Genomic DNA, 144,179 nt, shown 5'->3' with positions numbered 1-144,179 from the left:
ATTATTAACTTTTAAGTGTTTCACTTCCAAAATGTTATTAAAATTCACTAATTTAGTAGTTTAGCTGTACAAAATTTTCTCATATTTCAAATGAAAACATCAGAATCGTCTTCCGTAGCGTACTTTTTAATGTAGAGTCAGTTTGAGGCAACAGAGTCCGAAACAAAAAAAGGTTCTATAACTCTGTCATTGTTGAAATTCGAACATATGCGTAGGAGGATTTTTTTCATCGAATATGATCGTCTATCACCTTCTGAGAGAATCTGGATAAATTAATTTTTTTCATGTGAGAAAGATGTTTTCTGACTTTGAGGGGATGAATCAAAAATCAAACTCCTCTTTTATTTTCAAAAAACCAAAAATACATGCAAAAAAACAAATAAAGAAAAAAAATGTTTTGACTCGATTATCCGGAGGATTCGATTATCCGGAGTGAAAAAGAAATCAATACTCCGGATAATCGAGTCCGACCTGTATATAGTTTTGGACTGGATACACATAAAAAAAATTGTATGTATTGCAAATATGACGAGGCAAACAGAGTTCGCAATGAGTAGAGCTCTATATCTCTGTCATTGTGAAAAATTCGACCCTACGCGTATAAGGAATTTTTTCATCAAATATGATCAACTATTACCTCCTGAGGGATTCTGGGAAAATATATTTTTTCCATGTGAGAAAGGTGTTTTCTGACTTTAAGGACACTTTAAGGGGATGATAAAAAATTAAAAAATTCGTCGAAATATAGTGTTGATTGGTGAAAGGCCTCACTACTCAAAATTAGGTCAAGAATGAATTACAGTAACAGGAAACGAAACACAAAAAAGTACATTAACATAATACCGCTACCGAGGGAAGGCGCAAACATTTAATGGCACGAGGAACCACAGATACAGCTCGGTAATTTACGTGAACCATTAACAGAATTTCATCAAATTTTCAACACATCCCACAATCATCTCGGACCTCTCCAAACTGCTCATTTGATGAGATGGTGGTAAATTGAATCGTTGTAGTTGTGTAGTGATGAAGAGCACTATGGTAGAAACATTGCACCCGGGGAAACAATATGACAAAAATAAAACCGATGAAAGGCGGAAAATCCGATACAAAATGGACAAATTGTAACCGATGCGGAAATGCTCACGCGTTAAATATCGCATGATTTTTTTTTCATCCAACAGATTATCGGCTATGTATAATTGTGCGGATCGGTTTTCAATGGAAAAATATGTTATTGAAATTTTATGAGCCTGGGGATTTCCGAGAAACAAAAGAATCGATGATTGGTCACGCTTATGAAGTTTCACAGCGAAGCTTTCCGAGACGCAAATCCCGACACGACCTGGAACCCACCTTCACCTGGGCAAAAGACGAAGAAGCAGCGACAGAAAAGTCGTTAGTCGTTATCGCTTGACTGAACCAATAACACACGTCTCACGTTTCACTTGATTTGCAGAAAGCTCAATTACATCAAATCATCGTCGTCGTCGTCGTCGTGGCTTTTTTTCCTGTTCTACCCTTCGGGCGGAGTAAACGCCTGCGACTAGTTTGATTCAACTGGTTCAACCAGGTTCTATTCCACATCCGCCCACGCTTCCTTTCATCCCTTTCGCCGCGTCTTCGTCACCACTTGCCGCCACTGCCACGCACTCCAAGCTCCAAGCAAGTCTATGCCATCGAAATGCATTTCTTTAGTGTTTTATTTCGCAGCAGTACTCCGAGACTCTTTAGCTTCGATTTTGCGCTAATGGCGTCTGCGTTTGTCAAACAAGAAAAATCCGTTCGTTTCGCCTTTTTTGTGTGTTCCTTTCATGAACCTTGTATGTTTTCGTTCCAGTGGAAAACTTTTCCCAGTACCAATTTTTTTTTTGCTCCGATCTGCTCTCTCAACAAACAAAAAGCTTTTTCGTTTTTCCATATTTCGCCGAATGTTTGGAAGCAAAGGAAGGAAACTAATTGGTGAAGCTTTCAGGTGTGTGGGTGGTTGGGTGGTTGGGTAAGACGATTTGGTTGGGGTGTGGGAAAAGAGCAAAGCGAAAAAAGTATAACTCGGGCAACTTGATGTGATTCTTTTGCCCTACTCTGTTTTTTGTGTGTCTTTATGGATTGTAAAGTGCGCTTTATGTCGCAATTCGATCGTGGGAGGAAGTGGGTAACGAAAGTTACAAAACTCGAGCAGAATATATAAAACCCCACTGTTGGGGCGGAAGTGGTGCTAGCTTGAAACTGATTGATTCATTCTCAGTGTCCTTTGGTGGTCTCCAAATTTATTACCCAAGCCGGGCTGATCCAATTTCATGTATTGCGAAGATTTGGCACTGCAGTTTTTCTACGTTGCATTGTTTGGAGTGGTGAAAACGATAGGATCCGGGGCCAACATAATTTACTCGCTGACTCGCACTTCGGCACTGGGGCTTTAGATGAATGTATCGTCTTTTATCTTCGGCGCTAAAATATATGGCCCCATTCTCATTGTCATTTATTTTCAAAGAAAGCTACACGTTTATTTAAAATAGTTTTGCAAAGTGATCTTAGAGAATTAGTATATTTTTAAACATTCACCCGCACTCTATTTACCCGAATGTAATCTCAATTGTGATGAGTGTAACTAGTAACCAGCAAGATTAAAAATATCGCGTTATTGATTGCATTAGATACACGATTTCGTAAGCTATATAACGCATTTATCAGATTTGGAAAATCACGCGTACAACAGGGACAACTTATCGAAACTGTTTTGAATGCTCAATCTACTGTAATCTCGTTTTTTCGTAAAAGTCGACAAAAACCCCGAACTCATATACTCCCGCTTGGGTCATTTTACGGTTTCCGAAAAACTTAAATTTGACGTCTTTGCGACGCTAGTAAATAAAGTCCGATTGAGCTGAAATTTTTCGTAGAGTATTTATCCGAAGGAATAAATGTTTGCAGGAAGTCCCGTTCAAAAATTCGAGATGAACCTTTTCATTTGAACTCTAATATAAATTCCCTGGACTAGAATAAGACGAGACACGGTAACTAGAATATGATTTATCCGGATAGAAAACTCACCCGAATGTCAAATAACCCTGAATGTGGAAGAAAGAAACACAAAAAAAACAATTTTTGTTTTTTTTAACTGTATTGTAGTGACTTTCAACCCATTTGGCTGATTCGTCACTCTAATTCCATTTTTGAAAGAATGCCGAGAGTGAGAATTCAGCTCGTGACCTTCAGCGTGAGAGGTATGGATGTTACCACTACGCCAGATCGCCTCCACAAACATTTTTGTAGAATCTGGCGATAATAAATTAAAATCAGTTCAAAAAAAATGAGAAAGAGCAATTCATTTGTCAAACAAGGAATAGTTTTCAGTAATTATTGAATTTTGATATTTACACTTGATAAATACTTAGAACTACAACGTTTGGAACGAAACAAATGAAAGCCAAAGAACAGCTCATGTTCAAAGAAGGAAGCATTCCTATAAAATATTATATTTTGTTTTCTTGTCAATCCGCTTCATATTTATAAGACATCTAGATTTTTGGATATCTTTCTGATACAATAACCTGCTACATTTCCGAGGAAATGTTGGAAAACCCATGTTAGCCTTAACCTTCAAGGAGAGGAGGAGGCAAATTAATTGTGTCTACACTACTTTCTATAAATGAAACAGCGTTTCGTTTGTGAATTTAGTCATTATTAATTTTCATTTTATTTCATTATGGCTGTTACTTTCTCTTGTTGTATTGAATTCATCTTTATTATTTACTAGCTGACCCGGCAAACTTCGTCCCGCCCAAAATTTGTTTTTTGTTATCAATACCTTCAAACATTCACGTTTTCTTACTAAGCGCAAGTTCATGAGTCCAATTGCAGAACTGTTCATTGATTGATCTTCTAATCGACCCCGTTGAATTTACCTTTCGCTAAAAAATTCCTAGTACTTCTACCAAAATTCATCATTATAATATCAGATTATTTTCAGACACAATTCTCGATCAAGATTTTTCAACCACTTGCAAATAACATGTTTCTCCGTTACATGGAATAAATGTTTAATACAGAAAATATGATAGAATAAAGACAGACCCCTCACCTCTTCTCCCTTTAAAGAGGGGGGAGGAGTGACTATTCATCATAGAAACGTTTCGTATCCCCTAAAATCTTCACATGCCAAATTTGGCTCCATTTTGATTGATTAGTTTTTGAGTAATGCAAAAATTTGTTTTTTATTTGTATGACAGCCCACCTTAACAGAGTGTCGAATTACCATAGAAACATTTATTGCATTCTAAAACCTCCATATGCCAAATTTGGTTTCGTTTGCTTGATTAGTTCTCGAGTTATGCAGAAATTTGTGTTTCATTTGTATGGGCGACCCCCTTAGAGAGGGGGTGGAGTGTCTAACCACCATAGAAACATTTATTGCATCCTAAAACTTCCAAATGCACAATTTGGTTTCATTTGCTTGATTAATTCTCGAGTAATGCAGAAATTTGTGTTTCATTTGTATGGCAGCCCCCCTAGAGAGGGGGTTAGAGTATCTAACCACCATAGAAACATTTATTGCACCCTAAAAACTCCACATGCCATATTTCGTTTCATTTGCTTGATTAATTCTCGAGTAATGTAGAAATTTGTGTTTCGTTGTATCTACTAAGTATGTAGGGAGGAGTATGTATCTAACCATCGTAAAATAATTTATTACACCCTAAAACCTTCACATGCCAAATTTGGTTTCGTTTGCTTGATCAATTCTCGAGTAATGCAGACATTTGTATTTCATTTGTATGGCAGCCCCCCCTTAGAGAGGGGAGTGGAGTCTAACCACCATAGAAACATTTTTTTCCTTCTCCATTCGGGTAAATGTTGCATTCGGGTGCATTTTACTTTCGGGTGAATGTTTTTAGGAATAATGGTATTCGGGTAAATGTTACTGAACCTTCAAAACATATAAAAAGTCAAGTGGCCTCGGTGTTGAAAACCAATTTTTCAAAATTTTCGTCTAAAAATAGGCATCTGGGGCGCCGTTTACAATTTCTATACATTCAAATATCTTTTATTTGTTTCAGAAAGATAAAAAATCGTTTCGGCGGGTTGAATGCTACACTTTATTCTTTATAAATTAGTACTCTCATCGAAATCAGCATGAAAATGGAAACAAAAAATAACAAATTACTTTTCTGAATTTGCGATGTTTTCTGAAATTGACATAAACATATCTTTGGTCTCGACACCTCAGAAACAGATAAAAAAAAACTACAAACTCCAAAGATTCCATAAAAAATAGACATTTGTTGTGCAATCCAGTGTTTTTCATAATTTTTCATATAAAATACATATATAAATACAATATGGTTTTTGAACATAATGGTTATGAAGATCAAAGTAAAATTATTCAATTCAACGTAAAACATTCATGGGTGGAACGAAGTGAACTAATCAAAAAACTAGTATTTATAATTCGTTTTCACTATTTCACTTTTTAATCCCCCAACAGATCCACGCTCAAAATAAATATTTGGCACATTTTTTGACATTCTCATACTTTACGTTAATCTGTGGCGTCTCCATTGAAAAGTGCGCACAGTTTTGAATCGCCAGAATCGAGCCATGGCGAGTATACTCATCAATCACAGAGTAAGTTGCGCTGCTATGATTGGATGAAATAAATGGATTTGTTTTATAGCTTTGAAAATTTTATTACTATTATTTACTTCTTCGTTTTCATAAGCATATATAACATATCAAACTAAAAATGCAATGAATTCATTCAAATATTATGCATATAAAAGTAAGAATTCAAATTCTTGCTGTGGAGTGATATTCAGCGAAACAGGATATTATACACAATGAAACTTTGCAAATCGAACACCAGTAACGCGATTCATTACTGATCTCAAGTTTTTAGTTAAGTGAATATAAAAAAACATTATCATCGCACATACATAAATTCATTATGAGAACTGGTAAACTTTATCAACCAGTGCATACGGAGACGCATGACTTCATCTCAAATTGTATTTTCTCTATTTTATTCCGGCATAGCCTCAAAATATTAAATCTTGAAACAAATCTTGAAATTTGAGAATATGTTTTATTTTCCTCAAAAATAAAACATAATGCTAATGGTTACTGATTTATACTGATATATACCCGCACTCTAAGTTAATTCATCTTAAAACACCAATTTTTGTTTTATAAACTAAAAAATAAACTCAAAAACTGGAAGTGGGTTATATATGTGATATAACCGCAAGGTGGACCTAGGACTACGGTTGGCTTAGCAAACAATAAGTAACAATCATATAGATCTTAGACATTTCATCTTTCGAATAAAGTGATTATCATACCGGAAAAGAAATATGAACGATTAAAGGGGGAATCGATTTCTCCTCGGAAAAACCCAGGGCAAATAGTACCTCCTCCCCGCCAATTAGAACAATCAATCGATAGTGGCGTTCGTCAATAAATGATACTAGAACTCCTGCTCTCATCAAACAATATGGTTTCTTTGATATGGTGAAATTTTCTCTACACCATATCAAACATTTAATTTTCTCCGCTATCAAATCCAAAGCCAATGTTACCATTTGTAAACATTCTGTATCGAATTGACATCCACACTTTGTTTTAGATAAAGGCTCCATTCGGTCCGGCTGCAGAAAAGAAACGGAATTGGAAGAGAAGAGCATTGTGTTTTAGCGAGCGAGTGAGACCATCTTTCCGTCACCTTCCAATCACAATTAGGTGACTTCATGATTCCAATAACCTGTTCTAGAATCAATTTTAAAGCTATTGAAACAAGTTTTCAGATCAATAGCTTACGAGCATATAATGCGTAGACATTTTATCTTTCGGATGAAGTGATTATGGTACCATTTCGTTCAGCTTGCAAAGATATATTAACGCTCTAAATCTTATTGTTCCGGCGTTACGCTCTCGTTGCCTAAACTTTGAATTCATACCCCAGTATTGAAATGAAAGACGTAGTCCTACGTCAAAATGATCAACAGATACTGCAGAATGGTTAATGTAGAGTCTGCCCCACACATACAAACATTTTCACACTCTTGAAAACAGGTGTTTTTATTTGTGCATTTGACGTTGTAACACAATAAAAAACATCTTTTCTATCAAGGATGATATTTGTTTTCTGCCAATGCTAGTTTTGGTGCATGAACGAAGGATAGACCGGAAAAAAAGGCCTCGATTATGCTCAAATCTTGCGTTTTTGTGGTTTTGATACCAAAGAGACCCTAGCTGTTTATATAATTTTCGGCAAATTGATATTTTTACATAACATACAAAAAAGGTACATTTCGTTCATTCGTTCTTGAGACGCTTTGTTTTAATTTTTTTTTGCTGATTCTGTCGAATATATCCATTTTAAATTTTTTTTTACTTTCGAACTGTTTCATCGAATATTGATTCTTCTGAAGAAAAGGTTCATCTAAAGTAATTTCTAGAGAAAAAATAAATCACAATTCATTCGCCTACCTCCAGGCGAAATCATTCAAAATTTCTGATTATTTTTTTAAAGTGAGACTTTTTACATAACAAATAAAAAACGTAGAGAGATGTGACTCTTGGTTATTGAGATATGTTTATATCATTGAAAAAATATCAATTATATTTAATAAAAATATCAATACTTATCAAATAAGAAAATATTTTGATAATGATATATTTTGATAAAATATATCTCTACAAGCAAAAGAGACATATCTTCAAGAATTCTCAACTTGTTCTGTACGAGAATTTCAGCTTTCCAAATCAATGAAAAAACTAAGAATTTGAAATGATTCGCCTAGAAGTAGACATATATGGACTTTTTAAAGGAAAATTCACCCAAATACTTTTTAATTGCCATACAAAAATGCGATTGAAAAGTTACGATTTTTTAAATATACCCATTTTCGGCTTAAAAAGCAAAACAAAAATATCTTGAAAACGAAAAAAGAAAAAAATATCCTTCCTATACATATTTTTTCGAATTCCATGTTAAAGCATATTTTTTAAAAATATTTAACTACAAAAAAAATGGAATACAAAAATAGAACACATCGAAAACCACGGAAAACTAAAAAAAAATTACCACAGTTCTTTTCCTCGAAGCGACACGATGCGATAATCCATTTCTTCTATTCTACATGATTGACGGATCAGTTAAAAAACCACTTTTAGATCAGAGGCGAGGCGTGTCCAAGTGAGCTACCTGTCCAATCAACAATGGTGTGTGTGTTTTCCATCGGTTTCGTTCAGCAGAAAACTTTGAATCCCAAATACTATTTTTACGCAAGGCAGCGCATTAGTAGTAGTGATCGCTTCATAGATAGCTGCTGCGTTTGCCCTGTCGCAAGATGCGGAAAAGTGTTTGAAAGACGGCGAATTCAGATCAAAGGTTTGAACCCGATAGTTATTGCAACTTTTTTTCTTAGTATTGTGTTGCGTGCGGATTGAGTCAGGTCAGGCTTCACGGTGAAGAAGTTTCACCCAAACAGAAAAGAAAATAAGAATATTCGGGATAATATGAGTATTACGAATAAATTACCTTCGATATTAACCCTTTCAGTACAACATCGAGTCTCTCTCGATATGAAATGATTGTGCCAAAACGTACAATATCGAGTCTCTCTCGCGGTGCGCTTGCATATCACAAGGCGCTAAGACGCTTAGAAGAGTAGTGAAATTACTCGATGCCTGACCCATCGAAGCGTTCGCATTTGGTCCGCTCTTTTTAAAATTAAATCGTACGGGAAGGGTTTACAGGCGAATGAACTGCAAAGTTCAGAGCCTCTTGAAAACAAAGAACTAAATGAAACGATTTCCTTCGATAATGCCTCATCCATGCTATAAATGTGAAATAATGAAAAAAAAAAATGCGATGAGCAGTGTATATTCTGAGAATCCATTTTGAATCAAACAATTTTGTACGTCCAATATTTATTATGTTGTTCCCTTTCTTTTTTTGAATATATTGAAATTTAGCCTTGCTGTTACATGAGTTACTCATTTTGGTCGGCACAATAGGAGGAGCATCTTGCGGAATGGAATGGAGATTGGTTCAATAAGATTGCGTGCGATTTTCGTTTAGATAATGCTTGACATTTTTCAAATATTGAATAATTTGTTTGCATATATTTTCGGGTTCGACTCCCGTTCTGGTCGAGAAATTTTCCCGGAAAGAAAATTCTCCCGACTACGCGTATTGTGGTCACGCGTATTCTAGAGCTTTCCATTCAGAATACATTACAGCAACATCTGAATACAGCAGCAAATCAACAACTGAGAGTTAATTCGGTAATTTTCAAACAGGATTTTTTTGTTGCTTCGCCGTTTTGTCAATCGATCGCGCCGCTTAGTGCAAGCATTGCAAAACGCACTTGTATTGCACTTGTATGTATTTTAGAAGAGATATTTACATTTCAGCGCCGATGTAGGCAACGATTAGTCAACAGCATGTGTTATGACTGAGAATTAATTTTAATGTTTTCAAAAACACTTTTCCGAGACAAACAGACTGTTACGACAAAGCCTCGCAATAATAAACTGCGTTTCATTCTAAGATATTATCGAGAGTGATCAACAGGTGAGTGGAATGAAAAAGTTATAGCCCTACGTTAACAATGTGGTCGTGTAATGTACAACACTTCTTTAATTTTTTTTGGATTTTTATAAAATTTAACATTTATCAAAAAATTATACACGGTAATGTCCAAGACCGCATTGGTGACGTAGGACTACGAAGTAATTCAATTCAAGGGGGTATTCTAGTGTAGTGGCATGAATTTCGGACATTTTTTTCGAACTCTGAACAAATAAAACGAAGATTTTTACTATCTATTCTTTGCATTTTTGGTTTCTTTATCTTTGAACCATACTACAAGATCTAAACGGAAAAAAAATTCGAAACTAGAATAGTTATGGGGGTCTTCGTAGCCACTTACGCGTTCGCTTACTAAACGATCGATCGTGAGTTCAAACTCAGGGCCCTCCATTGACCATCTTTGTGTTGTTATAGAATAACTACGTCCACTCAACCATCATCAGCTATGGAGACCGATCCACGGTGGAACAAAGATCGATTCATCCATACAACTGCTCTGCTCTGCAAGAAACATCGGGCTGCTATTCTATAAATAACCCAACAATGATCAATATCAACTGTCTCCGCTGTCCGGTCTGCTGAACAATGGAAGAACAGATAGAATACCATTACGCCTAAATGGCTACTACAGTGTAATTTACCATAATGTAATGGAACAGAAAATCTAACGCCTAAATGGCTACTACTTCTACTGTGTAATTTACAACTTATAGAAACATAAACATATGTACATGTACACGATAAAAACCCGGCTCTGTTACAGATAAAATGCTAATGAGCCTGATAAATGAAATAAATGGGATAAAAAAAAATAGTTACAAGCTAGAGAATTTTTCGACAAAATGACGGCACTTTGAAAACAAATATTTTCATCAGGTTTTTTATGAAGATTTGCTTTTTTTAAATAGTAAAGCTAAAAAAATATTATTTGTTATTGGTCCATGCGACAGAGAAGTATACAGATTTACTCATATCAAATTCAGAATGAATTGGTTCAGTAGAACTTGAGTTATCGTGTACGCCAGCTTGAAAAAGCTAGTTTCAAGAAAAGCGTGATATAAGTTTTATATCAATTTATATTAAATAAGATACCGCATCACTGAAATTATAACTCGGTAAATACTGAAATTTTCGAAAAGTTCTTTCTAGGATATATTCTTGAATGTCTTAAGTTCAGAAATATTAAGTTTTTCTTTTTCAAATTTCTTGACTATTGAGAGACATATAGAATTACCGTAAGAATAGCAACAAATTATCGAAGAAAACGGTGCATATTTGATCTTAATCGGATTATTTCAACGATGCAACGATTTTTTTTCAGGTATCTCTGGAATTGATAACTATAGCATTCGCGTCCGCATATTCCTTCCAGTCAATGTGTCTCGTGAGTTCATTTAGTCGTGTGTATTGATTTGAGAGAATTCAACCCCTTTCATGATCGTGGTATCATACTATTCTTGGAATTCTGAATTATATTCTACTTGCAATATACCAAAAATGAACACGATTAAGAGTGGGAGTTCAAGAGCACTTGGTTTAGCAGTTGGTATGAATTCACGCGTCGTTTGTTTTAAAAACGCTCATGTTAAAGCAGTTACTAAGGTCCTATTTTAATGTTGAATGATGTACGACACTGTTGATGTTGATGTACGATACTGTTCTTTTCAGCCAGTTCCATGTGAGTTCAAGTGTCCCTACATTAACCGTAATTCAAAAAGGACTGAGTAATTTTTACAAGTTGACAGATGGTTTTTTAGGTGACATATTTTTTCAGCTGAGAACGATCTTCTTCTGAAAAAAACAATAAGGGGAAACATGAAGCCAACGGCAATCTAGCGTCCCATAGAGTATGAATATCCGAGCCTCACAATACATACAATATAACGTCGTATTACTTATGCAGAATCAGTCCATATTATAAAAATAGATATCCGTTTCAACATGACAAGTATTGTGCAAAACATACGTTCAACTAACAATCAACGACAAAAAAGAATAACGTGTAAATGATGCACAGCTATAATATACAGCAATGCCTCGGTAATATCCCCACCGTCATCTAAAATATTCGCACCTTTCCAGCAGCATATCCTCGTGCGAAGCGTTCTCATTCACAATACTGATTCTTCTCACAGCCACTTTCTATCATCCCTTTCCACTTTGCACAATTTTCCTAGGGAAGAGACACCGTGTAGTAGGGAGATAACGCCCGATACCATACAGCAGACCGTATTAATAAACGCACAGCCACTATTATATCCACCGACACCACCGCCGCAAGCCTGTTTCACACAGAGTTTCCGTTATTGAGTTAACGTAACGTTAGCACTATGGCGCGAAACTCCGCTTCTCACCACGCTAAAATCCCAACCATAACCCACCACAAAGATACGGCAGACACATCAAGGCCATCATCATCATCACCATCACCACCCTCTATTCTCAGCAGCTATGCACGCCGCTATCGTGGCACATTACGGCGAAAAAGGCAACCATCACCGCCACTTACGGTTTCAAAACAACCGCGGTATCGACGCAAACGGCGCGACAAACAATCACACCAACTTCAGAGCACACGGACCACCGAGTTGTGGTTGACACACCGAATCGCTGTTGAGCACTGACTGACTCTAATCCTGCCACTTCTTCTTCACGGCCCGTCGAAAGGATATCCGGTACTTTCCTATTAGAAGCTGCTACTGCTGCTGCCACCACTGAGCGCACTTTCTGACTCGCACGACCGAACTGTAATCACGAAATGAGAGAAACCTTTCGGGATTGGGTTTCTACCGGCTGCCGACCATGTTTTTACCGTGTTTCGAGCGTGATGACTGTTGCTGCTGCTCTCGGGTGGCTTCGGGATGCTGATGCTGCTGCTCCAGCCCATATGGCAGAAAATAACTCCCCAGCCCCCCGGCGGGACACCGCGCTTGCTGCCTGCCAGCTGGCCGCTGCTGCCGGTGTGGTGTTTGCAAAGGCTCCTAAGCCGAGCGAAAGCCGATGGTAACGATAATGATGATAATGATTAGAATGATGGTTAGGTAGTGATGATGTTTACGATGATGGAAAGTGCCGGTTCGCGAGAGGTTGGTTCGGAGGAAATAGAATACCAGTTGCACACTGGGAACAAGATTGAAATCTGATAAAGGTAACTTGGGAAAGCTTTTCAAAGCTATGCGACCCTTGTGTATTGAATTATCATTAAATGTAAAATATACAGAAAAACATTGCTGAATGCGGCTTATCATCGCTACACACACTTGGCGCATGGATTTTTTGACATAGAACTACGTCTTTCATAAAGGGTGCCAAATCAGAAAACAGGTCACGTTTTTATGAAATAAAGTTAACGTTAATAACTATTTTTTTCCGTGAACGGATTTTAGTGATTTACATACCAAACGATTCGCAAGTTCCCTAAGATTTGTTTGATATGCTATACATTACAATCCCGTAGTCTGTACATGGTTTAAATTGATGGAAATTGGAAGCATTCTCATTTCCTCATACATTTGTTCTGTCCATTTGTGTGCTTTCCCGAACAGAGCTGTCAAAATCGAGCAACTAATCGACGAGCAACGAAGGGGAAATCGTAAGATGTAAAGTCTCCGTGAACAAAGGCAATGAAGAATAACGAAGGGGAATATTTACCTAGAGTATAAGGGGTGGATCTCGCTGAGGCAAACTTCATTCTTCGTGAGGACACCAACTGGACAACACCGTTGCTGGACGAGCTGGACGGTGAGGGATCGAATGGTTTTCCCAAGGCAAGGGGGGTGGAGGAGTAATATGAGGAAAGAGTAAAGTTTTCCAAGGGCCTTTTTGAAGGCTAGAGACGAATGAACTGAATAAGTTTAAAGTCTGTTCAACCCTTTCATTACGGCAGTGTGCTCCGCCAAAGTGCTACCCCTGTACGGAGCACTGCGCCGAACAGTATGCACATCGCGCTGGTGTGATCGAAGGCAGTATGAATTTCAGGTCGTCTAAAGACGACGCTCGTAATGAAAGGGTTAAAAGTAAATGTCGTTGTCGTAAAAATGTTCTTTTGTATGTGATTTGGTTTCGATTGCCGGTAGCAAAACTTTCTCCGCTAAGGATGAAAGCTGCGCTTATCTCGAGCATGTATTGTTCTGCGAGCACAAGAATGAATCATCAAACAATTATCGTCAAATGATTCTACAATGAAAAAAAAAATGAGTGGGTTATATCTATGATATAACCGCAAGGTTGACGTGGAACTACCTTAGCTTAGCAATCATTCGTTTGTATTGATTAAATTCTTGATTGAATGAAACAGTTTCCAAATTCAATTGAGTTCAATATATTTGCTCTGTGAGTGGAAAAAATGAACAAATGCCGTGTAAAGTCAATTCATTTATTGTGATTGATTGTTCTTCGTTACAAGTAAATTTAATGACGGACCTTTTACGTTTGGTATGATGACTAGAACAAAATATATGTACGGAAGAATTATCAAACGTTTGATGAACCAGCCTAAGGCTGAAAATCTTTCCAATAAAGACAAAAAAAATTATCAAACGATTATTCTATTTTACATTTCCCTCTGAAGTTTACATCCCAAAAGTGTACATACTTCTCGAATCTCAAATTTGCTTGAAACTGGGAAGTTCATTCGCTTCTAGTGTCTGCACGATTTTCCCAGGTTCCTAAGTTTAGAAGATCATGTTAGGACATACATATTCCACTCTTCACAAAGGCAAGCGAGGACAAAAGTACTCGCAGTTTGCATTTATTTGCAGAGCCGATTTCCCCAGAAACCTCGGTTTTGAAGTCTGTGTTAGGGAAACACATTTCAATCGGAACAAACATACCCCCGATTTGTATGAATTCGCAATGCCGATTTCCCCACACTTCATGGATTTGAAGTCTGTGTTAGGGAAACACATTCCAGTCGGAACAAAAATACCCCCGACTTGCATGAATTTGAAATACCGATTTCTCCAGGCACCTTGGTTTAGAAATCTCTATTAGGGAACACATTTCGGTGGGAACAAAAGCTCCCCCTACTTTCGTGTGTTCTTCTTCTTCTTTTTGGCTTTAAGAGGGTTTAAACTTTTCAGTTCACTCGCCTCTAGGCTCTTTCGTGTGTTTGCAATGCCGATTTCGCTGCTTGGTTTTAAAGTCTGTGTTAGGGAACATTTTTCGATGAAAACAAAAGTCCCCCTACTTTCATGTATTTGCAATGCCGATTTCCCCAAGGCTGCTTGGTTTTGATGGCTGTGTTAGGGAAACCGTAAATCGCCAATCAAAACGATGCAGTTAGGGCGTTTAGATAACGCCTAATATTTTACAGTTATTCAATTGTTTATCTAATGAAAAACAACATTAGTTACGATAGATGCGAAGAAATATTCCCTATCAAGTGATGCAAACATCTCTCCTATCCAGTACGAAATGTTCGAGCTATAAGCATTCGAAATCATTCATTTTTTCCTGCATGTTCTGTGTTTAGGTTTTCATTTTACCCTCCATATATTCCGGTTAGACGTAGTCCCACGTCAAAAATTCAGGGCGACCAAACTGGTAGAATGGTTATTTTAAAATTTTCGTAGCATTATAAAATAATATCCGCAGTTATGTACAAGCGACTTGAATTAAACTACAGCGTAGTTCTACGTCAACAATACGGTCGTGTCTTGAACACAACCTCCTATATTTTTTTTGGATAAAAAGTTTTATGTTTATAGGAATTCTGAGTTGAATTGAAACTTATGAACGTATCACTCAACCACAAAATGATATCGATGCTTAGCAGGTAGACATTAGAGTGCCAATGAAAATGGTCATCTCCAATTCTCGAACGGAACTTCCAGCAATATGTTGATTCCCGCGAAAAATACCCTATGCGAAATTTCAGCTCAATTGGACTTTATATTAGTCCAGTCAAATTAGCTCATTTAAGAGCTCAGCTTGTAACAAATTGGCGGAAAGAATTTTTTTTCGCCAAAGTGCTTGAGAAGGTGTCCTAATCAACATACAAAAAGTCTACCAAAATCGGATCGGTGCTTCTCCGTCAAAACTCCACATGCTTAGAGATGAACCAGCCTTTGGCTGAAAATCTCTTTAACACTCCTATACTCGCGCATTGGTCTGTCAGACCGAGAAATCAAAAATTCGTTAATTTCTCAGAAAATATCAACACTACGACTTTGCGATTCTCTCTAGCTTTGTTATTCGTCGTTCGTCATCTTTTAGCGTATCGCATGTGTTGGTATAAAGGGGACGTGTGCCACTTTTTTACGCTTTCGGTCTGACACACCGACGCGAGTATAGGAGTAACTTTTTTGGACAAGTGCCTTCTTTCATATTCTATAATATTGTTGATTGAAATGTATAAATTCATGTTAGTGGCGGGGAATATTTATTAAATATAATGCATAAGATCATTACCGGACTATTCTTATTTGATTGAAGTCCCTTTTGTAACTGCATTGAACGGATTTATATATGAACTATTCGTCGATATATTAGTCGTTAGATTCATACGTACAAAAGCAAAATATGAATGTTTGATTTTCGTATAGTTATTCGCTGAATATAATACACACTTGTGAAAGAATTTCACTTGTGGAAGAATTGTAAACAGTAAACTATAAACTAATCGGTGGCTTATAACAATTTTTAACATTTACAGTTTCGGGGATATTTTTTTTATAATGGACAATATCTACAAGAAAACAAGAAAAAGAAAAGGAAGTTCCTAGAAATTCTTTTATATAATCTTTTTATGCCCCATCTAAAAAAAGTCATTAATTCTTAGTTTACCAAGAATACAGAGACAAAGAATATTAGAAATATGCAAATTTTATATTCCAGAACTTTTATCATCTGGTAATTATCTAGAAGGTCGTTATACATTCTTCTCTTCGATAAAAGACCCGAAAAACACGCAACAACTGCATGAAATGTAAAAAATATGTTTGTTTCGAACATGCAGTTCTGCTATGTTCTGATTCTTACTCCAGTGCCACAATCGATTAATACGTTTTTATGATATTTTATAGCTCTTTATACTTCCATAAATTATATTCAGTTCCTTACTTCTAATTAATAACAGTAAAAAAATCGAATTTCGTTATTTGTGTTGAAGTATCAAACATTACTCTGTTTTGAGGAGGCTGAATTAGGTTTGACTATTAAAACTTAATAAATACGAAGAAAACATATTTTTTAGAGTTTTTTCATTCAATCATACGATCTTCTTCAAATAAATGCCAATAAAGCCTGAAAAATACACAATGGCAACATTACAGAGAAGTTCAATTTTCGGTCTGTGACACCGTGCGCGAGTATACGTGTTATGATTTTCCACGCGAGTACTGGAGGGTTAATAAAGAAAGAAAAAAAACTCCACATTTTTGCACCCTGAAACAGTGCTTTGCATTTATCTCGCTCCCTATCACTTTTTTCGATAAAAGTGCTCTATACAATTTTAAAGAGCGTGAGATTTTACATAAATTTGATCCTATGACATTTTTTGTACGACCACCCCCACGCGAGTTACACCCCTAATAATTCCCCCGAGTTTTATATTTTCGTTAGTTGCAGTACTCGCGTAGCCGTTATTTCAAAAGAATCTCTGAAAGAAATGTTTATTTAGGTGTGATGTGTTTAACTGAGGATTCAATATGTTTGTAATAGATTCCCAAGGTAATCATTTACCCCCTCCCTGCTAACAGACTTGAGAATTCAATGCAGTACACAAACACCAAGAAAATGTCCTTGGCGATTAAAATTAAGAAAAAAAGTGTGATCATAGATCCTCTACTGTTATTCCAGAGAATATCACTGCCGGAAAAAAAAATGATAATGAGCTCCGAAAGTATTTCAAATATGAGCTCTATATCCTCTATCATTATTCGATGAAAATGGTATGAGAAAAACTCAAAAATCCAGCCTGTATTCGAGAAAAGCTCAATTGAAATTGACGGAAATATTTTTTTATATTATCGATGGCGGATTCTTTTTACATAAAGTTTCTTGGAAAAGTAAATCAACTGTGAAAAAAAATTATTGATGCTTACACGTCTTATGTCCAAAATTCCTACGGTAATAATGTGTGCGTCGTCTTTGGTGGTTATGATCCGTCAGGCATCAAACATTTTGAGAGCAATCAACGATATGAAGGAGAAGGAATTGAGGTAAAAGATATGGCGCCAGATACAATCATCGAATTCAAGCCTCAAGTTTTTTTCGCGTAAAATTCGTATAATAGAGCTGTTAACGACTGCCTTTGCTTCGAGCGGAGTATCTACTAAACAAGCGCCAGGAGATGCGGACTGTCTCATTGTGAATACCGCGATCGAGATTTCAAAAATTAAAAAGATGCACTCGGTTGTAGTTGTTGGCCAAGTCGTTGATTTAATGGTACTACTGTGTGCATTAACACCACCAGATTGTTCATTCTTTTTATCGAAGCCGACAAACGTCCTACTTTATACTCAATAGCTGATAACCAACGAGAAAACCAGGAGAACATTCTATTTTTGCATTCAATAACTGGTTGCGACACTACCTCTGCCTTTTTTCAAAAAGGGAAACATACAGCCAAGAAAATTCTTCAAAAATACGATTTTTCCGAAGTTATTGAAACATTTTATACGGAAGGGTACAGCCAGGAAGAAATTTTCGAGCAAGGCCTAAAATTTGCCATGGCTTTATATGGTGGAGATTTTGAATCTGAATTGACGTTGAATGAATTTCGGTACATGTGCTTTTCGAAAAACGTGGCAAGAAACTAAGCTAGCAAATCTACCCCCTACCGAAGCTGCTGTCCGTCAACATCTTAACAGAACGTATTTGCAAATACAGCATTGGCGAGGAAATTTTGAAGATGCTGCTGATTGGGGATGGAAGCTTTGCGACGACACATACCAGCCAATAATTACGAATTAAGCACCAGCAAGGAACGATTTATTGAGAAGCCTTTTTTTCAACGGTTTTATTTAGCTTGCCCTGTAATCTGTTTGTATGTTTGTATGTTTGTATGTTTGTATGTTTATAACGTGTTTGTCTGTAGCGCTGACCCACATTAATAGAAATTTAAACCCCTTTCTGTTGACCGATTGATCTAAAATTTGGAACACACCTTTATCTCTGTAGTCATTATAAAACTGCGTATTTCATGGTCTTGAAAATTCAAGATGGCGGCCGCTACAAAATGGCGGATCACATATTTTCTCAAAATCTCATCAATATGGGTTTTCCAAAACCCCATCAATATGGGTATCAAATGAAAGTGCTTGACTAGTAGAACACAGTTATTTATGAAAAATGCAAATCCAAGATGGTTGTTATTTATGAAATATACAAATCCAAGATGGCTGCCACTTTAAAATGGCGGACTATATATTTTCTCAAAACACCATTAATATGGGTATCAAATGAAAGGGCTTGACTAGTAGAATACGGTTATTTATGAAAGATGTAAATCCAAGATGGCAGCAATCACAAAATAGCAAATTACTTTATTAAACGGTTTTATTTAGCCTGAACTGTTTGTATGTATGTTTGTATGTCTGTAGGGTTGTCCCAAATTAAAAGAAATTTGACCAATAGGAACTGACCGAATGTATAAAACACCTTTATCTCTGCTGTCATTTTAAAACTGCTTATCTTGAAAAATCCAATTTGGCCGCCGCTACAAAATAGCTGATTCCATATCATCTAAAAAAAAAGGATGATTGAGATATGTGTATCAAACGAGCGAATTTGATTTGGAGAACACACTATGTATTTTCTGCAATCCACTCAATATCGGTATTAAATGAAATTATTTGACTGATAGAATACAGTACAATGGTTTTATTGTAGATAAATATTCTAATGAAACAGATAATGTACTAAAAACTAGAAAATAAAAGAAGTAAAAAATTTTTTTTAAGTTAAACGGTTTAATTGTGATTAAACATAGTAGCAGTTAGCAGTTATCACACCTCTCCTTCATTAGTCTAGGGCATTGATAAGACTAAAATAAAATCGTGGGACATATGAAGTCGCTAATTGTGGATAATGGAAATCCAACGTGCCCCACGATTTTATTTTAGTCTTATCAATGCCCTAGACCAGCGGTACTCAACCTTTTTTTCAGATGGGCCACAAACACGTGGTAGTCATGGTGTCGCGGGCCGCTTGTGTCTAAAGCGCGACCGCATTGTTAACGTAAGAATTATGAATGTTTTTCGGCAAACATTATAGTAATTCAAGAATGAAAGCTTTTTAGCACAAATATTTGGTAGCACTGAGGGCCGTTGAATGAATGCACACAGTGAGGGAGAGGTTTCATTGTTTGCGAATGTTTCGCAAACTTCCAGTTTCCACAGAAGAACACAGCACTCACTGCTGAAAATAGCTTTTTCACACCCGGCTTCAAATGCGTTGCACTTTGATGACATTTTAAACCCTGAAACAATGCTCGAATTCACGAAAAATTAATTGATCGATCGGAATGTCACCATTAAATCATTCACGAATTATTAGTCATCTTGCTAGTGACCATTTGGCAGCGACAGCGGCAGCATTCCAAATGGTATTTGTCAAGGCCGAATGTTTTATTTAGTTTTCCAAATTGGCCTTTTTTAAAGCTAGAGGCGTATTAACTGAGGAAGTCTGAGAATCTGAGAGAGCCTCTATAATTCAAAACATCATCATCATTACTCCAATAAATCCGAACACGCTTCCAAATTTACAGAATCTCTCTTCCACCATAAATTCAACAATTTGTACGTGTGATTCAATTATACGCAACAATCTCCACTTATCTGTATGAAAACTCGCACCATGTTGGTTTTCATACCGTTATGTGAAGATTGGTTGTATTTTTAATATTTTTTATGCTTAACTTGTGCAAGCTCTGCACGTTCATTCAACATGGTAGCAATACAGAAACTGGAACCAGCCAGGGTAAGCACGATATTTATACTACTTTCACGGCCATCCGACGACATGCATCATCTACTGAGTTTTTATGATTTCACCAAAACTTATAGATTTTTGTGATTTCATTTGTTGGCTTTTAGCTGTGAAAAATTAGGTCAATAATTAACAAACATCACTTATACACTTTTTATCTTTTGAAAGTAATTGTAATACCACTTCTCTCAACCGGCAAAGAGATGTTAACGCTCGGATCCTTGCTCCCCAAATGTTACATATCGTTTTCGAAATTTTGAACTTGCACTCCAGTACAAGAATGATGTGGTGCAAAAATAAAGAAACACTCTCCACCAGACGGCGTGAAAATCAACACAGTGTCTCCACCGAACATACATCACTATGTGGATACCAGTCTTTCATTTGTCCTTTCTATCGAACAAAATGTCTGAAATCAGTATTGAGAAAGACTGCGGTCTTCAAGTTCGAATTAAAACTTCAATTTATTCGGCTTTAACTTTGAAAAAAAAGCCTATTTGGAAAACTAAACTAAACTCTGAATCATGAATGTTGTGAAATCCCGAATAGCTTGTTTATACTCGATAAATTAAAAAACGCTGCATTTTCTATTTCTATTTCATAAAACCGTGTTCTGTTTTCTGATTTTGCACCATTTCTGAAAGATATAGCCCTACGTAAAAAAATAGGTGATGATTTCATAGGTTTTCGTTATTGTTACACATTAAAAATAGTTTAAAATAAAGTAACACCAGATGGGCCAACCGGAAAAGCCTGCCGGCCGCAGGTTGAGTATAGCTGCCCTAGACTAATGAAGGAGAGGTGTGATAACTGATAACTGCTACTTGCCTAATTATTTGCTAGCTTTTAGTACATTGTTATGTTTAATCACAATTAAACCGTTTAACTTAAAAAGTTTTTTTACTTACTTTATTGTAATTGTAAAAAGGATTTACATCAAGTTGTACTTGCCGCAAGCATGGTTTGTATTTATGTTTGTACATAAGTGTTGAGTGATTCAAGTTCACAAACAACAATACCAAACTTTACAACCAAACTGTATTTCTGTTTCAGGTTTGAAGTGCTCTAAAGCTTGCGGTCATTGTGTGGGTAAATCTTGCTTGAATTGCTGTGTTCAAGACGAGTTGGAAGAAGATGACACCAATCTTTGAGGAATCAGATGATGATTAATGATTCAAAATAAACTTTTTTCGATCATGAGTTAAGTTCTACGTACTTTTTTTTGGGCATTGGAAATGATTACCTTGGGAATCTATTACAAACATTTTGAATCCTCAGTTAAACACACCACACCAAAATAAACATTTCTTTCAGAGATTGTTTTGAAATAACAGCTACGCGAGTACTGCAACTAACGAAAACATAAAACTCGGGGGAATTATTAGTGGTGTAACTCGCGTGGGGGTGGTCGTACAAAAAAAATTATAGAATCAAATTTATATAAAATTTCACGCTCTTTAAAATAGATATATAAAGCACCTTTATCGAAAAAAGTGGTAGGGAGCGAGAACAATGCAAAAAAACTGTTTCAGGGGGCAAAAATGTGGAGTTTTGGGGGAGAAGCATCGGTTCGATTTTGGTAGACTTTTTGTATGTTGATTAGGACACCTTCCCAAGCACTTTGGCGAAAAAAAAAATTCCGCCAATTTCTTACAAGTGAAACTCTAATTTTACTGGACTATATAGTAGTGTCGCAAAGTTTGAGTACCAGAGGGCGATTTTTGACAAAAAAAAATTCAAGATGAAATACAACTTGGATACATTTAACATAAAAAAAATAAAACCCCGATGAACGATGTGTAAGGGGGAATATTCTAGTCTAGAAATTTAAAAAAAACTGTTTTTTTCAAGTTCCTACAGTTTGGACATTCAAGAATATGCCTTTTGGAATGCTCATTATTTGCCGAGCGATTTCATTATTAGTGACACGACAGTGGTAACACCTTGACTCAAAACTTGAGAGGCGTTTTTCTCGAAACTACTTTTTTTAAACTGGCGTACATGATATCTCAAGTTCTACTAAACCGATGAATTTCAAATTTGATATGAACATTCTTTTATATCTGTCTATGACATGAACCACAAAACAAACCTGAAATTTTTATTTTATTATTTAAAAGATAACCGGCATAAAAATGTAGCATTTTTTCAAACGACAAAATGACACCTAAGTTATGTTTTGACTTGTCTGAGGCTCATACCATAGCGACATCTTTACTCAAAATGAATTCATGGGGATTTTTGGTTATTTTGGGTTTGGTTTTTTATTAGGTCGCTAAGCCGCTTAGCAGAGTAGTGAAACTACTCGAAGCTTTTGCATTCGGTTCGCTTTTATAGAAAAAAATCGTGAGCTGAGGGGTTAACGACCAGCTGTTCGAAAATTCGAACAGCAACTTTGACAATTTTTCACATCTTTGAAAAGCAACCATGCGATAATGTTTTTACTGTTCCAAATGATAGCCTAATTTTTACTATGAGTGGAAAGTGCATAACCTAACATAGCCCAACAAATAATAAAACCTAATAAAAAGTAAAAATATGTAAATTTTGCTACAGTATTACTCTGATAAAAGAACACACATTGTGATGTACGACGAATTTCATGCCAACTCGTCTTACGAGTTGGCAGCACCATCTCAGATAGTAGTGAAACATTGTGGGTGTAAAGACATGGATCATTTAAGCAACTTTGCATACTTGAAATATTCGAAAAACGATGAGTCTACTTTTTGGGAAAAAAACATTCTTTTTCTTATTTTTTTACAAAAATTTATAACTTAAAAACGATGATACCTGCAAAATTATTGTCAAAGGATGAAATGTAGGAAATTGTTTAAATTTTCACAAAAAATTAGCAAAAAAATTTCGCTGACAAAAAAGTTATTTTAAACATTAAAATTCAGTTTTCTCAAAAATGTATTTTTTTTTTAAATACCCATATATATATATATATATATATATATATATATATATATATATGTATATATATATATATATATATATATATATATATATATATATATATATATATATATATATATATATATATATATATATATATATATATATATATATATATATATATATATATATATATATATATATATATATATATATATGAATAGCCTTTACAATTTCCAACAAGTCGTCCATACATCGGAAGATGGGCACTTTTACAGGGAAAAAGTTTTTCAAACAACAACTTTTTCATGTTTTCTTCGAAAAAAAAACAACTTATCCTAATTTTGTTCAGAGTCAACATAGCGATATAGTATATTCAACAAAGTTTTAGAACTTGTTAAAATATAAACTTTTGTCGAAGACATCAACTTTCTATCTTTTATATTTTTCAGAACATATGTCATTTTTGTAAGAAACTCCTGAAAAAAAAATGTTTTGCTCGTAACATTTTTGTGTATAAATTCTCACGTTTGACTTGTTCTTGACATGTTTCTAAATAGAGAAAAGTTAGCAGAGCATTTAAAATGTGATAATTTGTACAAAAAAATTGTTACGAATTGAACATTAATAGCATTTTTTCAAAGAAAAAAATGAAAAAGTTGTTGTCGAAAAACTTTTTCCATGTAAATGTGCCCATCGTCCGATGTATGGAAAACTTGTTGGAAATTTTGAAGGCTATTTATATCTATTTCTTTTAGAATTTTGAAAGCATGTGTTTTCAAGAAAAATGAATTTTAATTTTAAAAATATTTTTTTCCAAAAAATTTTTTGATGATTTTAATGAAAACCAAAATAATTTTCTACATCCCATTCTTTGACTAAAAATTTGTAGAACTGATATTTTTTTTGTAGGTTTTTTAAAATTTTGAGTTTTTTCAACTTTTTTTCGAAAAATCTTATTTTAAATACAAAAAGATGGTCAGAAAATTAAATGTAGGAAACTACTTATGTTTTAATTAAAAATTATCAAAGCATTTTTTGGAAAAAATTTCATTGAAAAAAAAATATTTTGAAAATTAAAATTCATTTATCGCGAAAACAAATGCTTTTAAAATTCTGAAAAAAATAAGTATAAATAGAATTTCCAACAAGTTTTCCATACATCGGACGATGGGCACATGGAATTTTTTTTTCAAACAACAACTTTTTAATTGTTTTCTTTGAAAAAATACTATTAATGTTTAATTCGTAACATTTTTATGTATAAATTATCGCAATTTACATGCTCTGCTAACTTTTCTCTATTTGGAAACATGTCAAGAACATGTCAAACGTGAGAATTTACACACAAAAATGTTACGAGTAAAACATTATTTTTTTAGGAGTTTCCATAACTATAAAACTATAAAGGATAGAAAGTTGAGATCTTCGACAAAAGTTCATTTTTAATAAGATCTAAAACTTCACCGAATACACTATATCGCTATTTGGACTTTAAACAAAATTAGTATTAGTTGTAAAAGAAAACATGAAAAAGTTGTTGTAAAAGTGCACACCTTCCGATATATGGGTGACTTGTCGAAAATTGTAAGGGTTATTCATAGAATTTTTTTGAGAATTTCAAAAAAAAATGTATTCGAGAGAAATGAATTTCGATCTGAAAATATTGCTATAACTTTGTTGAATCCATTAAAGCAACTATCTGTGCAAAGTGCATAACCTAACATAACCTAACAAATAATAAAACATAATATGTAAACTTTTCTACAGTATTACTCTGATAAAGGCAAACACATTGTGATATACATTCTGTCACATATTGGGTTGCTCGGAAAGTAATTGCCGATCTTTTTCATTACAAATGAAATACGATTTTGTTGTACATAGTAGAATGAACGCATAAAGAATATTCTACAAACAAATTTTTATCTTGGTATATGTAGATGTAGAGACGTCGGTTAATCGTTCGATTAATTCAAATAATCGAATATCTGAAATTATGATCGAGTAATTTTGTATCGAATAATTTAAAATCAAAATATGAATATATCGAATAATTGTCAATGTAATCGCGATTAATGAAAAAGAGAATCTTTCTCAAGGTTAATGCATTTTTAAGGTGAAGAATTAGCCTATATAATTTTTTTATCCAACTTTTTTTTTATCAAACCATCTAACAACGACAACCCGATAGACCACGCGATCAGAATGACAACGTGATACGTGATTATTACAAGAAATAAATATTCGCTCGATTAATCGAATATTGAAGAACAATTATTCGAATGAATCGAATATTATAAAATACCTCAACGATTAATCCATAATCGAATAAATGAAAAATTTAGACATCACTATGTAGATGTAGTGGACGAAAATATCGGGAAGATATGGAAAATCGATTTCTTTTTGTTTTGAAATAAAAAATATAACTTTCTTATCTTTAAAGATAGAGGTAAACATAGTTCGACAATGTTGTAGCCCCAATTATTTGAAACATCTTTGTAGAACAAAGTTTTTTCTTCTATCTCTTGAAATAACCGATATAGCGCCTTTTTTCTAAGTTACTTCAGGGTCACCATGAAAAAAAACTGGTTTTTTGTTCTAACTTTTATATTTCAAATTCTACATACAAACTATCTTCAAAAGATTTTTAGAGCTTACTAATACAAACATTTTTCGATGCAGAACTTGTCAATATCTCAGCTTCACTCAAAGTTATTGATATTTCTTCCCAAAGAATACGCTCTTTTCATTTGTTTGTCATTCTTTTTGGGGCAAACATAAAAAAATTTTGTTAACGGATTTTGGAAGAACAAATTTCACTCTATATGATATTTCATGTGATTTTCAGAGCTGCATTATTTTTTGTGTTTGAGTAAATTAAAATTGAAATCATGAGTTTTTGGGTGAAAACCCATTAATAATTTTCACAAGGATAAAGATATCGACAAGTGAATTACATAAAATAACGCAGTGCATCGCAAAATGTTTCTACTAGAATTTGAAATATAAAAGATTTTTTTCATTGTGATCCTAGCGCAACTTAGAAAAAAGCGCTATATCGATTATTTCAAGACATAGGATTTTTCCTTTGTTCTACAAACATGTTTCAAATAACTGGGGCTACAGCATTGTCGAATTATGTTTCCCTCTATCTATAAAGATAAGAAAGTTATATTTCTTATTTCATCGACAATTTTGGTCACCCTATTTTAGATAACATAAAAATGAGTGCTCTATCATATGTAACAACTTTGTCGAAGACAGTTTTTGTCTAGGGAATAACTGTCGACCTCTAAATGCTAATTTCCACTTAAATGCACCTCCTGGACCATTGTGCAGTGGTAAACGAAAGCCGCCCGAAAGGGCGTCAAAATATTTTTGTATCATTCTTAAAAAAATTATGTTTTATGAGAAAATTTGCCCCATTAAATTACTTTTTGTAGTTTTTTTTTCATCGCCATTCGGAAAATTATTCATTTTTTTAATGCAAGCGTTATAATAAAATCGACACATATTTCAACAGCTTGTTTCGTTATCATTTTCATTTTCAACGCCATGAAACAGTGTCTTATTACTCAAAATGGTACTCTTTCGGAAAATTAATTTGATTTTTGGACACAATAGAGCCTTCTTTTTCATTTGACTACAATAAAGTTGATTTACAATTACATATTCATGGTGAAAAACTAAAAATATGTTTAATCACTTTTGTCTCAAATTCCGAACGGTAACAATGCAATTTAAAAAAAAACAATATAACTTTTAAACCACTGGACCGTTTCATGTGATTGATATATGAAATTGAAGTCAATTAGCTTGTCTTCTTTGGAAAAAATATTATGCTCATAAAAATAGGATTTTGCTTTTGTAATTATTGATTGTATTTGTTTCTTATCGTTTACATGGTTTCGGGACCAAGGGCGCTATATCAGTATCGATTCCTATAAATGATGTTAAAATTAAGTCTAACTCAAAGAATGTCATGGTTTTGAATATAAATTATTTATAACATTAAAGTTCAGTAAATTTACATTTAAAAATTATTATTATTATTATTATTATTATTATTTGTTTTATTTCATCCAACGTTTATAGTCTAAATGAAGAGTACTTAATTCTAATTTCTTCGTAGCCTTGTGCGAAACTGAGCTGAGTTCTCATTAAAATCAAACATATAAAATACGGCATTAAAATGACGCATGATCGCTCGTATTGGTTCATTACCACTGTAGTCCTGTCTCCATCGTGGCAGGCGAAAGAATTCGAAGGTCCTAAGTGCGTAGCCAGGAACGTTTATGTCCACTAGGGCCAGAAGGTTTGGAGCGTCGAATTCGGCGTTCAGCAGCTTAGCAGCAAAAACAGCTTTCGCATTCTTCCTCCTTTGTTCTAGTGTTTCCAGTCCTAGTAACTGGCATCTGTCCTGGTAGGGCGGCAGATTGACCGGATCGTTCCACGGCAAGTTGCGAAGCGCAAATCTCACAAATTTTCGCTGAATGGCCTCTATGCGATCGGTTGCGGTACTGTGATACGGATCCCAGATAATCGAACCCGTCTCAAGAATGGGACGAACCAGACTGACATACAGCGATTTCAGTGTGTAGGGATCTTTGAACTCTTTCGTCACCTTTCCAATAAAACCAAGCTGTCGTCGTGCCTTCGCAATTACTTCTGAATGATGGTTTCTGAATGTTAAGCTCGAGTCCAAAGTAATTCCGAGATCGCGCACCGTCTGCACACGCGTTAAGGGTGTTCCATTGATAACGTATTCGAATAGCAGGGGAACTTTCTTGCGATGGAAGCTGATGATGTTGCACTTTGGAACGCTGAGGGTCATGTTGTTGGCACGGCACCACAGTGCAAACGTGTCCAGTAGCTCCTGAAGCCGGCGACAATCATCTTCGTTATCAATGATCACGAAAATTTTTGTGTCGTCAGCGTATATAAGATAGCACCCGTTCTCCAGAAGTAAAGTTGCGTCATTCATGTAGAGCGAGAATAGCAGAGGGCCAAGATTGCTTCCCTGAGGCACTCCTGAGGGATTACAGAACCAGTCTGAAGTTGATGATCCAACCTTGACCGCAAGAGCTCTATTACAGAGATACGACTCCAGCCATTGAACAAAGTTTCTAGACGAGCCCATTTTACGCAGTTTACGGAGAAGAATTGAGTGGTCAACACGATCAAAGGCTGCTTTCAAGTCGGTGTAGATTGTGTCCACTTGTTTACGCTGTCCAATATTTCTGAGACAGATCGAAGTAAACTCAGTAACATTTGTGGTTACACTCCTTCCGGGATAGAAACCATGCTGGTTTGTAGAAATGTGTCCTTTCGTTCTGTTGAACATAAAGTTGGAAACAATGATCTCCAGCAATTTTGAACATGCACAAAGAGACGTGATTCCACGGTAGCATCTGACATCTGTTTTGCTTCCCTTCTTGTGGACAGGAAACATGTAGGAAGATTTCCAGTCAGTCGGGAATTTGGTCAACGACATGGACAAGTTGAATATGCGCAGCAATGGTTTCATAAGTTGGACAGAGCATTTTTTAATAACACATGCAGGTATTCCATCTGGGCCGGGACTATTCGACGATTTTAGTTTCTTTACGGCTTTTACAAATTCTTCTGTTGATACCTCAAACGTATCCAGCTCAATCACGTCATATGGAGTGAAGTGCAGTGGGTCTACGGAATCTTCATTCGCTGGCGCAACTTCAAAAATAGAGCGGAAGAATTCGGCGAAAAGTTCACACTTCTCTGAACTAGTGTTTGCAACTTTTTGATTCAGATATAAGGAGATTGGAAGCCCAGTTTCCTTTCGTTTTGAGTTTACAAAATTCCAGAATGATTTTGGATTTCGTTTGAGGTTCCTTTCGATTGATTCAGAATATTTGCGGTAGAGTTGGTCGTTCAAATGCCTGTAACGGCGGCTAGCTATATGGAATACAATTTTATCTGGAAGAGAGCGAGATCTGCGGAAGGTCCTATGAGCGAGTTTGCTGCGTCGTTTCATTCTACGTAGTTCTTCGTTCGACCACGGCGGTTTCTGGGGTGGCCGGTTCGGCGGAACACATTGAGAAATTGCTAGACGAACAGATGCAGTGAATGTGTGGACCGCAGTATCAATATCGAGACAGTTCATTACAGAGGACCAGTCGATTTGATTTAATACAATAGACAACTGTGTGAAATCAGTTTTTGCGAAGTTATACCCTTGAAGATCGAAGACATCATTAGTATAACGCGTGGGAGAGCTGCAATTTAGGGTGACCATGAACGGCGGGTGGCATTCATCGATTGCAATGAGCGGGTCGTTCATACTGTCCAGCGTAAAAGCACCGTCTATTACTTCACTGACAAGTGAAAGGTCCAAAATGTTTCCGTATCGGTTAGGAAGACTATTGATTTGCCGCATATTGCAAGAATTAATACCGTCCAGTAGCACTGCTCCTGATCGACTAATTGTCGAGATAGCAACGTCTAGTGTGCAAAATGCGTTATCCGAACTGATCCATTTTAACCCTGGCAAGTTATAGTCACCAAAAACAATCATCATATCGTCTACGTTAGTCCTGGATGCGACTGACTCCAAACAATCAGTATGACGCCTCATAACCTGCACGTCGCTCGATTTATCCGGGGGGATGTATATGACACCAACAACAATTTTGCGATTTCCAATGGAAATACTAACCCACGCATGTTCTAGAAGAAGTTCGTTTACCTCGAAGGATGATGAAGGAATGTTCTTCCTGACTGCGATGAGAGCTCCACCGGAACGTTTCTTATCGCTAGTGAGCGTAGTACGGTCCCCTCGATATACGACGAAATTGTCGCCAAACAACATCCGGGATGGAATGACATCGTCGAGCCATGTTTCGGTGATTACAATGACGTCATATGGGGAAGCAGTAACGGCAGTCATGAAGTCCTCGATTTTGCTACGTAGTCCGCGAGCGTTCTGATAATAGAACGTCAGCCCAGGATTTTTCGAATTGTTAATGACGTTAGTAGTTGCAGGAGTAGATCTGGAAACGTTGGAACGATCAGGAGACGAAATATTCATATTGCATGCATATTTGCCTGAGAAGGATTGATGGGAGATCCCGTCACCAACCACGACCGAAGGGCCAGGACGACTTCGAAAGCAGGAACTATTAGAGGAAGAACTACCTGGAAGCACGACTTGGTCGGGTGGCTCAGGGACTCCCTTAGTGCTGTAGAAAATGCGTCCTGGATAAACATGACTACAGCTAGCAATAATGTCGTCTCCATCATGATTACCGTCGTGAAACTCAGTGTGAGCAATTTGCACGTTGGCGACGTCGTTGAGATTTGATGGATAATCAGGATTTTTGTCTGTTTGGAGTTGAACGTCACATGGTACCATGTTTGCATTGCCTGAGAGAGGTTGGAAGGAGATCCCTTCACCGACCACAACCGAAGGGCCAGGACGACTTTGAAAGCAGAAATTTTGATGGTGAGAACTACCTGGAAGCACGACTTGGTCGGGTGGTTCAGGGACTCCCTTAGTGCTAAGGGCAATGCATCCTGGGTTTAACCGATGACAGCTGATGGTGGTTTCCTTGCGGCAATTAATGGTGAGTCTGGATTCACAGTTGACAGCCTCCGAAATTTTTGTGGGCCATAATCTTCGAACTGACGGAACATTATTCCCTCCGGCCACGTCGTGGCATCAAGTGCTTTGCTCTTCAAAGCAGGATCGAGACCAACTTTGAATGAGACGAAAGACATGTTGCTGGTATCCGTCCCTCTGGCTACCAACTTCATCACGACAGGATCGCTGTCCATCTCCAAATTTGCTTTCACCATATCAGAAATTGCGTCATTCGTAACTACCGGTCGGATGCGCGACAAATAAAGCCAGAATTTGCTAGTCGGTTTTTCGCTGACAGGTACGGATATGATATCCGAGGTTAGCTGCTTCGAACCGGATTGGCACACAGATGATAGACGTACTGATTCAAATTCACGGGGTCGTTTGGCAGTACGTACCGACTCACTAGCGGTCGGCCATCTATTGTACTGTGGGGACTGCACCGTCAGTGCGGGCTTAGAAGAAATCTTCTTTATTTCCATTTGCAAATTGTTTATGGACTCCGAGAGCATAGTCAGTGGTGATTTTTCATCCGCAGTTTTAGTTATAGCTCGAAGATGCGAATTGTTGAACAAATCGGCGCATTTATCGCACATCCAATAGAGGTTTTTCCCATGAGTCGTAAAGTAATTCATGAGAGCGCGCGTCACGTTAGTGCAATTCATGTGGAACATGCAACCACAGTAACCATGGCATGTAACACGATCGAGGCCAGTAATAGGCCGGTTGCATTTGGCGCAATTATTTTCCATGCTTGATGAATGTGATGCAAAGCGCCTTACAGTAGACTACGATGTGCACGGTTAGCGTTCGATGAAAACTTGCACGCAACAATGCTTCGAAAGCGTAACAATAGGCCCAAAAGCTGTTGGCGAGGCGGTAGCGAGGAAGTTGTTTTGAAGGCAATTTCACAGGAGATGATAGCACGTAACACACACGATCAATGTTCAGATTGGATCGAACTTCACTGAAGACGCAACAAGAAAAACTCTAACAACGTACTCGACAATGAATTATAAATTAAAAGGACTATTGAAACGGTAAAAACGTGAATGAAAATTTGCTCGGTACAGCATACGATTACGATTACGATACCGTCAAATGTCACATACGTAGAAACTTGATTCATATATTTTTCTGCATTCTGCATAAATTATCATTTTATTTCATCCATTTATTGTAGATTCTTACCATTTCTAGCACTTAACATGAAAACAACAAAAAAAAATGTTGAAAAAACTACGAAAACTGAAAAAATAACGATGCTTTTTTTACAGAATTTGCTAACACAAACATTTTATCATCGGTTTTGACTGTCACTTTTTTGAAAATGATTAATATTATAAATTATAGGCTGTATCGATACCTGTAGATGATGTTAAAATGAAGGCTATAACCCAAAGAATTTCAGTGTTTTGATTATTCAATTAATTTTTACATTCAAGTTCAGTGAATTTGAATCATGCGTAGAAACTTGATTCATATTCCGAACACTACTTCAATATTAATTTTAATGAAGATTTCTGCATAAAATATCTTTTTTTTTTCATCCATTTATTGTAGGTTCATACATTCTCTAGCATTTAACATGAAAACAACAAACAAAATAGTTAAAAAAAAAAACTACAAAAACTGAAAAATGAACGATGCTGTTTTTTACGGAATTTGCTAACGCAAACATTTTATCCTTGGTTTTAACTGTCACTGTCTAATATTATAAACTATAGGCTGTATCGATAACTGTAAATGGTGTCAAAATAAAGCCTCAAAGAATGTCTGTGTTTTCATTATTCAATTATTAAAAGTTTAGTAGATTTACATATAAAAATGGACTGTTCGGAATATGAGACAAAACGAGACATCGATTCAAAATCCATTTTAAATTTCGATGTCGCACTTTGCTCTTAATTTTGTATCGAATGTAGTTCTGTCGTATCAGAGGAGATCCCATGGAGCAAAAGGTTATTTGTTCTGGTCTTCCAATTTATTTGGTAAGTGTATCCTCTTCTCCAAAGTCAGTTCAGCGGTTTTCAGGAAATCCAAATCAGACTTTCCACTCCGGCCAGGTAAGTTTTCAATGGATAAATGATGACAACGGTGACGACAATGACGACAATGATGATGTTGATGGCGAGAACAGTCTGTATTCGTGCGTGAGCACGACCACGATCGAAAGAGAGTAATTCTCGTGGTGCGCATGAGCGCGAAAGATAAGCGAGCTTTTCCCGACCGCTCCCCGGCTGCACTGCTGCTTCGTGGTTCACGATGTTTACGATTTGTCAGTGGATATCGTCATGAGATATGAGGAAAGGGAGGGAAGTCTGTTGTTGTTGTATCCGCTGCTTGTTGTTGTCTCTGCCCCATCGCGGAATCATTCAGAACAGCAAAAAAAAGATTCTGATCTTAAGATGCCGGCACAAATTTGTTGCGCCTTGTTATTTCTAGTGCGATGGAGTGTGAACGAGGAAAAAAAACTTGCAAAAAAATGCGCCTCGAGAAGGTAATAAAGAATCCGGAAAGAGATTCGATCCATGCACAAGAAAAGAAACAAAAAAAAATCTTGTCTGCGAGAAATTTGCGCTTCGATTTTTTTTTGCGTGAACAAAGTTGAAAATTGAATGTTGCTTCGATGTGGTTCCACAAACGTCTGTGAAAAATTCCGAAGCGTACACGTGAGTGTTTCTATATTTTTGCGGCGTGAAATAATTGGTCTGAGTCAGTTGTTCGGCAGAACACAAACAAAAATCCAAAAGAAATTTCTGGCTTTGATTTCACCGAGGGATTATCAAATATGCATCACGTGGCAAAGAAGCGGAAAAGAGAGTTTATCCATTTACCAATTTGTGAAGTTTGTGTGCTTTTCCGACAACAAGCAAGTTATACAAGCAATCGCTCATAATTGGCTAGGGCGAACGATAATTGAGTTTTTTTTAGAGAACTTTTTCCTAGAGAGAAACAATTTCCATAGTAGCAAGCAAATAACAGACGAATACTATTTTAAGCATGAATAGCATGCAATGAATTATTCGTCCTCTTGCTTTGGGTGGATTCTTTTTTAAGATAATCATAATGACGACACATTACTCTAGCGAAGTAAAGAATAATGAAAGAAGAATTTGTGCGATATCTTTTTACATAAGAATATGAGAGACTGTATAAAATCGAATCCACTCTGTAGTGTTTCACCAAATTACGAACTTTCTCGATCATTTCAAGTGTTCGACTTGAAATAGGTATCGCTCATATCTCTCCCTTAATTCTAAAATAACTTGAAACTTAAATGATACATCAGTGTTTCACCAGTAGAGGGCTATCCATAGTGATCAAAATATTGAACATGAATCTCATAGTGATGTAACCATCAACAGCACAGCTTGAAAGTTATCTTTATTGGCAGATTAGTCTCAATTCCGAACACAACACTCCCCCTAGAAAGCGAAAGTGACCAACATCACCACCACCACCATTCCAGCGACCTTGTGCAGTGATTTGGGAAACAGCCTTCGCAGCCAATCGAAATGACAATGCTTGTGCGATGATCCTCCTCACTCACTCGGAAAGACAGATGTTAGCCGTTTTTTCTATTCTTTCTTCCTCTGTCTCGAGCTGCAATACCAGCAGACCAACGAAACAACGCACTCTTGTTCGCCGTCTGTTCGTCAGTGATGCCAGATTCTTTAGTTCGTGTAAATTAGTAGATTTTTTTTAATGTACCACTTTCGATGGATTTTTTACATTAATTTTCGATCATATTTCGTATAAATAAACAAATAAACTAAATTCTTCTGAGTAGAATCGTTGTGAAAAATACTCTACTACGAGAACCGAGCCGAAATTTGAGTTAAATTTAGCAGATTTTTTTCTATTGAAAATAATAAATAGTAAACTAATAAAACTAATAAATAATAAAACTTCACTATTTTTCTCAATTTGTTTTCTAGAATTTATTATACAGAAATTAAATGAAAATGAAAATCTAAGCAATGAACATGTAGGAAAAAATGAGAAATCGTTCACTTACAACTCGAGCATTTCTTAATAGATCGGAAAGCTGTTCACATCAGTTGATATGGAATATTTCAACGATTCCTTTATGCATCTATCACAATGAATAACATTTTATTTTACTTTAGATAAACAATTGGATAGTTATGAAATGGCAATTTGTGAAAGCCGGAAGAACTGTCCCGCTTTTGGAGCAAATCATTCATCATGCCATTTTCTTCATAGCAGATTCTGATCCCACCAAACACAAACAATTTACTTTCCGTCCGTAAAGATTTGGTCGGGCAAATTATGTGGTTGGTTCCCCTGGAATTACCTAAGGGCCTTGACGCTTAGGATTCTCGATATAAATCCATTTTTCAAGTCAAAATTCACAATCCGATGGAGCAATACCTTTCTTTCCTCATGCTGACTTTCATTTTTTCATTCAGCTAATTTTGAACCCATTTTTCGATCGTTTTCTTCTTTTTCCTTCTTGCTTCACTTCCGTGTATACCGTTTTTGTCTCTCAATCCAAGATTCGTTGTGATACAAACCCTTTATAGATATTTTCGAATTCTCTCAAATTATTTGCCCGTTTAGCGGCTTCTGGAAACTGGTTCAACAAATGGTAATCCTTGTAAAACAAAGAATTTTGTGTGCAGGTTTTTCCAAAATCTTCAATCTGAGATCTCCAGCTTGTCTTGTTTCGTAGCGATGCACATCCCTTCCATACCCTACCGTATTTTCCAAATATTTTGGTGCCATTCCTTTTGTTACACGATATACAAGAACTTATATGTTAAACTCGACTCGTTGTCGTACAGACATCCATTGCATTGTGATACGCAACCGTTGTACTTCGTCACTTGAACACGATTTCCCAGGTAGCTGCCCAACCACTTCGGCACGGTCCCACGAACACCGATGCGCCGCAGCACTCCCTTCAGCTTCTCCCGATCAATTGTTTCGAAGGTTTGTTTAAGTTCTACTACTTCCACTTTAGAGATAATAAATTCAAAACTGAGTCGCATGAATGATGTTTCCGAAAATCGGATTGCTCTTCTAATAGAGTTCCGGTACGTTCCGCATATGCTATCCACTTTTCCTTCACAATCGTCTCAAAAACCTATTCGTAAAGCGGTTAAATATTTATTCTGGCTTAGCCGATTTCGGTAGTTTTGGTATCGGAATTAGGATTGGTCGATTTTCTAAAAGGCACAGAGATCGATTCACTGATTAAATCGGTTCAATCATCTTGAACCGTCATGGATTAATCAATTCCATAAATTGATTGAAAATCATTATTAGAAATTCAACAACTGATATTCATCCAGAACTCCGTTCACAATAATCCCGTTGAATCCAATCGTGTCATACGTCTGGCATTTAGTCGAAATCTTGGTGGTAGTCCCAGTTCTAGAAAAGAACGCTTAAGCTCGACCTGATGTCACCATCCCATCTCGTCACAATTCTAGCTGTCAGCGTAGTGAATGTGATGATGTAAATGTAACTTGTGACCACTTGTTTTGTAATGACCAAACTTACAAAACTGCTCCTTTCAAGTTCACGACCACTAATTCGAAAGGAATCCAATGTTTATGAAATTTATCAAGTGGTTCTTGGCGATCTTAAAATCAATGTTCATTGAAAAACAAATTTAATTTTTTTTCTCTGTGATCAAAAAGATCGAAAAGAAATTTCACTATATTCACTATCACTAATTTGACATCCTCGAGAGCATTCCAAATGTTGACATTATGTTTACAAAATTTACCAGATGGTGAAATTAAAAGCGATGTACACTGGAAAAAAAGATCGAAAAAATCGAAAAAAAGATCGATCTTCACGATTTTTTCAGGACCAATAAACCGATCCAAAAAATCGGAGATCCCAATCCTAATCGGAATCATCACTGTCTTCTTCCAAGCTTCTGGGAACATAACATGCTGAAGAGAACCGTTTACAATAAGAAGTAGTTGGTTCGCAATTACATCAAATAAGTCAATCATCACTCGCTTCATAACATTATCTACTCCAGCACAATCCTTTAGATTTATAACCGTTTGCTTAAGCTTCCACATATTGATCGGTTGGAACTCATCACAGCAACTTTGTGATTCTTCATTTTCTTCTATTAAGGGTGATGGCGATGGGATCATGTTATGGATTTCTTCAACGCTTTCCACGAAAAAAGTATTGATCAATTTAGCTGCTTCAACTCCAGAACATTTCACATCGAAAATAACTTCCATTGTTAAATCTCCTCCATGTTTTATAAATGATTTCAGTCATTTCCACCTTTGCACACTTTAATTTATACTCTAATGTATATATTAGGCTGTCAAAACAGTCCTGCGGTATTTTTTTTTTTTTTTTGAATTTTCATTTGTTCATAAAATTAGTGACAATCATCTGTTTTAAGTCAGATATGCGCCGTTTTGTTCGATGACTTGTTCCCAACGAGATGCCAACTTCATAATACCCCTGTTATAGAAGCTCGCTTCCTTATTGGTAAAAAACTCGGATAGCCATTTTTCACAGGCCTCTTTTGTGGCTAACTTCTGACTACCTAGCTCGTTCGCCATGGACAAAAACAGGTGGTAGTCACTTGGTGCAAGGTCCGGACTATACGGCGGATGCAAAAGAACCTCCCATCCGAGCTCCCGGAGCTTCTGGCGCGTTACCAATGAAGTGTGTGGCCTGGCGTTGTCCGCTTCAGCGGGCTTCGACCACGACCGTTTGCGCTTCACGTTGTCGTAAGTGACCCACTTTTCATCGCCAGTCACCATCCGCTTCAGAAACGGGTCGATTTTGTTGCGATTCAGCAGCGATTCACATGCGTCGATACGGTCAGAGATGTTTTTTTGCGTTAACGTGTGTGGCACCCATACATCGAGCTTCTTTGTGAATCCAAGCTTCTTCAAACGGTTAATAACGGTTTGATGACTTATCCCCAGCTCTTGGCCGATGCTACGGCTGCTACTATACCGGTCTTTCTCGGATAATTCAGAGATTTCAGAGAGCGTGACGCATCTTCGACGACCTCTACACCATAACGAAAACGTTGAAACCATCGTTGTGCGGTGGAAATGGAAACTATATCGGGTCTATAAACTGCACAAATTTTATTGGCAGCTTGAGATGCATTTTTGCCTTTGTCATAGTAGTACTGTAAAATATGTCGGATTTTCTCTTTATTTTGCTCCATATTTGCCACACTATAACTCACGAACGACTTAACCAAACAAAACACTATCAAGGACTATATTATAGCGCGCAAAAATACCTTTCCAACAAGCTATAGTATGACTCGATACAATGAATACAACTAGAACTACGCGCTTACAACGACACCTCGCGGAAATACCGCAGGACTTTTTTGACAGCCTAATATATGTAGTACTATATATGTACTGATTTATTTTTGGAAGCTCGAAGCTCCCGTACATAAGCGTTCCGCAGTAACCTATACTGTATCAAATCACATAGGCTTCTGCCAACTGCTGCCAACTCCTAAGACGAGTTGGCACGAAATTCGTCTGCTATATTGTACCTTCAGGTTATTATAAGTTCAGGTCCTTGTAAAATTCTCCCAAGGGCAAGAACTTCTTAAAACACATTGATCAGTTTTCGACGCGGAAGCAAAAGTTCTGTAGGATAGAATAGCAACCCGATATTCTGATTTCTTTCTGATTTTTATTTTCATTCTTGCTGATTTTTAAAAATTATAGTTGACAACCCTGTTCAACAGAGTAGTGAAATTACTTGATGTGTGGCCCATCGAAGATAAGCTCTCTTGGAAATTAAATCATAGGCTAAGCCTTAGCAGCTAAGCGGTTAATGCAAAAATAATGAGTTTCGTTTAACTGCACATTTTACTTTGGCTGTAAAGGAATCGTAACGAAAGAAAGTTGAAAACAAAATGTTTATATGAATTCGTTGATATTGTACTTTGATTGGTAGATTGTGCCTACGAACATGTATTTTCGTAAAAATAAAACAAATCCAAAGACTGATAGGTATTTCCAAAGATCTGGCATCTCTGCGTCCATTCAATCAATGAATTTTAAGAGACGGCGGTTTTTCTTCGGACCTACCAAAACTGGTTGCAGCTGTTGAAATTCCAACAGGAAATTCTTTCTACCATTAGGTGTGTGTTTAAGCAGTATTTTTTCTGCTTCCAGCTGTATTTTTTCTTCCAAATCTGATTCACCTATCTGCTGTTTCGTTCCGTTATCAGCACACTTTTTCTTGACGTTGATAAAGGACGTGATTCAACCTTTCGATAACAGTTGTTTCTCGGGAAAAAAAAATCCAAACCAAACAAACCATGGACGGAATCGTAGACCCAACAAAAAAGATTACACAACATGCAGAAAAACCACTATGTTGATCTGTGGGACTGGACACCCTTCGGGGTCGAATGGAAAACTAACAGCGGCAAACAAATCGCTGACGGAATGTACCGTCTGATGGTGAAGGCATATACATTATTCCGTATACTGCGTGTTGAATGTTTGTACAATGCAACTCAACGATACATACCCAATATAATACCGTCCATTTGCTGGAGCACCGCTTCAAGAATCTTACTGGCCTCGACGTCCGAGGGCATTTGGCTTCTGGTTGACATGGTCGAAACACCGTTGAACCCGAGAGGCACTTACACTAATAAATACTTTCTTCTCCAATTATCTTCTGAACAAAGGCACTTGCTTTCGCTATATTATTGCTAATCGCAATCAAGACACTAATTATCACTTATGAAATCATCCGTAGGCACCTTCTTCTTGGTGTACAACTAGAAGCACTTTTACACGTTCAACACGAGATCCACTTTAGGGCACCGCCACCTATCTCACCACGGGCTGCGACAATGGCACATAAAAACACACTCTCTTGAATAACCATACAGTTTTGCACCTACAATTTATGACACCACCGTTTCTCGCATGTGGGCCACGACGAGCACATCAGCCTCTAACTTTCAACGCGCTGCTGATAGCAAAACAAAAAACAAAAGCTTTACACCTGTGGAATTCGGGTGACATGCATGACGTCATTCCCGCACTAGTCTGCCCATTCATTCAAACCCGCGGCGCGATTCGCGCGATTGTCGAAACTCTATTCGGTTCCCCGAGACTTGCACAATTAATTAAGCCTCGTAGTCGCGGTCACACAAGAGCAAGTACGTACAGAAACAAACGAGAAAAAAAAAACACTCGAACACGATTGTGCAGCGCACATACGACGACAAATCATGCAAACTGACCGGTCTGTCTGTCTGTGTTGTGTATTGGTCCCCGTTCCCCGAAAGCTGCTCCTCCGACGAGACGCTAAGCACCACCGATTGCGGGGTAAATCAACCGAAAACAACTAAATTTGAGCCACTCGAACCGATTCGCGCACTCGGGTGGCGAGGGCGGCGAGAACGGTCAAAGAGCGCGCGGGGAAAACCGAAGGCGTCGAAATTAGGAAAAACTCGCGAAATCAAAGCACCGAACCAAACTCTGAACTAAACTAATCGAGGGGGATGTGTGCGAAGCGGAAAGAAAAACAAAAACACGTCTTAGGCCGCTTGTCGTTTCGCGTTTATACACAGTTTGTGTTTAGTCGATTGCAAGCTGTCGGCCTCCCGGTTGACGTTTCATTTCCCTTTTATTTTGATGCAATTTGTTGGTGGTGTTGGTGTGGTTCGTGTTTTCCTGACGTTTCTACAGCGTTCGCTGGCGGCTGTTTTTAGGTTGGCAATGCGTTCCAGTGGGTCATCTAGCGGAAGATAGCGCAAGATTGAGAGAAATAGAGGGGATCTTTCATTCAATTTGACCGTTTTGGCTTCTGCATGTACAGGAGAAGTGTTCAATACGCACACTTAATTTTGTTCCGCACCAATTGAATTTTTCGTGACAGTTGGCCCTTAAGACCGATTACACATTATCCGGTTTCTGCCGGACCGGTTTCAAAAAGCGCCGCTGGGTTTGGACGGATAACCGGATAACATGCATTTATTTATATAGTGGAATAACAGGTAAACATTGCAAATATTTCAGCTACATGCAACTGATTGCATATGGAAAATCCTGAAACCACAACTGCTGCGGCAACCACGAGCCTTCCCAAATTTGTGTCCATTGGAGAGTACATTCGGCCGGGGTTTGGTACGCCAAGCCTCGCGTACACTACTCGCACATCAGAGCGGTGTTCTTATGATAAATAAACATGAAAAACCTACTGGATGAAAAACATGGCTGTAATAAACAGTATTACAAAAAAACTAACTTTAGTCCAGTTGCGGTGTACTGATCCACACGCTAAGTTCTTTTATTTCCAAACATACACAACTAGCATGATTTATTTCACACGCTCTGTTGCAACATATTTTTTTCAACAGTCTCAGAAACACGGTTAGAGAAAAGTGTACAATTTGATGAACCAATAATTATATCATTTCGTAACAAGCTGGGGGGGCTACTTAATTATATGTGGTATGTGTTCAGTTCCTGTGATTATCCTTAGAATTTACCTACGAGAGAATATATGCTTATTCATCCATTCTAGACTGTCTATTTTATTCCACCATTGCAGTAATAATTCTTACGATTAAAATTACATAGTAATTTTCCTTCAAACACTATCTCACTATCTCTTCGTCCAGAAACGCGCTCAGCATACATATGTCGCAATTCCTGGTGCACGTACTCCTGGAGCAAGGGCAGCTTCTCGAACGCATTTCGCTTCAACGCACAGCTGTTAATAAGCGGAACCTGGGCGATGAATGACGAATCAGAAATGCCAACAACTGGGTGATTTCGCTCTATCTGAACCGATACTTTTGTGTCGGACAGGGGAACATCTTGATCGCCGAGCACAGATCGGACAGTTTTGGTTTGAGTTCCTCGAGTCGAGTTGCGGACACCTCATCGTCGATCGTGTTCCGGGTCAGGTCGAACTGTGTGAAATACCGTATAAGAATCAAAAGAGAGAACTATTTTGGTGTGTTTAATTGAACAAAAACTGACCTTCACATTCAGCTCGATGAAGTCGCTCAAAATTTTGCCCTTGATGAACCAGTTGGAAATTTGTTTCACATCCTTGATTTCGAATAAGGGAAGTTGTCTGTGAACAAAACAAAAACAGAGGTTAATTAAGAACTCGATCAATTTGTCGAAAGACACTACCCACCGTTAATAACACAATCCATGGCAGTATACTCCATGATGCCCTCGTGCGCCTGTGACCATTGCTTCGCTTTGATCAGAAAGATTCATCACTTAACTTGTTCCATAGCAGCGAAATAAAAATTTCGGCATCCATATCACTTGCGACTTCTGAATTGACTCAAACATCAATACCACACACATACTAATGCATGAGAGGAAAAATTACCTGAATTGTACTGATACTAACAGACATGACAAACAACTGTCAATTCGCGTGCTTTTTTTTGCTTCGCTTTTGGGAAATGATAGTGATAATGGATTTTCAGGTGCAGTAAACACATATATAAAATAAAAAATTATGAATGAAAATTAAATTTTTCTTATAAAATATGTTTTTTATATAATAGGGTAGCACGTTTTTTGCAAGAGAGGAAAAACCCCGGAACAATAATTATGTTTGATAGTGATTTTATATTACAATATTGAGTTTTAGTCATACATCAGCAAGCCGTGGAATAAAGGTGACGTATAATTTTCATCATAACGAATATTGCAGATTTTCTTTGTGACTTTTTCTTGTAAGCCATTTCAGTGTTTGAAAGACTATTTCCGGAAGAAGTTGTGTACTTTCCGCTGTTTTGACCCTCGGAGCAGAATTTCTGAAGATATTCAATATTCAAAACTTTTTTTGACGGAATTTGGAAAGAAGCCGGAATTATTTTTCAAGTGTTTTTTGGAGTGTGAAGCTTCCATTGGACCCGCTTCAAGGATTTTAGAAGTTCTCTGACATTCATCTAGATACATTTAAGATAAGTTTTCGTTTTATTTTTCTTTCACGCATACGTATACATATACATATACATACACATATTTCATTTTATTTTATTTATTTATTTATTTTCTTTTTTAATTTTATCATTTAATATTTGCGTGTTCTAAAAAATCTTCTCTCTCATTTTTACGACTTTTTTTTTTTGAAAAATGGAGGGTAATGAACCCTCCGACGCTGAAATGAGGGTCTCAGACCCTCCTCCAGATGGTTTAACGGTTTCTCTAGGAAAAAAACAAAAACAATCGCAGTCAAACTCTTCGTCTGTACCAAATAGTGACTCTTTTCTCCGCTCTTCGACACAATCTCTGCCTAACTCTGCTCAACTTCCACGTATTAGACAATACCAGAACGCCCCGGCATCATCCAAAAACCGTTGGGTGGTATTCTTCCGTCCCAAAGGGAAACCTCTAAGAGTATCTCAAATTTGCAAAGACCTGACGTCTAACTACTCAGGTGTCTTAGAAATGACGAAAGTCAATAAAGATAAACTTCGTGTTGTGCTCTCAAATTACAAAGATGCTAACGCGATAGTGAAAAACTCTTTGTTCACTAATGAATATAGAGTTTATATTCCGGCTCACATTGTTGAAATCGATGGTGTAGTTACGGAAAAATCTCTTCAACTTCAAGATTTTGTAAAAGCTAAGGGTATCTTTCACAATGCAAATATTCCACATATTAAAGTTTTGGAGGTGAGATCTCTGAACTCTTTGATATCTGAGGGTACAGAAAAAAAGTATTATCCATCTGGCTCTTTTAGAATTTCCTTCGAAGGCACAGCACTTCCAAATTATGTGCTTATCGACAAACTTCGTCTTCCAGTTCGGTTATATATCCCTAAAATAATGACTTGCCTAAATTGCAATCAGTTAGGTCACACTAAAACCTACTGTTGTAATAAAACGAATTGCTCAAAATGTGGTGACGACCATGACGCAGTCAATTGTAACAAAGATGCTGATAAATATATCTTTTGTGGAGATGTTCCTCATACAATTAAGGATTGTCCGAAATACAAATTACGTTCGATGAAACTCAAGCAACCACTTAAGGATCGTTCTAATCGATCCTTCGCTGATATGCTCAAGGCAGCTTCACCTCAGGTACCCGAGGCTTCAGAAAATCCTTTCTCTGTTTTATCAGAGGATGATGATTCGGATTCTCAATTTGATCCAGTAATCACAGGAAGAGTCAGGAAGAGGAAAATTGCTTCTTCCTCTAAGCCATCTAAAAAAAGAGGATTGATCTCTAACAAGCCAGAATCTTCAAATTATTCTGCTCTACCCAAGAATAACCCTCCTGGTTGGAGATCTTCAAATTATGACGTTCATTTCCCTGAATTGTCAAGCCATTCTTAATTTACTTCTCAATCGGTTCCTGATCCCTCATCTTTTTCAGGAGGTATTTCCTTTTCATCAATTGTTCAATGGATTCTTGATTTTTTCGGAATATCAGATTCAATGAAAGGTATCATTTTTGCTTGGCTTCCTTCTATCAGCCAGATAGCTAAACAAATGACTTCAAAGTGGCCCCTCCTCTCGTTCATTAATTTCGATGTCTAATTTATTGGACGATTCAGGTAAATCCTCTATTTTGCAGTGGAATTGTAGAAGTATTCTTCCTAAACTTGATTCTTTCAAGCAAATGCTCCATTTTTTGAATTGTGATGCGTTTACTCTTTCTGAAACATGGCTTCGTTCGGACAATGTGTTAAACATCCATGCTTTTAATATTATCCGTTTAGACCGCGATGATTGCTATGGAGGAGTTCTCATAGGTATTAAAAATGCTACCCATTTTACAGGATTCCCCTGCCTTTAGTCTCAGGAATTGAAATTCTAGCGTGTCAGGTACGTATCAAGGGTAAAGATTTATGCATTGCTTCTATTTATATTCCTCCAAGAACTATGCTTAATTATAGAAATCTTGTGAATATAGTTGAACTTTTACCGCAACCTAATCTTATTTTGGGAGATTTCAACTCTCATGGAATTGGATGGGGTGAGTCTTTTGATGATCGAAGGGCCAATTTGATTTATGATCTTTGCGAGGACTTCAACATGGCAATTTTGAATACAGGTGATGTAACAAGAATCGCTCCATCTTCAGGCCGCGCTAGTTGCTTAGATTTGTCTCTGTGTTCTTCCTCTTTTTCTTTAGATTGTAATTGGAATGTCATCCAAGATCCACATGGAAGTGATCATTTGCCAATCACTATTTCCATTTCAAATAATTCAAAATCGTCTGAAACAACAAATATTCAGCATGATTTATCTAGAAACATTGATTGGAAGAGATTCTCTTCAATTATTTCAGAATCGGTGGCATTAGTTCATGAGTTACCCCCGCTGGAAGAATATAATTTTCTAACTGGTTTAATTCTTGACAGTGCTATTGATGCTCAGACGAAGCGCTTTCCAGGTAATTCGTTTCGTAGGCGTCCTTCTAATCTATGGTGGGAGCAAGAATGTACAAATCTCTATAAAGATAAATCGAATGCGTTCAAGGATTGGCGAAAATTGGGCACCCGTGAACGTTATGATAACTACATTTATCTGGAGCGTAAATTCAAAAGCTTCATTAAAGCTAAAAAGAGAGGCTATTGGCGTCATTTTGTAAATGGGCTTTCACGAGAGACTTCCTTGAGCACTCTTTGGAGAGTTGCCAGACAAATGAGAAATTCATCTCATTCAAATGAAGAAGTTGAATATTCAGAAAGGTGGATTTTTGACTTTGCCAAGAAGATATGTCCAGACTCTGCCCCCGCACTTTCTCCCTTCTTAGAGGCATCTGATGATGTTGAGCCTCCGTTCAGTATGACTGAATTTTCTCTTGTCCTTCTTTCTTGCAACAACACGGCTCCAGGGTCAGATAGGATCAAATTTAATTTGTTGAAAAATCTACCTGATAATGCGAAGAGACGTTTGTTGAAACTGTTCAATGCTTTCCTTGAACAGAATATTGTTCCGCATGAGTGGCGACAAATTAAAGTTATAGCTATTCTGAAACCTGGTAAACCTGCGTCTGATTATAATTCTTATAGACCAATTGCAATGCTATCTTGCATTCGCAAATTACTAGAAAAAATGATTCTCCATTGTTTAGACAGCTGGGTTGAATCTAATAATCTTCTCTCGCCATCGCAGTTCGGGTTTCGTAGAAGCAAAGGAACCAATTATTGTCTTGCGCTTCTTTCATCAGAGGTTGACTTTGCCTTGTGTAGTAAGCAACAAATGGCATCAGTGTTCCTAGATATCAAAGGTGCGTTCGATTCTGTTTCCATTGAAGTTCTTTTTCAAAAACTTCGTCCAAATGGGTTTTCCCAGAAATTAAATAGTTTTCTGTTTAACCTAATGCGTGAAAAACATATGAGTTTTTCTCATGGTTCTTCGTCAGTTTTACGCATTAGCTACATGGGTCTTCCTTAAAGCTCATGTCTTAGTCCAATTCTTTACAACTTCTATGTAAATGATATTGATGTTTGTTTATCGGGAAATTGTACTTTGAGACAGTTTGCAGATGATTGTGTTGTATCGGTAATAGGCAAAGACAACACCGATCTTCATAATCCTTTGCAAGATTCTCTGGACAATTTGGTTGATTGGGCCTGTAGATTGGGTATTGAATTTTCTACTGAGAAGACAGAGATGGTTGTATTCTCAAGAAAACCATCATCCTGGACAAATACAGCTTAAACTTTTGGATAGGAACATGGGGTAAACACATAGGCTACTTGAAACAAAAATGTCAGAAAAGAATAAATTTTCTTCGATCCATAACAGGAACTTGGTGGGGAGCTCATCCTGAGGATTTGATTAGGTTGTATAAAACAACCATTTTATCTGTTATGGAGTATGGTAGTTTTTGCTTCAGGTCCGCTGCCTGTACCCATATTTTGCAACTGGAAAGGATTCAATATCGCTGTTTGCGTATTGCTCTAGGATGTATGCAGTCAACACATACAATGAGCCTAGAAATTCTAGCTGGCATACTTCCTCTTTCCGTACGTTTTTTCGAGTTATCATTCCGTTTTTTAATACGGTGTGAAACACTTAATCCGAAGGTGATAGCAAACTTAGAAAAAATGTTGAACTCAGGCGTTCGATCTAGGCGAATGTCTCTATATCATGAATTTATGACTTTGGAAAGTCCATCTGCTTTATCTGGTTTCCAGATCATTCCTTCAATTTTGTTCAATTCCTCTATTACTATTGACCTGTCAATGAAGGATTATGTGCATAATATTTCAGATGATCTCCGCCATTTAGTTATACCTGCGATATTCCTGTCAAGGTATAAACATATTGACCCAACCAAAACTTTTTTTACTGATGGTTCTAGTCTTAATGGATCCACAGGCTTTGGTATATTCAATATCAACTTCTTCACTTTTCGTAGGCTTAGTTTACCCTGTTCGGTGTTTGTTGCAGAATTGGCTGCAATATACATGGCCTTACTTCATATTCAGACCTTGGCCCCAGATCACTTTTTCATTTTTTCTGATAGTCTCAGCTCTTTAGAGGTACTCCGTTCAGTGAGAACTAGATATACGTCGTATTTCTTATCTGAAATCCATCAACTTTTAAGTGCTCTGATTACTAGTTCATTTAATATCACTTTCGTATGGATTCCGTCTCATTGTTCGATACCTGGAAATGAGAAAGCAGATTTTCTTGCTAAGAAGGGCACTATGGAAGGAGACTTATTCTATAGGCCTATTACTTTCGATGAATATCTTCATTTTCCTCGTGAACGGGCACTTGTATCTTGGCAGTCAAGTTGGAATAGTAGTGATAAAGGCCGATGGCTATATTCTATCATTCCTAGGGTTTCTCTCAAACCATGGTTTAAAGAATATAATTTTTCTCGTGATTTTATACGGGTAGTGTGCAGACTCATGTCTAACCATTATTCTTCGAATGCACATCTTTTTCGAATTAACATCAGTGATAGTAACCTATGCGTGTGTGGTATAGGATATCAGGATATTGATCATATTGTGTGGTTTTGTTCTGAGTTTCAAAATGACAGGTTATCTTTAATAGAAAATTTTCGCAATAAGGGAATGCCACCTAATTTTCCGATTCGCGACGTTCTGGCTACTCGTAATATTGATGCTATTTCTTTAATTTATGATTTTCTCAAATCCATACACTTTCAAATATGAATATATATGTTTAGTTTTCCTTTATTGTTTTGATTTTTATTATTAGCGTTTCCTTTTCTCTATTTCAACTTTTTTCTTCAGAATTCGAAAAGTGAGCAGATTTTCATCCCTTCCCTAGTCCCAAGGAGATAGCTAGTTCCTAGGAGATGGTCATCTCTGCAACAAGAAGCTTAAACAAGAAGCCTATAATATTATCTTATTGTGAATTTTGTCATATTGTTTGTCCATATTGTAACATTTTTCGAAAAGATAATAGGGTTTTTATGCCTTTTTGAGAAAGAACATTGGCATTGTTCTACTCAAAGAGGCTTTTCCCTATTCATAAACACGGCTCATTGTTACTTAATGTTGCTGAGCCATTTGAAAATAAATTTAGGACAAAAAAAAATTGAGTTTTAGTGAAAATATCAAGAAAATTATACAGAAATGATTAAGCAAGAATCAGTACCGCGGGTTTTAAGAAATGAAATAAATTTTCATTAAAAATTTAAACAACTCAAAACTGTCTTTAGGTCTAATAATCTTATAGAGAATGATTTGCTTTCCCAAACTGATGTCTCCACCAGACGTCGACACTATACTACTTTCATCGCTACCGGTTGCCGGACATTGTACCCTTAGAAAAATCCTCGGTCGAAAACTACTAAATACATTTGGTAATGCAAAATTAGTAGAATGTACAAATTTTTTGTACATATTGTCAACAAACCCGCATCCCTACCAGAGATTAGTATATTTTACTCGATAACATTAGTAAGCTTGGATATTGTCATATCTGAAAATTGGTATTAACCATTTCATTGTTCCTATAAGGCAATACGGAGGTATAATAATGATATAATTCTGATACGTGCATTTTCGGCGAGAAAATGTAGCCGATATTGGGCTTCCGAATCATTGTTCTGCTTGACATATGTGTTTATTAGTACGGTCGAAAATGACTATAGATTGGTAGTATTTACCAAAAAATTCGTTATATTTACTAATTATTTCTCTCAGTGTAGTCGCAGTAGACGGCTGCATCACGGCGCCGTAAAGAGGTTGGTACGGTCGAAATTTGCCATTTGGATTTCAGACCGGTCCGGCAAAAACCGGATAATGTGTAATCGCCCTAACTGTCCACACACCGCGTAGACATAAAAACATGATTTTAGACTCCCCCCTCCCCCACCGTGGACAAACGTGGACATTTACTAAACCCCACCCCTCTTGTCCACGTGGACATTTTTTTGCATTTTCTCGGATAAAGGAAATAATTGAAGTGCGCCTTTTTTTAATTTTATATTACCGGAACTGTAACATTAATCTTGTTTTATCTTGATTTTAATATCAATTCAAACGATCGACTTTGTAAAAAATAAAGCAAATTGGTTTCATTAGAAGTCGTGTTTTTCTGTACTCTGAGTTTTTCACTATCATTACTCAAGAATTTATTCGTGTAACTCTTCGGTTTCTTCTAAACTCCATTTATGTGATCTTGATTTTTCCGTTATTGATTTTTGCATTTTTGTAAAACATCACTTATAGGTTTCGAACATATTATTTTAAGATTTGGCGCATGCTATCATTAAATATCTTATTAGCTGACCAGACAAACGTTGTTCTGCCAAATAAATTATTTCTAGTGAATATTTTGGGTGTTGAATAAAACACACTAATGTATTGTAAGTGTGTTTGAATATTTTAACGATCTTTAAAATAAATCGAATGTGACCGATAAAAAAACGAATTAAATTATTTGAACGAAAGGTTATATGATGTTTCTTGGTGTATTTCATTAACGTAACTGACATGTTTGATCTCTTAAAAGTTAAACTGAAAAAAGTAATATAAGTTTGTCGTAAAGTAGAAAAAATGAAATATACAAAATCAATATTTATTGCTGTCTCCTTGTTAGAAAATACGTGCATGTGATTTTCAACATGGCTTAGTTTATAACAGCTTGGTCTCGTTCATAAATTGGAAAACAGCGATACGCCAGCTAACTTCAATGGAGCTGAATCATCAACCTGTTCGGAATCGCGTTATTTTATCGTTGTCATTCAATCGAGGAGTATTCACATCGGTTATCTAAGTTTGAAACACAACCATATTGCTTCCTTTATTCATGGATGTTTTTATTACTCTTCACCGATTTGTAGAACTCAATATTCATATATGCATATGAGTGATCGGATTTTACAATTCGATCGAAATCGACTTTTACACTCTTAAATTCGTTCGCCTTGTCGCGAAACAATGGTCAAAATAAGTCATCCGTATTTGTGGTTCTATTTACTCTCTATCTGATCGGCATAATTCCGGAAATAATTCTAAATTGTTGAAATTTGAATGAAAATTATTATTCGATTTCGTTTGGTTGCTAAATTTGTTTTGAATGTGTTTGAATGCTAAATTTTGCGTGTTTATTCCACCCGAAAAACCATTACTATTTTTGCTTCATAGAAATGAAACATGGAGACCAATGTTGTTTACGTCGAATTACGTGGCAAGGTTGTCACATTTGCTCAACTCGATTGGACTTGAGCTTGAACAGAATGCAAAATTGCGCTTTTTCCATTCAACAGAATACAACCAACAATATGTGGGGACGAATACGATCGAACTTCATTTTGTGTTTGAACACACGCGCAATGTCATAACAATGCATTGCGCTTTGGCCTGGCTATAACTAAAGCTGTGTCGGCGTTGTATTATTCCTCGCACCGCTTTTGTTGATTGTGTAGTAAAATGTCGACCATAAATTGTTGGCATAGCTTACGATATCTTGAATTGGCGTTTCTTGACCATGTTAAATCACCATATGATAAACATAAAAATCCTCCGAGCGCGCCCTCTGTTTGTTTCGTCGCATGTTCATAAATATTAAATCAAAATGAGAAATGATGTTCATAATGAATTAAGTATCTGTGACGAGGTCTCGTTGGTCTCATGTTTATGCAAGAGATCTTTCATTAAAGAAACCCTTCTGACTTGCACTGTAGTCACGCGTATTCTTGAGCTTGCCACTCCAGAATACATTCAAGGCGTATTGTTCGTCATAGAAATCTCAACTATTTACTAATAAAAATGACGTAAGAAGTACTACGTTGAGAAGGCAAACCTTGGGAACGTTAGTGCCATTGAAGAATAACATAGCGAGGGTCGTATGAACGGTGTGTGTCAACGATGAATTCTAGATTATTGTTATTTCTTCGCATTAAATTTCTCGTGTCACCGTGCTATCATGATTCCAGCAGCGCTTGTGCTCATTCAAAATAGCTTCCAGCTCGTCGGAGATGCTCCCTGCTTTAGATGAATTGATGTTACTTGTGTATTTGTAGATGGATGTTCAATGAAGCGGGCGTTACGTTCATATTCAATGTAATCAATGACGATATATTTTTTTTGTTTACTGATTCACACATACTTCATCTACCATTCCACCATTCATTAATCATTTTCAGTTAGACAGTTGAACTTCCTGCCAGAAGCTTATTGTCTTTCTTTGTTCGTTACAAACCGTTTGAAGGTTATGAGCTCTTTTTAGCGCTACTATTTAGAGTTCCAAAAGAGTTAAACCTGAACAATGAAAAAAAAATACATTTAAAATAACCAAGTGTTCTGAACAATCACAGTCCTACGTCAAACTTCCGTTCGTGCCCCTAGGCTCAGGCCCTTCTACTTTTTTGAAAATTAAATCACACGCGAAGGGGTTAGAAAGAAACGAATACATTTGTATGCAACCCTGAATTTTCAACAATACTCGCGACAACAACATCAATTTTTAATATTTTGCAACGAAATAACGTAGACAACTCGAGCTTCCTTCTTATTTATAACACACACACACCCACATAACGATTTTTTTCCAGAAATGATTTTTTTTTCGAAAATTCATAACGAATATGAATCAGTCGTTGAACAACTTAAATAAATTCGTTCTGTTGAAAATACGAACAACGGTTAAATTATTAGAATATTTTTGACACAAAAATAATAAAATCACAATTAAAAATAGGGAATTGGGGTTAAAATTTAAGGTTATATGTATGGTATGAAGTCAAATTAAAAAAAAAAAATATCCAGATCTTTTTTTCTGCATAGAGCCACCCTATTCGGTATTAAATGTATGGTTATCGGTATCCTACCGGTATCATATACACTTTACAACCTATTCTCATACCTACCAAGTAAAATAAAAAATATATATATATAAAAAATATATATATATATATATATATATATATATATATATATATATATATATATATATATATATATATATATATATATATATATATATATATATATATATATATATATATATATATATATATATATATATATATATATATATATATATATATATATATATATATATATATATATATATATATATAGATAGATATATCTATCTATATAGAGATATTATCTTATCACATATTCTAATAGCAACAAAGCTTTTGGAGAAACAAAATGAGTGGGTTATATCTATGATATAACCGCAAGGTTCACGTGGAACTACCTTAGCTGAGCAATCATTCGTTTGTATTGATTAAATTCTTGATTGAATGAAACAGTTTCCAAATTCAATTGAGTTCAATATATTTGCTCTGTGAGTGAAAAAAATGAACAAATGCCGTGTAAAGTCAATTCATTTATTGTGATTGATTGTTCTTCGTTACAAGTAAATTTAATGACGGACCTTTTACGTTTGGTATGATGACTAGAACAAAATATATGTACGGAAGAATTATCAAACGTTTGATGAACCAGCCTAAGGCTGAAAATCTTTCCAATAAAGACAAAAAAAATTATCAAACGATTATTTTATTTTACATTTCCCTCTGAAGTTTACATCCCAAAAGTGTACATACTTCTCGAATCTCGAATTTGCTTGAAACTGGGAAGTTCATTCGCTTCTAGTGGCTGCACGATTTTCCCAGGTTCCTAAGTTTAGAAGATCATGTTAGGACAGACATGTTCCACTCTGCACAAAGGCAAGCGAGGACAAAAGTACTCGCAGTTTGCATTTATTTGCAGAGCCGATTTCCCCAGAAACCTCGGTTTTGAAGTCTGTGTTAGGGAAACACATTTCAATCGGAACAAAAATACCCCCGATTTGTATGAATTCGCAATGCCGATTTCCCCACGCTTCATGGATTTGAAGTCTGTGTTAGGGAAACACATTCCAGTCGGAACAAAAATACCCCCGACTTGCATGAATTTGAAATACCGATTTCTCCAGGCACCTTGGTTTAGAAATCTCTATTAGGGAACACATTTCGGTAGGAACAAAAGCTCGCCCTACTTTCGTGTGTTCTTTTTCTTCTTTTTGGCTTCAAGAGGGTTTAAACTTTTCAGTTCACTCTCCTCTAGGCTCTTTCGTGTGTTTGCAATGCCGATTTCACTGCTTGGTTTTAAAGTCTGTGTTAGGGAACATTTTTCGATGAGAACAAAAGTCCCCCTACTTTCAAGTATTTGCAATGTCGATTTCCCCAAGGCTGCTTGGTTTTGATGGCTGTGTTAGGGAAACCGTAAATCGGGCCAATCAAAACGATGCAGTTAGGGCGTTTGGATAACGCCTAATATTTTACAGTTATTCAATTGTTTATCTAATGAAAAACAACATTTTGTAAGTTGCGATAGATGCGTAGAAATATTCCCTATCAAGTGATGCAAACATCTCTCCTATCCAGTACGAAATGTTCGAGCTATAAGCATTCGAAATCTTTCATTTTTTCCTGCATGTTCTGTGTTTAGGTTTTCATTTTACCCTCCATATATTCCGGTTAGACGTAGTCCCACGTCAAAAAAAAACTAAATAAATCTAATAAAAACGATAACTTCATCAAATATGCTTCTTTTCATATAACGCAGAAAAATATCGTACAAAAAAACCGCACAAAAAATTGCAAAAAAAAATCGCACAAAAACAGGTTTTCCTATACTTGTCCAAGTAGTCCTTACCAGTTGCGAATTGTTGTTTTTCAAAATGGAAAACCAATTTCCTGAAAGTAAGAAATTCGTGAAGCTTACTAATTTTATTTTGTGTTTTCTTGGCAGTACCGCATCTGTTGAAAGAAGTTTTCTCAATGATCAATATTTGGGAACAATATTGTCGCGACTCAATGTTTAAACTATAAATACTATTTTGAATGCCACACAGAACAGATCAGAGAATGTGACCATCATTTCCTTCGCAAAGTCTCTTCTGAATCTAAACATTCTTTCGTTGTGGAGAACGAAGAAGATACATCCAAGAATGTTTGATTTGTTAGATTTATTGTCGATTTTATTCACTGAATAAAATTCTTCAAAAACATGACATTTTGATTATTCTTACTGGGCTTACGTTTCCCGTTTTCATTTTGGTCAGCCTAATTTTAAAACATATGGAAATTCAATTTTCCTTTTTTCCCATTTTCCTTCAGAGTTTTCCGGAAATTTTGCGGTTTGTCTCTCCATTGATCTACAGGCAGAGACGAATACACCAAGGTTTTTCTTTACGCGAGGGAAACGTACCTCGTAAAAAAAACCGCGTAAAAAAACCGCGCAAAAAAAACCGTGTAAAAAAAACTGGGTGTACAACAAAATGAAGACGGCTCAAATCGGATGATTCCTTCTTGAGTTTTGCGGGTTGTTAGGCGTTCCGATTTAAATCGGATACATTTGTACATCTTGAAGACGTTTCTTCTACCTCAATTTAAGTGTTTGCGTATTTTTTATCTATCACGGATACGTACATAGGGGTAGTGGGGGTAAAGTGGTCACCTGCTTGATTGGTAGTATAACTATTGACTGTTGACACCGTATTGACAGTCATTTTATGTTTGAAGAATTTCATGACTTTTGAGTCACCCTGTACTACAGTGGAGCTGCCGCATGTCAAGACATAAATAAAAACAAAAAACGCTCTCTCGGTAGCCATTCGGCCGTTGTTTTGTGCGTTTCGAATTTAAGGGATTTCTAGTGAAATTTGGCTTATTTGACCTGATATTTACGACAATTCAACAGTTTGGACGACTGTTCACATATTCTAGGGGAGTTGAACAGATATTTTGTTCAATTTCAGCGATTATTTCGTATTTCGTTGTTTGTTGGGCAAAGTGGTCAGTGGAGAATTACTACTGACAATGTTCTGTTTTCAAAAGCTGATATACCTTATCTCCTTCTGCTCCTAAAGGGGTCCCTTTTGCGGTTTTGACCCAGGAAAAATATGCCACCCTAACCAAAACCAAGCCTCATTTTGAAAAACGTTATATGTTTCCTACTACGTTTTTGTACGTAGCTCCTCACTAAAAAAATGTTAGATTTTTCAACTTTTTTTCTAATAATGAAAAATGTACTTGTGGAGATACGCTCGAATTGATTAGCCCCTTGCACCAAGTATACACGAACACGCATACCATCATATACACTCTGTCCAATTTCTTTAAGACCACCCTGATTCTATTTCGTTGGAACACAAACAGTTAGAATTTCAACAAGATACATTCATACATTGTTGAGTGCTTAGAATAAAGTATATTTGACTTCAATTCCGTTCAAAAGAGTTGTTTGTTTATTTATTGTGCCTAAAATGATAATTTCAGCTGTTCAGTTGCTATAAGACCATTTCAAAATTCATAAGTATTATCAATGAAAAATTCCAAACGATCGGCAGATTCACATGTCAATAATTGGCAACTTTGCCATTCGTTGGCTATTTTAAAAATGAAACCTAATTGTCTATTGGCTTTTGCGATGATTCCATCGTGAGTCCTGAATCAAGGATAACTCCCAGGTCACGTATATGATTAACGCGTACAAGAGGTTGGCTGGAGATGTTGTAGTCGTAGGTAATCGGATTCAATTTCCGATGAAACGATATTACATTGCATTTCGAAATGCTTATAGTTAATAAGTTTTTGGAGCACCATTCTTTAAAAGTATCAATCCATTGTTGCAAGAGAAGACAATCTTCAATATTGTTTACTATTATGTATATCTTGACATCGTCTGCGTAGAAAAGGCGGCATCCTGGCGGTAGTAATTCCGATAATTCATTCATAAAAATTGAGAAAAGGAGTGGGCCTAAATTGCTTCCCTGTGGAACGCCGGATTTGTTGGAAAAATATTCTGACGATTCCGATCCAATTTTGACACATAGTCTGCGGTTTGTAAGGTATGATTCGAACCATTTGATGAGATCACTAGAGATTCCGAGTTTATTCAGTTTTAAAAGTAGTATCCTATGATCGACTCGGTCGAACGCTGCCTTGAGATCGGTATATATCACGTCAACTTGTGAACCGGCATCTAGACTACTTAAGCAAAATGAAGTGAACTGCACCAGATTTGTGGAAACAGATCTTTTAGGGTAGAATCCATGTTGATCAACTGATATATAATTTTTACAGCTCCGGAACAATATATCATTAACAATTATCTCAAATACTTTCGAGCAAGCGCATAAAGAGGTGATGCCTCGATAATTTTCAACATTCTGCTTATCACCTTTTTTGTGGACGGGGAACATCACAGACAACTTCCAACTAAATGGAAATCTGCCTTCTTGAAGCGACATATTAAAAATCAGTGTTAATGGATGCACCAATGCGCTTGAACAACGTTTCAAAACGCAGGAGGGAATTCCATCCGGGCTAGCTGATGTAGAGTATTTCATCTTGGCAATAGCAGATTCTACCTGTTCATGGGTAACAGTAATACCTGTCAGTTCACAGACATTGTTTGGTGTGTCTCTACAAGCAACATCTGCCTGTTCATCGGTAGCGATGGAGCAATTGAATGCGCTTTTGAAATGTGTAGCGAAAAACTCGCTTTTTTCAGAAGGGGATCGAGCTGATTCGGAATCCAGGAACATTTCTACCGGTAGTCCACTTTCTTTCCGTTTAGTGTTTACGAAATTCCAAAACCGCTTCGAATTACTCCGTAGGTTGTCTTGTGCACGAATAGTGTAACGTTTGTACAGATATCGGTTGTAAATTCGGTAATCGTTGCTGGCGCGTGCAAACTGTAGCTTATAGAAGGGACAACGAGTTCTACAATACTTCCGAAGTGTTCTCGACCTTGTACGTTTTAGGCATCGCAAACGTGCATTTCCCCAGGATGGCTTTTGAGATGGTCTGCGTGTAGGTACATTTTCTGCTAAAGCAGTGTTAACGATACATGAAAAAAGACTCACAGCCTGATCGATGTTGGTTGATTGTTCTAAAAACGTCCAATTTGTTTTGTGAAAAACTTCGCTCAGCGTGTTATAGTCAGCTTTTTGGTAGTTCCACTCGGGTTCGTTTGTATATTGCTCGAATACGGTTGGAATAGGAACTTCAAGCTCGACTGATAAGGCGGGATGGTCAGTGTCGATGGTAGTTAGCGGTTCTATAGCTTCTGATAACTGACATTGCCCTATTAGAGAATCTGCTATCAGTACTAGGTCGAGGAGTCGTTCATTTCTATTCAGGATTCTATTTATTTGCTTCAAGCCATTCAAACTGAAACCATCCAATAGTGCAGCACATGCAATAGCGGTATGTGATCTCATCACATCTACCGTTAGATAGTTTGAAGTGATGGTGGTCCATACAAGTCCAGGTTGGTTGTAATCCCCAAACAAGAGTGCGTGATCCAGTGCATGGAGTTCCGACATAATAGCACTGATAGATTCAATATGTTTGTTTACACTGCGTAAATCATTTCTGCGATCAGGTGGTAAGTATAGCACACCAATACTGATTCGAAAGTTGGATAGCCTCAGCGTCACCCAAAGATGTTCAAGACAAACGTCGATGGGAGTACGATCAAGACAGCAGTTCAGCGAAACTGAGACGGCGATAAGTACTCCACCACCTCTTGTTTTCGTGCTATTGGAGCGGTTACGATCTTTCCTGAATACAATGTAAGAGTCACCGAAAAGCTGAGCAGAGCATAACCTATCGTCGAGCCATGTCTCGGTGAGGACAATTACGTCGTAGCGCGATTCAGTGACTGCCAGAAAAAAGTCCTCGATTTTTGTACGCAGACCTCGCACGTTCTGGTAGTAGATTCCCAGGTTTCCCGGCAATGATGTATTGAGGGAAATACTACGATGCTCGGAGACAGGTTCGGATAGGGAATCTTCATCCAAACGTTCGATGTTGGTAGGATCCTCCGTACGAACCTCCATAAACTCATCGATGAAACTCTGTTCATGACTTGTCTGAAATTGTTGAGTACTACTGAGGGGAGGTGCAGTATCATTGGATCTGTAACACGAAGAGGGATCAGGCAGATGGACGTTACAAGAATACGCATACTTGCCTGTGCGAGGGGGTAAGGAGGTCCCTTGACCGACCGCGACCGAAGGACCAGGATGAATTTGAAGGCAGGAACTATTGTGGCAAGAACTATCTAGATGCTCGACTTGGTCGGGTGGCTTAGGATCTCCCTTAGTGCTGTAGGCAAAACGTCCTGGGTTTAAACTATGGCAGCTGATGGTGGCTTCCTCACGGCAATCAGTGGTGAGTCTGGATTCACGGAAGATAGCCTGCGAAATTTTTGGGAACCGTAGTCCTCGAACTGGCGAAACATAATTCCTTCAGGCCACGTCTTCGGGTCAAGCGCTTTGCTCTTCAAAGCCGGATCGAGACCAACTTTGAATGAGACGAACGACATGTTGGTGGTATCCGTCCCTCTAGCTACCAACTTCACCACATTAGGAGCGTCGTCTATTTCCAAATTAGCTTTCACCATTGCGGAAATCGCTTCGTTAGTGACACCTGGTTGGATGCGCGATAGATACAGCCAGAACTTGCTAGCCGGTTTTTCGCTGACAGGTACGGATATAATATTCGAGCTCAGCTGCTTTAAGCCAGATTGGCACTCAGACGATGGACGTACTGACTCCAATTCTCGAGGTCGTTTGGTAGTACGTATCGATTCACTAGTCGTCGGCCATCGATTGCACTGTGGGGGCTGCAACGTCAGGACGGGCTTCGAAGAAATCTTCCTTATTTCCGCTTGCAGACTGTTGATGGACTCGGAGAGCAAAGTCAATGGTGATTTTTCATCCACAGTTTTTGTAATGGCTCGAAGATGCGAGTTGTTGAATAAATCCGCACATTTATCGCACATCCAGAAGAGGCTCTTTCCATGAGTTGTAAAATAATTCATTAGGGCACGTGTCACATTAGTGCAGTTCATGTGAAACATGCAACCACAGTAACCATGGCAAGTAACACGATCGAGACCAGTAATAGGCCGGCTGCATTTGGCGCAATTATTTTCCATGCTTTAGGATGGTGACACAAAGCGCCTAACAGATGACAATGATAAGCAAAAATTGCCATTAAACCATTATTGGGTACCCTGAAATTTGCGATCCTCGGCGAACATTTCCAAATCTGAATTGTAATGTTGTTTGAAATTCTTTCATCAGTGAGTTGAACAGACAACGAAACAGTATAGAAGACCATAAAAAAGGAAATTGTACAGAATTTCTCAAGACTTTTTACAACAAGTTAAACTTGAAACACATTTTCCTTATATCAAAGAACAAATTTGGACTTGGTTTGAAATGCCTTCCGACTGGCGGTGACGAAAGTTTCAGTATCGCTTGGTGCTGCCTATCATAAAAACATTTACAATGCAAAAGTTGATCATTTTCATCAGATCAACCCAGATCAGAATTGAATTCACGATGCTACATGAAGATAGTAAGATACTTTCTTGGTCATTCTCATTAATATCTGCGAAATATCTTACGTTGTTTCAATGTCCAATGGCAGATCATTTTCAAGGATATTTGCCGCAGTTTTTTCGTGGAGCTGCGAATGAGAAAATGATTCGATTTTGATGATTTTGATTTTGATGATTTTGACTCGAGCATTGTTAAATCTCAGAAATTTTTCTAATTTGACAAGCTTCAACGTTGTGTTATGGCGGGTTTACATTAAGGAGATCTATAGCTATAGATGGATTTATTCACGTGAAAATAGATGTAAACGGGTGAGAATAAATATGATACACTTATTCGAGGTATAGAATATATTCAGCATATGTAAACGCTTGTGAATTTCTCACAGGTGAGTTAAAGTTGACCGCAGTTCTATTTCAGGTGACTAAATTCACCAAAAAAAGAGATATACGACTCATTCTCTCTTTCTTGCACTCGTATTTATAGGCAATTGAATGTGTTTGCTGTCAGCAGATGTAAACAACGCTCTTTTTTAAATCAATTTATATTAATTTGCTCCTGTCATCGATGGTTAATTTATTGTCATGACCGATAAGAGTGAGCAGAAATAGAGGCGAATGAACTGCAAAGTTTAAAGCCTCTTAAAAACAAAGAAAGAAAGAAGTGAGCAGAAAGAATTGATTAGCATCGAAATTAATTAACTGATCCAAAATTGCATTTCACTGCTGATTATTCAAGTGGTAGAAAGATGCACAACTCAGAATAAATATATGCATATGTAAACGTGTTATACATTTATCATAACTTCAAATTGTATAAAGGAATTCATGAATATATTCATTATAGAAATTCACGCTAGTGTAAACGGTTGATGCGATTTTTATAAATCTCATCATATTTCTTCACATGAATATATCCCTAGTCTAAACCCATAGTAGAACCCTGGAAACCCCTGTAGCGTGCAGAACTCCCAGCTACGGTTTCGCCACTGTTCCGGGGATTCTTTAAAGACGAGTGGCTTAAGCGCCACCTCTAAGAGGACCACTCGCGCGAGATTTGCCCGGCAAAGGACCAGTCTTATAACTAGCCTCTGAAAATGGTTGAAGAATCGCTCGAACAGTGACTCTTTCCCCAAGTGTTTCCCAATAACGTTCCTATGACTTTTTGGCCGCCACCAAAGAGATCTGGAGGAAATCCGCAGATCTACCCGGGAAAAAGAAAACAATCAACTACCTTGCTGTCCACTTATCACCTCTCGCTTCAGGCGCAAAAGTGAAACTCCAACGTAAATCCAAACATGTAAATTCAACAATTATAGTATACCCGATACGAGACGCAAAACGGTTTCTCCAAAAGAAAATTAACCCAAATACATATATCTCATATAAACATTTATTCCTAACTATTTAACACAATACTTTCCCAATCCTAATGTCTACCCTAATGTGTCCCTCGTGCGTCTCCATGAATTTAACCGTATTGTTTATTCTTCCTAAACGTCTTCTTTTTCTCGGTGGTCACTGCATCATCATTTACCGTTCAATAAGAAATACCCACCCACATGCGCATGTTATAACGGGTTAGGGTACTCACGGTTTGAATTCAAACTGGCTCTGCCCGGAGTGCTGTTATAGCGTAGCACTCCCTTCCGACGGAAATGGCTTTGTCGGGAACTTTGACTCCAGATCGTGGGGTCAGCAGTGCGTCACGTTGTCCTCTGCGGTGTGCCGAGCCTCGAAGGATGTGTTGGTTCTCAGGAAATCAACCCTAAATAAACCGCCGTCGAACGGCTGTTCGACGCTATAAGTTTGGCTTTATAGTTTCAAAGTAAAGCTGATTTTTTTACCTTTTGGAGCTTTATTTCAAAGCACAGACACTTAACGAAACCTTGGTAAATTTGAATTTCTTCGTTAATTTTCCCTATACAAAAAAGCAACAACTATTACACATTTTAAAGAAACCGTTTAACACAGAAACCTACTTCAAAAACACACCGCGACGCGATTTCAAAATCGCACTCCTGCCTCTTCCACAGATTGGGTCAAAGTGAACGAGCAAAAAGTATGACGGTTGCTTCAAACAATTAACCCTTTCCTCCAGGAGAACAATATTTGCCGAAGCCAATAAGGTTCTTTTTGAACCGCGAATTTCCCCAGACCCCCAGTCCTACAGCTAAACAAGTCATAATTGTCCGCTCTTTGTTTCAAGGTTGAGTCAGCTAATTCTCGCGATTCTTCCACGAAACCTGGCTTCTTTATTTTCCTCGCGCATGAGTGACCACTCAAGCTAGCGTCGCTTAAGCCACTCGCTCTTGTATTGGTGTGGCGGAACATGAGCTTTGCCTCGCTCTTAGATGTTGTGTTGCGTACAACAGCACAACGATTTCATGCAAGTTATGAACATCGTCGTGTGCAATGATCGACGGGAAAAAGTCTGTTTCATTTGTACTGAGTACTTATGTTTCAGCAGAAGTTTGGCAAGTGTGATTTAAATATTTTAATTATATTAACATAATAATTCCTCCAACAAATAAATAAATAAATAAATAAATAAATAAATAAATAATAAATAAATAAATAAATAAATGAAATAAATAAATCTACCAAAAGTGGGTGAATAAATATATAAATAAATTAACTAGAAAGTAAGTGTATGTACAACATTGAAAATAATTACATTACACTTAACAGAATATTTACAAGAAATGTGAAACACTACAATACACAAATGTACACCTGTTACATCACTCCATGCTTAGTTTACGAAAATTTAGTTGAATGAAATCAACTAAATTTTCGTAAGTGCATACGAAATTTAGAATTTTTCCCAAAAACAACAGACAACAGAAGTACAGCTATTCGGGGTCATATGTTATCATCATCAACCTAGATTGACTCCTCCTCTGTTTATAGTTCACGCTCCATCACAGAACGTGTCTACCACTGACCTTCAACGTCTTTCGACTCTGGTCTCCAGCGAATGCTTGTTTCTTCCATTGAGGGAATATGAAGTATTACGGAACTGATATATATGGAACATAAACATGAAGTCTACCAAAAAGAATTATACTCACAAAAAAAAACAGATTTATGAAACGTGAAAAACACTGACAGATTTTCCCTACCGCTTGTATCAGGTGGCATAAGTCCAACACCTTACACTTTCACTAACAAACACACTTCTACGTGAATTCGTCTCTGAATTCACTGAAGCGAGTTGTTACCTAAACTAATCAAATCTCCAGAACAAATCAGGTTTATTCAGCCTCAGAAAACCTCAATCCTTACGTTGAGAACAATATTCTTTGCTAAACTCACCGCACAAACTGTTTTGTGAAGAAATGGCCTACCCTGAATATCAACATCAGAAACATATCCACTTCTGCCACAAAACGCAAAACTACCTTAAGCGAACGAAATTCTACATCAAATCTCTATTTGATAAAATGAATTTCGATGTATTGAAATATTTCCGTATAACTGTTATACGAAATATTTCACCGACTTATGCACGCCCTAACAATTTGCAGTGGGTTGAAATGTCAAAACAAAGATAAACAAACAGATGACGAATTCATACGGATACGACGGAAGGAAAAGCACAGAAGGCGTACCAAACTAGCATTGGATGCTAAATTTCGACTGGAAAAAATAGAAGGAAGAATCCTAGAAGAACGGATTCTACGGGGAGAGTATTTATTTACATAATTTGTTCTCTGAATTGATTCTTTATGTATTTTGCAGGATGTATACGGACAATGTAAATATGGAATAAAAAGAGAACATGCAATAACGAAATGTGCGCCTGGTATGCACAACCTTTGAACCTATTGGGATTCGCTGGTTAAGCGAAGGCATTCGCCATTAAAGAAGACTGACATTGCCAGGACATTGAAGCTGTATCCTTTTCAAAAAATTAACACTAATTGTAAGTACTAACATAGGTTATGATAGGAAAACTAGTTCTAACATTCGAATCATCTGATAGGTAGGGTTTTTAATTTTGTATTGGGATTGTCTGTCCTTTCAGATTAATCCAAAAATTTTCGATGGTCATTAGACCTTTATTTTTCTTTTAACCAAACAGTCTCGCATAACGTCACCAGTAAATATTGTTTTTGTGGGACGGCTCAACTCAGTGTACTGAGGAGTCAAATGGATATGTTGGCTGTTTTTACGCAAGCTTTATGCTGCATTGTCCGCTAAAAAGCTTTACATAGCTCAATCGTTTCACTCAACTCGCTATACGAGGAGGAATTTATGCAATAGCATTGGTTTCTCGCATTTTATTAATGCTTTGTTCCCTTCAAAGAGGTACCATAGCTTGAACATTTCAATGACTGGTTTCATGTGTTTACCATGAAACGATTTGGTTGATTTCCCTATTGGTGTTTTCACTAGATTTGTTTTATTGTTTACCTTTAGTAAGGTGACATAGCTTTAAAATTTCTCACGCTTTACTATTGAATTTCTTGAGGAAACTACAGTTGAATACTCCCAGCTTTTTCCCTTTATCATCCATCAATTCGTAACAGTTTTCCCCCGCGATTCTTTTAACCGTGGCTGGAATGTATTTTGCTGCTAACTTTGCGCAATAACCTTTACCTTTATCAGAATGTTCGGTATTTTTCTTTAGAACCTTCTCACCCACGCTGTATTTTGGGCAATTTGCATTTGACCTCAGATTGTAGTGCTTAGAGTGTTTTTGAAATGCTGCTTTTAAATTTTCCCTAACTTCTGAGTAAAGCTTTTCTCGCTCCGAATTGGTGATGCTTTCATACGGGGCATTTGTATCCCGCAACCGGCTATATTCCCGCCCATCTGTAACCATATTTCTTCCAAAAACCGTGAAGAATGGTGTGTAACGCGTGGCTTCGTGTACTGAGTTTCTGATAGCGTTGGCAATAGATTGTATGTTATTTGACCACTCCTTGTGATCCTTCTTAATGGTCGCTCGGATTGCGGTCACAATTACACGGTTCGCTCTTTCTGAATCGTTAATTTGTGGATGATAGCTTGGCGTTTTCCAATGGGTGATGTGGTATTTCGCCAGTAGCTCCTGGAATGGTTTAGAGACGAATTGGGTCCCGTTGTCTGTGAGTACTACTTCAGGTACTCCGAACATTTGGAACACCATATTGTCCACGAACGGTACCAAGGACTCTGCAGTGGCTTGACGGAACGGTTGAACGATGACGAACTTGCTGAATACGTCTGTAATCACAAGTACGCACGTATTTCTGAATTTACCCGAAGCAGGCAGTGGACCGACATAGTCCATTGTTATAAATTGCCAAGGATAATCAGCTATCTTTTTTTGGGTAGTCAGTGGAGCAGTCGTATTCACGTTGGTGGCCTTACTCGTTTGGCACGTTGCACAATTTTTGCAATACTGTTTTATTTCGGCATTCATCAGAGGCCAGTAATGCTTTTCTCTCACAGTGGCCAATGTTTTCTCGAAACCGAGATGGGCTTTATTATGGATATTTTCAACTATTGATTTTCTTTCGGCCTTTGGCGGCAACAGCTTCCAAGCAAAACGGGGATCTTCCACTTTCTGTTGGTTTTTTACAAGTTTGTAAACTCGTTCACCAACTACTCGAAAATCTGGGTGACTTTGAGGATTAACGGTAATCGCTTTTATTAAATCCTGATATTCAGGATCGACCAGCGTTGCTGTGATCGCTTCCACTGAACGCGATAAACAATCTGCTGTTATGTTTTGCTTGCCCTTACGATATTCGAGCTCGATATCGTAAGATTGGATTTTTAATGCCCACCTAAGAAGTTTGGAATTGCCTGACTCTACTCCGATGGTAAACAACCACAACAAACTTTTTGCATCTGTGACTACTTTAAATTTGGTTCCCTCCACGAAATGACGGAAGTGTTGAATCGCCAGTAGTACTCCGAGGCATTCTTTTTCGACGCTAGCGTACCTTTTCTGCGTACTGCTAAGCTTTTGACGTAGGACTACGTCTAACCGGAAGATATAGGGGGTGAAATGGAAATCTAGGCACTGAACAAGTAGGAAAAAATGCAAGATTTGAAACGCTTATAACTTGAGCATTTCTCAATAGATCGCAAAGGTTTTTGCATCAATTGATAGGAAATATATCTACGCATCTATCATAACGAATAACATTTCATTTTTCTTGAGATAAATAATTCAATAATTGTGAAATATCAAGCATTGTCAAAATGCACTATGTGCCCATTTTTGATTGGTCCATTTTGTGCTACTCAAATCGTACCGACCAAAACGGGCAACCAGAGCAGCAGCGAAATAGAATGAAGCACGATTGGAAAGGAAAAAGGAAAAAAAGAAAGAAACATTGGTCGCAGTCTCACACATGCGTAATTCTCGAGCCAGCCAGTCAGCTTAAAAATCCCCGCACCGCTGCCGTAACGATCATTCTCATTCGAACCGTACACCACATCGGTTCGCATCACAACACATCAACAAACCAACCCAAGCAGCCATGTCTGGTCATGGTAAAGGAGGAAAAGTGAAGGGAAAGGCAAAATCCCGCTCGAACCGTGTTGATCTGGAGTTCCCCGCAAGGGTAGCTAGGCCGAGCGCGTTAGTATCAGTGCATCAGTCCACCTAGCCGGCGTTATATAGTTTCGGCCGCCGAAGTGATCGAGTTAGCTGGTAAAGCTGCTCGCGACGATAAAAAAACCCGCATTCGGAACAGAACACATTCGGTTCGGTGGACATCAAGACAACAGGCAGTTGCAGCGAGTGGCGAGTGGCAAACGCAATCGCAAAACGGCATCAGGTAGCAGAAGAAAAAAGTTTGTTCTTTATACAAACTGCTTTGGTGGCAAATCCAGAACAAGGCGGCATCGAGGGCGTTCGAAATGGTTTTTTTCAAAACCACGAGTACAAAGTTTTCTAAATTGGAACCATTCCTTAAAACACGGCGCTTTTCAGGGCCATTAAACCTTCCATAAAAGAGTTTAGGAAATAAAGTTCAATGCTTTCTAAAACATTATCCAAAATAATAATAAAACACAAATTGATGTTTTCATAATTTGTTTGCCAGGATCTGATGAGTATGTAAATTTGGCAGTTGTTCTGAGCTTATTGATTTTCACCAATTCTTAAATTGTTTCTAGATTGAAAGTACAGTAATTTACACTTATCTCGACATTTAGCTAATTGGACGGACCTGTAATGCGACATATTTAGTTGGACATTTTTGTAAACATAGAGTTCGGGGTCCATATTATGACCCCACGTTGAAAGTCGACACTGTATCACTGTCATCGCAAATGATCAATTACAGGTTAAAATTACCTCCAATCCGATACTGAGTGGTGGTAATGCGACGTGCCATTGAATGTAATTTACTGTAAATATGTCACAAGCTGGATGGGAAGAAATTTTCCAACTGTGAAAGCTGTGGCGAGTGGCAAATGCAATCACTAAACAGAAAGGTTTAGCCGAACAAGATGGGGATATCGAGTAATAACAAAACAATAAACTCTTTAGATTGAAGATAATTTTGTGATCCGGAAAAGGACCCTTTTTAGCCTGCATGTGAATCCAACGAGCGAACATATCGTAATGAATGTATTTTTTTGCCATCGCTCCCTTTTAACGCTCATTCGTTCGTCTCGTTGGACTCGCCCCTCTGGCTGAGTCTGCCGATTTGTCTCTATCCTGTGAGTGTGTACCGCTAGAGTATAAAACACGCGGACCCCAACAAAATATCTTATTTTCTTTCAAACCATATACTCGTGTGGTTGTACGGCATCGGCATCGTGGACGTAACAAAGGAGGACAAGTTAAGGGAAAGGCAAAGTCTCACTCGAACCGTGCAGGTCTCCAGTTCCCTGTTGGTCGCATTCACTGATTGCTCCGCAAGGGTAACTAGGCCGAACGGATTGGTGCCGGAGCACCAGTATACCTAACAGCGATTATAGAGTTTCGGCTGTCGGAGTGCTCGAGTTAGCTTGCAAAGCTGCTCACGACAATCAGAAAACCCGCTTCAAGAACAGAGCAGCTTCGGTTCGGCGCTCATCAAGGCAACAATTAGTTTCAGTGAGTGGCAAAGTGTTTCTCCGGCACGTCGCATTAAATGTAATTTACTAAACAACATGTCACAAGCTGGATGGGAAGAAATTTTCCAACTGTGAAAGCTGTGGCGAGTGGCAAACGCAATAGCTAAACAGGAAGGTTTAACCGAACAAGATGGGAATATCGAGTGATAACAAAAACACAACACCAAAGGTTCTTTTAAGAACCATCAACATATTCATAAAGAGTAAAAAGTAAACTAATCCATTTTTCAGGTAGATAGGTAGGTATTCACGTAGGAGAAGAAAATAAAACAATATATTTAAAATATATATTTAACAAAAGCTGTCCCCTTTGTATAGTCCTACGTCACTCCGGTTATGTCCCCGACATTACCCACCCGTCTTTTTACTAAAATACGCTATTATTTTTGGTTCATTATTTACTATTTGTATTAACGCTGCGCCCAATGCATTATCAGATGCGTCCGATTCGATTAGGAATGGTAAATTAAAGTTTGGGTTGACCAAGATAGGGGCGGATATCAGAGCCGCTTTCAGTTCTTGGAAAGCCTCTTCCGCTGCTTCTGTCCACTCAAATTTGCTTTTCCCTTTCTTCAGCAAATCGGAAATGGGGGCGACTATTCTGCTATGATTTTTAATGAATCGTTGATAGAAGCCTGCTAGGCCCAAAAGTCGACGAATATCCTTAACACTTTTTGGCCTTGCATAGTTAAGGATTGGTTCAATTCGTGAATTGTCAATGGCTATTCCTTCTTCCGTTAATAAATATCCAAGGTAATTTACCTGCTTTCGGCAAAAGCGGGATTTATCAAGAGATATTGTTAGGTTCGCTTTTTTCAAACGATCTGCTACAACACCTAGCAGACGAAAATGATCCGAAAGTGTTTTGGTGGCCACCACAATGTCGTCCAAATAGACGAACACTTGAGGATCTAGGTCAAAACCAATAACCTTGTCCATCAAGCGACACATGGTGAACGGCGCGTTCGTGAGACCAAACGGACAGACTTTAAATCGAAATAATCCTTTCGATGTTCTGAATGCCGTAAAATCTCGACTTTCTTCCTTTAGAGGGATTTGGAAATAAGCGTCCTTGAGATCGATCACCGAGAAAAATTTAGCTGTTTCCAAGCGGTGAAAAATACCCTTCATATCCTTCATAGGATATGAATCCTTTTTCGTTAGAGCGTTTATTCGGCGCGAATCTAAACAAACTCTCAGTTTGCCGTTCGCTTTACGGACGGGAACCAAAGGGTTCGCCCACTCGCTTGAACATTCCTCAATTGCATCCAGTTTTTTATAGCGTTCTATTTCACGATCCATTTCCATCTGGATTGAGGGCGAGCAACGATATACAGGCTGTCGCTTCGGTTTTGCGTCTTCTTGCAAGATAATTTCGTGCTGAAGTAATGTGGTTCGACCTAATATATTGTCCGATGTACAAGGGAATTTTCGTATCACCTGAGCCAATCGCTGCCTTTCTCCGTTCGTTAATTCATGCTCTGTTTCTACTGTTTCCGGTGTGACTACTGATGGTTCTGGAAGGTCTAATTCTGGGATGTCCAGTGATTCATCCGGTGCAGTTTTTAACAAAACCGGAATTGAATCGATGGGATGTATATAAAAATGCATACAATCTTGTTGTGACCGATTTTCTCGTTTTGTGTCGATCTGAGCTACCTCTACTAATCCGTAGGTTCCTTTCATCATTGGCTTGATGTTGAAAGCATTCCAGAAATTAATCCCTAGAATGAGTTTCCGTTTAATCTCTGGAACGATCACGACAGCAATCACTTTTGTGACATTTTGAAACGTGATGGGGAGGTTTACGTAACCTAGACATGAATATTGGGTACGATCGGCTGTGCAGATTTGTATTGGACAATCGAGAATTTTAAAACCGTACCGGTCAATTATATCTTTAGAATTCAACACACTAATGCTAGCGCCTGAATCAAGCAGCGCTTCTATTTGTGTTTCAAATATTTTTATGGTTACCTGAGGACACTGACTAGTTTGTATACGGATCTCTGATAAAATCAGGAAAGGGTCTACGTAAGGTTTCGTCTGATTGGGAAGAATGTTTCTATTTGGAGTACTAGACTTCCCATTGTCGCACTCCATCTTCAGTTTTCCGTGTTGTGAGATGATTCGCCAACTCTTCTGGGATGCTTATCGCAAGTTGAAGAGATTTTTCCCGGGTTACCACAAACATAACAGAATGTAGTCTTCGGTTCGGAACATTCTCTCCAGAAGTGTCCTTGATGACGGCAATTCCAGCAACTAGGGACCCTGGCTGTTACTTGACGATTGTTCTGTTGTGCTCCATGCGATTGTTCCTCTTGACTTCTGAATTGATTCCGTTGCGTTCTCCTATTAATCATGTTCACTTCTTCTTGATCTGATTCGTCTTCATTTGAACTTGCTTCTATGTTGTGAACTGAGTACCTCGGTCCAATGGGATGTAATGTCGGGTCATTTGCGTCTATGCGGTAATTCATTTGAATCAGTTCATTTAGGCTGTTAATGCTGAAACAGGCCAATTTGGCACGATAGTGTTGACGCATATTCTCCCAAATGATCTCGAACTTTCTTCGGTTGGACAGTGGTATGGTCAGTAATTTATTCAGTCGCTCAATTTCAGTCACGAATGCGATGAAAGTTTCCCCTTTTTGTTGTTTCCGATCATAAATTCGTTGTCGGTTTCCCTGGTCTTGGTTAGGGTTCCCAAATCGAAATCTAATTTGCGATTCGAATACGTTCCAGTTCCAAAACGGTTCATAGTACGTGAAAAACCAATTAGAGGCCTCTCCTCGGAGTAGCAGATGGATGTGGCATAATAGATTATCTTTGGATATTCCATTCATACTAGCCAGAATTTTTACCTTGTATACAAAGTCTTCTAAGCTTGTCGATCTCGTGTCGCCTGAGAAGCTGAGGTTCCATTTCTCTATCCTTCGATCGTAATGATTTTCTCTGTAGGGGTTTCGTTGATTCCTGATTGCAAACGGTTCCGTAGTATCTTCAATGTCACTGCTTTCCCCATGAGGTTCCTCTAGACGGAGTTGCCTTAGTGGTTGGTTATTTTGGGTGTCTCGTTGATCATTCGAAGGTCCTGCTCCATATGTGGGAGGGTGTCTGGAATGATTCTTCGTCTCATTAATTGATCGAGAAGCCGGTTCCCGATTTCCGTTCCTCACAGGTTCGCTAGGTTGGAAGCATCTAGAAGGTTCTGTTGGTAATTGTAATCCCCTTGCTTGGATTATTGAAGTTTGTGATTGTTTAACATTAGAGAGTTTTGAAACCATGTCTCTGAGTTCGTTAACTTGTGCTTCCAAGTTGACAACTTTTATTTTCAATTCCTCTTTCGTTGGCTCGATGTCTCTGACATTATGTTGAGCAAAAACGTTCGGAGGGGGAAACTCAAATACTCTTGATGGGCTCTCCTCTGACAACCGCGTTGTTTTTTTCGTTGCACCTAGCCTATTAGCTGATTGTTGGTCACATGATACATCCAATGCAGGTATCACTTCTTCGTTTGGTGTACCATTTTTATTTCTAGGCGAATCCTTTTCTGACGAGCTTACATCCTCCAGTTCATCATTGTTACTAACTGTGGTTTTAGTACCTAAAGCGTTCATTATTTCATCGATGTTTTCTAGAAGCATTCGTTTCATTTTCAATGAAGCATCATCGGGCGCATTGCTGCGCTCAGTTCGTAAACGATAATGTTTTAAACGTGAAATTAGTTTAGAATCTGGTCCTTTTATAGCGGCTGATCTAATTTGGTTCACTCTAGAATCAATGAGGTCAAATTCTTGCTCAATTGAGAAAGGTGAACGGTACTCGCGGTTCTCTTTAGAATCTTTGTGGAATAATCTTCTTAGTAAACGTTGTTTTGCATCTAATGTTTTATTTATTTCTTCACTATAATTTCTCAACCTAAGCTCGTAATCCACTTCATCATCCAACAGATGCGAAGCATACGGCATTTTCATTGTCATTTTGAAATGTTCTATATTATTTTCAAATTTATTTTTATTATAATGATACAGAAAATATTAATCTCTGGACACCAACAATACAAAAATAATTCACCACTACTATAATTATTGTAAAATTGTATATTGTATAAAAAATATATAAATATAATAAATATGAATAATTCTAATAACATGCATTTGGTAATGCACTTATTTCCAATTTAGAAAACGAAATCTCAATGAACCAACACTCTATGAATATTCTAGAAAAATAAATTATTAATTATTTGTATTTTAATAAGTATAACATGCAAAAATCTACTTAATTTTAATAAATAATTCCGAAAACAATAACTCAATAAACACAATGATCTGCCAGAATTATTCACTGTTTCCCCAAATCTGTTACTCAAATATCAGCTTTATCCGAACAAAACTATTTCGCAAGACGAAACAGAACTATATATAGTATATTTAAGTATTTAACGTATAACATACAACAAATTCACAATGAAAATTGCCATAAAATTGAAACTAATAAATTCACACAGACTAATAATGCCAACATCAAATGAAACGCGTAGGTTCGACATGAGTTGGGCGCCAAAATGTAGCGTGCAGAACTCCCAGCTACGGTTTCGCCACTGTTCCGGGGATTCTTTAAAGGCGAGTGGCTTAAGCGCCACGTCTAAGAGGACCACTCGCGCGAGATTTGCCCGGCAAAGGACCAGTCTTATAACTAGCCTCTGAAAATGGTTGAAGAATCGCTCGAACAGTGACTCTTTCCCCAAGTGTTTCCCAATAACGTTCCTATGACTTTTTGGCCGCCACCAAAGAGATCTGGAGGAAATCCGCAGATCTACCCGGGAAAAAGAAAACAATCAACTACCTTGCTGTCCACTTATCACCTCTCGCTTCAGGCGCAAAAGTGAAACTCCAACGTAAATCCAAACATGTAAATTCAACAATTATAGTATACCCGATACGAGACGCAAAACGGTTTCTCCAAAAGAAAATTAACCCAAATACATATATCTCATATAAACATTTATTCCTAACTATTTAACACAATACTTTCCCAATCCTAATGTCTACCCTAATGTGTCCCTCGTGCGTCTCCATGAATTTAACCGTATTGTTTATTCTTCCTAAACGTCTTCTTTTTCTCGGTGGTCACTGCATCATCATTTACCGTTCAATAAGAAATACCCACCCACATGCGCATGTTATAACGGGTTAGGGTACTCACGGTTTGAATTCAAACTGGCTCTGCCCGGAGTGCTGTTATAGCGTAGCACTCCCTTCCGACGGAAATGGCTTTGTCGGGAACTTTGACTCCAGATCGTGGGGTCAGCAGTGCGTCACGTTGTCCTCTGCGGTGTGCCGAGCCTCGAAGGATGTGTTGGTTCTCAGGAAATCAACCCTAAATAAACCGCCGTCGAACGGCTGTTCGACGCTATAAGTTTGGCTTTATAGTTTCAAAGTAAAGCTGATTTTTTTACCTTTTGGAGCTTTATTTCAAAGCACAGACACTTAACGAAACCTTGGTAAATTTGAATTTCTTCGTTAATTTTCCCTATACAAAAAAGCAACAACTATTACACATTTTAAAGAAACCGTTTAACACAGAAACCTACTTCAAAAACACACCGCGACGCGATTTCAAAATCGCACTCCTGCCTCTTCCACAGATTGGGTCAAAGTGAACGAGCAAAAAGTATGACGGTTGCTTCAAACAATTAACCCTTTCCTCCAGGAGAACAATATTTGCCGAAGCCAATAAGGTTCTTTTTGAACCGCGAATTTCCCCAGACCCCCAGTCCTACAGCTAAACAAGTCATAATTGTCCGCTCTTTGTTTCAAGGTTGAGTCAGCTAATTCTCGCGATTCTTCCACGAAACCTGGCTTCTTTATTTTCCTCGCGCATGAGTGACCACTCAAGCTAGCGTCGCTTAAGCCACTCGCTCTTGTATTGGTGTGGCGGAACATGAGCTTTGCCTCGCTCTTAGATGTTGTGTTGCGTACAACAGCACAACGATTTCATGCAAGTTATGAACATCGTCGTGTGCAATGATCGACGGGAAAAAGTCTGTTTCATTTGTACTGAGTACTTATGTTTCAGCAGAAGTTTGGCAAGTGTGATTTAAATATTTTAATTATATTAACATAATAATTCCTCCAACAAATAAATAAATAAATAAATAAATAAATAAATAAATAATAAATAAATAAATAAATAAATGAAATAAATAAATCTACCAAAAGTGGGTGAATAAATATATAAATAAATTAACTAGAAAGTAAGTGTATGTACAACATTGAAAATAATTACATTACACTTAACAGAATATTTACAAGAAATGTGAAACACTACAATACACAAATGTACACCTGTTACACCCCGTTGGAAGCGTTTCCAGGGTTCTACTATGGGAATATACAAGATCTGGAATATGAATTCCAATTACTCCGTAAGCAAATCACTGTTTCAGAAAACGAACATGTGCAGGATTGGTAGACAAAAATTTGATACCTAAAAAGAATTGACGGTTCGCTCGCATTTTCGGCGCTTCGGTGCCTTGTTTGTAACGTTCTGAACACCTCGACAACTGACGTGTGTTTTTTTTCTGAATATAATTAGAACAAGAATAAGCATCGAAATCGGCTCAGCAACGATACGATGACACTATTATGAGATCAAAAGATTTGATTAAACATCGTGGCGGCAGCTCGAAAATTTTAATAAATGATACTGTGTAATCTAGATTCAGAAAAACTATAAATAAATAAGCATCATAAAACACACGAATGATCTACAAATGTAAATGTAGTATTTGTAGAAAAAATATAAGTATTTTTTTCATGCTAATAACTACAGATGAGAAAGACATTCAACTCCTCTAGTACAGATGAAAATGTGGCAACACTGTATACAAATATAAAATGAAATTTGTTGGGAATATAACATGAAAACTGTTTGTATTCTTACATTACTTTACTGATATACTACAGACTTTCTTACAAAATACTGATAGGGGTGAAGCACTGGGATAATTTTTCGTAAAGGGGGGAATTGAGCAAAAAATGTTGAAAACTACTGGTGTAGATTCTGCGTACAAGGATTTCCCTAAGATTTTCAACTGGATTCAAGTCTGGAGAGCGAGCCAGTCAGTCCAAATAATTGAGTTTTTGGTCCCTAGTCCATTGCTTAGTTTCCTTGCTGGTATGAATAGTAGCATTATTTTGCTGGAATTGCACGGATGACGTAAAAACGGTAAGAGAGAGGATTTCAGAACATGTATGTAATCCTTGAATGATGTGAAAGCTATCTTGAGCTTTCCAGTTGCACAGATTCCCCCCCAAACCATGCACAAGCCTCCACCAAAATTCCTGGTTCAAAAATACTGTTCCTTTTTCCGTAAATCATGCCAATACCCGTTGCAACTATCAGGACCTTTCAAATTGAACTTTTTTCGTCACTGAAGATAACCTAGCGAAGTTAAAAGTAAAAAAAAAATTGAGGAACTTTTCGTTATGGTATATAGCAAAATGTATTCTTTCGAAAACGTCCTTTGTCATGACATACGAAGTCCCACTGTTGATTCATGTGAGCTTTGGCAAAACTCAGACGTCTTTCGATGTGAGATGGTGTAAGATTAGGAGCTTTATGTAAGTTTAAGTTTTTAGCCCTCTTTATGTAAGGACTTTTTACCAAAATGTGACGAATTGAATCCTTGAGGATTCGTCAAATAATTTAGAACTACTTGATCAGGATCGTCCAAACCGACGAGCAATTTCTCTAATTCCAAAATTTTCTTGGTGAAATGTAACGATTTGTCCTTTTTCTCTATCCGTGAACACTTTTCCTTTCGGCATTTTCTAGATTTATTCTTCAAACTAACCAAAAACAACTGAAAACGTAACTGGTTTTATAGAAACTTGACACTTGAAATACACAAAAACATTTGTTTACGCTCAACGCTTGCACACATACATATGAAAATAATGCATTGTATGACAGTTGCCAATACAGATACACTAGAATATAAATTGAAGTGTTGTTTGTTTACAATGACACCAAGCAGCAAGATCATACCCTGGTCTTGAACTACAATAAGTTGAGCTACAATATTCTTCGAAAAACGGAAATTTTAGTGGTATGTGGACACATGAAATGGGAATGATTCCCCCCAGTTCCACTACATGAAATGATGTAGTAGAAAGAAGCAGCGACCACAGTGAATTTTCGAAAGGTGTAATCTAATGGAATTTCTTTCCGTCCATCAAAACTCTCCTTCTGGTGTTTGGTTAGATCGTTTATTAATCATGATTAATAAAACTACATATTTATACAATGATTACATGAAATTGACTTTCCTGTACAGTTTAAAAATCTCTATAAATATCAACATTTTGAAATGATTAATTAATAGGGAGAAACTCTTATGTTAACATTGCTTCTCGATTAAAAGATCATAAAAACTATCATAGAAAACGTAGAGTTATCAATATCAATAAGGCACTTAGATCACAATTGATTAATGTGTTTTTGGAGTACTAAAAACTAGCATGAACATTTTGTGTTTGTAGTAATTAAAAAGTACCCTGCCACCATACTAACTATGCTACTTGCATTCTAGTGTTGGTAGAATACCAAGCAAGAAAAATCTCTTACGAAAACAGCAATTAAGCGTTATTGTTTAACGCTATGCTCGAAAAGTCTTCGATGAGAAAGTGAGCTCTAGGTTCTCATCGAAGACTTTTTACCTCTGTTTTTGTTTTTATGTTACTAAACACACGAAGAAATCGATCCACCCTGCAGTGGTGGTATCGATCCGTCTAACTATATTGCAACGATAGCCTAGTATTTTCATTCTTTACACTTTACACTTGACGTCTTATTTCTAGATATGTGACCTAACTCTACAGAAATCGATGTAATTTACCCGGAAAAACATTCAACTTAATTGTATCGTTCATAGAACTTACAATAAAAATATATCATAGATATATGGGACCAAAATTACCGACGACCAATCAGCGGCTCTGATTTACCACCTCTTCGAGGTTAGAGTCGCTAGAGTTGGATCACTCGGTAAGCAATACAGCAAAAAAAAAATTAAAATGCTCCGATCGTACAGACTTATACGATAGGGTTCCGTACGGAACGAGAGAACGCTCGCCTCTCCCGCCTCGGTATTGGTGCGTTCTGTCCAAGAAATTGCTCGCCGTGAAGAAATTACCTTCTTCCGGTGTTACAGTAGGACAGTGCGGCCACCAGCCCGAGATCGTTGAACGTTGCTCTGTGGTACTTACAAGCTAACAACATGCTACAACCTCACCGTAAGCTCTAGAACAAAAAGTTTGAGATTCTTAGCGATAGAGATTCCGCCTGGCTGTCTGCAGCAGCAGCAGCAGCTCCGTCGTACTGACGAGCCCTGAACCTGTCGGCAGCGCGGAGGCTACAGTCTACAGTCTAACGCTGGGGGTGTGAGTGGTGCTATAAATCACATCATTTTAAGAATATTATCCTCCGCGTCGACAAGTTAATACCACCTGTCGTCGGGCGGAGCTGAGTGCGATAATACAAAAGAGTGATTTCCTGGACTCTACAAACTTAAATTTATCTGAAATACACGCACACACAACTTGCTGCCAACGAACCATTTACTTTCCGATTAGTGTTAATATTTCCTCATTCATGCAAACTCGCTATCGCATTCTGGTAAATAACTTAGAATAGCTCTTAAAACTACAAACTCATACTCGCTGGTACCGGCACAAACATGTAAACTTCCTCAAACTCTCATTCCCACGCACTCTCCGTCTAGCTATGATTCGCTTGTGATGCTTGTCTTCCAAATTGATCCATTTACAGTGAGTACGGATGACAGAACTGGTACACCAACCGCTGCGACCGTTCGGTCTTCTGCATGATGCCCTTCTTGTAGTACTGCCGGATCGACCGGGACAACTTGTCGTAGTTCATGGCCGGTCGATTCTTGCGGCGTCCCCACAGCCGGGCGACCCGAACCGAGTCCTCGATCTTGAACACCCCCTTGCTGCGGTCAATCCAGCGTATAGCACCCTGGTGCTGGTCAGGGGTGGCCAGCAACTCCTTCAGGAACTGCCACAGATGGATGTGGGAACCACCCTGGCGGGGCTTAGTGGTTCCACTAGGAGATGTGGCGGTGGTGGCGGCGGCGGTAACAACCGAACCCGAAGTTGAGGCTTGCGCGGAAATGCTGCTAGTATCCAGAGGCATTTCCTCGTCTTCATCTGGAAGAGAGTTGGAGAAACAAAAAATAAAAAGTTAGAAAATGTTTCGTGGGGAAAGCACGATTAATTTAGAAGGCGGAATCACTGCTCATTATTCTATAAGGAGCTATTCTCGAGGAGATGAGCCCAAGATCATTTTCGCTGATGATTTCGCCAGAAAGACTCCTGATTCGACATGGGATTTTCTGTTTTTTTTCAAATTACAATGAATGGATCTTCTTTACATTCTTCTGTGTGAAACCAATAACGGACTAGAGTCATTTTCCTGATACTAGATTAAAGCGCTAGAAAGACTCATTCGTCCAAAAAAATAGAGGTGATATGCATGTATATCATATATTTGATTCGTTCATTTTGACAAATATGAAATTACAATGAATTTATTTTGTTCTCAGTTAGACACGAGATCTCATTAAAAGCGATTATTATTGTCTTTGTTCCATCTTTCAAATTGCTTGATAAGTTTTAGTTTGGAGCTAAAGTTAAATATGAACATTCAAAACAGAACATTGCTCTGCAATGAGCTTGTTTTGTACATATTCTGAGAAAGCATTCTGAAGTAAACAATTTTGCACATTAGTTCAGCACGATAGCAAAAAAATAAATGCCATTAAAGTGAAACACAAATTTTTGCATCACTCGAGAGTTAATCATGCAAATTAAATCAAATTAGGCATATGGAGGATTAAGGGTGTTATTGCATAATTTTATAGTGGTTAGACATTCCACCCCCCCTCTCTAAGGGGGGGCTGCCATACAAATGAAACACAAATTTCTGCATTACTCGCGAATTAATCAAGCAAATGAAACCAAATTAGGCATGTGGAGGTTATAGGGTGCAATAAATGTTTTTACGGTAGTGAGACACTTCACCCCCCCTCTATAAGGGTGGGGGCGTTCTGCCATACAAATGAAACTCAAATTTCTGCATTACTCGAGAACTGATCAAGCAAATAAAACCAAATTTGGCATGTAACGTAACGGAGAAACATGTTATTTGCAAGTGGTTGAAAAATCTTGAACGAGAATTGTGTCTGAAAATAATCTGATATTATAATGTCGAGTTTTGGTAGAAGTACTGGGAATTTTATAGTAAAAGGTAATTTTAAAGGGTAGATTAGAAGATCAATCAATGAATAATTCTGTGATTGGACCCATGAACAGCGCTTAGTAAGAAAACGTGGATATGATAACGAAAAATGAATTTTGGGCGGGACGAAGTTTGCCGGGTCAGCTAGTAACTTATACAGTATCTTGTCGACCCCTGGGGAATTGATATCGACCCCAAGGGGTTGATATCGACCACTTTGAGAATCCCTGATCTAAAGTGTATTTTTCAAAGATGACTTTTTGACAAAATTTTTCTAAACTCATTCTTTTCGTCAGACAAAATAATTTGGAATATTTTCTTTAAGATATGAATATTTTTCTTCTAAAATATAATCTAATAAATAATCTTCTTTGTAATGGTGTAACAAGATTTTTTTTGCAGGTGGTGAAAAAATAATGGATGTCTGATAATGATTTTGACGATGTATTTAAATGGAAATATCAAGAAATTTACATCAACAAAGGTTCAGTATCCCATCCTTTTCCTGAACAAATATGTCACCCTACTAAACTCGAGTAGACCGCGAGTAATCGGTTTTCTACCTTACTTACCTTAGATTTAGAAAATGTTTATGTATAGTAATAAAAATATAATTAAGAATTCGGCTCCTGATGGGTGCGAATGCTTGTGGGACGGGGTTTCTCCAAAGCCTTTCTAGCTGGGGTGATTTTCCGTATAAATGCGCGGAAAATCTTATCGCGATCGTCACGTGGATCGCAGATGGTTTTGACGGGGAACACTGTATATCGAGGACACTATGTGAATTCTTCCTCTATTTATTTCTGCTATACACTATAGCACTTTAACTACGCGTGACGCGTTAAATAGCTTGGGATAATAAAAAACTTGGTAAAACTATAACGTGGGAAATAAACTGGAGCTATCTTTATTCCGACTTTTATTCACGTTAGCTAAGCGGAAAACCTGCCTACTGTGTGACAGTAAAGCGGAAATGGTGGCCATAGGTGTGAGAAGAGTAGTTTTATAGTGGGGGGCTATAACATGGGAATATTTCATTCGTATTGCTTGAATATCGTATTGCTGATTTCTGCGAATATTTGATTTAGAACCTAACATAACACCGGCCACCTTGAAAATTCATTTTCAACAAAACTTAATTCTATGTATGTATTACAATTCAAATTATTCTTCTTCCTTGGGTAATGGACAAATCTTCGATACTGATCGCTTCAGTACTCCTCCTGTGGTTTGTAAGGTCACCACACGAATGATGGCATCAGGTCCGGGGTGGACCTCCAGGATACGCGCTAGGGGCCAGCGCGTCGGTGGAAGGCTGTCATCCTTCAGGATTACTACGTTGCCAACTGCAAGGTCGCAGCGTTTCGGGTTTGTTGTGAACTGCGTTTGAAGTTCCTTCAGGTACTCCGACCTCCATCGGTGCCAAAACTGTTGACTATGGGCTTGAATTCGCTGATAGTAATTCAGCCGATTCATCGGTAGATGGCGGATGTCTGGTTCGGGAAGTGGCTTGATCATATTCTTGATAAGAAAATGAGACGGAGTAAGCACGGTCAAGTCGTGAGGATCGTCGTTCAGAGGCATGAGTGGACGAGAGTTCATGCAACCCTCAATACGGACGAGGATGGTCAGGAGTTCTTCGTAAGAAAGCAGCGAGTCTCCTAGTTGTCTAACGAGTTGCTTTTTTGCCACTTTAACCGCGGCTTCCCAGAGGCCACCGAAGTTAGGGGCTCGTGGGGGAATCAGATGCCACTGTATTCCGTCTTGAGCTAGATATTTGGTGATTTTCTCATTTTCCGGTTCTGACTGAAGTCTGGAATACAGCTGATGAAGAGCATTCTTTGCTCCGATAAAATTTGTACCATTATCGGAGTAGATATGGTGCGGTTTGTTCCTCCGATACATAAATCGATCCAGAGCCATCAGGAACGTGTTGGTGCTCAAATCGCCTGCCAGCTCGAGGTGGACCGCCTTGGTGCTAAAGCACACAAATACACAGACGTAAACCTTTTGTGGTGCTGCTCGTCTGTGGGTGGGCTTCAGGTAAAGAGGCCCACAATAATCCACTCCAGTACAAGAGAAAGCTTCGTTAGCCGTAACACGGCTGGAGGGTAGTTGGCCAACAGGTTGTTCTATCGGGCGGGGATTTGCTCGATAGCAATTGAAACAGCTTCGGAGGACGCTCCTTATAGCTCTGCGACCATGTAACGGCCAGAATTCGTCTCTCAAAACCGCGAGAGTTACGGTGTTACCACCATGGATCAGCTTCTTGTGGTGATGCATTATCAGCAATTTGGTGAATGGGTGGAAGCCGGGAATGACAATTTGATGAAGAATGTTGTAGGATTCGGCCGAAAGTTGTAACCGGCCACCAATTCGTATTACGCCTTCGGAATCCAAGAACGGGCAGAGGAGCCGGAGCTTGGAATTTTTAGATACGGATTGCTCTTTGCGCAGAGCCTTCAGCTCACCGGGGAATACTTCAGCTTGCACCAATCTCACCAGGAACATTTTAGCAGCGTGCAATTCTGGGACGAGAAGCACTCGGCCAGAGATTCGAGTGTTCTTCGGTCGAGCATTATGGATGAAACGAAACGCAAATCCCACTACATTTATCAACATGTTGTATGACGAGAATCGCAGGAAAAGTTCGTGTGGTGCAGAAGCTTGAAGGGTGAGAACAGTTGCAGGGCGCTGCTCCAACTCTTCCATTGGGATCCCGGCGCTAGGGAAATTTTGTATAGGCCAACTTCCTTTAGGTTTGTGCAACCAGCTTGGTCCGTGAAGCCACTTTTTGCAGGTAATTAATTCGTCAGCAGACAAGCCGCGGGACAGCAGATCGGCGGGATTTTCGGTCCCTGCAACGTGCAGCCATAGGGACCCATGGGTTGTAGCTTGTATCTCGGAGATGCGATTCGCAACAAACGTTTTCCAAGTCCGCGGTGGAGACTTCATCCATTGCAGGACTACCGTGGAATCGGACCAAAAATAATTCTGAGAGGAACTCGGGTTCAAGGCAGCCACTACCTTTTCGAACAAACGGGATGCGAGAAGAGCTGCGCATAGCTCGAGTCGTGGAATGCTGATCGGTTTTAGCGGGGTCACCTTGGATTTAGAAGTCAGCAGATTTACTTCGACGTTGCCGTTGGCGTCCTCCGAGCGGATGTAAAGGCATGCTCCATATGCATCCTTTGACGCGTCCGCAAACGTGTGATACTCCGTGACACGAGTATTCGAAATGAATGCATTTCGAGAAACTCTAAAATTTGAAAGTGCGGGAAGCTGACGACTGAATGCTTTCCACTTACGGTGAAGATCTGGGGTAATTTCATCGTTCCATCCTAAACACAGGAGCCAGAGCTGTTGCATCAAGATTTTGGCTTGAACGATGACGGGGGACACAAGCCCAAGTGGATCATATAGCTGGGCAATCGTTGACAAAATTTCTCGTTTAGTTGGCACCGAGTCCTTCGGGTTGACGGAAACGTTGAAGCAAAGTGTGTCAGTTTCAGGTTCCCAGCAGATCCCGAGAGTTTTTATTGTTTCTTCAGGATCAAACTGCATGGGGGATCGGGTTCCTTGGAGTTCTCCAGGAATCGCTGAGAGTACTTCGAGGGAATTGCTAACCCACTTCCGCAAATGGAAACCGCCTCGCTGCAGAAGTTCCATCAAGTCCTTTTGTAGTTGAATTGTTCGTTCTACAGTGTTTTCACCAGAAATCAAGTCGTCCACGTACACGTCTTTCTTCACGACTCGGCTGGCTTCCGGAAAATTGGGACCTTCATCTTCTACCACCTGCTGCAGCGTCCGTGTTGCCAAAAACGAGGACGGGGCAAGGCCATACGTAATCGTGGAGAGTTCGTAGGCTTTGATGGGCTCGATACTGTTAAATCTCCAGAAAATTCTCTGGAGCGGTCGATCGTCGGGATGTAGCGATACCTGGCGGTACATTTTCTCGATGTCCGCTACGAGCGCAATTGGGAACTGTCGAAAACGCAAAACGATCGTGATCAATTCGTCCTGAACGACCGGTCCAACGAGGAGGGCTTCGTTTAATGAATGACCGGAACTCATCTTTGCTGAGCCGTCAAAAACGACACGAACTTTAGTCGTCGAACTGCTCTCCTTTACGACGGGATGGTGAGGAAGATAGCAGGCATCTGGGCGATCAACATCGTCATCGGGTACTTCTGACATGTGTCCAAGAGCAATGTACTCTCTGATGAAGTCATGGTACTGCGGTTTCAGTTCTGGCTTCCTTTCCAGCATTCGTTCCAATCGACGGAATCGTTGAAGAGTTGTCTCCTTCGAGCTTCCAAACATTTGCTCGAATTGTGGGTGCCTGGGCATGCGAACGATATATCGGCCAGAGTTGTCTCGAGAAACGGTTCGACAATAGAAGTCCTCACATTGCTGCTCATCTACTGAATAGTTTGTTCCGCTCACCTCCTCAAGTTTCCAAAAGCGCTCTAGCTGATCATCAATTGACGGGATTTGGGCTACGTGACAAGCTATCTTTTCACCCAAATTGTGGCTTTCCATACGGCCAGCCACGATCCAACCGAATACGGTTTCCACAAGTATTGGAAGATTGTGAAACAATTTGATCCGTCCGTCACGCAACAAGGTGTAGAAATGGCCTGCACCAATTATGATATCAATTCTACGGGATACGTTAAACTCGGGATCGGCTAATGAAACCGATTTTGGGATCTTCCAATTGGCAGTATTGTACGAAACTGCTGGGGTATCGCTGGTGACTTTTCGCAGGACGAGAAAATCCATGAGCTGCTTAAAATTGCTCACCCTGGATCGAAGCTCGGTAGTCACCTGGTGCTTAGCATTCGTGAGAGTTCCATCTACTCCCGAAATGGGAACGTTGACTGTTGTGCGGGTGAGGTGCAACTGCTGGCACAACCGTTCACTGATCGCGTTTGGCTGTGACCCTGTGTCCAACAGGGCTCTGGCGAAGTGCTCTTGTCCATACGCGTCTACTATTATGAGCACCACGGTAGAGAGGAGTACTCTCGTACTGTTTCCATTCAAAGCTGCGCTGGATGCGAGAACGTGAGCGTTACAGTAGGGAGTCATAATTTCGGTGGTGGCAATGGCAGTTACCACGCGGGAAGGACCAGGTGGAAGGTCAGGGTTGGCTTGAACTTCGATGTGGCCGGGATGAATCATCGAGTGGTGTCGTTTGCTACAATGTTTGCACGAAAACTTTGAACGGCAAGCGCGCGCAAAATGGTCGCTACGGAAGCAGTTACCGCACAACTTCTTGTCGTTCACGACCTTCAAACGACCTCTAACATTCATTCCGTTGAACACGAGACAGTCCATAAGCGAATGTCTCTGTTTTTCACAGGCGGGGCACATAGGAAACACCTTTCTGGGATTTTCAGTCATAGCGTTCGTACTGACACGAGGAAAATTCTGCTTCTTGATTCCGGAATGATGGCTTCCAGTTTTCGATGACGATGGACTGGGGCGGTTGATCATGATCGTCTCTAGCACTCGAGTTCTCTTCTGCAAAAATCCAACCATTTTCTCATAGGTCGGGTTGTCATCCGACACGATAGATTCCTCCCATGCACTGTGTGATGCATCATCCAGCTTGTCTACGAGTAATTCCATAAGAATGGAACTGAAATGCTCGACGGGCTCTCCCAACTGCTGCAATACTTTTGTATGACATTGAAATTCGTCGAGTATGCGGTGCAGTGCCTCAACTGAATCATTCGGGATCTTCGGGTATTTCAGGAGTGCCCGAATGTGCTTTTTCCTCAAAAGACTCTTGTTGGAATACCGTTTCACAAGCGTGTCCCATGCGACAGAATAGTTTGCAGCGGTGATAACGATGGATTGGATGAGATTCGCTGCTTCTCCCTTTAGAGCAGCGCGGAGGTAGTGAAACTTTTGCACACTCGATATCTCAGTTGACGAGTGGATCATGGAAAGGAACGTGTCGTGAAACGTGAGCCATCCATTGAAATCGCCATCGAACTCGGGCAGCGTGATCGTCGGCAATTTCACGTTCGATAGCGACGAAGGAGCTGGCAACTGCGCGGGGTTAGCTTGACCAGAGGTCGATGCCTCGTGCGTTTGAGGGGCGGAGCGCTTTGATATCAGACCAGCTTTCACTCGGAAATACCTTTCCTCGACCTTGGCTCTCAATTCATTATTTCCCAACACGAATTTCTCATTATCGTCCAATTCTTCGTACTCCGATTGCACCGTCTCAAATGATTCCATCAGTTTATCGATGCGCTCCAGTCGTAGAGGTACTTCGTGTCCATGCTCGTCTGGATCAAAATTACGCAGGAATGACTCCAAACGGGTAATAGAATCGATGATATTTTTCCGCTTCTGCTCTTTCGCTTTCATTTTCTTCTCGTTCGGATTCGGGTTAGGATTCGACATCGCGACGGCCGGTTCGAACACAAATGCACAGTCGACGAGCTAAAATGATCGAAAAGAGACCCAGCAGTACCGGAAAAAGTCGTAGGTGTAATTGGAATGGTACTCACCTTGTACCTCTTCCAAAGAGGCCTTGTATAAAAAATCAATCAGCAACTAGCAGGAATCGCCGGACAGAATGTGGATGATCGGACTGCTACAATGCGTCGATTTCAACAGGCAAGCGATGTTAGCCGAACAACGGGCAGCAGTAACTGGACAGCGGGCAGTAATACACTGATGATATGAATAGTAGCAGCAGTAAACGGGTGCTTCTTCAAGTGAAGCCTTGTATTAGTTGCGATCAATACAACTCGGATCGCATCGGTGTAAATCAGATGAGTGTACGTTTAGGAAAGTTGTAGCGACGACGGGGTTAATCTCTCTCAAAATTCTCGATTGTTTCGTGTTTGGATGCTGGGTATAAATGCGATGATGTAGCGGCTATTAACAACAAGCGACTTTCGTAAAGCTGTATACGATGAACACTCAATGTTGAGGTTAGTTGACCGTTCGTCTTAACGTTTGCGGGGCGAATCCTGTGACCTGTATCCTGGTCACGGCACCAAATGATGGGTGCGAATGCTTGTGGGACGGGGTTTCTCCAAAGCCTTTCTAGCTGGGGTGATTTTCCGTATAAATGCGCGGAAAATCTTATCGCGATCGTCACGTGGATCGCAGATGGTTTTGACGGGGAACACTGTATATCGAGGACACTATGTGAATTCTTCCTCTATTTATTTCTGCTATACACTATAGCACTTTAACTACGCGTGACGCGTTAAATAGCTTGGGATAATAAAAAACTTGGTAAAACTATAACGTGGGAAATAAACTGGAGCTATCTTTATTCCGACTTTTATTCACGTTAGCTAAGCGGAAAACCTGCCTACTGTGTGACAGTAAAGCGGAAATGGTGGCCATAGGTGTGAGAAGAGTAGTTTTATAGTGGGGGGCTATAACATGGGAATATTTCATTCGTATTGCTTGAATATCGTATTGCTGATTTCTGCGAATATTTGATTTAGAACCTAACAGCTCCTTTAAACTTATGTGCTCAGTTACATAAAACGAATAATACGAATTTAATAATAAAAAAAAAAGGTTCAGTACTACATATTTTAAAAGTAAATAAGTAATTTTTTTTCTGAATCAAAAACTGCCTTCGAGTCTGTGAATCTGGTAGAGATATGAAATTTTTCTCTGCAAAACCACAAGAAAGCAAGCGATAGAAAAGCATTTTCTATCATCACACTGGCACAGTAATGCCAGAAGTGTACCGATGAAAGAAACCGAAAATTGACTCTTTCCAAACCAGCTATTTCTATGTTTCTCTCTGAAAACTAACTCGAAAGTCAATTGAGTCAATTGGTCACTATTTGAATTGATAAGCACATGAATAGACCTCAAAGGAGAGTATGGCACGTGGTTTGAATGAAGGAGGGGTTATTCAATCAAATGAAAGGGATACAGTGAGAAGAGACCCATGTAGATGAAACATACCCATTCATCAAATCTGTTCATGAGCCCACGATACTCTTGTGAACAGAAGTGTTGTGAAGCGTGACTGATGTTTGGACTTATTGATGACATTTTCCAATCGAACGTTTACTTCTCGTGAATTCGAACATTGTTTCCGGGTTAAAAGTGGTGTTGAAGTGCAGTGCATTTCAAGCCGGATGGGAACACGGTACCGATTTGGTTCAGACTTTTTTGCTGCCGTTCTGCGAGAGGTGCTTGCTGTATAACAAAATTATTGGACAATTTTTCGACAAATTGTGTTTCAGGAGCGTTGAAGATGTAATTTTCTAAGAGATATTAAAAAACTACTTGGATATTCAATAAATTCAGTGTCGCTCTAGCTAGCGAACAATCATAAGTACGAATGTAGGCTGCTATTAATTTGACATTGTGTTGAAATTGGGTTTTATTGGCGAAACGGGGAGCTTCTCACTGCAAGCACTATTTTTTCACTAAAGAGATAATTCTTTAACTTTTTTTAATTGTCTATTCTCGCCGGCAATAATTTCGTAGTCCTACGTTAATAATACGGTTGTGTCTTGGACATCACCCTTCTGGTGTTTCCCCACGTTCATTCTTTTACTATTATCTAAGATGAGACCTGACAACTGGATTACAACAGGTCTTTTTGCTGTTTTCTGTAGAATAAACTTGTCATGCATGACTTTGGCATGAAAAAAAACCTGCAACTTTTTCGATCATGAACTGTCAAATCTGTCAAATGTTTCTTCTATTAAAGAAACAAACGTTCTCGTGACTCAGACTTTGTTTATTTATCTTTTTGACCCTAGGGAAATTCACCCGAGAAAGGTTATCTTTCTGCAGAAATCTTTGTGACGTTAGATTCCTGTTACACGAAGCCGATAGATGAAGGTATCGAAAATCCAGGAAACGTTTATTCGTAATATTAAAACTGGTCACCGGTTTCAGTAGTTATACCAAACTAACACAATTTGAAGCGTTTTTTCATCAAATCAGATTGAACACGGAGAAACTTTGGAAAATGAGCAAAACGAAACATGACAGCCGAAATATGTTCATTTAGGTATTTATGCATTGATCCTTTTGAATGCACTCATAACAATAGTTCCTCTATTTAGTAGATTATTATAACAAAAGTAACACTTTTTTCCCTCCTGATTGTTGGGTCTCGTTCGACATTTCTTTTGAATTCTTTTTGACAACCAATTTGAATCTATCCCCATGACCCAGGTGTGAAGTGGAACTTATTGTATTACTATTGTATGATTTTTCATCAAATAAATGGAAAATATTACAGAAATCTAGGAACTACTACAATTACTAGTAAAATGCATGATGGTCATATTTGTTACAAGCTTACAAAAGTGCGGAGTCATTGAGAGCCGAGCTTTTAGTCGGTTGTGACATTTCGGTCGATCAGAATGAAGCACTGATCTCCCATGATCGATGGACCGAAAACTTTCTGTGCCTTCCTCTGGTTACAAGGCGTTTGATAATTATCCGTTCATGCAAAAACTTTCATTCTGCCAGGGCTCATCTATCGGAGCAACTCAGGGCACTAGGAAGACAACCTGACTTACCGGTTAGAGACATCTTAGCTAGTCGCGACCCCAACCTTCAACTTCAGTCGCGACTTCAACCTTCTCTTTTTACCAATTTCTCAAAAGAAATGACATCAATGTTTGATTCATGCCCTCCTCAGCAAACCAAACTGTTTTACTCCCTCCATCCTAGTTCTGTCCAATCAATCTACATTGATGGGCGCAAGAAATATCCACCCCTATTTAAAATCAAAGTGTTCCGATTTTAAAAGTTTTTTGAAATTTTTCGGTATTCCAGTTAAGGCAGTATTCCAGTCTAGAAATTTGAAAAAAATTAAAATGTTTTTCCTTCATATTTCTGTAGTTTAGGCGTTCAAGAATATACTCTAGAAAAAACTTATCGAAAATCCTGTTATTTACCGAGTTAGAGCTATTTTAGTGATGCGGTATCTAACCTGCTACGGCCATAACAATGAACTTCAAACGTGTTTTTCTCGAAACTAGTTTTTTCGAACTGGCGTACACGATATCTCAAGTTCTACTGAACCAATTCGTGTCAAATTCATATGGATACAATCTGCAGGAATCTCTCTATCGCATGAACCTCTAAAAAATATTTTATTTAAATTTTACTATTTTTAAAACGTTTTATACCGCGTTTTGTTTTTCAATCTGCCGTCATTTTGTCAAAAAAACATCTTTTTGACTTGTCCGAGGTTCATGCAATAGCGACATCTTCACTGATTCAAAATTTGTTCGATTTTTTTTTGTTTCAGATAACCAGAAGGGCTGGAATCGTGTACGCCATGACACAACTTTTTTTTTAATTCCCTCACTTCATCAGCTCTTAACTATTCTAGTTATGAATATTTTTTCTCCGTTCATTTTTTATTTTATTGTTAAAAGATAGATGAACAAATAATGATATAATGGATGGTAAAAATATTCTTTGTTTTATTTTACGGAGCTCGAAAAAACGTCCGAAATTCGTGACTCTACACTAGAATACCCCCTTAATACTACGTAAAAGAAGATAATTTGTAATTTTGGTATCGTTGATTTATTTTTTAGAAAAACAAAAATGTCTTTTGTTCCTAAATGGGTACTTTTAGGATATGACATAAAAAAGTAAATAATTCCAAAAAGTAAATAATTCCACATAATTCGTAAATTTGTTTTACCGCGTTTTCTCCATCGACGCACCCTTCGGTTTTGACAGCTGGTTATTTACATTTGACACAAATATAATTTTCGTAGCTGTTTAGTCAACTTTTCGTGCGTAGTGACGTGTTTTTGATGCTGAGAAAAATAAGTAGAAAGCAAATCTCAATACACGTCCGAAATTTCTTCTAGCGTTAGTAGCCTCAACGAAACATTGTCGAGAAGCATGGGCCAAGACCCCAACACCTACAGAACCTCATGAAAAGTATGCCAAAGTGTTTCAATTAGTTATCAATGTCATGCTTAACTAATAAATAAACCAACTAATAAACTGATAAAATAAATGTTTGTTGACATGAAAACTGATTGAAGAGAATAATTATTTTGCATGGTTCTAATCATGAATGAACAATATATAACAGAAAGCAGAAACACAATTAGTGGTAAAATGCTTGATTCACACAATATGTTACCCAATGCGAAGAGAGAGTGTATTTTTCATCGTTTGTGGATCTATGTAGAATTTGACCATTTAATGATGAGCTTTTTTTTTGTAATCGTAAACTATCTGCGTATTATACTGGATTCACAATATTTCTATTTTGAAATACAAGAGTGAGATGCACAAGGCATCCCTTGGCCGGTGTTGCAATTCATTACGATCAGAGTTACACAAAATGCTATCAGAGTCACTCGATTCTTCTCATGGAGAATAGCTTAAGTAATGCACAATTGTGGAATATTTTTATCTGCTCCTGACATCTGAGAAAATGATGGTTTCATTCCATGTATCTCATATCAGATTCCTTGCTTGCGATTTGACACACGAAGACTCATGGATTTTTACTTTACACTGGGGACACATACTATTCTGAATCATATTCCGGACAACATCATATTTCGGACACTTTGTTCTAATATCTTGAAATGCTTAATGAACTGATGATATAACTATAAAATTAATATCACAATTGCTTCTTTAGAGTAATCTCTTGGTTTCATAATCATTTCATATGAGAACTACATTTGAATTATAACATAATCGGCAAAAATCTATCAACAATACTCACTATCGTTTGTGTTTGACGTTTGCTTAGCGTGAGCACGTAGAATTTACCCGTTCATCAATATTTAAATTTCTCCCGTGTTTCATCAGTTCTTTAACAGTTTACTGTGATTGCTTGGTAAGTGTTTAGCAGTTGAATATAAAATATAATCAAGTGTAATGTAATTTTCGTTAAAAAAAATGAGTGGGTTATATCTATGATATAACCGCAAGGTTCACGTGGAACTACCTTAGCTTAGCAATCATTCGTTTGTATTGATTAAATTCTTGATTGAATGAAACAGTTTCCAAATTCAATTGAGTTCAATATATTTGCTCTGTGAGTGAAAAAAATGAACAAATGCCGTGTAAAGTCAATTCATTTATTGTGATTGATTGTTCTTCGTTACAAGTAAATTTAATGACGGACCTTTTACGTTTGGTATGATGACTAGAACAAAATATATGTACGGAAGTATTATCACACGTTTGATGAACCAGCCTAAGGCTGAAAATCTTTCCAATAAAGACAAAAAAAAATTATCAAACGATTATTTTATTTTACATTTCCCTCTGAAGTTTACATCCCAAAAGTGTACATACTTCTCGAATCTCGAATTTGCTTGAAACTGGGAAGTTCATTCGCTTCTAGTGTCTGCACGATTTTCCCAGGTTCCTAAGTTTAGAAGATCATGTTAGGACAGACATATTCCACTCTGCACAAAGGCAAGCGAGGACAAAAGTACTCGCAGTTTGCATTTATTTGCAGAGCCGATTTCCCCAGAAACCTCGGTTTTGAAGTCTGTGTTAGGGAAACACATTTCAATCGGAACAAAAATACCCCCGATTTGTATGAATTCGCAATGCCGATTTCCCCACGCTTCATGGATTTGAAGTCTGTGTTAGGGAAACACATTCCAGTCGGAACAAAAATACCCCCGACTTGCATGAATTTGAAATACCGATTCCTCCAGGCACCTTGGTTTAGAAATCTCTATTAGGGAACACATTTCGGTAGGAACAAAAGCTCCCCCTACTTTCGTGTGTTCTTTTTCTTCTTTTTGGCTTCAAGAGGGTTTAAACTTTTCAGTTCACTCGCCTCTAGGCTCTTTCGTGTGTTTGCAATGCCGATTTCACTGTTTGGTTTTAAAGTCTGTGTTAGGGAACATTTTTCGATGAGAACAAAAGTCCCCCTACTTTCAAGTATTTGCAATGCCGATTTCCCCAAGGCTGCTTGATTTTGATGGCTGTGTTAGGGAAACCATAAATCGGGCCAATCAAAACGATGCAGTTAGGGCGTTTAGATAACGCCTAATATTTTACAGTTATTCAATTGTTTATCTAATGAAAAACAACATTTTGTTAGTTGCGATAGATGCGTAGAAATATTCCCTATCAAGTGATGCAAACATCTCGAGCTATAAGCATTCGAAATCTTTCATTTTTTCCTGCATGTTCTGTGTTTAGGTTTTCATTTTACCCTCCATATATTCCGGTTAGACGTAGTCCCACGTCAAAATTACAAAATAAAGTGTCCGAATTTTGAATTCAATCTGTCCAAAATTTGATTTCGTGTCCGAAGTTTGATTTTTATTCGATTCATTTGAAAAGCATTTTATTCGATGATTTTTTTATGTTTTCAATCAAATAGGTACCAAAGTAGAAAGCTCAAAAGCACATTGAACTAATTTATTAATAATATCAAGCAAATAATACCTGTGCATAAAGCTTAGACCTGTTTCCTGCATCATATGCCTTAAGCGTCCGAAATATGATTCAGAACGGTACATTCATAAACCCGTTCCATCTTATTAAAGGTTAGCAAACCCACCAAATTAGAATTTGCAGCTATGATCAAAACAATGATTCTGAAGAATGTTCAATCAATACTGTGGACACCTAAAAAAAACAAAAAAAAACAAAACGGGGAAAATGAATGTAAACAACAAATACAGCCTACAAAGTGATTATCGTAATCAAAGTAAAAGGTGATCTTGCATTTTTTTCGCCTGCCCACCTCTTCTCACCGCTCGAGTGGACAAATGGATGTGGACAGTACCCAAGAAAGCACGAAGAAGACAAAGAAGACGAAGAGCCAAAGTGCGCTATTACATGTCCACTGCGCTGTTTGTGGTTTGTGTGGGGCATAGAGCTGAGCGGTCCGTACAAGTTTTGAGTGTGCGAGCTTCGAGGAGAAAGCCCCCAAACCGAACGAACGACGACCAAACGGCCTCGACTTCGGAGCGGTGGAGAAAAGCGATTTTTATAACGATAAAGGTAACCCTCAAGGACGTTCGGTTGATTGGATGGACTGGTCCCCTCCAAGATACCTTGGGGGGCTACCCAAACCCGCTCTTACATATGCCGGGTTTCTTCTTTCTACGGAAATCGGAGACAGACAACGGGACGTGATGCGGTTGCCCATGTGTGCGCGCCATTTCAAGCAGCCACTCCAGTAACCACATTCGGAAAAAAACGGGTTTGTGCGAATCGCGCAGATCGCGTTGGAAGAGAAATAGGAAAAAGTTATGGTAATACACCTTTCCTTTTTCTTTCTTTCGGATTTGCATTCGCGAACGGAGATTTGCATTCGCGCTCTGGATGCTGGGGAATCTCGTCCCGAGAGGAGATAAGGCGGCAATCCAGTAATTATCAAATCATTGTTTACACTGTCAATGAAGCGCTTCGAACGGAATAATTCAACACGAACACACACACAAACAAAACCGTCTAAGATTGGTTATTGAGGTCTATCGCCGAGCGGCGTGTAAATGTCAACAAACAAGCGGGGATTATATGAAAATAATTTTTTGCGCATCACATTCATAGGCCAAATTTCGAAATAAGCGCCCCAAGATTTCACACGTTTCAAGGTAGCGCAGCACCAACAACCGAAGTTGCGAATCGATGAAGTCATATCCATCCCTGTCACCTCTGCTTGCGTGGCCCCGCGCCTGTTGACGCACGCGTTAACAAACGCCGAACTATGGGATTTCAGGCGGACAAAAATCGGAGAAGTAACTTTCATCGATCTGTTTTTCTACATTTCCTATAGAAAGTAGACACTTTAACTAAGAAAAGGCCCTTTAAAATCCTTGCTTGTTTGTGGGTGTGTGTTTTTTTTTTTGTTTTTTTTTCATAAAAAATGGTACCCAACTCCAGGAAGTTAGTGACAGAGCTTCTTCGAGATGGGTGTGAGCGGAGGGAAAAGAAAAAAAGATCAAAATTTCAGGACTGTAGCAGAAACTATACCCGAGATATCGAGAAATGAAGATGATAAACTGCAAAAAAATTATATTTGTCGAAAAAAAAATTCCGTCTGAAAAGCCGATTTTGGAAAACATTTTTTTTCTAATTTTTTTATAGGGTGGTTTTTGAGGGTGTTTTTTAACTTTTTCAAATTCGAGATGACCATTTTCATTGGCACCCTACCATTCCACGTTAAATCGATATAGTGATTCTCAGAGTGCCGTGAAAAGTGGTAGTTTCGTTCGTCTCAGAATCTTTCTTTGTGTGCACAAGCTCCTAGCTTTGTTCACGGTTTTTGATCGAGAGTCGAGAAACGATTTTTCATAAACGGTCATTCTCGCAATGTTTCATTTTTATCGCTGCAACTGTGTGTACCTGTTAGACGCGTGTTTGATACTTGTTGAATGGCGATGCACAGAAGATGCCTCTCGTTAAACACTTAGTGCAATGCGTGCATTGATAAAAAGAAACAAATTGCGACATATGACCAATTAGTGTAATGTTCTCCCAAAGGCAAGAAAGAATCGTTGCTTTTCGAAATGATTCTACAAAACCACGCAAGCCATTAAACCTTTTCAGGGTCCCCGGAACTTTTTACTAATAAGTTATTTATGAAATTTTGACGTATTCGCAAATAATATCCGAAATGATAAACCAACAAATTTAGAAAAAAAAAAAAGATTGCGTAGCCCTACGTCCTAAGCCTAAGGATAACAACCCCTTCTTTTTTTAAATATTGTTTCCTGAAAACTGAGGTTCTTTTTCATGACATATCCAAAATTTAGACAGTTAATCGATGGTTAAAAAAAAGTTTTGAACCACTGGACCAATGGAGATGGAGATGGAGACCAATGGATAGGATTCACATGATCGATTTATCAAATTTAAGCCAATGAGCTAGTCTTCTTTGAGAACATATCACATTTGCAAAAAAATTTGTTTTGTTTTTGTGATTATTCATTGTACTTGTTTTTTTTTATAGTTTATATGGTTAAAGATAGAGAGCGCTATATTTTTTAAAATATTTTTTCTTGAAAGTTGAGGTTTTTTTTACAAAAAATATAAAAAAATCAGATATGTGTTCCTCTTTGCTTTTGAATTATGAATTTTCAATTCATCTTGTTTTCAGTGTTTTCAGAAATAGTTAATTGATCTTTCGATTACCCAGAACGGTTCAGTATTTGAAAAATTATTAATTTATGAAAAAGCATTTTTTGTAAAAAAGGGGGAAAATGATTTTTTGGGTCATCGATTTACTTTGAAACATAAATTTAAAACAACAAAATCACATCTCTGATTTTTGGATATATATTATGTAAAAAAAACTCAGATTTCAGGAAAAAAATATAAGGAAATATAGCGCCGTCTAGTCCAAAAGAAAAGACAAATACAATAGAAAATTACTAAAGTGAAATTCAAAATTTTTCAAAGTATATTATTTAAAAAAGACTACTGGCTACTTGGCTTTAATTTGATGTGTCGATCATCAGGATCGGTTCATCAGTTCAAAAGTTATGAGTTTTTGAAAAAAAAGTCATTTTTTGGGAAAAAGTGGCAAAAAATGATTTTTCGGATTTTTGGGCACCCTAATGGAAAGATAAAAAGAATACGGGTCCAATGTTTTACGATAAGGAACAAAACTACCAATTTTCACAAAAATCTGAGAACCACTATATCGGTTTGGCATGGAATGTCTGTATATTTAAATTTATTCCACCGTATTTTGGAACGCCTTGATCGATATTCACCAAACTTGACAGGCATGTTCATTATACGTTAGAGGTGGTTAAGAGTGTACTAAAATGGGAAGACTGAAAGGAAGAGAGGCTGAATTCCGAGCAAAGCCATGTATAATTTACTTTTTTTATATAACAAAATAGACGCCTCTATCAAAATTTGACCGTAATATAGTCACAAATGATCTTAAGCAACTTGTTTTGATAATAAAAAGTAGAAAAAATATAAGATGGGTCAAAAAAACTATGAAAATATTTTTGTCCACTTGCGTGTATGAAAATCTCCCATAGTGAAGCAAATTTCTCGAAGGGAAAGTTCCGTCAAGAACCGCCACCAGGGGGTCACATTCATTGTACTTACCATCACTGATGTCTCCGTTCAGCGATTCCGTTTCGAAGGAACCGGTGGAGTCCTGGGTGGCTGGGCTGGCCACCTCCGAGGTGCCCGACGATGATGGTGTGGTGCCAACAACAGCAATCGTCGAGCGGTAGATTTGCTTCCACAGCTCGAGATGCCCGTGCAGTTTGTCGCCACCCTGGGGAGCGGGGGAAAGACGAGAGAGAGGAAATTTTGCGGTTAGTTTTGGGAGGGAACCGTGGAATTGAGTGCGGTTTTTGTTTTTGCACGCCACTATCATATTTGAACGGAATGCCTGCTGAAATAAACAAACATGTTTATCGCCGGAGTACCGCGGTTGGTGGGGAACAGGGGAAACACACGGCGGTTGCGGTAATATAGCGGGGCGGGTAAAAAGCATAATTTCATATACAATCGGTGAAAGTGAAAACCGATTCCAACGCGCTCGGTCGAGGAAAGGTGTTCGACAGGCAAACGCGCAAACAAGAAAAAAACACGAGCCGAGCCAAGAGAAGCTCGAACAAAACTAGTACTTGTGGGGATTATGGTTGGACAGAGGAGAGTGAAGGGAGTTGAAGACGTGCGGGACGCATAATTCGAGCATGACGTCAGAATTAAGCAAGCCTTATGAAATCGCGGCCTTGCCACTTACCTGTGGAATACGACGCACGAACTCGTCCATCGAGAGCAGCGCCAGCTGGTCGCCACTTTCTGGGAACAGCGCCGCAATGTTGGCCAGTGGCGTGAGGCCGTACTTGTTCATCGTTAGCTGCAGCCATTGCTGAACCTGGCTGGTTGTCCATTGGCGCGGATCTGGAAAGTAATCTTTATTGAGCGAATGGTTTTCCTGGGGCGGAATGTTTTTTGTCAGCAACTTACCGGCGGAGATGCCGAGCTCGTTGCAGGTCGCCTGAATGCCATCCTGGGCGTCCTGCAGAGCGAGCTCAAAGACCGAGCCGATGTCGGCGCGTGTCGTCAGGCCACCGATCAACGACTCCAGCTCAACTGGTTTCAGGTTGTGCTTGCGTTGGAAGCTGGTGTCCTGGAGGTGCTCGCGCAAGATCTGGAACTCCAGCTTGCTGGGGCTGTCTTCCTCGAGTTGTCTTGAGGAACCCAGCAGCGAATCAATGTCGATGGAAGGTTCGGCGTCGAACTCGGTCTTTATTTCGCTGCAATGCACCGGAGACGGGGCACCGTTGGAGTCCGGCGGAGACGGTGGAAGTGAACAATATTCCTGCTTAATGGTGACAAAGTTGCCCCCGAGACTTTGGAAGTCCGGAATGGAGGGCGTTGGCGATGGCGGAAATACAGCGTACTGCTCCTGGGGTGGGCTCAACAAAGCGCTGGGATAGTACTGGTACTGTGGGCCAGATTGTAGTTGCTCTAGCAAAACGGACTTCAAGGATGATTCGCCGATATTCTCGTTCCAGGATGTTGGTTTCTCCTGTTTCATCTGATGCAGAGTCTGCTGCTGCACCAACTCAGGCACGTCATGGAAGATTGTAGCCGGAATGTAGTCGAGCACTTCACTGGCACTGGCGGTCGGGAGACCGGACTGCAACTGTTGTTGCTGCTGCTGACGCTGTTGCTCGGACTGGGGACTCAATGGCACTTGACTATCACTCGGCGTCAGCAGCGAAAGGTCGAACAGCTCAGCGTATGAGGCGAAGAAATCCGACGTATAATCACCGGCCGGAACGGTCTGTGGAGTCTGCAAAAGCAACAACGAAAGAAAACACCCATTTAATGTTTCGAATTGCACATAAACATCATCACTCCAAATCTGGCAGACTGCTCTCTAACCTCACAAAAAGACGCGCTCGCAGATTTGCGGAACTACGTTCAATGTCTTCCGCAACATATCTATGACTGACGAGCCGGCTCTAATCTCATTCAAGCATGCTCTAGCGCAGGTGAGTGATTTCGCAAACTAGTTCTACCCATAACTTCGGCTCGGCTTGGTATTGGTGCGCTGTTCAGCGCGCGTTCGAGAATTCCTGAAAATCTATTAATCCACCTGCGCGAACTGCTCACCCAAGCGTTCCCCAGTCCCGACGACCAACCACACAGATGAATTAATTCATTCGCATTGTTCTCGACCCGGCCGTCGTGAATTCAACGTGATGACGACTTTGGTCATATTCTACCTCATCATCATCCCTCCCCCCTACCTTCGGAAACCCCTTGCTTGCTCCCGCAATGAACCCACAACGCGATGATGATTAGCATCCATTTTTCGCTTTTGTGCCTCTTGACTTGAATCGCGAAAGCTACAGCGCGCAAACCTCTCAAGATCGCCGAGGCTCTGGCCGAGGGAATTTCCAAGCCATGAATAACGTAATAACACACTGATCTTTTTTTTTGTTTCGCTAACTCACAGGTGAGGAGCCCTCTCGTGCGATGGATGGGAAGGTGGAAGTGGCCGAGAGTGATCTCACAACCAATCGTTTTGCGCACATTCGCACAGATGTCACCCAGCGATCGGGGCTCGGGAAGATATGGCATCCCCGGTTAGAATTAGAATCGCTGGAATCGCTGCATCGTGGTGGGGGAGAGGGTCGGTCATACCTTTCGGGTTATAAATAGATCCCAGCAGTACGCCGTCCGTGAATCATCATCATCATCATCGGCAGAGATGCATCACGACGTCGTGTGTGCGCCCGCGCGTCCTTTGCAGCGAACGTCATTGGTGACGATGGCGCTTGCTTCTGTGTCAGGAGGGGGAACTTTAATTGAGTAATTGTTCTGGCTATTCTGTGTTGTGGGTCAGAACAACATACGTGAGAATTCGTGGAAAACGGTACGATGCGCGTTGCGCGCGTAAATCTTTCCGATTACCTAAGCCAGTTCGATCGATTACGCTGACGGTGAGATTCACTAGAATTCGGGCTGAATTCTGGGGAATCGAATGAAGTGAGGGAAACACCACACAGCGGTTTGTTGATGATGGCATATTAGATAACTATTTTTCATTTCTGGGTCGTGTAAAGCAAAAGAGGTCGAGAAGTACATTGGTAATCAGAGAGATGTTGGATACTGCAGTTAGTAAATTTATCTCACCAACCCAATTTAAATTGGTTTTTATTACCTTCTTCTTTTTCTTCAATGGCACTAACGTTCCTAGAGGAACTTCGCCGTCTCAACGTAGTATTACTTGCGTCATTTTTATTAGTACTTAGTTGAGATTTCTATGCCAAATAACACGCCTTGAATGCATTCTGAGTGGCAAGCTCTAGAATACGCGTGATCACAGTGCAAGTCGGAGGAAATTTCTTTGACGAAAAATTCCCCCGACCAGAACGGGAATCGAACCCGAACACCCGGCATGTTAGTTATGACGCTAACCACTCGGCCACGGGAGCACATTTTTTATTACCTGCGTTCTCGGAATGATACTTTGCTCTCTTTTATTCCAATGATTTAATTTTGTTGACAGATATCTAATCTATTCGAAGTCAATCGTGTAATATTTTAGTAGCCTTTGGATGTATTTGTTCAATCACGTCGAACATGTGACCAATAGGCGGGAGAATTGAAAAACGGATGCAAAACATGGAAAAAAGGTTTATCTATGTATGCCGTTCCTGCCACTCCGTCGAATGTTAACATTGCAAACCGTTGTCTCTCCTTGTTTGGAAGGCTTCGTGATCAAAGTTGATGGTATGTTGCTTCAATATGCCCAAAGTCCCACAAATTTCTCTAACACCACCGGAAAATCGCTGATATCGTCTGACTAAGTAAAAATACGATAGCTGAACTAGTTACAAAGTCTAAACGGAGTTCGGTTCTTTCATACCAGCAATGCGATCAAGACGTTCATCAAAGACAGCTCCTCGAATTGACGGGGCTATCGTATCAAAAGGTAATCAAATTCTTTTGTCTATTTTGACTATTTTGAAAGTTAAGATTCAAGAAAATAATTCAACAAGCCTTACAATACGGCAGTAATTGAAACATAATCGCGCCAAAAAATACAGCTACATTTGTTGAATCTATGCCACGGCGATCATTCATGCCAGAAACGATCACACACAATATTAAGTAGATATACTTTTTTGCTTTATATTAGAGCAGAATAAAGTGGATATACCCTTTATCGGGAAATTATAAATTGTTAAATTTTACTAATCTCATTATTAGTTCCCAAAGTTCCCAACCCTGTTCCACTACTTTCATGAAAATTCGAAGCTTTTTCTTTCATTTCAATCATCTGATCTCGAAAATTGATCGAAATCGGAAATTGAATTGGAAGTTACTTTCATATCACATGACTATGATTTGAATGTATCATCCCCGAAAACAAAAAAATAACCATCATTTTGTGCATTCCATTGCATTATCATAGTATAGATTCAGCCATAATCTGTAAAATACACGTTTCAGAAATTCATAACAATCATAATTCGAATTTGAAACACGCCTTGGTAAAATTTCATTTGAATCATTTAGGTCACCTCGTTTTGTTATCTAATTTTTCCATTCGACTGAATTTGCGAGATAATAATTATATTTGATCTGGCGAATCATTCTAATAAGTTTGAGACGGATGTATTTTTTAATTGCCAATTTGATCTTCGGCAACGAGGGACAAATCAATAGAACAAAATAAAAATCCCAAAGAAGTGTGGAGATTCTGAAATCCGGAAGTAATAAATCTTCTTTGTATCGCGCCCTACCTCGTAATAAAATATGAAGTAGTTGAACGAGTTCTTCTTGCATCGCTACCATACCTCAGCGCCCACAAATCTATCCTTCTCTTCAGCACCGTGAGCCAAATCTACTTCAAGTTTCGTGCGATAATCGCCTAATATATATATTTTTTAATTTGGGGAATTTTGATGACCAAGTCCTAAGTCTCTTCGATGAAAGTTAGGTAATTTTTATGGTACCACGCTCTTAGTTCGTGATCTAGATATCAGTTTCATTGTGTGCCTTAACACTATATCTAGGTGTCGAGGCAACTTTCAAGAATCAAACTTGAAATTATTTTGCGTACAATTTTATTTAGTTTTTTTCATGATTTCCACAGTTCTTTTCACTACAACGGACGCTTGGCTAGAATAGGTATACACAAAATCAAGTAGCGTTGAAAGATGTCTTTTAAAAACTAGAAAAGAAATAGTATTAACGAACGCGCCATCACTGATGGGCAATAATCAATGGTTAGTTTTTATTTAATTTAATTCTATTTAATTCTTTAATTCTTTTCGTTCTTTTCTTTTCAATAATTTTCTAATAATTTTTCTGATAAGAATCTCTTCTTAATCCATTTGACAATTCGCTTGTTCTCAGTCTTACACATTCACTGTTGTCCTAGAACAACCTTGCTTAACAATACTGGCAGAATGCGAGGTCTTTACCTGATTTGGCAACCATCTCAAATAGCACAGCTTTTGGGGTTTAGAAGAAATAAAAAAAGAGTATTGAGCAGTGACAAGATATAATTGGAAAATGAAACATATTTTTTCATAAATGGGATCCATTTCCGAGTGATCAGCGTCACCCATGTCGTGATGAGATATTCGAATTCGCTTCCCGATCTGGCTGACGATTTTTTCGTCAAATAATTTTTTTTCTCTATTATAGTGACTTTCAACACATTTTGGCTGGTTCGTCACTATAAACCTATAAACTATAAACGTCAAATAAAGTTTTTTCGACTAGCATTAATACACGTGTGATCTCGATATTGTCATTACGAATATGATCATGGCGTGTTGTTTATATCCAAGGGTAAAAAGAGCAAGTTATTTGTGATTTCGTGTATGGGTTCTGTGCGATATAAAAACTCATAGATTCGAAATATTTGAGGTGATGCTGGGTTCATAGCTACGCGATTGATCATTTAGGCTCTAAAAAGCGTGTAATCGTCAACGTGGGGGTACACCGTTTTTACAGCCACCGTTCGGAAGAGTATCACTTCTGAGGAAGCCATATCTTCTGGGGAATAGTTTGTTGTTTTGTTGTTAAGGGGGACCCCAGTCTTAAAGGTCGAAAAAATCTTTTTTTTTTGCATTTTTGGGAAGCTTATGCCCTCAGAAATGTTGTCGCAAAAGGATTTTTCGATATTTGATTTCGATAGAAAGTTACAGCCAAAAAATACGAGGACACCTCAAGAAATATAGTATTGCTGTACGAATTTTTAAACGCAATTTTCTAGAAATCATGTTTTTTCAGCTGGTGGTATCGATATCTCATGATCTACTTGATTGATTTGGTTCGAATTTTTTATCAGCATGTAAAAGTGAATTACGAGGGTCGTTAAAAAAATAAGTTTCAGTGCCTCAGAAATCGCGGAAAAATAAAGTTAGGACAAAATACAAGGTTATTTTCGTAACCTACGTTTTATTTTCTATTTTTTTACATAATCGCCGTAACGTTCGAGGCATTTTTCATAGTGTGGCACGAGTTTTTCTATTCCGAGCGCGAAGTGCGTAGCGTTCAACTTTTGAAGTACGATGTAACTGCGTCACGAATTTCTTCAGTGTTATCGAATCGTTGACCGTTGAACGACCCTCGTATCTGAAGCTTTACATAGTCGTTTTTTGATATCTAATTTTTTCGATTTTTCATACGCTTCTAAACAGCGATTGTTCATTAGAAATAACTCATTTTTAACAAAAATGATTGCCATTTTGGCAATTTTTCGAATTTTCAAAAACCTCTATGTAATGTTTCAAGTATTTTTCTAAAGTTTCAAAATATTCATTGGAATTATGTTCTGCGATATCCCGTTGCCTCAGAACCGATAACACCTGCAATACACCGATTTTCAGACAGCATCTTCGTATCCAGCTGTCAACAGCATAATAATCATTATTCGTGAACTCAAAATATAGAAAAAATCTTCGAAAATACCTTAAACAAAAACCAAAATACCCGAACACTTCACTTCATTCCTACCATCTGAACAAAAAATCATTATTTTTCGGCCTTCCAGACAGGGGCCCTCCTTAAACAGTTTATGGTTGATCTAGATATATCAGTATTTTAGTTGTAATAGTACTAAATTCTAAATTTAAATCGAAAATATTTATCAAAGTCTTACGTATATAATCAAAAAGTGCGTAATCGATTTAGATTGCGCACTGTATGATTTTTTTGCGCACTGGATAACTCTATTCGTTGCAAACGGGGATTCTTATGTCAATCGATTCGAGTAAAATCAGGGAGATGTTTGACATGTTTTACATAATAAAATTGAGTTTGCTATTTTTGTGGTTTCCTAAAACGCAGATATAAGAATTTGATCCTAAACAAACGGAAGTTGAAGCGAAGACGGTTTTCGTAGCCACAATGGATCTTTGATAGGCCTTTTTCAAGGATAGAGGCGAATGAGTTTCAATCAACTGTTCACCTGAAGCGGAAAATTGAGCACTAATCAGCTGTTTATGGTGATACGTTTGTATTTTATGACAAGCTACATCCACCAGGTGCGTTAATCCACTGTATGGAGAAACCACGCTCTAACATAAGACGGCGAACCGATCTAAAGCGAACCAGTACCCAATTGAAATTGGATGAAGAATCGGTTGACATCGGAATCCGGCACAAAATAAGCGGAAAATCCAATGAGTGACAAAGCAACGATTCGTATTTTAAGGCACGCAACATTCAGCAGCTAAGTTTACTCACGATACTAACCGCTGCGAATCTGTTCCGAACAGAAATGGACGATGTGAAGACATGTCGTGATTTTGTAATAATTAGACATACTGTAAAGATATGTAATTTTGTTTTGAAATTTGCTTGGACAGACTTTTAAAAATTTTGTGAAAATCTTATAAAATTGTCGTTGAACAGAAGTAGTTTTTTTGTATATCAATAAGGATGAATTTTGCACGCTCTTAAAATTTTTTGAAGCTTGTTTCTTGATACCAAAAAATTGCCATTTACGTGTTGAAGTCGATTTTTCGTGTCGCGCGAAGCCATTTGAAAAAAAAGCACCCGGAACCCAGGTTCCTACGTGGATTAAAGAAACAGCGTCTGATGACGTAAGCAAACTTGCAGTACTCTCGATGTAAAAAAGTATAAATAAAACAAAAAACAAGGAATCAATGTACTGAGCTGTAAATTTTAAAATCTCTTTTCATTATAAAATAATATCCGAAACAATTAAACTATTTCACGGGCCTATGTCAACAATGCGATAGTGCCCTGAACACCATTTCTTATAAATTTTACTCTCTTTCATCACTGAATTCATTGTGATGAAATGTTGACAAGTGTAACAAACACATATTATACTGTAAATCATAACTGTTTTCAGCGCAATTTTGCCTGAACAAATGGGAAATACATAAAAATGTTTCCATTGCTATGCAATATGGTTTGCTGATATTCAAATGATGATATCAATTTCCGATACACAAGATATGAATGTGAATTTGTTTCGAGTGTATAATCTTTGTTTCAGTTTCAGTGCACAAATTATTTCACCAACAACGCTTGGTTTCATTCAACCAAGCCCATCCCAACGAACACTCTCATAGTTTTCCCTGGAACAAGCTTTACTCAATGCGTGACGTGCGTAAATCTGAACAAACAGCAACTCATGCTCGTGTAATTAACAGCGAGGGGGAGCTATGTTATTCACCAATCTAACAACTCTCCCACCGGCATTCGGTTTCTACCTAAGGCAAGTAAGTTTTGACGCGTTGAAGTACAGCCTAACCGTTCGCATGTACGATAAGATCGCACGTTTCGCACTGTGGTAGCTGTCATAAGGCTGCTGATCAAATTCAGTTGTGCATCGGGAGTTGACGTCAATGGTTCAACGACAAGAACAAGCCGAATTATGCGGAGCTAAATCTACAGCCCCAAAATAGATCGTTACGGGGCCGGAAAGGAGATTGTTCTTGGGTTCCTTTTCGTGGTTTGTTTACACACATCAGTGAGTCTACAGAAAAAAAACCCGTACATGCTAATTGGTTTCTGCCTATCCAAACCAATGATCGGCTAGCTAAAGACGCAGTTCGCAAATAGTTTGGCCCAGTTCACGGTCTGAAAGCATGATTCTACCCGTGCTTGATTCGAGCAGTTCTAAGCCGCCAGAACGAGCCGCACGATGGTATTTACCTGTCAACCTTGACAATCCAGCAGCGGCGTGGCTATTATTTATTATTTAAAATTCATGTACCGATGATCGCGCGCGAAGGCCTGAGGGAGTGCGAAGCACAAAATGGCGCAGGCTATGATGGAGCTAGAGTAGTGGCTACTTTCAGCTAGCACAACATCCACACCTTCCAGCACATATCAATTGTTGTTGTTGTTGTTTGTTGTGGAGTGATCTGCAGAATCTGCGCACCGGGTGAAGGGAGCACACGATCGCGCGCCCCTTCGGTGGGTAGCGCTACACTTTATTGCGCGTTGTTGACATTCGCGTTGTTTTGCTGCCTGATTTCGCGAGGCATCCAATGCCACTCGATCTTTCTCTTCCTCATCGCTCTTTGTGGGGTTTGGTGAGGTTTCGCGACTGCGATCGCGCTGCTGCTGCTGCTGTCATGTTCTCAGGAATGCGCGCCGCTGTGACGCTCATTTTGGAGCCAAGCCCATGCTGGGGTAAGATCAAGCCGAATGGGAGCCTGAGCTCTTTTTTTTCTGTTCTGTTTGCATGTTTGTTGTGCTGCTGAGAACGATCCTAGTGGATTCGCGAGTGGCTATTTTTGTCCGTCATTAAAATTAGATGATGCCATCGGCCTTTTTTGCTGACCATTTGCTGAGATCGAGATGATAACGCGTTCTGAACGATTTCTGCTCTCGTTCTTGAAATGTCACTATACTGGTTTTAGGCGTGGGGTGAAGTATTTTTCGTGGGTAATCAATCACTTTCAACAGGTAGTTCAGAATTACTGACGTGTGGTATCCGGAAAAACATTCCTGCATGACACTTGTCGGTGGTTATCATTATATAAAATACATGTGTTTATTAGTAGATCCGTGTTGGCTGTAACTTTAAGCCATTTTACCGATTTTCTTGGCCACCATAGTGAACAGCATATCGTGCAACAGTCTGGGGTGTGTGTACTATTCCCATTATATTGTTTTTCCACATGCTGTGCAAACTGGGTCAAAATTTATCCAAACAAAGACGTCACCAATTAGCGGAAAACCGAGTTCGTTCTAGCAAAACGAACGCCTCATCGAAGACCTATTGATACATATTTGCCCAGCTGTGAATTCCAGTGCATCCAATGAGAATGATATAGACACACGCCGACCAAACCGAAGAGATCACTTTGAGCGGAGACTTTCGCCTGTGCAAGCCCCGTCTGTTTGGTGGCAATTCGCACGCAATAACCATTATTCTGCCCGGCGAACAGTGCGTGATCGGCAAGTGAACCCCTCATCGCTCGATCCGATTTCACCGATATCTTCACACGAAACCAACGTTCAACAGATTTTCGTAAAACGCGAAAGCGAAAAAACATTGTTTTATGTTTGGATTTAACTTGGCCCAAAACTTCGAAAAATTTTCGAACTCCGCGATAATCTCTCGGTGGTAAGTACGACTTTTCCGACACATTGGCCGCCACGCCATGCGATCGTCGTGTGTGGAATTAGGCATGCAGGAATCTGGTAACATTATGCAAAATTTTCGGCTAGCTCCAAAAGAGGCACTTTTTAACTCGTTTCTCGACTTTTTTCGCCAAGCCGCCGCCGGCCGCCTGGCACAGGCAGTAGGTAATGAGTTTTGAGTACCCGGCCGGACCGGTTTCCCAGACCTGCTCCGGGTGCTCTGTGTTAATCTCGCGTATCTTGTGCGTGGCGGGAGTAGTAGTAATCGGCGGGGTGGGTATTGATTTCGAAAATTGATTTTTATTGATTTTTTTGGCTTTAGTGGTGGCCATCTTTATTTGCCGCCCCAGCGCAGAGTGTGACCTTTTCCTCTAATCGTCTTATAGTCAGCTGAATTCGCAGGTGGTGGAGAGATGATTTCCGGGGGGATTAGTTTCGGAAAGTGTCAACACTTTCACGGCGGCTGGATCTGAATACTTCTTCACCTATTTAGTTCAGAAATATTCTAAGCGGCATTTTCAATCGTACCTTTATTGTTGTTTATATCAGTCAATGTGCAATTTCTCATATTGTTAAATCCACTTAAGGGGGGACCGTACCCTGGAAGGTCGAAAAATAATGGTTTTTTCATGATTTTTCCCGATGTTGGAATTGAAGTTAGGTGTTGTGAAATTTCGGTGATTGGATAAGGTATATTCAAAGAAAACTCCACCTTTCCTTTTTTCAAAAATTTTTCGAATGATGATTTTTTTTTGAAAAAAAATCCACTAATTTCCATTCAAATGCCTGACATTTTGTCAATATTTCTACTATATTGACATCCAAAAAATAAAAAATACATCTTCAAATATACCTTAACCAATCACCTAAATGTCCCAGCATCCAACTTTCATTCCAACATCCGAAGAAAAATCACGAAAATTCCATTATTTTAAGCTGGTAGTAAGAATGGTAGCTTTCACGCTGGTACGGACACTTTGATACTTAAGCACTACTTTTATCAAGTGACATACATACACTTTTTGCACGCATTTCTTTTTTTCCAAAATTCAACAAAAAATTATCAGACGTAAACACATGTTAGCCTAGATCGGAGATTATTATTTATTAATAAATATCGTCGAAAAAGTTATTCTTAGAACATAATAAATCATAAATATAACAACTTCGATTAAATGTCATAGCAAAAGCAAGAAAAAGTGAAAATTTTCAATTAACGTGTGAAATCAAATTTATACTTTCATGATTTCTATAAGTGTATACAAACTATAACTCTATGAATAAGGTTCTATTGAAAAGAAAAATGTGGTTTTGCTCAAATTTTGCCCCATTATGAATTTGGACGGCTGGTAAAATCTGCTTTTTCGCACCTTTGTTGAATGTACGAATGTACGAATTTGGAAATTTGTTATTTTTGAGCCGTGTAACCGATCTCCGATCTGTTACCAACGAATGAAAAGTAAAGAAATAAAATAATTAAAAGAATTTCTTCCGACTTGCGATGTGGTCAGGCGTATTCTAGAGCTTGCCACACCAGAGTAAATTCAATGCGTGTTATTTGGCATAGAAATCTCAACAAAGTACTAATAAAAATGACGCAAGCAATACTACGTTGAGACGGCGAAATATCTTGGAAGAGAAATGTTTCTGAGAATCATTATATATTCTAACGATGAAATTTTAGCGAAAATACTAGGAACTAGGGTCCCAAGAAAAATAGCTGAGTGAGGGTCTGGACCACACGTTTAAAGTATTCCAATAACATCAAGTAATAATTTGCTTTCAAATTTCAACAATTTAAAACTGCCTTCCCTGACTGCCTTGTTTCACAAACACAGGTGTCTCTACCAGATGTCAATAGTACTATAGCACTGTTCACTATTTGAATGGTTAAAAAGGCCGAAGAACTTTTTCATCTTAGTCGATTGGAGCATTAGATATTTCGGTGAAATTTTGCTCGATTGGAACAATTCCTTCACATCAACATGTTCATTCTGTGTGCCATGAAAATATCAACTTGGTATCGCTAAAATGATGAAAAATTTTATGTCAGGAGGAACAAGAAGCACATGCCGCTGGTGATCGATTGAGACCGTAGTGCAAGCGCGATCTGCAGAGTTAAACTGATACCAATCGTCGAATAGGAAGAAGTGCTGTGAATGTACAATTATAACGAGCCGCTTTCCAATATACGTGCATGATTGACTAAAGCGAACCGTTTCTGTATTGTTTGGGTCCAAGAATGTGATAAACCAATATTGTAATACACTAAAGTATCGTTAAGAGACACCAGAATTGTGTTGTGCAGGTGGCAAACTCAGATTATCATCGTTAAACAAACCCTAGAACAGGGGTTTGTTTACCGGTACACCTAATACTTGATGTTCTTTGAATACTTAATGTATGTAGTTCTGACTTTTACTTGACCATGTTTATTTAATTTTCGATTATCTGAATCGAGACATTTTTTTCCTAATGCCTAATAGTTATTTATTCATAGACAAATTCATCAACGTACCCGAGTGTTATTGGTAGCCAATATAATAAAATGAACAATATAACGTAAAAGAGCAATAAAAATACTAAGAAAAAATGGCAAATTGTAATGACGAAAACGAAACATTAATCATGTGAATTAAAAAAACAGTACAGCAAAAATCAATGTTTAACAAATTACAGAAAAAATAAATTCCGGAGGATAATTTTAATTCAGCATTACTTGTAGTTGTGACAAATCAATATGAAATGACGAAGCCAAAAGAGCACCCGCTAAGCTACTCATTTCGCGATGGGGGGAATCCGTTGTCAAATAATTGCGCGTCTGCTTAAGGGAGTATTCTAGTAATCAAATATTTTTCCCTTCATATTTATGTACTTAAGGCACTCAAGAATATACTCTAGAAAGGACTTATCGAAAATCCTATTACTTGTCGAGTTAGAGCCATTTTAGTGATACGATATCTAACCTAGTAGGGCCATAACGATGAACTTCAAACGCGTTTTTCTCGAAACTAGTTTTTTTCAAACTGGCGTACACGATATCTTAAGTTGTACTGAATTAATAATGAAATGTCGAATTAATATGGATACAATCTGCAGGCATCTCTCTATCGCATGAACCTTTAAAAAATGTTTTTTTTTTTAAATTTAACTAATTTAAAAAACGGTTAACTTAAGAAAAAACGTTTTAAACCGCGTTTTGTTTTTCAAACAGCCGCCATTTTGTCAAAAAACATGGTTTTGACTTGTCCGAGGTTCATGCGATAGTGGCATCTTCACTGATTCAGAATCTGTTCGATTTTTTTTTTGTTTCAGATAACCAGAAGGGCTGGAATCGTGTACGCCATGGCACAAATTTTGTTGAACCCTTTCACTTCATCAGCTCTTAACTATTCTAGGTATAAATATTTTTCTCCGTTCAATTTTTGTTCTACTGTTGAAAGATAGATGAAATGTCCGAAATGCGTGTCTCTACACTAGAATACCCCCTTAAGGTGACAGTGAGAGTATCAGCTTTCGAGCAGGTAGTGTTACATTGGATAATAGCCACTATTTTTATCGAGTGACATACATACACTTTTCGCACGCTTATTATCAAAACTCAATGAAAAAAAATCAGATGTCAAAATATATTCGTCCAGGTCGAAAATTTTATGGAATAAAGCTGTTATTTTATGCGTTAAAATATATAGTTGTACCATCGTTCATAACTCAAAAATATCATAAATGTCGATAAAATCAAGTTATCATAAAAAAACCGTTTTGAATTTGGGTGGCTTGTTAATTTTATTTTTTACGATATTGTTGAATGCACTCTCATTATCTAAAAATTGGTTACATTTGAACCGCTGGACCGATTTCTGATCTGTTACCAGTAAATGAAAAGTGTTTAGATAGACTTTCTATGAAGAATATGAATGATAATAATCAATCAAATCGTATCAAATTGTAATTCCTTGTAATAGACCATAATGTTTTTGGCAAGTGATGAAAGAATCCTAATCGAATTGTGTCTGATAATTTTTGTCTATTGCAATGATGAGTTTTGGTGGAAATATTATAAAATTAACGGCAAAATGGTTCAGTAAGGGTCAATACTACGTATTTTAAGTACCGTCGATGGGAATGAAAATGGGTTATGGGGGTGAAATTGGGTCAAAAATGAAGAAAGTTACTATTAGTAATATCTTGACAAATATTGCGAATATTTTTGAAAGCTATGTATGAGCCGTTTAATAGGAGACATATTTCCACAACTTCCAATGCATAAAACTTAACTATAGTACAAATAATTATTATTTAATAATTCATCAAAGTTTTATGTGTAAATAGCCATCAAATTACACCTCAGAAAAAATCTCATTCCCAGCATTATACAAAACTATTAAGATTGTAAATATCGGATAGAATTATTCTTTTAAGTCTTGCCAGATGAGTAATTACTGATTTTGAACATCAAAATTTGTTTTCCATTCGAATTTCTATATTTTCGAAATAATCTCTTAGTTACACTGAGTGGGGGTGAGAATGGGTCAAGCACAACATTGAATTCCATGCCAAACCGATATAGCGATTGTCAGATTTTCATGAAAATTGGTAGTTTTATTCCACATCGTAAAATATTAGACCCATATTTTTATTTTGTTTTTCATCAGGTTGGCCATTTCCATTTTATGGTGATCCGAAAAATCAACTTTTCCCCCTTTTTTTTTTTTTCCAAAAATGAACTTTTCAATAATTCATAACTTTTGATCTACTGGACCGATTTAAATAATCGATATATCAAATTAAAGCCAATGAGCTAGTTTGTTTGAAAAACACATTACACTTGAATAAAAACTTTATCATTGATTGTAATTGTTCTTCATAGCTTACATGGTTTCGGAACTAAGGTCACCATAATTTTTATATTTTTTCGTGAAAGCTGAGGTTTTTTTTACATAACATATCCGAATATCAGAGAGGTGTTTTTTCGTTTTCGAGTGATTTTGCAAAGTTAACATGTTTTCAGTTTTCGTTCAATATTCCTATGCGACTGGACAACATCTAAACTATAAAAAAAACTATAAAAAAATACAATAAATAATTACAAGGCCAAAATCAAAAATTTCGGTAAGTATAATATTTTTCGAAAAGAGACTAGCTAATTGGCTTCAATTTGATATGTCGATCATCTGAATCAAAAGTTATGAGTTTTTAAAAAAAGGAATTTTTGGAAAAAATAAGAAAAAATAAAAAATTTTTTTTTCAGAATTGATCTGTCAAACCATGCTACACCTCTCGAAAAATAAAATGGTCAGAACGTGTAATGTCTGACGTTTGCGATAAAACATTCATTTCGAGTGATTTTCACTACTTCTCCGAAACTAGGCTGAGTGTTTTCATGAAGAACATTATCTTTTTTTTTGTAAGCACTCATACAATTTTTCCCGAGATGCATGGCTCAAAAACGAATAAATTGTAGGCAATATCACGTCAATGCACCTTCCCAGCAGATCATTGTAATTAACATCAAAATATATTTTTTCTACAATCGACAAAAATAAAGGTGCAAAAATGATTTTTTGGTGATGTTTTAAACAGCAGAAACTAGAGATGAAATATTCATTCTTTGAAGCTATAATTATATATCTAGGAAATTTCTTGGAATTTGTTTTGAAGTGCGTATCTCTAATAGACAAAAGTGTTGTAGAATAAAAGAAAATCAGTCTGTTTCTGCTGATTTTCGATTTTTTTGTGAAGTTATGCTGGTTATAATTTTTCTTATATATGCCAACAAGTTCGGTTATTTTTATTGTTCAGTTAATTTTAGACAGCTGCTTCATTTACACATGCTTTGACTCTCATGCCCCTCTCATGCCCCAAGCATTGGTTAAAATCTAATAACACGAGCGAAGCACTTAATTTTGTTTTTCCCACAGAAATTTGATACAGATTCTATGATTCACTTTTTGGAATAGGTAAAAATCGAAGGTGAGCCAAAACTCGTGCAAGCAAAGCAGCTGTCAAAAATTCATTCGAAATGGCCGGAAATTGTCAGCATAATTAGAGTACATGAGTACCATCAGGCGTCGTGCACAAATTACATAACGCTAAAAAATTGGACCTCCTCTCCCCTATGTAACGCAATTTCCTATCTCTAATACACAGTAAGTAACGCAACCTCGACCCACTTCCCCTCTCCACCCCCTTCACACGTTTCGCGTTATTTGTTACGCGTAATTTGTGCACGACGCCTTATAAAGCCATCGGAAATCGAATATATATACAGTAACTCAAACTCGAAATCGTATCCCGCCATTTAGATCTTTTTTCTCTACCTTTGAAAGTCGAAAACAAGCTTTCGAAACATTCTATTTAGATAAAGATATATACATCATAGTTTAAACCTTCAGCTTTTGGAACATTTTACGAACATATTATTATCTTGGTGTTTGCAGATGTAGCGGACAAAATTATCGTGAAGAAATAAAAAATCGAATTCTTTCTTTTTTTTCAAAAAAATTGTGGACTAACGCAATTTTTTTTTGCCAACTAAGTCAATACAAAATCCATTTGACCTTATCAACCCGCTTTCACTTGATTCCTATAACGTTTCTGTAGGACCTTTCAACGCAGAGATATTTGTATTTGAACGAAATTTTTGTTTTGAAAATTTCCCCTTCGTGTTTGATGATGTTTGCGGGTGAGGAAGCCTGTATTTGTGGGAATGCGTATGTTACGTATGAGTATCATCACTCCTTGCAATCTTCGTATGAAAACGAAAGTTATGATTCTGAGTGTACGCATAGCATTTTGAACTTTTGGTACAATATGTGTTGAGATGCTTTTTTAATTTACTCTAAACTTTGATCGACCGGCGTTTCGTGAAAGCAACAAAATAAGCTTGTACATAATTTATTTGAGATTTCAAAACTACTTTTCGGTTTGCGATGCGATCATTGTTGATTGAATGCACGTTTAATTTTTCAATAGCACCTATCTGTTTTGATCGATTCTCTTGATTGACTTTCACTTCGGATAACAACTGTCTTGTAGACGGATGTTGCGGTATTTTTGTCAGATAGTATGATTCTAGAATTCAGATCGTCGAACACATCAGGAAATGTTTCTATCGCTGAGTTACTAACGGAAGAGAATGTTGATGAAGAGAATCGACCAAAACATATAGGTCCTATTGAAAAGTTAAGCGTGAATTATTCATCATCAAAGACAAACGAGTAATTTTTCATCCAAATAAAACTATCTTTGTATGAGAAAGTCGAGATTAACACAACAATATAAAAAAAGATTTTTAGATATGAGCAATTCCACGCCAAATCAACCGGCCACTGCTTCAATCCTCTCCGATTTTTTGAAACGTTGTGCATACTACTGTTGATCTACCCATAATCAATTTTTTCATTATCATATGCTTGGTGGGCTAAATCAGAGGGAACCAAGTATATTTTGAGATATATTTTCTTATTTTCTACGTATTCATTTTTGACGTAGGACTACGTCTAATCTTCCAATATAGAGACGCATACCAACGTTTCGAGAGTATAGATTATGTGCTTTTCATCTCATCTATCAATGAATGGTTTTGAGTTCCAAGTACACAAATTAATAGGAAGCATCCCCAGGATTTTTCCCCAGGACATATATAGTGAAAATAGTAAACAATGTAACGAATAACATAGATATGCGATTCTACTCGACGCTCACATCACCCTACAATGCAACAAGTACTATCTTTGCATGCAATTCGGGCGTTAGCTTGCACGGTACGGTCTCTTTCTTCGATGTCATGTTCCGTCGAACGAGAGGTATGGCACTGTGGCTTCGATTTTCAGTTGCACTTTAGACAATGAATAGCCAACAAAATATGTTGTGGACGAAACTTGATATGAACATTATATAATCTGCTTCGAGGATGTCACAAAAATCACGTCTCACATTGGTGGCTAAAGAAAAAATATTAAATTTAGTATTTTCCAAGCAAGTGGAGAGTTGTTATAAATTGCATTTGCGAAACATGCATTCTTCTGCCGGCGAGCAGAGGTCTTTCTCGACGCGGAATCGTTTCGGAGGGAAAGTTGATAATTGTTAAGATGACAAATCATCCTGATTTTTAAAATTTTGTTTTTGTTCTCAAATGCGAGGTGGAGAGTGTTTGGGTATGATTGAATCATACATGAGCATTTTCGATTTTGGACGTTGTCTATGGTGGTGGCAAAATATATAATCGACTGTGGCTGCAGTGTTACATATCTATAAGAAGAGATGTATTACGTGCATTGTTAATAAGGACGCAAATTCATGTAAGAGGTAACATGTGGCCAGTTTGTGTATTTTCGCGAGAACGGGAATCAATCATGAAACAACCATCTTCAGCTGCTTCCATAAAACCACGCGTACTATTGTAATTTGAATTTGAAAGATAAAAAAAAACCTTATGTAAAAAAGGGTCACGACAAAATCGGTTGATTTTGGCGTGGAATTGCTCATATATAAATTTGTATTTCTTTTTTGCGTTTGGCGAATGTTATATTCGGATAAATCAATATTTTTCTATTGAATATCTGTAGGTTAAATCTTATAGAATCAGACATGAACTGTCAATAAATTCTGCAGCGAAAATGAAATCGCTTTTAGGCATTTTAAATGCATGAAATAGCACTTTTGTTCTGTAATAGTCATTTTTCAACATGTTCTTTTGTAACTGAAGAACCGCAGCTGCTATTCGTCGTAAATTTATTTGGACGTGTATTCATTTAAACTAAATTTGCTTCTCTGAGAGCTGATTAAACAATGGGATTTTTTATTGGGTAGATAAGATGGAAAGAAAATAATTTCGTTGGAGATCTTTACTGCAAATCAGGGGGTTCAAGTCGAATAGCTTTGCATCTGGCAACAAACATAAAGACACATGCTTTGCAATTCAAATGAAACACTAATCTAAATGATACAACTGCTCACTTTCATATTATTATGAAAGCTGTCAATATGTGAGCACTCTGCACACAAAGCCTTGAATCCATTGCGCGCGATCCCAATAAATAATGGCCCGAATCCAATTACAATCTCGCCACACACCGCAGCACTTTAACGCTTGCAATGTATTCTTGACAGAACATGATCTCGATCTCGCAGAACAAGTCACGCTTCGTTTGATAGTTCGAACCAGGCTCGCGCCTGAGAGCCTGTTTGCCCTGCATTCCGGTTAGAATAAATGCATATCGCAGCGAAACCTGCTCAATGACATCCAGTCACTTTTCCGCCGCGCTAGAGGGAAAAATATGTTGGACAGAACAAAGAACCAGAGGCTGTGGCGGGCTTCCTTGTGTTGCAGATCTCCTTTGGCAAAAAACGACGCGATCAAATTCGCACGCAAAAAAGTGAAACTAAACGGCGTCTCGTCACTGGCGCCTCGTTGACACACTTTTGCTGCTGCGGGGTTGCGTAAGTGAGATATTATGCATTGGAAAACAACACAAACTAGTAATCCCGGTCCCAAGACCAAAGAGCGGACAGTGAATCAAAAAATCCTCCAGAAAGCGGATCACATGAGTCAGTCAGTCAAGATTTCCACAGATGAAAGTTTTCAGACGGGGGAATGTTGCAGCAGTCGGATTTCAGAATTCACCATTAGTCAGTGTGTAGTGACGGCATTGTTCGCTATATTTCCATTAATGGCGTCACACCAAGCTCTGTCGCAAAGGATCTACATACGTAAATCACGATCTCCGCGAGGGTCGTCAAACTGGCAAACGATTTAATCAGCCAAGGCTGTCCGGCTTGCCGTGTTCTATTGAGTAACGCATCGGTTTTTACCAGATTGCGAAACCATGCAAAGGGGGTGATTCATAGAACCCAGTGGCTGCGATTCAAAAACTTGCAATCCTACCAAGAGCCGAGCACCTTAAGTTTCCGCCAAGTCGAATCGGGGCGGGGAGGGATGAATGTTTTAGTATGCGTTCGAGGAGCGAAAAAAAAAATAGACACACAAAGCCAAGCGACGAACCCTTCCAACACGAAATTGGTTAGCTCTGAGTCAGCTTATGTAATGCGATTGAAGCCGGTCTCCAATCTGTTTATGTTGCTGCTGCTGCTGTTGCTTCAATTCAACCTTGCAAATGCCACCGGCAGGCCGGTTGAAAGTGGTTGGAAAAACCCACAAGACGAAAGAAGTAAGAAACGCCAAGTCGCCAAGGCGCTCGTGAGTTTAGCCACGAATGCTCTTACCTTGCCCGGGTCGAGAGAGTACGGTGCGCTTATTTAATAACAGATTGCAAATGACCGATAGACGGTCATTTGTTAACGGTACGATAATTTTCACTACGCTAGGACACTTTCGATCGCTTTCGCTGGGCGTTTGCCTCTGCGTTGGAATGCAGCCCTAATAGCCTAATGGTCATTTCCTTATTTGGACCAGCCGTTCAATTGGTTCGCTTTCGACAGACACAGGCACTATTTGAATAGAATTTCCGATAAAATACCATATTGCCATCCCGAGCGAATACCTCCGGGGAAAATCGGCCTTGATACAACCCCGAACTGGAGCGGCCATTCATAGCCAACTTCCATTTCCTAGATGTTACTTTTCGCAACACTTAACCTGCAATATAGCAAGACTGCTATCGCTATCGCGTGCATGTCCTTAACCAGGAAGCAACGGATAGCAAAAGTGATTTGACAATATGGGAAAACTGGTCGGTCAGTTTTCCGCAACGCCGGGAAAACTGGCTCAAGTCCACACAAGCGCACAGAAAGAGAAAATTGGATCATAATCGTCCAAATCGATTTGAACTGCCTCACCCATCGCTGGCTAGGGATTGATGTGACATCTCCGCTGCCACGGCAATATTTCACCACTCGGTTCTTAGAAAGTACGCTCAAACCCGCCCAAGTTAGATGTTCTGAATGCGTTCCACACGCGCGGCGCTCTTCTCTGGGAATTATTATCCATTAAAATTGTCAAGAGGCATCGGTTTGCAACCTTTCTTCGGACCCAGTTCCATAGCAGGGACCATTCCTGGGCTTGCTAATGTGTGCAATTCTTCATCACCTCGCAGCGCGCGGATCAATGTCTGCTAGTTTGTGCTATAATCGTCCCTCGTCCGCCGTCCCTCCCGGCTACTTTAGGCATTTATTGGCTTCACCTTTTTGCCATACCAAATGGACGCGGGCCTCGGAGCAATTTCTCCCCGTCCGCAGAGCAGCGCACAGGTGCGTGCCTCGTGCAGCACAACTCATTGATTTTCAGCGTACGTCTGGAGGTACGTCGCTTCGTTCGTAAAAAAAGGGTTAGAGGAAAAAAATCTTTCTTTCCTGGAACTGCCATCGCGGCCGCGCATCACCACTGAATCTTCGTCGTAGCTGTCCATCGATCGACAGTTGACCACGATGACCACAACGTGCGATGGCAGATGAATATTTATGAGCGCTCCCCAGTTACTAATGAAGTGAACGATAACGCACCGTTAGGATGCGGAGGTTAGGATAGAGGGGGTGGTACGAATTGGTCAGCATCGGTGCTGAGGTTGATCATAATGAACGATAACTTTTGGCATTAATTTAGCATATCAATGTCTCTGGTTTTGTTTTTTTTTTGTGGAACGGACATCTTCATAAAGGGTTAGTGACAGTTGTCACAACCGATAGAATAATTGCGTGATGACATCAACAATTTTGAGAGATTTTTGAAGAACTTTGACATTTGTGAAAAAAGACTTAGAGAAGCAACATTTTTTGACGTAGAACGTCTTCCAGAAAGGGTGCCAAATCAGAAAACAGGTCACGTTTTAATGAAATAAAATTAACGTTAATTACTATTTTCACTGTGAACGAATTCTCATGAATTGATACCAATCGAATCGGAAATTCTCTAAGATTTGTTTGATATGCTATACATTACAATTCGCTAAACTCTAAACGGTTTAAATTGATGAAAACTGGAAGAACTTTCATTTTCCCCATACATTTGTTCTGCCGGTTTGTGTACTAACCCTACCCGTATTTCGAATGCTTATAACTCGAACATTTCTTAACAGATCGGAAAGATGTTCGCATCAATTGATAGGAAATATTTAAACGCGTCTATCACAAATAATAAAATATTATTTTTCATGAGATAAAAGATTGAAAAACTGTAAAATGTTAAGCGTTGTTTAAACGCCCTAACTGACAAGTTTTGATTGGCCCGATTTACGGTTTCCCCAACACAGACTTTAGAATCGAAATGGAATGGAAATCCGCTCTGCAAAGATACATGCAAGTGGATGGTATTTTTGTTCTCACCGAGCTGTGTTTCCCTAACACGGACTTCAAAATTAATGTGTCTGGGAGAATCCGCTTTGTCAAAACATGCAAATCGGGAGTATTTTTTTCCTACTGAGCTATGTTTTCCTAACACGGACTTCAAAATCAATGTGCCTGAGTAAATACATGCAAGCCGGGGGTATTTTTTGGTGTTGAGTACTTTTGTACTCGCTTGTCGTTGTACAGACCGGAATATGTTTCCCTGAAACGTACTTTTAAACTGAGAAGCCTGGGAAAATCGTCATTTCAGATACTAGAGGTGAATGAACTGTCGCGGTTCGGGAACTACGTCAACATGAAATGTGCAATAATTTCAGAGGGATATGTAAAATACAATGATCGTTTGACAATTGTTTCGTTCACATATTTTGGTAGTCCTAGGCATCATATCAAACGTAAAAGGACGTTCATCAAATTTATTTGTAACGAAGAACATAACCTATTACAAAAATCTCGATGCATTCTGAAATAATATTCGATGTGGTAAACAAGTGGACTGCATAATATAATTGCGTAGTTTTACGTCGAAAATATGCGGTCGTGTCCTAGATACAAGCCCTTACAATTTTTATAAAAAATAGGGCGTCCTACTACAAAACTAAGAAAAGATAAAGTTAGATAAAGAAAAATAATCACAGAGACTATTACACTTGAATGAGTCAAAAATTATTACAAGCAATTGCCGTGAGGTAATACAATCGATTTTATTAAATGCGTGTATATAACTGAAACTTACTGAAAACAATAAAACTTAAAAATATGTTTTTTTTTCACTTAATATTACAAACATGCAACCGAAAATAGCAAATATGCACGTTCGCGTATTTTCCGATGGAAAACAACAATATATTGTGATTTGTTTGCGAAGTTGCCAGATTATAACTATCTTTTGAAAGAATAAGATCGGTTGGATCGGTTTGAGTATAAATGACAAGTATAATGAACAGATCAACATACACCCAAATTTGCGTTAAAACGCTGCACCAATAAAAGCATCTGTTCTGAAGAGTGTAAAAAATGTTTGTATTCTCTCAGACTGAATGGCAGCTTGCAATTGCATCAAAAAATAAAAATTTCAAAAATTATAAACGATGGCAAGCAGAGATTGAACTAGGGCTAGGTTGAAAGGCTGTTCCACACAACCACTGGCAATGCCGTTCCAATGCACGAGAATATAACCCCGCTTTATAAAATTAAATTGGATCTTCTTTTAGTATTATTTTAGTATTATACCGTGGAATTTCGATGCGTGCTTATTTGCAATGTGTCTCTCTTATATTGTTCTTATATTGCTATGGGATACATATTACAGCGCGAACTCGATTATATACAGTTTTTTGATTTCTTTTCACTGTATATAATCGAATCCTGTATATAATCGGGTTAAAAAAACATTTTTATATGAGTTTTTTTGCATGTATTTTATGTTTTTTTTTAATAACAGAGGAATTTGTTTCTTGATTCATCCCCTTAAAGTCAGAAAACACCTTTCTCACATGAAAAAAATAAATTTATCCAGTTTCTCTCAGGAGGTGATAGGCGATCATATTTGATGAAAAAAATCCTCCTACGCATATATTCGGATTTCAACAATGTAAGAGTTATAGAACTTTTTTTTTGTCTCGGACTCTGTTGCCTCTAACTGATTCTATATTGAAAAGTACGCTACGGAAGACGATTCTGATGCTTTCATTTGAAATATGAGAAAATTTAGTACAGTGAATTTTGGAAGTGAAAAACTTAAAAGTTAATAATTTTAATGTGTTATTATTAATTTTATCCTAAAAGTATATATCAAACTAGATTGTTTCTATCAATTAAATTGAAGATCTTTAATCGCTCTACAATTCGTTCTTCGACGCCCAACTTCTATCTTTCTTAATTTCGCTGCAACATCGATACAAACAATTCCTGATTAAAATTCAAACAAAATCTTCATCAAAAAAAATCACACAAAATCACGATTTTCACCCCACTGTACATATGATAACCACTAAAACTTCACCTTAACGTTGAAAGGTAACATTTCTTCTTAAAATAAGCCATATTTGAAATAATAAAAAAAATGTATATAATCGAGTCCGACCTGTATACACAAACCCTCGCCTCTCGTTTGAGTGAATACTGTACCAGTGTTGGTGGATAGCACATTTAATTAACATTTTAAGCTCATTTAATGTAATGTATGTGGATGTCAAAAAATGTCCTAAATGTATCTGGGATATAATAATTGTTGTAATTCTAATACAATAGCAGAAGGTGTACATGCTGAGTTTGGACCGACATTATTGTTCCGAGTGCCTCTGGCAAAATAAGAAAAAAATGCATGTTTTCGCGGGGTGATAATCGTCGCGATCTTGCGTGATTATTGTGCGTTTCGAGCAAGCTTCGAATCATCTGGGTTAATTATTGTTTTTTTTCCTTCATCCTTCATTGTGTCCGTGCAGAGTGAGAAGTGCATTTTCTCCCCCCAGCCAGTTTGGCATGGAAGTTTTTACGTGTGTAATTGCTGTTACCAATTTGAACGTTATTATTGTATCGTTAATTATTGTATGATAGCATCATAATGCAACACTTGCCTCCCACTGGGGTTGTTCGATTGGATCGGTTCGATACGGCATTGCAGTTCCAAGCTTACTTGGTGGGAATACGGCTGGACGGAAAGAAGCCACCACTATTACACTTACCTGGTACCTGCGTTAGTACGATTGACAATTGGAAGAAACGTCATTTGAGGCCTCGATCGTCCATTACATCGCTCTTATGCCATCAGCAGTATTTTTTCGTTTTGTTATTGTTACTGGTTTTTGTTTTCGAAGCCGTCATTGTTTCGCGCTACGCGCGCTTTTTCGCTGTTATGTTGCATTTCCTGACGTTATTCATGTGTTACTCAATTCTTTGAATGCGTTTTCAGCGCGTGCGCAAAATTGTACCAATTACCCCTGACGATAATTGTCGTCAGCATCAAAACATACTAAGAATAATCAAATTTCCGTTCCCGTGCGTTTTTGCGACAAGATTTCATCCAAACAGTTCGGTTCCCCACACACACTCACCTTAAGAGGACACAGCATGACATCATCGTGATCTTTGAGAGCGACTCGCGCGCGCTCCCTGACGTGCGCCACTATAAAACGCAGTTAGTGACTGACAAACGAACGGACAGAAAGAGCAACTCATTGCAGCCAATGAGTGAGTGAGGGAATAAGACTGACACACTCCCGTGTGTTAATTTATAGCCACCACAAATCAGCGGTTGAATCTTTATTTACAGTTCCAAACAATCGTCATTGTTTTGGGGCTGATGCAGAAATTGCTGTACTTTTCTGAACAGAAAAGCTCGCGAACTCGATCACTTTCAGCGAGTGAACAAATGTCACCCGAGCACAAACACTCACGATTCAGTCAGTGCCTTTCCCCCGTCCATTTGAGTGGGGCAACAATGATAAAGCGTTTCACGATTACTGTCCACCCTCTCACTGGAGCGCAAATGAGCGTCGCACGTATGTAATGTAATGTATATTGTCAACCGAACCTGGTCTCGGGGTGATTGCGATTTCTTCCACTCGCCGCAATATCGCCTACGGTAAGGCCAGAGACTGGTGGGGTGCTTTCACTTTCACGACTGCGTCGTAACCCGCTATTTGGCTGGAATCGATTCACTCCCGCGTTGCTTGGGGATTATCAATTGGCGAAAGAATGAGGGAGCAGATTGTTTTTCTCCAAGCAGACAACGGGAGAATCGGCGAAATCAAGTTGCGTAACTTGGGAATTGAATAACTTTGACCATATCAATTTCAATTAGGTCAACGATCAACAATTACATCCTAATGGGCGCGATCGTATTTGCAGGTATCCAGGAATAGTACTCACAACAATAGTCATTCCCAGCTAAATGCAGCACGGTTTTTTACCAAAATATGATTATCAGGTAATCAGCGGCCCGCATTGATGGTTTATACAGTAAAAAACATTGGGTCATATGTGTAATCTGTTTTTGCAAGCTAAGCGCAAATCGAATATGATTTCTGGCCTACATGTTAGTCATCACGATCATCCTTGGATGATTCGAGGACTATCCTTCATTCGTGCAGCGTGAATACCACCAGTGGACTCGGCTACGCGATGGACAATAATTATCATAAACTTTTTTCATCAATGTAAAAAAAGTGTGTGGGTACGCTTCAAAAAAATATCAAATGTTGGTATTTTTTCAACGAATATTCATTAGACTCTCGCGTAAACTGTATTTGTTTTACATCGGATAATTTTGGACAGCGTTATTCTATATAACACGGGTGGTTTCAATTGCATTTTGGATTGGTACTGTCCATAATTATTACAATCGTGTTTTCAACTACATTAGTCTGCTCGACGCATACTACAAAGTCGAAAAATGTGTAAAACATTTCTCCCTAATGCTTCCTCATGCTTCGCTCAACGGTCATTTGTCATAGACAATTCAAATTCACTTCTTGTCAACGAAATGACTCGAAGATATTACATTTTGGGTGGATATTCGTTGACAATTTTTTTTACATTAATCTAATTTCATGGAAAATTCGGTCTGTTTGTAAATTCTATATAGAATCGAAAACAACTGAACCGATCGACGTAAAACTAGGTAGGTAAATATTCTCGAGTACTCTGCTTTGCTTCGAATGATGAGGAGGCTGTCACCATTCCATGCCAAACCGATGTAGTTATTCTTAGATTTTCGTGAAAAGTAATAGTTTTGTTCTTTATCGCAAAACATTAGACCCGATTTTTTTTATTTTTTCAGTAGAGTGGCCATTTCCTTTTTAGGATTGTTCAAAAAATCAACTTTTTCCAAAAATGACTTTTTTCAAAAATTCATAACTTTTGAACTACTATACCGATTCAGATGATCGACATATCAAATTAAATCCAATCGCCTGGTCTTTTTTACAACATCTGCAGAAAATTCTAATTCTGTTCTCTTTATTATTGATTGTATTTATTTTTATTGTTTTCATAGTCCAGGGACCAAGGGCGCTATATATTATTTCTGAAAAGCTGAGGATTTTTCACATAACATATGTCGGAACCAGAGAGGTATTTTTCTTTGTGCAGCGACCGCAACAGACGGGTTTTTGTATACCCATAATTATCAATAGCTCGAGCCTAAATAAATACATCTTTATCGCACGATCCTTATTGCGGATAATAATTATTGTATAATATAATATATATATATATATATATATATATATATATATATATATATATATATATATATATATATATATATATATATATATATATATATATATATATATATATATATATAACCTAGACTACCGTAAACGAGAAAAAACACTTACATTTTTTTTCACGGCTGCAAAACTCAATTCCATTGTAACAAATTAGGATAACAGCGAAAAATAGGATCAATTTACATTTTAATTGCATGTTTTGTATCATTAAATGTTTCAGTAAACTGTTGATTTTAGTCGATAGTTTTACCTATGCTTGATTGAGTTATTCGACCCAACAGCGAAAGGCATTGAGAAACATAAATCAATGAAGCGACAATTATTATTCCATCAATTCTGTGAAAACTGTTTATTTTGTTTGAAAAAAAAAACATTCTTGTCTCCCATACTTTGATAGTATGAACAGGGCAATATGGGGAAAAATAAATAAAAAGGAAAATTTGCATTAAAGTTCATGAGTAACTAAAAAGGTGGGATAATATTATATAATGAAACATATAAATGAAACAAAATAGGGAAAATGCGAATATAATGCGAAGAAAATTTATGGAAGAGGCATAGACACCCTTCAAAGGAAATAAATAAAAAAACAAGTGGATATCAATAAACGAATTATACAAAGAAATATTTTCAATGTAGCTGTAATAGCTCAACAATGTTGATCGATAAGACGCAGTGGGAAATTTTATGGAGATATGATCATTTTATTTTTCATTTGGAATTGCTGAATTATAGAATTGAAGGAATTAATTTTGTTTTGATTACAACCGGAAATTAAGATATATACATATTTTATAGTAAACGTCAACTTATGAAGAAAACACTTTTATAGAGATACATACATTCATATAAAATATATCCTGAATCACAACAATGAATAACAATAAATAATAATAATAATAATAATAATATATTTAAAAAAAGATACATAGTTATATAGATAAATATTATGACGAACAAAATTATATTAAATCACACATCAAATATTATAATACGTTATGACAAGGTCAGCCTTACAATCAATTTTGGGAAAAAAAAACTCTTCTAGTTTTCCCCTAAAACTCGTTGAGTAGGGGGAAATGCAGCGACCGCAACAGACGGGTTTTTGTATACCCATAATTATCAATAGCTCGAGCCTAAATAAATACATCTTTATCGCACGATCCTTATTGCGGATCGTGTAAATAACTTTCCGATAAGGTCGGGTTGACCCCGAACCTAAATAAATACATCTCTCTTGCACGATCCTTTTTTGCGGATCGTGTGACTCATAGTTCATTTTTGCTTATTCTAAAAGAGAAAAGGTCTAGTTTTACGATAGGGTTTTTGTTTATGCTTATGTGTTACTCATAGTCTTACTGTTAGGTTATCGCAAATTCGCTCACTCATGTTGAGTCATAAATTTTAAGAAAAACTTGTATTTAATTTCTAAGGACAGAAAATAAAGCAGTTAGTTTTTGGACAGAGAAGAGAACAGTTGTATCTCTCATATAGAAAGAAAGCCTAAGACAGCTAGACAACTGTTCATTTGTTTTTGAGTTATAATTTTTCAAAGTCCAAAGGTCCAAAAAAAATTTGTTTCACTTTTTTTTCCAAAAATGATTTTTTTCAATAATTTATTACTTTTGAACTATTGGACCGATTCAGATGATCGATATATCAAATTAAAGCCAATTAGCTAGCCTTTCTGACACATTTGCCATTTTATTTCAATTCTAGTCGCATAGAAATGTTGAACGAAGACGAAACGAAACGAAAACATGTTAACTTTGAAAAGCCAAAAAAAGGAAATTTGTGGATATGGTATGGAAAAAAACCTCAGCTTTCAAGAAAAAATATAAAAAAAATATAGCTTCCTTGGTCCCGAATTCAAGTGAACGATAAAAAACTAATACAATAAATAATTACGAAATGAAAATCTATTTTTTTTCGCAAGTCTAATATTTTTCAAAAACGACTATTTAATAGGCTTTTATTTTATGTGTCGATCATCTGAATCGGTCCAGTAGATCAAAAGTTATGAATTTTTGTGTTGAAAAAGAAGAATAAAAAATTGATTTTTCGAACCATCGGTTAACTTTGAAAAATCATAACTCAAAAATGAACAAAAAACGCCACTCTGGTTTCGACAAATGTTATGTGAAAAATTTCTCAGCTTTCCAGAAAAAAAATCTAAAAAAATATAGCAATATAAATATCCCGAGATTATGAAAACAATAAAAAAAAGAATACAGCAATAATAACGAGAGCAGAGTTCGAATTTTCTGCAGCTATAATATTTTTTTTAAGCAAAAGACCAGGTGATTGGCTTTAATTTGATATGTCGATTATCTACTAGTTCAAAAGTTATGAATTTTTGAAAAAAGTCATTTTTGGAAAAAAAAAAAGAGGAAAAAGTTGATTTTCCGGACAACCCTAAAATAAAAATGGTCACCCTGATGAAAAAAAAAAAAAATACGGGTCTAATGTTTTGCGATAAAGAACACAACTACCACTTTTCACGAAAATCCGAGAACCACTATATAGATTTGGCATGGAATGGCTGTATATAAATATTTTTAAACGAGTGAGAAATAAAAAGAGGGGACGAAAGAAAGAGGCCAAGAGAGAGGAATTGAGATAAAGAGAAAGAAAGAAAGAAAGAGCGAAAGAGAGAAGGGCAAAGAAAGAAAGAAAGAGAGAAAAAGAGAGACATAGAGAGAGAGAGAGATAGCGCCCTTGGTCCCTGAACTATGAAAACAATAAAAATAAATACAATCAATAATAAAGAGAACAGAATTCAAATTTTCTGCAGATGTAGTGAAAAAGACCAGGTGATTGGATTTAATTTGATATGTCAAAGAAGGACAAAAGAAGGACAAAGAAAGAAAGAAAGAGAGAAAAAGAGAGACATAGAGAGAGAGAGAGAAAAGAAGAGATACAGAGAGAAAAAAAGAGATGGGGAGAAAGAGAAACATAAGAGAGAGAGAGAGAGAGAGAGAAAGAGAGAAAGTGAGAGAGATGTATATTATATGTTGTTTCATCTAAAACAAATGCGTTTAAATTAATTCAATATATCGGGTCTGCCACGATAGAGACGCATGGTTTTTTTTAAATGAAACATAACACTTAACTAGGGGTCTTCGCAGCTACATTGCACAATGGTCCAGGAGAAGCATTTAAGTGGAAATTAGCATTCAGAGCTCGACAGTTATTCTCTAAACAAAAACTGCCTTCGACAAAGTTGTTACATATGATAGAGCGCACATTTTTATGTTATCGAAAATAGGGTGACCAAACTCGTCGATGAATTACAAAATATAACTTTCTTATCTTTATAGATAGAGGTAAACATAGTTCGACAATGTTGTAGTTTCAGTTATTTGAAACATTTTTGTAGAACAAAGTTTTTTCTATCTCTTGAAATAATCGATACAGCGTCTTCTTTCTAAGTTACGTTAGCGTCACCATGAAAAAAACTGTTTTCTTGTTCTAACTTTTATAATTCAAATGCTACATACAAACTGTCTTCGAAAGACTTTTAGAGTTTACTAATACAAACATTTTGCGATGCAGAACTTGTCAATATTGATATTTCTTCTCGAAAAATACGCTCTCTTCAATTGCTTATCATTCTTTCTGGGGCAAACATAAACAAGCTTAATTGGTGGCATTTGAAAGAGCATATTTCACTCTACATGATGTGTGATTTCCAAAACTATGTTATTTTTCGTGTTTGAGTAAATTAAAATTGAAATCATGAATTTTTTGGTAACAAACATCAATAACTTTGAGTAGGATTAAGATATTGACAAGTTCTGCATCGCAAAATGTTGGTATTGATAAGCTCTAAAAGTCGTACGAAGACTGTTTTGATGTAGAATTTTAAATATAAAAGTTATAGCAAAACCCCCGTTTTTTCATGGTCACCCTAATGCAACTTAGAAAAAAAGCGCTAATTCGATTATATTTAAAGGTAGAAAAAACTTTTGTTCTACAAAGTTGTTTAAAATAACTGATGCTACAATATTGTCAAACTATGTTTATCTCTATTTATAAAGATAAGAAAGTTAGATATTTTATATCATCGAAAATTTTCCTCACCCTATTTTTGATAACATAAAAATGAGCGCTCTATCATGTGCAACAACTTTGTCGAAGACAGTTTTTGTCTAAAGAATAAATATCTTCCGCAAAGTTGTTTTTAGCGCTTTCTATCTAAGTTACATTAGGGTAACCATGGAAAAACGTTTTTTTTTCACTCTAACTTTTATATTTAAAATTCTACATCAAAACTGTCTTCGTACGACTTTAAAGATCTTTTCAATAACAACATTTTGCGATGCAGAATTTGTCAATATCTTAATCTTACTCAAAGTTATTGGTGGGTTTTCATCCAAAAACTCATGATTTCAATATTAATTTACTCAAACACGAAAAATAACAAAGTTTTAAAAATAACATATTATATAGAGTGAAATTTGTTCTTTCAAATTCCGTCAACAAACATTTTTCATGTTTGCCCCAAAAAGAATGACAAACAAATGAAAAGAGCGTGTTTTTTGGGAAGAAATATCATAACATTGAGTGAAGTTGAAATATTGACAAGTTCTGCATCGCAAAATGTTTGTATTAGTAAGTTCTAAAAGTCTTTCGAATAGAGTTTGTATGTAGAATTTGAAATAAGAAAGTTAGAGCAAGAAAACAGTTTTTTTCATGGTGACCCTAACGTAACTTAGAAGAAAGGCGCTATATCGGTTATTTGTAGAGAAAAAAAAAACTTTGTTCTACAAAGATGTTTCAAATAACTGAGACTACTACAACATTGTCGAACTATGTTTACCTCTATCTATGAAAATAAGAAAGTTATATTTTTTATTTCATCGACAATTTTGATCATCCTATTTTTGATAACAAAAAAATGTGCACTCTATCATATGTAGCCATTTGTCTCAGACAGTTTTTGTCTAGAGAATAACGGTCGAGCTCTAAATGCTAATTTCCACTTAAATGCATCTCCTGTTACAGCTAAAATACTAATGAGGCTAAAATGAATGAACGAATCGGATAAAAAAATAAAACTTAACTATTTCAAAAATATATATCTCAGAAATTTAAAAGTGTCTTAACCTTAACCTAAAGTCTTAGTCTTAACCTAAAAAAGTTGGGGTCTCTTTGGGCTGGACACCTAAAAACCCATGAAAAACAAACATATTAAATCTCTTACCCTTTGATTTAATTTCCAAAACAGCGGACCAAATACAAACGATTCAATGGGTCATGCATTGAGTAATCTCACTGCTCTGCTGAGCCTCCCCAGCAGTGCCTTATGATATGCAAAAGCATCACGGGTGAGACTCGGGGTATTGTATTGTGAAGGAAAGTATTACCTGACGATATTTGAATTTCATGTTGGAAAACGACATATCATTAGATGCTATCAAATAACACACGGAAAACAAATTTTCCGTTGGTGTAATCCTTCGAATGAATTGATTCCACACTGAAGTAAGAATTGCATATCAAATTTGCCATGTGAGCGACGACAAACGAAAGTTTCGTAGACATTGAATGCATACAGAGAGATTTTTTTTCTTTCAAAACTTTCCGGTGCCTCCTTCACTTTTAACCCGTTCGAACTGCCTTATTGTCGTTGAAATAGTTTCCTTTTTTGTCCTAATTTTTGAGAAAAGAGAAAAGTCACATGGTGCCGAATCTGGTGAAAACGACGGATGATTCAGAATAATATTCTTGAGTAAGTGTTCGGTCAGTCTGAACAGACTCCTCCTAGATACTAATTTGAGTTTGAGACTTAATTGCGACACTGTGTACATCGAATTCCAAGATGCGTTTACTATCAACAAATATATGCACAAATGTTCTCATGACATCACCTGTTGGAAAACAACGAAAACTTACCCTCCAATACTCTTTTTCGTTCATCTCATAAACCGTTCAAGCCCAATTGCGATAAATTAAGCAAAAGGATAAATTTCTAAGTCCAAGTTTCCATAAATTGATTCACGCTCTAATTTCCTAACTTTTAATCAATCACTCAAAATTTTGCTATTCCGATTCTAGTTAATCTTCGGTGATGTTACAGTTACCCGAGCTCGAGGAAATAACATTTGAGTTGAGTGAGGTTAACTCTGGCTCGAAATTGGTAAATTTCGGTTCCTGGTTCCTGGGGGCGATTTCACTGCGACACTGTTGCACTCACTGTGGTTCGTCCAAGACTATGTTTCTTCGCAGTGACACTTCCATTTTAAATAGACTACGTTCCCTGTTTTTATATCTAGATTATTGGTAAATAGCACCTCTTATCTAGTAGTCGAACAGGGGCTCGACTCTATCATGATGGAACGCCCTCAAGCCCGCCCCAGCCCAGGGATGCCAACCGTTGAATTATATCACAAGGTGCGAAATGATACCTGGGTTATGTAGAAGCTTTCCTGTGAAAAGTTTTCATTAGCTTTTGGCCACCATCTTGAATAAGCTACTTCTTCGACATTTCTCGGATCCAAATTAATTTTTGGTTTTGAGCTCTATGGTATGCATAATTCAAATTGATTGTCCCAAATACTATGTTGAGCTTCTGATGCCGATAAAAGGCCATGATTCGCATGTGTCAGAGCAAGTCAGGAACAATTTCTCACAAATCATATCGTTCGGCCTGAGTGGGAATCCAACTTGATACTTATATGAGTCATTATTACATCTTTGAATAGTGAGTGAACCTCGAATATTCTTAGAATGGTTAGGCAGTTACATTTTACTATAAAAACGTATTAGAAAGGTTTGATTTCAGGAAAACTGGAGGGTTGACTGGACAGTAATAGAAACCTGGTTGCAGAGTACAAATCGGAAGCTCCAATGAGCACGTGAGGTGACATTTGGAAGAAAGTTTATTACGCAAGCTCAGTTTGTACTCGCCGTGTTCATCTTTTTTTTTTCTTGAAGTATGGATACTATGCTGCCAATGGATGTATGGGAAAAAAGTGACCTTCGAATTTTCGAACGGGGCTTGCTTAAAAATATTCATACCCATGAAAAACTATACATAATTTCAGCTCAATTGGTCTTCATTTACTAGTGTCGCAAAAGTAAAAATTTAAGTTTTTTGAGCACCGAAAAGTTGCCCAAGAGTACATGAAATTGAGGTTTTAAAAAAAAATTGTGATGCGAAATGTCTTAGAATTGCATGAAACTGTTATGAGATTTACTGTTATCTCAAAAAAACAACTCCAGCCGACAGCCACATGATGAGTTTAAGGTGGCATGAAAGTCAAAAAATGCTTCTTCCCAACATTCGAGATAATCTTTTTGATTAAGTTGCATAAATTGCCTAGACCTTGATCGTCTAGATAATAACATTCACACAAGAACAGTCATTGCCTAAATAACCGAACACAGTTATTCTGATTGATTCATCGTCAAATAACTATTTTTAAAAAAATGAGAAAAAAGTCTTTCGAACATCTGAGAGAGTAGCGTTGAAAATTTAAATATCTTCATGTTCATTAAAGAGTCAACTTCAAGCTATCTTTTATCGCAAAATGACGGATTGGTTGGTGACGTCAACGCATTTACATGATGTCATGGTTTAGGATTCTTCTCTTTCTTCTTGAATGGCGTTAACGTTCCCTGTGGAACTTTTGCCGTCTCAACGTATGCATTAACTAGCGTCATTCATTAATACTTAGTTGAGATTTCTTAAGCCAAATAACACGCCTTGATTGTATTCCGAGGGGCGAGATTTCATTAATAAATTTAGGAAAAAAAAGGTCTCAACTCAACCAAAAAATGACGTTGATAAAATCAAATTAATAATCCAAAAGAATCGGACACAATTGTTTTTGTGGATTCACCGTCAAATAACAATACATAAAATTGATAAAAAAGAGAGCCAAGTAACTGAAAATTTATGTGAGAACCAACTTAAAGGTAACTTTTACTTCAAATTTATGAATTTCTTAGTGGCGTTAATACTTTCTTTTCAAAGAAATCATTTTCTAGAATTCTCATCCAGAACGATTTTTTCAAAAAAAAAAAAAAATTAAAAAATTAATTTAGACGAGAAAACAAACTTAGTTTTCAAATTGATTGTTATAAATGTTTTTTTTATAATCTGTGAAAAATTTATTCTTCAAAAGCACTGTTTTCGATAATCACTATAGAATTGAGAAAAAATATTTTATCTAAAATGTTCCTAACTTTAATCATTTTTTCTATCACAATGAATAACATTTTATTTTTCTTGAGATAAACAATTGAAGAATTGTGAAATGTCGAGCATTGTCCAAACGTCTCTAAACGCACCTTAATCTTTGACCTCTAATTTTTTTTTTTCCTTAGCCATATCATATTTTACAGTGAATCCGCATTAATCATTAAGGTCTCACAGTCGTTCACAATGGATCATTTTTCTGACTTTTTCGATTAGTAAACATTAGGCTTCAAATATATTTTAACTATTTTTTTTAAAGAAACTCTTCCAAAAATTCGCACCCGTCTTCAAGTCTTCCAGAAACAGTGTTACCAACCTTCCAGTTTCGCCTGGATATTTCCAAAAGCAAAAAATCTCCAGTTTTCTTTATTTTTTTTAAGCTTTGCGCAGTGGCGATATCGTAACCAATGAGGTACGTCCGAGGTGCGATTATTGCTAGTTGAAAACTTTAATTTTTTACAAAAATCCAGCTCTCCAGCTTTTCCAGCTTTTATCCAGCTTTTTAATTCTCTCGTCATTTTTGAGATTTCAAAATTATTACCTTCCGAATTCAGAGTTAGTTAAAATGAAACAAAATGTAAAACAAAAGAATAATATCAAAATACTACTTACAGACACGATGTCAGTATATTTTTTTTTTTTTTGCTAATATAAACAGAGTTGAGAAAAAAACAGAAATCGATACTTTCTAGCTTTCTCAAAAATTAGGTTGGCATCTCTATCCAGAAGTTATAATGATATCCGGAAATTTGAGGAAAAATCAATTATTTTAATGATTTTTGAGTGAATCAGAGTACGAAAGAATCCAGTCTAAAGTTTGAATGCTTTCGATAGAACAGTAGATTGACAATACAATATTCAAAACGATTTGTACCTTCATCCAATGTTTCCACCCAAATTGTCGCCATTTTGTTCAAATGGATGGTGACTTATTAACGTTTTGTCGCAAATTCCGAACACTTCATTTTTAAACGTAAATTTACTGAACTTAAATATTTTAAATAATTGAATAATAAAAACCCTGACATTCTTTGTAGTATAGGCTTCATTTTAACATTATTCACAGGTATCGATACTGCCCAAAACTTAAAATACTAAGCATTTGCAAAAAAGTGACGGTCAAAACCAGCGATAAAATGTTTGCGTTAGCAAATTCGGAATTTGAATCAAGTTTCTAGGCAAAAAATCTAAATTTTTGGGAGTCTTATATTCTTCCAAAGAAGAATAGCTAATTCGATTTGATTTGATATATCGATCGTCTGAATCGGTCCAGTAGCTCAAAAGTTATGATTTAAAAAAAATTGCATTTAGGGTGTTCGAAATCTGAGACAAATGTAATCAAACATAATTTTAGTTCACCATGAATATGAATTTGTAAATTATTTTTATGGTGGTGAAATGAAAGAAAAGGCTCTGGTAATTTCAAATTGAAGCACAACCCAAATGAACTGAGGTTTTTTTTTCCAAAATTTCATAAAAAGGCAAATTTTGCTAGGGTTGTGAAATAGTTCTTAACGCAGATATATTTCATTATGAACTCATACTCGCGTGCTTTTCCAATAAAACGGATCGACATTTATTTCCTCGCTTCTTAAAGATTGTGAGTTCAGTTAAATAAGAATAATTTAGAATCTCATTTTGCCATAGATTCATATTCAATGGACAGTCTCCTCACATAGACTGCCAAACTTTCAATTCAGAACACCTGGGCGAGATTCTCCTGTCGCCACCGTTCCGCTCGCTCAATATCTATTTCCTTGGGTTCTAGCAATAATTTGCGATCTAGAAATTAGCACTCCAAAACAATCTGTGTTACGAACAACAACAAAAACCGAAAACTCAAACTCATAACTCTCTTCAGTTTGAGCATGATGATCACCGTCATCATCGTGCCACTACCAAAGTTTTGGGTGCTCAAAATTACGAGTACAAATCGCGAGGTTATGTGTGCAAAAGCCTCCTCTCTCGCGCACGACAGGTGTGTGTATCAGATAGGGCATACAAATGAATTTAATTATCATATAATGGCAATATATTCAGCAGCAGCAAAGAGCATGGTTCGCTGACGGGTGACGGAGGAACTGTCGGCCGGCGGTTATTGGAAAAGCAATTATTAGAAATCATCATTAGAAAAACCTGTTTTCTGGAGGTTTGTTCGATTGTGTCGCCGTTTTTTGCGCGCTCCTTCGATGCTCCAACACTATTGTGGAGTATCGGAGAGCTCCATTTCGGGGCATTTGAAGGAGTGTTGCGTTTATAAAAATAGAAGGATTTATTGCCGTGGCGGAGCAGTGTTGCCAGACTGGATCGATCAGGGTTAGATCAAAGCTCGAATCGCTTACCGTTTCCTTTGGGTAGAACATCACTTCTTGGGTCATTATGCTGGTACAAGCTGAACTTTCTCGAAGCGCTCGCGCGCGGTTCAATAAATAAAATAAATAACTAAGTAAAACGTTTTCTTAAATGCGTGCTTTCGCTTGCGGTGGCGGCGGCGGCATAAATTTGTATGCACCACTTGCTACAGTCAGTGAGCCGTTTATGTTTCGCCTCTGGTTCACAACTTTGTTTATCTTCAAACGCTTTGGCGGAGCACTCGAGCAAGTATGTAATTTTCACTGATTTGTGCCCACTCCGGTGTAATGTATATCTTTTACTTCACCTCCGTGTCGCCTGTGTGATAACACTTATCAATGATTCGAGTTCATCTCACGAATATGCTGCCGTAATTAAGATCAGTCGGGGGCACTTTTTCTGTTTGCGGTGCACTATCTTTCACTTCGAAATCATTTATTCACGTTAACATTTCATTTTTGTTTCGTTCACCACGAGCTAGTGTGCAATTTTGTCCAAACATGCACTCGAAATCTTTGCTCTATGTTTTGCTTCACTATTCAACTCCTCTCAGCGTCTGTTGATTATCTCTAAACTTTCAATGATCACTCTTTTTTTCTCAACTGAGGTGGGATAAACTAACACTCTAGGAATGAATAAAAAAAAAAGACTAACAGTTGGTCGCGAAAGTAGCAATAATCGATCCGCTCAGTTCAGCTTTCGACTCGTGAATAAACGCGAAGCTGATCGCGCAGAAGCCTTAACCATCTCGCTGGAATCACATTCGCGCTGGACTCGGTTCGCTGGGACGATCATTGTGTTAGTGAGCCCCCCTGCTCGCAGTGGTTGTCGCCGTCGCTCCTCACCGAGGCGATATTTGCTTTATTATTTTGCCAAATCTGAACCTCCTCCCCGCAGGCGAGGCGCACGGCCAAAGCAGTCAAAACAAAACAAGTTTTTAATCCTACGCATACACAGCAACAGTGCTGACCGACCGAGCGACCGATTTGAGTGGGGAACATGAGACGCTTGCGGAGCAAACGCACACACAACGATCACAACGAAGTGGAGGAAAAAAGTGACTTTTAAAAGTTTGTCTTTTTAAGCGTCACGTAACTTTTGCCACCACACAGCGGCAAGCAGCGTCCGAAGGCGAGCTATGGAGCGAACGTGCAAACGTACCAATCACGGCGAAACACGGGTGGATCAACTCAGCCAGAAGTGTTGAACGCGATCGAATGGTGATAGCGGTATTCATTTTCAGACTCATTCTCGCTCTCATTCTAACCCTTGTTCTCACTCTCATTCTGGTTCTCGCCCTCATCTTTATACTCGATCTTTTTGTCATTCCATTCTCGTTCTCGCTGTTCTCGCTCTAGTTCTCATTCTCACATTCGCTCTCGCTCTCATTCATTATTCTTTTGTTATAATTCTCACATTCCCAGTCTTGTTCTCATTACTTTTCCTGCTCTCATCCTAATTCTCACTCTTTTTGCCATTCTCGTTCTAATATTCATTTCCGCTCTAACTTTTGTTCTCACCAATATTCGTATCCTCTTAGTTCAATTCTGGCTTCATTTAACACACTCGCTGTCATTCTCACTTTTGCTCTCATTCCAGTTCTCGCACTCATCCTTATTCTTGCTCTCCTTATCATTTTCGTCCTCGTTCTCATCCCCTTTATTATCCCCATTTTCCCTATAATTCTCATTCTCGATTTTATCCTCATTTTCGCTATAGTCTTCTTCTTCACTCTCGCTCTCATTCTCACCCTTATTTAGGTTGACCAGATAGTTCAGGAATTAAAACGGGACACAAAAAAATGTAAGGGGTTGTATCTAGGACACGACCACATATTTTGACTTCGCAATTATATTAGGCAATACACTTATTTACCGCTTTGAATATTATTTTATAATGCATCGAAATTTTTGTAATATATAATGTTCTTCGTTACAAATAAATTTCATGAACGTCCTTTTACGTTTGATATGATGCCTAGGTCTATCAAAATATGTGAACGGAAAAATTGTCAAACGATCATTGTATTTTACATTTCCTTCTGAAATTATTGCATATCTCATGTTTGCGTAGTTCTCGAACCGCGAAAGTTCATTCACCTCTAGTATCTGAAATGACGATTTTCCCAGGCTTTTCAGTTTTAAAGTACGTTTTAGGGAAACATATTCCGGTTTGCACAACAACAAGTGAGTAAAAAAGAACACCAAAAAATACCCCCGACTTGTATGTATTTGCAAAGCGGATTCTCCCAGGCACATCAATTTTGAAATCCGTGTCAGGGAAACACAGCTCGGTGGGAACAAAAATACCCCCAACTTGCATGTATATTTGCAGAGCTTTCCACAGATTTCCACAGGTTCATCGATTTTGAAGTCTGTGTTGGAGAAACCGTAAATCGGGCCAATCAACCCTTGGCAGTTAGGGTGTTTAGATAACGCTTGACATTTTACAGTTATTCAATTGTTCATCTCATGAAAAATAACATCTTATTAATTGTGATAGACGCGAAGAAATATTTCCAATCAATTGATGCAAACATCTTTCCGATCTGTTAAGAAATGTTCGAGTAATAAGCATTCGAAATACGGGTAGGGTTAGTACACGAATCGGCAGAACAAATGTATGGGAACAAAGAAAGTTCTTAAACCATTTAGATATTAGCGAATTGTAATGTATAGCATATCAAACAAATCTTAGAGAACTTCCGATTCGATTGGTATGTAAATCATGAGAATTCGTTCACAGTGAAAATAATTATTAACGTTAACTTTATTTCATAAAAAATGTGACCTGTTTTCTGATTTTGCATCCTTCCTGAAAGACGTAGTTCTACGTCAAAAAAATATTTATTATTTAATATTTAATTTTTTTATGCATTTTATGGAGTTAATAAAACCGAGAATACATCCAATCAATCATACATTCTTAGATGTTCCCGCTTAGCTCTCTACAACGAAATAATATTTAGATGCTGAAGAGACTTTGCGGAGAAGATTATGATTATTGCAAAATGTATCATAAAATTAGTCAATTTCAGATCAAACTTCTGTTTGACAATTATCATAGCATTAGCATGATAATTGCATAACGTTTTTTCTGTTGTCCAAATGCTCAAGTAAGCAAATCAGTACGCTTCACGAATTTCTTTCAGTCTAGAAATTTGTTTTCTTTTTCTGAAAATATATTTGCCCACAACTGGTACGGATTATTTGAACAACCTTTTTATATTGCTAATTATAATTCCTGTAATCTATGTGAACTGAAATTTATTTTAATAATGCCGCTTCGAATCTTCGGAATGGACTTAAAATTTTGGATAGTTTTAAGAAATTTAGCCTCCAGTATTTCATCTGAATCAACTAGTCCTACGTCAAGATTACGGGTCAGTAAGGGTACCAGATCAAAAAACATGTCAAATTTCTATGGAATAATATAACTATGTTTGCTGCTAATGAATGTTGACGAATGAACGGACAATGATTTGCATACCAATCGTGTTGAAAATTCTCTGAAATTTCATAAATAGTTAAAATTTAAAAAAATAGGAAGCATGCCTATTTTTTCCTGCCAGTGCTTTGTATACCGAGGAACGAGTGGAGTCGTGAAGTATATTTTTATGCGAATAAGGCGTGTGTAAAGCACTCGCTCGAACTGCAAATGCAACGTTCGTTCGTACAGGCACTGTAAAGAGAGGAGAAAATTAACCCCGTCGGTTTATAACTAATTGAGTATAAATAAGCCTTTCGAGATTTTCAATACTCGTCTAGAGGCGGATAAACTGAATCGTTTAAAGCTTCTATAATTCACCACGTTCGTTCATTCAATACTCATCCTCGCTCCAACTTGCCAGCAGTTTTCACTGATGTCACACACATCGGTTTTAATTATCCTATTAGAATCATCAAAATTACCAACAATTTTAACTGCATATACAGCACTCCTTTAAACAAGGACAATACATGTTCGGATGATTACTAATCGTTGTACACCAGACCAGCATTACAAATGTTTTTTGACGTGGGACTACGTCAAACCGGAATACATAGGGAGTAAAATGAAAACCTAAACAAAGAAGATGCAAGAAAAACTGAAAGATTTTGAATGCTTGTAACTCGAATATTTCTCAATAGATCGGACAGATGTTTGCATCAATTGATAGGAAATATGAAATGAAATTTTTTTTTCTCTCGGTATTTTAGTGACTTTGAATACTTTTTGGCTGGTTTGTCACTTGTTATCTAAACGCCCTTCACGTGCTATGACATCCTGATCGTTTTTTGATGTTTCATTCCACGCCATTGTACATGTAAACAATTCCGAACAAAGATGCCAGACATGACAACATGTTTTCATTTCGTAAACAATTAAATTGTGAGATATTTTATTTAGTAATAAATATTTTGCTCAAAAAAGCTTCAATCATTCTAAATTGAATGTGCAGCAAATGAAACTTTTTTCTCAGTAATATTTTGTTACTTTTTTTCAAGTGTCTTGTATTATTTTTTTCATTCAATCAATCAACGGCAATTTTCATTTTTATGTGCATGCATTTTCCTAAATGTGATAAGCCACGGTCAACGACATTGAAGATCGTTTTTTTCTGTGAACATGGTATTTGGAAAGCCCTCAACGTAATATCGTGTGTTTTTTATGAGCTCATTGCAATAAATACAAGCAACACCAAAAGTTGTTTTCATAATATGCGTTATGTAAAATAGAATAAAGTTATATGATTTAGCAAACAGTTTCTCCGCATTGAAATCCGTATCGCATCGCGTCTACTATGTCAGGTTCGGGCGGTTTGCATTTGATTTCCGCATTTGTGAAGCTTTCCCGCAAACGAGGCCCATATCGCATCGCGTTCATTATGTCCTCGGCCTCATATTACGTGGCGTTTGTTCGAATTCTTTACTTACACAGCAAATATGTTGAATTGAATTGAATTCGAAAATTGTTTCATTCAATCAATAATTTAATCAATTCAAACAAATGATTCTAAGTCACTCTCACGTTCCGTATTCTTTTTGCTCTAATTATTATTTCCTCAGTCTAGTTCTCGCCCTCATTATAAGTCTTATTCTAATTTCCGTTCTAATTCATTATATCTCACATCTTCATGTTTGTTCTTTTCGCTCTCGTTTTCATACTCACTCTAATTCTAATTCATTTTATCTCACACCTTTATGTTTGTTTGTTTTCGCTCTCGTTTTCATACTCGTACTAACTCTTATTCACTCAGTCTCATTCTTGTTCTCTTTCTCATTTCTACTCACGCTTTCATTCTTATTTTCGATCTCTCTTTCATTTTATTTCTTATTGTAATAATCGTTCTAACTATCACCCTTGCTCTTATTGTCATTCTTGTTCTAATTAATATTTCCTCAGTTTCAATCTAGCTCTTCTTATCAATCTTGCTCTCATTCTAATAATCATTCTCATTCTCATTCTTGCTTTCGCTCTTTTTCTTGTGTACGCTCTCGTTTTTATTTTAGCTTTCGTTCTAAGTTTCTCAGTCCCATTTTTGCTCTTTTTCTTGCTTACTTACTGACTTTCTTACCCTCGCTATCTCGCTATTTCTAGTTTCGCTTTCATTCTCGCTCTTCTTGACATTTTCGTTCTTATAATCATTTTGCTCTTATTCTCATTATCACTCTCTTTTCTTCATTCTCGCCTTCGTACTAACCATTCCCATTTTTGCTCGTTTTCCTTCATTTGCACTCCTAATTTCATTTGCGATTTAGCGTCCTCATTCTCTCGATCTCATTTTTTATTCTCGCTTTCATCGGTATTTCCATTTTCAGTTTCACTCTCATTCTCATTCCCGCTCTCGTTTTCATTCTCGCTCTAATTATTATTTTATCGATAGCTGACCCGGCAAACTTCGTCCCGCCCAAAATTTGTGTTTTGTTATCAATACATGGGTCCAATCGCAGAACAGTTCATTGATTGATCTTCTAATCGACCCCGTATTTACCTTTTACTATAAAATTCCTAGTATTTCTAACAAAACTCATCATTATAATATCAGATTATTTTCAGACACAATTCTCCTTCAAGATTTTTCAACCACTTGCAAATAACATGTTTCTCCGTTACATGAAATAAATGTTTTATACAGAAAATATGATAGAATAAAGACAGCCCTGAATGGTTAAATTCCTTCCTCGAGTTCTGCTCTTATCAACACATCCTGCGATCCTTTTTTTGTATAGACAGAAGAAGATATAGGAGTGCGTTTCATCACATTAAAATCCATTTCCAGTTTCGAACAAAGATCAATTTTTCATCTGTATGGCAGCCCCCCCTTAGAGAGGATGGTGGAGTGTCTAACCATCATAGAAACATTCATTGCACCCTAAAACCTTCAGATGTCAAATTTGGTTTCATTTGCATGATTAATTCTCGAATGATGCAGAAATTTGTGTTTCATTTGTATGGCGGCCTACCCTAAGAGAAGGGGGAGGAGTATCTAACCACCTTTATTGCACCCTGAAACCTCCACGTGCCAAATTTACATTTATTGCACCCTAAAATCTCAATATGCCTAATTTGGTTTCATTTGTTTGAATAAATCTCGAATAATGCAGAAATTTGTGTTTTATCTGTATGGCAGCCACACCCCCCCCCCCCCCCTTTGAGAGGAGGGTGGAGAGTCTAACCACCATAAAAATATTTATTGCACCCTAAAACTTCAATATGCTTAATTTGGTTTCATTTGCTTGAATAATTCTCGAATAATGCAGAAATTTGTGTTTCATTTCTATGGCAGTCCCCCCCCCCCCTAAGAGAAGGGGGAGGTGTATCTAACCACCGTAAAAACATTTATTGCACCCTAAAACCTCCACATGCCAAATTTGGTTTCATTTGTTGGATTGATTCTCGAGTAATGCAGAAATTTGTGTTTCATTTCTATGGCAGAGAGGGGGGTGAAGTGTCTAACCACCATAGAATCATTCATTGCACCCTAAAACCACAATATGCCTAATTTGGTTTCATTTGCTTGAATAATTTTCGAAAAATGCAGAAATTTGTATTTCATTTATATGGCAGCCTCCTCTTAGAGAGGGGGGTGAAGAGTCTGTATTTGTTGCACCGTTCAACCTTCAGATGCCAAATTTGGTTTCATTTGCTTGATTAATTGTCAAATAATGCAGAAAATTGTGTTCCATTTGTATGGCAGCCCCCCCTAAGAGAAGGGGGAGGAGTATCTAACCACCGTAAAAACATTTATTGCACCCTAAAACCTCCACATGCCAAATTTGGTTTCATTTGTTGGATTGATTCTCGAGTAATGCAGAAATTTGTGTTTCATTTGTATGGCAGCCCCCCTTAGAGAGGGGGGTGGAGAGTCTAACCACCATAGAAACATTTATTGCACCCTAAAACTACAATGTGCCTAATTTGGTTTCATCTGCTTGAATAATTCTCGAAAAAAAACAGAAATTTGTGTTTCATTCGTATGGCAGCAAAAATTTGTGTTTCATTTGTATGGCAGCACCCGCACCACCTCCCCCCCACCCCGAAAGAGAAGGGAGAGGGGTCTCAAACAATCACGAAAACCTTCCCCGGCCCCAAAAACCCCTACATACCAATTTTCATGTTAATCGGTTCAGTAGTTTCCGAGTCCATAAGAATCAGACAGACAGACAGACAGACAGACAGGAATCCACTTTCATATATATAGATTTTCATTTTGGGTCTCATTCCCACTTCCATTCTCATTCCAGTTTTCTCCCTCATTCTAATTCCAGCCCTCATTGTAATTTTCGTTCTCACGGTTTATAACTCCCATTCTGTTTTTCTGCCTCTCATTGTCGTTATTGTTCTAATTCTAATTGTTTTTCATATTATTTTACTTATTTACATTCTTCACTCTTGAATATGCTATAGTATACATTCAATATCAGGGGGGAGGGGGTTATCTGGAGTGTATTCTGTGGTGGCAAGCTTTAGGATACGCGTGACCACAGTGCAAGTTAGAAGAAATTTCTTAAACGAAAAATCCCTCAGCCAGGGAATCGAACCCAAACCCTCGGCATGAAAATGTGGGACGCCTGCCACTCGCCTACGGGATCGCAAATGGAACAGATCCTCTTGATGATTCCAAGGGAAAACTGTAGAACCATAAAAAATAGCTCAAATGGAAAAGAGGTGGAACAAGATAGCAAATTTGGTTTCCAGTGGTTTACTGTGCAGAAAATTATGGGTGATATCACACGAAAAGTACGAAAAATTCATCCGAACAGCTGACGATTAATTTTCATATATTCTTCCCTTAAGGGATAGTACTCTATGGAAACTTGAAAAAATAAAAAAAAAAGAATTTCTGGCTTAAAATGCTCTCTGGGATGTTTGGGACTTTACTACAGTTCATGTCCCAGGTTCGCCGGATGCTCCGTTCCAAAGTTACAAGCTAATTAATGGACCTAAGTCTTTGCGTAAGAAACACGTGAAAAATGCGCGCTACGCAAACATAAATTGCTTATGGAAATGAATATCCTTCTGGCTACTAATGTTATCGCACAATATAATATATGGATATATTTAAATTGATTTTTGAATTGTTCCTATGTGCATTTGTCGATCAAAGATTCGAAAAACTTGATTCGTTTTCTATCGTGACCAGAGCGGTTGATTTGCAATATTAATGCATGCAACCAAAAGTCAAAAATTTTGGAAATTACAGCAAGTATAGCAATCAGTAACTTCAATGATGGTCTACGTGGCGTTTAGGAGATGATGAACGATCCTATGGTTGAAATTGGACCGGAATTCAACAATTTCTGCAGAAAATCGGATAAGGAAGAAATCGACCGAGCAGAGATGCGCATGTCAGAAGCAGCCCGCAAGTCCAATTTGGCAACAAAAAAGCGACAGGAAAATCACCTTCTAAGCATTGAATGACAGTTTTATGGCCCAGGGATTACAGACTAAAATACAATCCAAAAGAAACGAAATTAATGTATCCAAAATTAAAAACGCGTTTTTCTCGAAGCCATGTTTTGCAAACTGGTGCGAGTTCACCATCCCTCAGGAACGGTCCATCCGATTTTAATGAATTAGCTTTTCCCAGATTCGAAATTTCTTATTATCGTACGCAGGATTTTTTGATATTTTGAAAAATAAAATTTTGGTGAATATTTTTGTCTCGATTTTTGAGGTAAAAACGCATTTTTTACAAAAAAGTGCCGTAGTTTCGTCAAAAATCAAAATTTCGAAAAAATCCGACGTTCAATGACAGAAAATATATCCAAGAT

General features: G+C 37.7%; 2 protein-coding genes, 3 long non-coding RNA genes and 1 pseudogene across 7 annotated transcripts; 1 reads left to right on the top strand and 5 right to left on the bottom strand.

Annotated features, from left to right (window-relative positions):
* Positions 1 to 41,455: 41,455 nt before the first annotated feature.
* On the bottom strand, positions 41,456 to 42,361 carry LOC129767546 (uncharacterized). Its single transcript, XR_008741537.1, has 3 exons — positions 42,225 to 42,361; positions 42,062 to 42,158; positions 41,456 to 41,991 (listed from the first exon to the last, which is right to left on the bottom strand). It is a non-coding gene; the product is annotated as an uncharacterized LOC129767546 (long non-coding RNA).
* Positions 42,362 to 61,385: 19,024 nt separating this feature from the next.
* LOC129767545 (uncharacterized) lies at positions 61,386 to 62,361 on the bottom strand. Of its 2 annotated transcripts, none has more exons than XR_008741536.1 (3): positions 61,839 to 62,361; positions 61,704 to 61,796; positions 61,386 to 61,647 (listed from the first exon to the last, which is right to left on the bottom strand). It is a non-coding gene; the product is annotated as an uncharacterized LOC129767545 (long non-coding RNA). The 2 variants fall into 2 exon arrangements; XR_008741535.1 differs by having other exon boundaries at positions 61,704 to 61,777.
* Positions 62,362 to 64,306: 1,945 nt separating this feature from the next.
* On the bottom strand, positions 64,307 to 65,137 carry LOC129765834 (uncharacterized protein K02A2.6-like). The gene has a single exon (XM_055766271.1). It carries the CDS (start codon positions 65,135 to 65,137, stop codon positions 64,307 to 64,309), a length of 831 nt encoding a protein of 276 aa, XP_055622246.1.
* Positions 65,138 to 73,072: 7,935 nt separating this feature from the next.
* On the bottom strand, positions 73,073 to 74,048 carry LOC129767544 (uncharacterized). Of its 2 annotated transcripts, none has more exons than XR_008741533.1 (3): positions 73,526 to 74,048; positions 73,391 to 73,483; positions 73,073 to 73,334 (listed from the first exon to the last, which is right to left on the bottom strand). It is a non-coding gene; the product is annotated as an uncharacterized LOC129767544 (long non-coding RNA). The 2 variants fall into 2 exon arrangements; XR_008741532.1 differs by having other exon boundaries at positions 73,391 to 73,464.
* Positions 74,049 to 76,194: 2,146 nt separating this feature from the next.
* LOC129767543 (DNA-binding protein D-ETS-4) lies at positions 76,195 to 135,618 on the bottom strand. The gene is made up of 5 exons (XM_055768557.1): positions 134,913 to 135,618; positions 97,186 to 98,017; positions 96,959 to 97,119; positions 96,310 to 96,484; positions 76,195 to 78,167 (listed from the first exon to the last, which is right to left on the bottom strand). The coding sequence occupies exons 1-5, from the start codon at positions 134,946 to 134,948 to the stop codon at positions 77,761 to 77,763; spliced, it is 1,611 nt and encodes a 536-aa protein (XP_055624532.1). The 5' UTR covers positions 134,949 to 135,618; the 3' UTR covers positions 76,195 to 77,760.
* LOC129772059 (U4 spliceosomal RNA) lies at positions 132,949 to 133,140 on the top strand (annotated as a pseudogene).
* Positions 135,619 to 144,179: the final 8,561 nt, after the last annotated feature.

Source organism: Toxorhynchites rutilus, chromosome 2, assembly GCF_029784135.1.
Source record: "Toxorhynchites rutilus septentrionalis strain SRP chromosome 2, ASM2978413v1, whole genome shotgun sequence".
NCBI classification, from domain to species: Eukaryota; Metazoa; Arthropoda; class Insecta; order Diptera; family Culicidae; genus Toxorhynchites; species Toxorhynchites rutilus.
The sequence above is the reverse complement of the archived record's forward strand: the minus strand, read 5'-3'. Positions and strand labels throughout refer to the sequence as shown.

Bases quoted from the DNA above. Each gene is read 5' to 3' on its own strand.
- LOC129765834 (XM_055766271.1), bottom strand. From the start codon at position 65,137: ATGGACTATGTCGGTCCACTGCCTGCTTCGGGTAAATTCAGAAATACG.
- LOC129767543 (XM_055768557.1), bottom strand. From the start codon at position 134,948: ATGACCCAAGAAGTGATGTTCTACCCAAAGGAAACG. The intron at 98,018-134,912 runs GTAAGCGATTCG...TTGCTTTTGCAG, and splicing joins TGTTCTACCCAAAGGAAACG to ACTCCACAGACCGTTCCGGC. The intron at 78,168-96,309 runs GTAAGTACAATG...ACTCTCTTCCAG, and splicing joins GAACGGAGACATCAGTGATG to ATGAAGACGAGGAAATGCCT.